Here is a 144,179-nt window from a genome sequence, read left to right as displayed (position 1 = left end):
AAAAATATAGTGAAAATGGAAGGTTATGTAGAGCTATCACTATTTTTTCACTTTTAGGTCATTCACACCCCTAAAAAGCTCCCTAACTAAAGCATAAAACATAATTTAGTGGCTCAGATTTTCTAGCTAAATAAAGAGGGTGCCGAAGCCGCAAACGCCCGGGCGACTTTTCGAATTAAATTGACGGTTGTCGGCCGAAACCGCCTGCACTTTCCCGAACACGCCCGAACTCGCCCGGAACATTCCCGAAATGCAACACCTTGTAACATAAACATGGCGGACGACAGTTAAAAGAATGCGTTTGAAGAGAAAGGAGTTAATAAAGTTTATATATAAGTTATTTATCAAGTAAATCTTATCACAAATCATAAAAAACAGTTCTTTTAAGAACTTCACTATCACTGTTAGTTCATTTTAATTTTTATACTTTTTTAAATAATTCTTCGAGAGTCATTTGTGGTGAATCTTTTTTTTTTCGGGCATTGTTCGGGACTATGCGGGTTTTTTCAGGCAAATACCTGAATTTTTTTCAAAACGCCGAACTCGCCCGAAAACGCCCGCACTTTTTACGGCGTATGCGGCTTATCGGCACCCTCGTGTTAAATATACCAAACTAGGTGCCATATTTTTTAGTAAAAAGACTGTGAGCATATATATAAAATCATGCCCTGTTGGTCTAATGGCTATGACACTCATGCAAATGAGAGATCCAGGTTCAAATCCTGGACAGGGCTAGGAAAAACATAATTATCTTGCACTTACAACAACCAGGTAAATGTTTCGCCTTTTTCGTGGACTTCTCTAATTATTTCTATATCTTGACTTTTTAATGTTGTTGTCATTGGAACCAAGTTAACTTTTAATCTCAGATTTATTAAAAATTGATAGTTTTTTTGGCGTTATGACCGATTGTTTAAATATTTGTATTGGCACATAATTCTGCTAACATGATTCACTGTATATATATTGACCGGATATAAATTTGAGAGCTTTGTTTGAGCTACTGAATTTGAAATATTTGCATCTCAATATTTTCTATACTCCTGGATTAATATGATACATATCTTAGATATATCGAGTATACAAATCTTTGAGTTGTAGGGGATTCTCTATTAAGGTGCCTGCCCCTGCCTTGCCGTTCCCTTGCCTTGCCTAACCCTGCCTTGCTGATTCCTCTTCCTGTTTCCTTGCCTGCCTTTGCCTACCCTTCCTATGCCTTTTCTGGTGCCTGGCTTCTATGCCCTTGCCTGTGCCTCTATGCCTTGCCTACCCCTGCCTTGCTGATTCCTCTTCCTGTTTCCTTGCCTGCCTTTGCCGTGCCCTTGTTCTGCCCGGATAATGAACATTGGCCTGATTAAGTACGGCAGCTTGCACCGGTTAAGAACAGGGCAGAAAATACATAATCAGGGCAACATAATCAGGACAGGCCGGCTTATTACTCAAAAAATATTATTTGGCACTTATAAAAGGGACATATAATCAGGGCAGGCCAGTTTATATACGACAGTGTAATATTATTTCTCATTTATTATAGAACGAACATAATCAGGCAGGCCGACTTATGTATGACACAGTCAAATATTATTCGAGACTTATAGAACAAATATAATCGGGGCCGACCGCTTTTATATCATTCGTCATCACTTCTCTGACAAGCGAATAGCCCTGGTGGCAAAGTTGTTGTTGCTCTCAAATGAAACGAAATTTCGCGGCAAATACTAAATTTTGGGATTCGCAAGTTTAATAACTTTTCACCAAACTTAATTCCCGCAAAAAAAATAATTTAGGTTCCGTGAAATTTAGTTACTTCAAAGTATATTATGCTGAAATGTATTTACTACAAGATTAGTTTTAAACTATACGTCGAGACTTTTTTCTTCCGCCATCTCTAGTTTTTAGGGGTGTTCTATCTTCCAGAGAATGTTTAATTCACAAAAGTTCGAAGAAAATGCCAATCACAGCCTGCCTGGCCAGCCATTATATCAGCGTTCATAATCCGGTCACCACTACATAACCAGTGCAAAAAAAACATAATCGGATCATGTGTACATAATCCGGTTGTCCCAGTTGTAAACAGGCCGTTTTCGCAATCTGGGCAGAACACCCTTTCCTTGCCGTGCTTTGCCTTGGCAACCTCTCCGCAACACTTTCTATATTGATTTCCCTGCCAGGTAGATGTCAGAGTCAAAAAAGCTAAACACTAAAAGTAAACGAATAACGTCAAATACTGCAACACAGATAGGCAAATACATACTTTTTAAAAATGTTAATTTTTACGTACAGATACGGTAAGCTAGCTATTATAGCTAGCTACCACACATCCCGCAATGCCATTTAAAAAATATGTATATATTTTTCATAGCTATATATTCTAAAGTTTATCTGTCTATTGTTATCAAGTCAACAGAAAGTCAAAACATTAAATACGATGAAGAAATTTAGGAGTGTTGATGTTTGGAGGAAATACCCTGGCTGGCTTCTGTGCATGATAAAAAATAATTTGCATACAGCTTATAGTAAATACTGCAGGGTAGCTAAACTTAACAATGATGGAGAAGAACCCTTAAGAATAATACCTGGCACATTTCCCTTGCTATATTACCAAAATTTTCGTCAAAAATGCTAGACGGGAAGCAACTGTGTGCAAACAGAGCGGCCATTATGAGACAAATAAAGGCAACCAATCACACGCGCTCATACCGATACATTACGTCATTTATACATGGTCTGAAAAGTGAATGTTAAGTGTATGTCAGATTTGCTACACGAATATGTCTATCTAAATAATATCCCGCATGTGTACGTGGTTGTTCCGACCTGTATTGACCGAAATTTAGATCCGACCCGTTTTGACGGGAATTGACCAGTATTAACGGAGTAAGCAAGCCAATATTTTTCTGCACACGCTTTACAAAGCACATTAAAAATCCAACTTCAACATGCAAATAAACTACATTCCACTGTATTTTGCAGTTTGCAGAAACAAGGCAATAATATTTTAGCGTTACAAATGACCCAAGTTGACCAAACATGCTTTAGTTACCATGGGGCAAGATTTATTCTTGGCCCAAATTGACCAAACATCCTGTAGTCACTATGGAACAACATTTATCTCCGACCCAATTTGACCAAACACCCTCCTGTCACTATGGGCAAGATTTGCTGTTGACCCAAGTTGACCAAACACGCTCTAGTCACTATGGGGCAGAATATATTGTTGACCCAAGTTGACCAAACACTCTTGATCTTGTAACTGTCCAAAGATAAAAAGTGTTTACATTTTGAACACTTACTTTCTAAGGGCTGGGTTCCAAGTCTACCTTTCTTAGCCCTGGGCTCTGTGCCAGTAGGTAAAAGTAACAACAATGCGATTTGTAGTTGTTGACTCTTCTTTTTCCAACGTTTAACTAAAGTTATTGGTTTTGACGGATGGTGTCAATGAATGCGGCTGGTGTCTTGCAGGAGGCAGGGGGGGGCGCACCAGATCTCAAGCATGAGTGAATTTCACCATTCCTCGTGTTTCCACATTGATAGGTGTTTACAGATACAGATAATCTTTTCTGGGAATGAAATACACATAGGAACGCCCATCGTGGGCTAAATGGCATATCTTACAAATGTACATAAAATGTATGAAAATTTCATCCTTCTTGTTTTAATGTATTTAAGTGTTGTTTAAAAAATTGTGTTGTGCCTATTCAATGGCGTCAAGCGAAAGAAATCTATATTCCGAAATCCAAAACTCCTGTACTATCTTACCTACAAGATTTTTGACCCTCCAAAATGTTAAAAAAAATTTTTTTTTAATATTTTTTCAAGGCGACTAGAAGGACACGTCATCCATAACATTAAATTCATTAACACGTCCGTTTAAAAGGGGTGCATGGCCCTGGCTGTTTGGAAACACATGTCATCAATCTGGACATCTTTAAAAGAAGCACGCTCCGTAAGAACTGATCTTGCCACCATTTGGTTGGATATAGCAAGTGCGTATCCCTCAATACCGCACAGATTAATCTTTTTTTCTTTATAAAGGTATGGTGTATCTCCTAGTTGGATTGCCATTGTAAAGAATTAATATTCTTATATATGGGATATGTAGTTGGCGCTCCTCTGCATAGGGGCATTGCCAGTGACAGTGTCAATATATGGTTGTTTATCAATACTTTTAATTTTGATCTTCGTCAACATATACATGGTATTTATGGGTTAGTCTTGGTATTTAAAGGATTCATGTTGTAGTTGTAGTGGTTGGTAGCGCTCCACTAGTACGTACGAAGCGTTGTACGTGGAGCTTCGTGTAAGTGCACAAATACTGGCAGTGTTTATTACTGTATTTGATAATTTTATATTGCGTTCTATTTTATTATGATATGCTTTTACTACTTGTACACATTTATTTTCTTATTCTGATCAGTAGGTTTAACTTACTTTTTAAAAGATTTCTATAACTATCTTGATTGTTACCCTAGTCATGCCACTGTAGTTTAGTGCTCCTGTACTTTGTGCGGGAGACCGGGGTTCGATTTACCTTGGCAGCAATTCATTATGGGCAATTAAATATAACCGTAGCCCTGGGGCACACTGTGTGGACCGTTGGATGTTGCAGGGAGTTGTCTAGCAGACAACTGACCCTGATTGATTTTGCGTTGCCCAAGAAGAGCATTAAATACTCCAGGACTCCCCATCAAAGCCATGTAATAGACAAGGTATATCCCTCGATATTTGTGAAGCTAAACATGTAAAATATGCACATCATTTGTCAGTCCAGTAGGAAGGCCAAGTTTGCTCACTTGTTTTTTAGGATTACCAACCCTGCTGCCCCGAGTTACTTCTAAGAAGCCAGAGGTTTAATACTTTTTGTGAACATAATGTAGCTCTAAACCTCAATTACAACAGTCTGGTAATGCAGTCGTCCCAGGTCCGTAGCGTCAATGATCTGTTATGTTTACTTTATTAGCTAAGTCCTCTGCAAGCAAAACCGTCTTCCATGATAGGTGTCAATATCGTCTCTAATGTAAGCAAACCTAACTTTTAAAGAATTAATTACAGTTTTAAACATGTTATTAGTCTTACTCTGTAATCGCTTTGTCACTTCCATTGTCATGTGAAATACCTGTCTAGTAATGACAATGGCAACTACAAAGTCAAATCTTTCCAATGCATGGTGCGGCTGCTGTCTTGCAGGAGGCCTGGATGCTTACTTAACGGTACCCACCAAATCTCAAGCATGAGTGATTTTCACCAATCCTCACGTTTTCACATTCATAGGTGTTGGTTTCAGTACAGCCGACAGCCATCAGCTTTTCGATCATCCCTGTAAAGGGGAGAATACAGTTATCCAGTGGTTTCTTATTCTTTGGAGAGAAACCTCCTTTTTTCATTAAAATATATATCAGCATTGCGATGTAGGTACTCCTATTCTTCCATAAATGACTGCCTTGTATACAGTATCGACATTAATTTTCTATTAGGGTTAGGTCAAAAGTAGCTAAAATGCCTTCAAATAATTCATTGAACCTTATAGCTTTTACAGAAGTCCTGTCATACTCTATGTTTGTTTACCAAACTTTTGTTATGTGGCAAAGGAAGAATTATGTCCTTCTGTGTGCACATTGTTTAGAGGAGTAAAACCTCTAGACTTCAAATTGATGACTTAACTAGTCGAGTTTATTATTGTGCTTGCACTTTGTAATTTTCCTTGTTCTCATGCCAATAATACGTTCCCCTCATCTAGTGTTACAAACATCAATAATATGGGGAGAATTGGGATTATTAGTAAAGTAAGCAATTTTACTTTGAAAAGATTTTAACCTACTTTTAGAAAATTTGCAAGAATCTGTTTGAATTGATCCATCATTTTTCAGACACAAATGAATTACAGACATTATATATTTATTTTAGTTTTCATTTATTAGAAGTCAATAAAATCAGTACTACATAAGTACTACATAAAATAGCAAAGTTGCTGATTAAAATCGACTATGTGTTAAATTTCTTCTAAACAGCCTTTGATAAAACTGAGACAGAGACGGCGCTTGCAGTTTAAAGATGGTAACTCCGATATTTTTTTGGAGAATTCCTTTAATGCTTCTGCAGATTTCACAGAGATGGCAAGCGAGCAATTTACAAACCTATTTCGAGCGATAGATCTGGTACTACATAAATTAGCAATTAAAGACAGTATTCATATAAGATGGGTTGAGACCATTGGCAGTTCTGTAGATTTCACGTAACAGTATCTCATAATTTTCTATGTAAACATCAAACTAAATTTTCTGTTATGCCTTGAAATGATTTTACCAAGCCTTTTTATAGTTTGTCAGCTTGTAAAGCCCCACATTAGAGGACAATAGCCGATTTCACACAATATCAAAAAATTAAAAATCAGTTTCCTTGTATTAAGAGACATACGAGGCAATACACTTCTAAGGCATTCAGTTTTCCAGTAGCTCTTTTACAAAGCTTCACTGTATGGTTTCTAAAGCTAAGGGCGTTGTCAATCTGAATTCCTAGAAGTTTGACAACTTTTGACTCGGTCAAAGTTTCTCCATTAACATTAACATATCGTTACTTTTTTATCCTCCTATAACGATTAATTTGCATTTATCCGCATCCAACTGTTGTCGGAGAACCATAAAGCAAGCGATTTCATATTAATCGCTAGGTGTTTAATGACACTATTAATCATATGTCACAACTATAAAGTGTGTTGTCGTCAGCAAAATTACATATTTCCGTATAAATAGCAGTAAAATTATCCAATAAAATATCATTTAAGTATATGTTAAAAATTAGAGGCTGTAGTTTAACAGAAGCTACAAGACCCATTTATCTAAACCCTTTGTTTTCTATCACTAAGGTGGGACTAAATAAACTAAACAAAGAGCATAGAAAAGCCATAGGTTCGAACTTAGCAAGTAAAAGTTTATGATTCATACAATACAAGTCCATAAGAATTGCCCCAACACAGTGGCCTTTGTTTAAAAACTTTTGTGATTTATCAATCATATCAAGGAGAGCAGGCTGACTACTATAATCTTTACGAAAACCAGATAGCTTCGAAGATAATTTATCAAAAATGAAGTTATTTATTTGTTTATAAATTAAACATCCACAAGTCTTAGAAATATGTACTAGTTTGCTGATCGGTCGATAGTTTTTCTTTTCTGTTTTAGAATCGCATTTATGAATGGCTGTAACAATAGCACATTTCAACTCTGATGGAAATATTCCAATGTTAATTTTATCATTTAAAGATTTCAGTAAATGCATTTTTTGTCGAATTTTGATAATACTAGGATGAGATCGGTACTTCTCTATTGCAATGACCATTCTATTTTTGATGTTTGGATTTGTTACGCTTTCAGGAATTCCATTTATATTAAGGTGTTTTGTAACACCTACAAAGTAATCCATCTTTCATTCCATTCTGTGAGAAAATAGACTTGACAGTTTTCAAAACTGACCGGTTGTCTTTCATTTTGTTGGTGTTTAATTTATTTTAATAATTCCATTAGCTTTATCAGGGTCACGCACCCTTTTTTTAAAAATAAGAAGAAGCTTCGCTTAATTCAGTTTCTCAAGCTCCTCAAGACGATAAACTATTGCAGCGATATGAATTATCAGAAAGCAGTACTCATACTACTAACACAGGACTAGTCACTAATGTACAAACAAAATCATTTGAACTTTACACAAATAGATCAAAATTGTTGGTTAGCTTATCTACTTTCATGTCGTCAAAATTTTGTTCTCCTCCTTCTTTCCCTAGTTTATCATTATCTTCTGCACAAGACAACATCTCAACGTTTTCAACTGAAAAAATATACCTGCTTCAATCAAGGATGGAGGAGGCACTAAGTTGTTAGGGAGGCCTTCTGGCTTAACTAGGTCGTCATCTCTGCGGTGATTAGGCAGCCGTGGTTTGAAAGAGTCTCCAACTGTAATTGTTAAAACTTTCATGTAAAATTGTATCATAAGCACCTCCAACCCAATGAGAGATTTATCCAAAACTGGTTTCTTTTTTAAAAAAGCGTGTAAGTTGCATTTTTTGAACAAGCTTTGATTGATAAATGATTGCCCAAAGGTATATCACCCCGTCTTATTCTATAGTTTAAAAAAATCAAGAAAATTGCCAACAAAATAAGGAGCATATCCACTAACATCAGGAAAATCTTGAGTTGTCTTTGTGTCTTTTAAGGACATGCGTAGGCAGCCACAAATAATAACTGTATCAATAATGCGTGCTAAAAATGACTGTTGGCTTCTACCTTTTTAGAATACATAGTAGATGCCGCTTCATTGATTTTTTTGGTTGTACCTGACTGGTTAGACGTTAAGAAACTTAAATAGAAAAGGTATCCTTATGAAGAGCACTTTCTCCGTGCTTTTTATAGACTGAAACACTGGTAAATCCAGTAGTTCTTCCCCTATTTAATATGATTTGTAGGTAATGCAGATTTAATTTATTTATTTTTTGATGTATTATTCTGCAGGCAGGCAGAACGCAACATCCATTTCTTCAGAATATGCTAGCCATGGGTGCTCAGCAATCCAGTTATATCAAAAATTTAGGATCTGGAAAATTATTTACATCCATATCCAAAGAAGACTTCGTGACAACAAAGTTTTCTTCTGTGAATATCTTTTCAATTTCGCTTTTTCGTACTCTAAAATAAAGATAAAATCTTTGTTGGTGCTCTGGTATAGTAAACATATTTAGTTGCACTTTTAAATATTAAAAATGTTTTTGCTACATGAAATAATGACATACTTCTGCTTGGTTTATTCTTAAATGTTTTATTGTCTTTGGTGTAGTATGGGTAGATGAGGAAGTTGCTGAAGAATGAATTATAAAAAAATTATTAACACAGTTATTTTAAATTGAAAAAGGAAAACGAGATGTGTTGATAAATTAATAAATAAATCAAATCACAAAGCTAGAAAGTTAAAGCAAACCTGCTTCTGTGTTTTTTTTGGTCCATAGTTAATACTTTCAACGTTTAAAAGAAATGCAATGCGTGTTGGAAGCTGTTGTTTACTTCTCATAAATCTTTCCGAAAATTTCTTTGGATCCGGGTTATAATTCCCATAAACACAAAGAACGTCATCCTGCATTTCGTTTAATTTCCTTACGACATACATCATGTGATCTCCAGTTAAGTACCGCTCCCCACATAGGCTGGCAAGTTCATCTGGAAACATTTCCTATGGATTCACAAATAGATTGTACGGCCGGTTATGAATTAATGATTTAAAATTGTTTAAAGAAACTAGACTTGGAGTCCTTTTAACGTTTTTTGTAGAAAACCAGTCCAGTTCCTTTTCAACACATGTTTCAACCTCCTTTGCAGCTGCATTGCAATTTCCACAGAGTTTTCATTATATTTTCCTAAGTTTGAAGATTCGTAATAAAATATATCTGTAGCCATGGCTTTGGCTTTTTTTCTGATTTTGATCCCAGCGTTTTAAGCTAGTTAGTGGTGGTATGAATTTGTTACTTAACGGGTTTGCACAATTCTCGTTACTTTTACTGTGCATAAGTTTTTCACTCATTGGCACCCTTATTTTAGGCTTGACGCATTCGAATGCTTGAAGTCGAGTAAAGTTCATTAATTCTTTGTGGTTAAGATGCCTTGAATTGTGTTTAGAATCCTATAAATAATTAAATCGTGTGTTGGTTTTAATTTGACTTACCTGTTTCGCTGTTTAATAATTAATATTATAAAACAAATCGTTGTACTCCTACTGAGCTTTTAAATTTCAAGACAATTTAATGCGATTTTAAATGGGCATTTTATTTATACAAAGAATTCATAGTCTCTTACCATGTTTTTTTCTTTGATTTTGGAAAATGAATTCCAGGCGAATTGTCGCAGTAAATAAAATAAATATGATAAATTTTTTTCTGATAAAAAAGTTTCTATGAACGATGAAAACACATGCGCTTTGGAACTTTTCCGCGGAGATTGAATGTGAACAAACACCCGCATCATTAAATGCGGGGTAGTGTATATATATACACGCGCTCTTAGTCAAGTACTATATGATACATATATTTTGGTATAGTATTTTTGGTCTGAGCAGCTGCGGTATTTAACGGCATGTCTAAGGGTTGTTGTTGTGTTAAGAATAATCATTTCTAAGCGTCTGAGACAGAGATCTTTGTCAAATTACATTTTATTTTAGTAGGGCAGTCCACAGACTGTTCAGATGATTAGAATTGATTTGTTTGGTTGCATGCTTTCTTCTGGCAAGGCGACCAAAACGTTTTTGGCTATGTAAAATTGTTTGCTAGTTAAAAAAGACGATTTCTTCTGTACGCAGAGTTATGCCTTAAAAAATTACCTTTTCTTAAAGCTGATGGATTGTTGAACCAGATTGCATTTAAAATTTTTAGCTGCCACTTTTTTTGTAAGGACAATCGCCTTTTAAATTTGATCTTTCCAAAACATTAAAAACAGTACCATTTTTTTTAATAATGATATTGGAAAACTGCCTTTATACAACACTAACTTAATATAAACGTGGTTGTCCGCTTTTATTTATCTCTTATAATAATACGCTAAGTGTGTCTGTCTGTCACTTTTGCAAAGTGGATTACATTCTTCAAAATTTTCTTTAACAAATTCTATAAAAATCGCCTATAAAATTGTTCTGTAATTTACCAAACTTTACCGATAAAATAGTATTGACGTCAAAGGAAAGTTAATTAAGATTAGTGAAGCCATTACAATGCACTTAAAACTTTGAGGCCAAATAACTTGGAAACGAGGTGGTGACGTCAATGTTTTTTCACCGCGTGGGTAACTAGGGACCACCTAAGATCAATTTGGGTAATTTTCCCAAACCCGGATCCCCGAATCCGTTTCGGAATGGACGGGTTGATGACGTCATTAAAAAACCTTTAAACCCCAATATCTCTGCAACCGTTTGTCAAAAGTACATGATCCTATACATTTTCTTGCTCAGCGTTTCAAGATCTAAACGATGAAGGCAACAGGCATACACATTTCTGAAAAAAACATTTTGTGTTCTGACATGTCTCTGCTGACGTCATCAAAATTTTAATGACGGTTGTTTTTATCTGTTACCCTGCCTAAGTGGATTTTTCCACGGGCCTTATCGACTAGTAGTTTTATATTTATGTTATATTTATTTGTTTCTTTCAATGTTGTATAGCAATTTGTAACTGTCAGTGGGTGTTTGTGATGTAATGTTTATTATAGAGGGCCATTAGTTCTATTACTTTGATTCTGCAGACTATCCTTGTAAAAAGAGAGATCTTGCACTGAATATAGATTTCTAGAGGGTGTAACCTCTACAATTCAAAAACAAAAAAATCAGTAGACTAGTTCCATCATTACAGCTTGCTGTTTTGTTATCTCACAATCAAAACTATTAACACTAAATATATGTAAGCAGTATATTTTTACACAATAACATGAATTTCAATATTCCTCATGTTTTATTTTTCTTAATGTAGGACGTAATCTCTGGGTTAATCCTTGTGAAGCATGGCTTCGACACCTCTGCATGCTGGCTCCATGCGTTGGTATGTGGTCATTAGCTTGTTGAACGTAAGGTGTATGCTCTTAGCACCCTGCTCACCATAAAATCTAAAGCCAGTACCACACTTTGTCATAACATCTACAGTATGGTCCTCTAGCATGTGTAGTTTTAAGTACCCAGGAAGACCATCTGGTTGTCAATAGATTGCTTTACGCATAAATTTAAAAAAAATTAGTTATGTCTTTGATGCATGTCTTTGATGCAGTGACAAATGTGAAAGGCACTTATGAAAAATCAATCATTGACAGTACTAGCAACCTATTGTTAAAAATATTTTTACCTGTACCTAATTCAGAAATTAACTGTGGGCCAAAATCTTTTCTACTGTTTATCAAATTGTGACATTTTTCACAAAAGGGGAACAGTTGCCTGTACTTTCTGCAAACTTCCACAGTTTAGAATTTATGTGAATTTTATTTCCCTGATATCCCATGTCATACACAAGCTTCGGGATGAAATTGCATAGCTGTATTATGTTGCCATCCTGAAAAAATATAAGTTGATATATGCTAAACATATTCTTTTTTATTGGCATAAGTATTTTCCCAATGAACATATACATCTAACAGGTATATATATCTACGTTTTCTCTACCTTGAAGGAAGAAACTTTTGCGAAAGAAACTTTCACAATTTTTAGTCGAAACTGTAAAAGTTAGGCCACACGAAATTTTTAATTATTCTGTAATTTATTTTGTGAATGCTGACAAAATTTAAGAGGCCGTTCGCGAAAGTTGTTTCCCTTGATTTTCCGATTTCTTTGACTTGTGAAAGTTTCTTCTTTTAAAGTACTTTCAACATTTTATGCACACGGTTGCGCTCAAAAGTTTTTCCATGGTAGCCTTGTTGTTCAACATTCATTGTTTCAATATATCGTCAAGTTTTTCAACACATGGTCCACTTGCTTGCATTAAATTGCGTTCTTTTCTTAGTCCTTCTGCTTTAAGATATCTAATATAAAAAAATTACAGAGATATAATTATCAAGAGTTAATGACACAACTTATTGCACAGAAGGATATGCACATTATAAAGATTGCTGAATGCTTAAACCTTCATTGCATTGTGTACTCACTTTTTCTGTCATCTTTTTTGTAGAAGGTTAATGCATGGTTCGTAAATGTCTTTAGTATGCTGCTCAGAAATGATATTTTCCATTCCATAAAAATTAGTCACAGAAAATTATAGTAGAAATAAGATAAGTTAGTTACGTACGCTTCTATGATTCAGTGTAGAACATAGAAATTCGTAATTGCCACTAATAAATACTCGAGCTTTTTCCCCCCGAATAATTAAACAATCATTTGTTAAAACTTTTAGAGGACATGTACTTAACTTTTATTAAGACAGCTTATACCTTCAATCCATCAATTGCAGATTTACTTGTGCAGTAAATCTTGATAATGCTAACACTAAATTTGATCTGTAATCCTTTGCTTTAAACAGTGTTCTCCTTGCTATTGGGTTTTGCTGGTAATTCATTTTAAATGATTTGCCATCATGATCCCCATCCAACTTGGTATAGATTTCATTTTCAAAAAATGGATGATCAACTTTTTAATCGTTACTTTGGAAATAGAGAGTAATAAATGATATGTATAGGTAGTATATATGTATATTTTATACATGCGAAAACTTATTGTAGTTGTGTTGTAGTTTGTATGTTACTTACTCTTTAAGTGTGTAAAGATGGTTGAAAATTTGACAAGGAAGTGACTTTCGGTACCCCATGGAGCTGCTTGAATTACATATGAGGCCTTTACTTCTTTGTTTGGAAAAGTAAATGGGACCTCTTCAAGCATTTACCAATTGTTTTTTGCTGATTAAATACTGCAGACTTGACATTAAAAATTTTCAGCCATCTATTATATAATTCTATTATTTAAATTCTGTAATGGTACAATTTGTACGCACTAATTACCCAGAAAATTTTGCGCTGTGTCACATATCTTGCCATTGTTTTTAGCTTTTCTCAAGGGATCCCCATGTCTACCTTTATTGCAACCAGCGATTCAGCGGTAATTTCAGCATTGGAAATGTTTGTCTGTTTGATTATGTTTATATGCACGTAAAATTCCTGCAATAATTTGCCTGTTTTTTTGTTGTTGTTTTTTTTGTTTTTTTTTTTTGTTTTTTTTTTTTGCATGTGCATTCACAGAGTTGCCTGATGTAGTTTGTAGTTGTTGTTTTATAAACTGTGTCCTGGTCCTGTTTAAGATGGTCCTTGAGCATACATCAGTACTCCTTCTATTTGACTTTGCGGTAGGAGTCATGACTAATAGCTAAAAAAATCATCAATCTGACAGTAATTAATTTGACAGATAATTATTTTATTGCTTGAGTGCAAAATATACAAGTTTTTTATGTAAGAAACATATGCTTTTGAGTTCAGCTGGATGTTTCTTAACTTTTTAAGAATGCTTTTTAGCATAGCTTCATGTTCTTATAACCTAGTTTCCTGTAATAAAAAAAGTAGTAAATTGAGTATGTACCCTGCTTCATGTCTTGAATAAAATACTACGGTTGGGAAGAGTTGACTGTTCCATTTTTTGTCCACATGCAAAGCTGCGTCATTAATATCTGAGGCGACTTCCCCTTTCATGTCAATTAATTTTTGCACTTACTACATTCAATTGTCAGGTTTTCACTCAGCCATTGAAATTTAATTGAGTAGCATCAGAGTAGTACTCAAAGGGTAGCATCTAAGGCAAAATTTTGGTGGGTGTACATCTTCTATATTGACAGTGACATCCTGGTAAAAACGTTTTTCTATTCGTGGTGCCAACTTTAAGGCTGGAAATTTGTTTCTTTTTCGAATTTTCCTGTATGTTCTACATATACTCGACACAACTTGGAAAGTAAAACGTTATGTTTGTTTTGGTCGTCAGCCATTTTTATGTTGTGATCGAAGGCTCGTTTGTGTGCTTCTAAAAAATTTAAATTTGTGTACTTTAACAAAGTGGCAGCTACTGTGTCCCATCACAGCAGGGTAATTAAGAGTTTATATAGCTTGTTAAAATTGTTTTTGTGACAAATTTTGTGTTAAAAAGTAAGAGAGAGAGGTGATCAAAAACCTCAATATTATGAAGTTGCGCTCTGAACTTTAATTGACTATCCTGTTTGCTTTTAAAATGCTAGGCAGCAAATACAAAAATAATTAGCATCCTTGGTAATCCTTACTCAAATTAAATAGGAAAAACTAATGAGTATTTGCTTAAAGAAATGTCTAGTTTCTGCTGAAGACTGTTCGCAGACCTCTTTTGAGGTAACTCTAGAAATTTTGGGTACCTTGGTTCAGGAATATGGGTCAAAACCCTTGTACCCATTACAGAAGTCTTGTCCTACTCTCTCTGTCTGTTTGTTCAATTTTTGTGCCAATTATCTCCTTGGGAAAACGAAGAATTGTGTTCTTTTATATGAGCATATTCTTTAGAGGAGCAAAGTCTCCAGAATTTAAATTTTAAGACCTAACTGGTCGAGTTTATCATTGTGCGTGCACTTTGTAATTTTAATTCTTTCTTATTTAGTGGGTCAATGTTGATGACGTCATGATTTTAGCCAGAAAAATTTATGTTACTAAAATTATAATGACTGTACTAACTCATATTCGTACATTGACAAAGAAAACTGCTACCTTTCCCATCAATCTTTGATAAAAACAAAACTTTCATGTGGCCATGTCGCAGCACAGCTTTGTTCATTCTGAATGTTTGCGCGGTTAGACACTTACACAGCTTTGGTTATGTGGCTACGTGGTTAATAATTACAAGTAGTGGTTAAAAATTGCTAGTACCATGATACATAGCCGCTGTGCTGTGTAAAAAGTGTCTTAGTAAAAATTAGATTGGCGAATGTAATATATAATGCATAAACAACAATAATTTCGTCTAGGATAATAGCGCTTATACCAAACTTAAGCAGGCTGCGGCTTCCAGTTCTGAGGACCGTAGATCGAATTTCCCTCACAGCCAGGCAGTATGATAGCAAGTAAATCTCTTCGCCAAGCTGCGGGTTGTTAAAAAGATTGATTTTCGTTCCGATACCGAGACTTTTAAGACACTCGATGATATTAAGGTGCGAGTCCAGAAATCATCACTTTTCGTAAAGTAAAAAAGCGTAACTTTGATGAGCTATTTCTCAGTTGTTTTTCATAGTCTGATAAAAAGTGACCCACCGCTGGTCTGCAAATTTTATGCTCTTTTCAATGGTTGCAAACATAATGGCTCCCACGTAGCTGTTCAGGCGTAACAAGCCTTTGATCAAGACACGGTTTTCATAGAAAATCAGATGGGGCAGCACAATGGCATGTTACTAAAACGCGAATTTTGGCTTATAAGAACTGTATCAATATAACTCTCAAAATCACGTTTCCCTTAACATCCAAGAGAGCTTTAGTTCAACGTAATGTCCTAAAAACCACCTCAAAAGTTTCTCTGACCTAAGGTTTTGTTTGGATAACATGGTTTATAGGCCAGATACTACATTAAGGAAGACATAGTTTGTAGCATTCATCCTATGGCTTATTACGAACAATAATTATATATACGTATCGAGTGCATGCATGTTGCCCCAAACCCTTTTCTTAACCATATTACAAAGTTTCAGCTAAAAACTGCTGAAGCTTAGTCCGCAAGTTTGAAAGATGCAGTGTGTAATAAATGTTACATCCTAAGCCAATCAAAAGCCGAGAACAACAATAAAATCAAAGAAATATGGTAGCTGCATAATGTGTTTTCTCGGAGTCAATCAGAAACGGCGAAAATGTAAACATTGTAAAGCATTATAATATTATCCCCTTGGTTCGCAAGCGAAAATTTCTATTTAAGAAGTATATATATAGCTAGCTGCCTTTTCTTGACAATGGATAAAGATCGTCCAATGAACTAACAAACTTATTATTTCTATTTTTTATCAGTTCTATTGAATGTTTTGATCTATAAAATACAAGACGTAAATATATTATTAGATCAGTTCAGTTCACTATCCTCCAGACATGGCATTTTTGTGGTCTTTAAATGAAAGTGATAAATGCATTTAACACTCCCCCTATAATTTAAAAAATATCAATTATCCTCACATAGCTATATAAATATCATATACTCATTATTGTGTTGTAGATGCAAGATAATTATGTTTTATTTTGCCCTGTCCAGGATTTGAACCTGGATCTCTCATTTGTATGAGTGTCATAGCCATTAGACCAACAGGGCATAAGTATGCAAAACTTTACAGATGCCTACTTAACTTTTCTGTGGATATCAAAATTCAATTTTTTTTTATTATACAAGATAGACTGCTGCCTGGATGAAAATTCACCATTAAGTAGTGAATATAAACTAATTCTTCGTAAATTAACAGAATTAGAACAGAATGTAATGTTTAATAATATGGTATATATATATATATATATTACACTTTTAACCTTGCTTGGATTTTTCACAGCTGAAATTTTGAAACCTTATTTGGAGAAACTTTTGCAAGAGAAACTTTCACGAATTTTACGATTTTGGGGCTTTTTTACAAAACTTTTAAAAAAGACCATTTATATACAAATGTTTAATCTGAATTGTTTATACATTTATATACAAAAGGTTAATTTAAATTGTTGGTTCACAATGTTATCCACTAATTTTTTTTAAAAAACTTTTGACGAGCAAATTCGAAAACTTAGAAATCACAAATTGCAAAAGTTTAACTTTCTACAGATATTTGGAAAGTTTTTCTCACGAAAAGTTTCTCTGAATAAAATATGTACCCAGATCAATTGATTTCACATGACAGAAACCTTTATAACGTCAAGTTTCTCAAAGTTTTTTTATATTTTACAGTAAATATATAGTCCTTTTATCATTAGTTTTTAAACCATGTTTTACATTATATATATATATTGTTATTTTATGGATCAAAGTGCATTGCTGATTTTATCACAAACAATTTTTGATTTAACTGACGAAGTGTCAGTAGATGTTCCAGACGTTTCTACAAATTCACATGTGCTTGTAGACCACAAGACTGTAGAACCATTATCATAGACAACGTATCCACATGATAGAACTATCGTATGATTTAAAACCGATGCATCAAACACTTCGTTATTAGGTTCATTCATAGTACACACAAAACAAACGAAGGACAACCTGAAAAAATATATAGCCTGCTTTATAAAATTCTGCAGTGTCAAAGTGATGAAAAATGTGATACAAAAACAAAAAGCAGCAATGCACTTGTCTCACTTTAAACTTTATATGTATATGGCTTAAACAAATAAATATAAAGCCATAATATATTATATTATATGTTTTTAAATATGTTTAGGCTGGTTTTAAAATTGGCTGTTCTTATTTTTATACCTTAAAAAGGTAAAGATATAGCTAGGTTTTGTGACAATTTCTTATATTTGATCTCAAATTTAATAGCTTACTGTGTAGCTAGCTAGGAAAGATGAGCCCTCCAAAATATTAATTTACGGCCCAACTAGTACTTGTAAACAGCATTTAGTATAGATATATGGCAATGTATCTATAGCTAGTTTTGGTCTCCTTTGCCCAAGCTCTACTGCACTGCCTTTCTTTTGTTAGTCACTAGTCACAACTGATCAATCCTTAGTACTTTACAAGTACTTTACAAAAACATCTATCTGGCATCACAAAAAACAGGATGTATACAATGTTCAAAGAAAAGAAAGAGAAGAAGGGGTTAAAACAGTGATACATTCACTTCTTCTTTCCCAGCACAATAATACTATTTTTATCCATTGGCAGCTTGTTTTGAAATTCTTGCGTTAGTATAGTAATTTCACAGACCGGAATTTAACAGCAGAATATTGCGCGTTGCCTCACGAATGTTTCAAACATAAAATGCAGACCGACTCGCACCTTAATATCATCGAGCAGCATGTTACAGACCTGAAAGAGTAACCTGTAGCACCCACTTTGATGGCAGAAAGATAAAGATAGTAACTGCTGCTACGTATCACCTTGACCAAAGGGAATTTTTGGAAAGTTAACTGGAATGCCAGAAGTTTACATGTTTTCCTCACAAAGGCAAGAGTGCAGCAGGCAGCGTTCTGTGTGCCAGCAGTTATAACCTTGGCAGTAGTCTAGGCAAAGTTAAAATTGTCTCCTTTTGGTCAGTATTACCAAGGTCATCAGGTTAAAAAGAAAGTTTGGTCTTGCATATCCAGAAAACATAAATCACTATCACAAGATATTCATCAACGAATCTTTATATTTTACAATTCGCTTTTATGGGTGGATGGTACCTGATGATCATGAGTTTTTTATAGGTATTTATTTGATCTTACGCTCAAGAACATCATTGTTCAAATATAATCATTAAAATTCAATCTTATGGTCTTTTGAATGAAACAGTGACACCCAATCCATCTAAAGAAATTAACTTTCAAAAACATGTCATCTCAAAAACGTTTGATATCACTGAATTTCACCAAATGTTAAGTCTAAATCAAGATCAATATTGTCGCTCCAACTTGTGTGAACTACTCATTACCAATCCAAGTCGTTATTCACCTTGTCCTAGTCATGAATTGAAATTTATATATGATGATAGCAATCTTAATAATTTACTATATATAAATTTTAATAATTTTAATTTTAATATATCATTTCCTATTTTTTTATTTTTTAGGCTAGTCCTTTTCTAATTGTATCGATTTTTCATGTCCTTTTTTTCCTTGGATCCTTTCTTTTGCTCTTAATGGCCTTCGTTGTAGCGCCCCCGTTTTTAGGACTTTATTATACTTCTGAACTCTATTAAGACTGGCAATGGCTTTACATGAGCCAGTGGACAACACAGTCTTACATAAATGATTGTTGCTGTCGACCAGCGTAGTAACATTAAAATACAAGAGCCTGTTTTAAGGCAACATTTTTTTGTTCTTATTTTGCAGCAATTCTCAGCCTCATTGTTCTTAGAAAATTGTTTTTATAAAAAAAGTGTATTTTAAATTAGATATTTTTTTGATATTTTGCAAGAATTAGATTTTTTGCTTTTAAGAAATATCTTGTTGAAGTATTTTTGATAGAATTTTGAATGTTTTTTCATGCAATTGTTCTTAATTTATCTAATTGACTTTTCCCGAATTTTCTAATTATGTCAAACTCACTCGATACAATAAAAATGATTCTTATCCCTAAGAACAAATTACCTAATTACTTAAATATTTTTGTTCGTTAAGTACCTCAGTTACGAGATGAAAGGTACTGTCAAACCCTTTATATAGCCGAGCTTTCTAAGAATAGTCTCGTTTTTTAAGATATTTATTTTTTTTAAAAAATCCAAATAAAATCCAACTAAAATATTATATTGCTTTACAAACTTAAGTTTTCCCATGATAATTTCATATTCTATCTGAATATCCTGGTTTAAAGAGCGTAGAACTATTATAAAATTTTGGATGACGTCATAATTATTATAATTTATGAAACTCGGGAAAGGTGTATTGCTCTTTTATTTTTAACAAATTTGTCTCCACGTTTTGCACATATTGCTCGGTAGTTGCAATAACCCTTTTTATGTCTGTATGTGTTGTCCGTTGTTTATTTGTCCGCTCTTATAAAGTCCAGTCTTCCGCACATCGCTTTGCACAGCTGAATCCTGGTACTTTGCCAGTAAATTACTGTTAATCGTTGTGCGTGATTTGAAAAATCGGCGATGCGCTCATATATTTTAAACGCTCTTTTCCTAAAAAAAAAGGTCATTATTTTGATATAAAAAGGTTGTGGGAACATTTAAAAGGGTAATAAAGCAACCTACTGGAGTAGACAAGGCTTTCGGCACGATTTGGCAAAACTACAGTTTCGTCCAGAAGAATCCCTTTTCCTAATTCAAGGGTTGCAGGAAAATGAATGTCCCAGAAATCGTCTGGTGTTGCGGAATTTTGAATTATTTTCGACTTTGTCTGGTGTAGATTTTAATTTCGATTCGTCTGAAAGCAATTTCAGATTTTGTTATAAACAACAAATGCTAAGTGTAATTGACTGGTATGAACAAAAGAACACACAAGAATTTTAAAAGATAAAACTATTTCCACAATATGCTACAAATAAAATTCTCCCTCTTCTTCTGTAAACTGCTTTTTTTTTTACATTCGCAATAATTATGATATTTCGCATATGTGTATAGTGTTCTGAAGGAACAAAACATAAATTTTAATTTTTGGGTGAGCTCTGACATAGAAGCCCCATGTATTTTACTCAACTAAATTTTATACAAAAATTGCATCTTAAATACTTTTCTAAATACCTCAAAAGTTAAAAGTGCCATACAAACAAATCATGACACACAAAATTAAAGTCATGTACAAAATAAATAAATATTGTAAAACTAATCTCCTAAGTGACGTAATATACTTAAATCAAGGAAATGCATGCATGACTTTATCACCAAGAGAGATTACAATACGAAGAGAAGAAAAAGTCTATAAGTCTAAACCTAAGATATTTTTGATAAACACAATTTTCTAAATATATACTTTTATATGCAGTCCTTGTCATTCTTCCTTTCCTTGATAAGTTATCGATATCGAATCACAACAATCCAAATGACGCAGCGCATTCCAGCTGCACCAGGTTATTGATTGACTGCAAGTATTCATTTTCTCCAATTATAACACGAACCACTCGTACATTTCCATCGACACCAGGGAATACCTCTCGAATCCTCCCAAGTGTCCAATAACCTCGTTGATGATTAGGAGACCAAGACAACTTCTTCAACCTTCAGGTCTGCTGTTGTAGTCCCATTTCCGTGTTGAACTAATTGTTGTAGCCATTTCTTGATCCATCTTTGCCAAAAATGCCTGACCAATTCTTGCACTCTGCGCCAGCGCTTTGGTACATCAAATTCTCTTTCATCAGCAGATTGAGGCGCGAAGTCTTTACCAATTTGTCCATGTAGGAAGTGATTTGGAGTCAATGGTGTGTCGTCAGAAGAGTGTGCGCTTTGATAAGTCAGCCGTCGACTATGCTTCTGTCAGTAAAACCGTATCTGAATAAAGAGGGTCAATATTGACCCTCTTATGCAGAGCATTTGTAACGTCTTTATATCGTATTATATACCTGCTGGGGACATGGGTTCGAACCGCCCTCTTCTCATTTCCATTATCTGTATACCCAACGGCTCTAACAACATCGCGGGCCACTAGGCATTGCCCTTTACCCTTTACAGGGAAAGATTGGACTTGTTTTCCTTTAAAAAAATCAACGGCCACAAGAGACATTTTACTTGTGAGTTTTTGGATCCGGGGATCGTGTTGCGAGGACGGTGCTCGTAATTTTTGTTGCTCATAAGAGCGACAAAAACATGTGACTTGGTCATATAGCACTGGAACACCTAAGTCGTACAAGTCGTCTCGACTCAAATTGATCAGTTTGAAGTTACATATGTATCGCTCCACGTGTCCTTCTTCGATGAATCTGTTAAAGGTATGTATACCGATGAGGTTGTCGATAACGGCAATCTCTTCAGACTTTGGAAATTTCTTTTTAAACCAACCCCTCATCCTAGGGGTATCGCGTCTTTGAATACGCGCTTTATAGTATGGGAAATTGTGGTACTTATCGTCGTCAGGTGGTGTGTGCTTGCGAAAAATCATAATACAATTTCCCCGGACTGTTGTGATTGATTGTATTGATCCAGCCATCCAAGCTCACTATCCTGCATCGCGATGGTCCCATCCTTCTTTTTTTTTTGATTAACTAGCGCTGCTCCTCAAGTTTTCTCTGTAATTTTGCAAGACAAGACATTTTATCTTAAAGGTTCTCAATCAGAATCGTGTATGCATGGACTGTGCTCACTCCACTAATTTTCAACTCCGAGGGTGCTCTAGCCTCACGTACAAGCAGGCATGTTTCGACTTCCTGAGCTGAGCCTTAATTATGGAAATTTCTTCCCTACTCGAAATTACATCGTTCTCTTCATGAATGAGCTCAAACTCCTTTCGATTCTTCGGATACCAAACAAAACGCTGTTTCATTTGGTCTCTTACTGTTATTGGAATCTTCTTATGTCTTTGTGTTAGCAGCCACAAGCTATGCCTACCTGAAACAGCTAGTTCCAGCAACGCCCCACGAGTTTATTTGGGAGATGCGTCGTGTATAAGATCGTCGACGATGAACAGGGTGTCCTCCCCTGCTAGACGCTTCTAGAATTGATCGATCCAGTTGAGCAACTGGTCCCCAGAGTCTATCAAGAACATGTAATCATCCAGTGAGGCTCTCTCCAAATAAGTCTTATACCAGCGGATCGTTGGGCAGAGTATGATGATATTATGGAAATGGTGCCTGTACTCGTTCTCCAGTAGGTCGAGGACTTGCGGAGTTTTACCACATGAAGTGGGCCCTGTGAAGATTGCTGTATGAGGTTCTAGCACCACATCGATAGTCATGCTTGTTGTATGCAAACATGACCTTTTACCCCAGCATGGCATGTCGGGTGGTTTTGCTAAGACCATCTATATTGGCTTAGGTATGATAGATGCAGGAATCCAGTTATTGCTCACAGCCATCTCTCTTGAACTTCTTGCCTGCTGTGAAGTGTACCACCATTTTCATCACATCGTTAGTATCCATCTTGGTGCTGAGGCTCGTGATCCCTAGGAATCTCTTCCCAGCCATGGCGTAAGTGAAAGTAAAGCCTAGGTCCACGACTGTTTCATACACCATATCGATAATCACTTTCTGTTGAGGGGTAACATTAGCGTCGTTCTGAAACACGGAGCAAGCGGAACAACCCCGGAACAAGCAGAACAACCAAAGAAGAAGCGCAACAACCCCGGAACAACCGAAGAACAAACGAAACAATGCGAGAACAAGCCGGGGACAGACAAAACAACCTAATAACAGCCAGGAAGTGAAGTGGCTTTCGCAAAATGGTATTTTTTGAACACAGTAGAATTTTTTTCGCCACTCGGTACAAGGTTATTGAACATGATGCCTAGTATAAATTCAAGGGAGCTTTATCCTTCCTACTCTTTTAAGGTGTACTTATTTTCGCAAATGTTGCTGGGAGAGTATTGTTTGGTTTATAGTCTTCTGTCAAAAAACGCTGAGTATGCAAGTGCGTAGAACGTGAGAATTAAAAAAAGGAGAAGATAGGAGATGCGAACAACTAGAGAAATATATATCTGCAAAAAACTATGTACATCTTTGAGTAGTATGAAAACATCTACGTAAAAACTATTCCTAGAGGAAACATGTAAGAACTCGAACTGTTTTTTACTGTTATTGTCTTTAGATACTGCAATCACATTGAGACAGAAAAACAATGCAAGCGGTATAAAAGTAAAGAACAGACCTTCAAAATATCATAGAATCATGAAATGAATCATTAGTATGAACAATCCAAAAAACATGCGATAAAAAAAACGCATTACACAACATGAAAAATAATACGAACAATATGAAAAGTAACTAATATAATACGAACAATATGAAAATAAACTAAAAAAGGAACAAAAGAACGGTTACAAAAATTTACTCCAATAAACAGCCAGTGTCAGTGAACTTTTTCTCTGACCCTGGTGGTAAATGCTCCAATGTTACACGCAACACAGTTATCATACTGAACTTGAAGTTTTGCTTGAATTCCACAGGACATAAGCGAAGATAATAAATGTATACCTTTCCATGATAACTCACTTGTTTGCCTTGTTTATTGGTATAGTACCTATCACCTTCTGTTTTAACAAGAACACAATCCAACTTAGTGAACAATCTTCGACAACTGTGACATCACTTTTCAGATAAAGGACAGTTTTTCTTATCATCCCAATGTACAAGTTGAGACACTTTATCAACAAAACGGTCGGATTTAATGGATCAAAATCGACATTTGATGAGACTTTGATGACGAAGGCAAGACTGTCCACGTTGTAGATTTAGGATCCTTTTGTCTGGCTAATTTCAATGGTGACACTTATTCACAGACAGTAGAAATTCTATTCATGAACAATGCAGGTTCAGGATTTTTAACTCTTCGAGTTTCTCTTGGGGCTTTCTTCAGGCCGGCTACAGATGGCTTTTTATAAAGTTGAGCTGATTTTGGAATAAACTTCATGAAGACATGCACATGCTGTTATCTTCTAACCGGACTCCATTGATTCCATTTAACATGTTCGACAAAGAATTGCTCGTAGCCAACAGCAAGACAGTATCTACCAACTCCTCTCAGTGCCCTGACTGCTTCTGTGTAGAACTCGGCTACCCATTCTGACAAAGCTTCATTTACTGATTCGATGATGTTAATTCATCTGCTAGAAAATTTTTCTGTAGGTGGTGAGCACTCTCCAGACCATTCAAATAAAATCTACCAGGAATATTTAGACATGACCTTGCATCAAGTACCAGATTTTGTTTTAGTTTCAGCGACCGATGTTTCAAAAACCAAGAATGAAAACCAGGAACCAGATTTTCCCAAACAGATTCAATACTGATTACTTTTGCATCAAAATGTCCGTATCTTCGGCATCTGCTAAGCCCAACTACTCCACTAATCCAACGTTTGTACCATAAATATCCGCCATAATTCTGTCCACACTCCGTTTATTCGCACCAATGTTTTGTAACTGACGGATATCAGCTTTTTGCAAATGTTCTTTACAACACAATCTCTTTGCATTGACAATTACATCGGCCAAACCAGAACCCACAGCCTCATCTAAATCATGGCCAACCTTTTTTATTTGAAATGTTAATGGACATTTGTTGACAATTTCCAATGCTAAACGCCTAAAAATATACGAAATTCAATTTCTTATCTCTGAAAAAAAGATAGACTGTTACACTCCATATACTTTGAAAATACTTACCTATAAACCTCCCTGGTTTTCTTAAAATGCCACATTTATGGACCAGGGAATACGAGGTACCCTCCTTTGTTATTCAGAAGAGCTTTATTTTGGAAAGAACTGTCAGTCAACCACAACCCATCACACAATTCGAATGTTGTATTCACAACTAAAATACTGTTTCCATTGACCAAAATCTGATTAAATCTTGTAACATTTGCTCGGTTGAATTGAAGGATATGTAATGATCTGGTAACATTATCAGGTTTCGCATGTTTGTTGTTTTCTCTTTCATTTGTTTGATTAACATTCCATCCAACGATATGTCAACAAATAATATTGCAAGGGTTTGCTTTGATCAGCTTTTCTCAGTGACGCAATAGTTTGCATGAACTTTGGATTTTACTTTGCCTGTACATTCGGGTTATTTCATAGACATCACATGATTGAACAGTACGTTTCATATATTTTGCGCCACGCCTATCATTAACATAATAAACACCATTTTCTAAACAAGCCATTGCGCATTCGTATTTCACGTAATAAATTCTTTTAGGGCATCCCTTATGGAGGTAAGCACTATTATCATCGGCCCTGGCATTTTCAATAGAAACTAACTCTGAGTTCAATGAGCACACAAAGTTTTTTCTTATTCCTGAAGGTTTTTGTTTCAGTTTAAAGTCTGACGGATTGTTCAATAGAATATTTATAACTTCAACATGCCTATCATCATTTTTCACAGTCTCATCTGACAGCTGCTCAATATTCTTATCATCTTTTTCAACAGCTTCACCTGCAGCTGCACTTTATTCCAGTTATCGCTTTTACCAGTCTCATCCGACAATTCTTGTGTTGGTGCATATGTTTGATAAGCAGTGGAAGAATCGTCATCAACGTACTGGAAAAAATAAAATTCATTCTGTATAAAAATCTAAATCCTTGAAGAAGACTATGACAGAAACTTTCATACGAAAACAACAAAAAATAATTGAATATCACCCAGAAAACCACATTCATTTTTTATAGCATCAATTCAATGAAATGCATGGAGAACTTACATCAAATAGATGGAAACTAGATTGCTTTATGATGGTTTCATAGCTAGCTAGCTACAGTCAGAGACCGAAGTGAAAAAAATCACACACTTGCACATTTTTTTTAAGGTAAAAAATGCGGGGATGCCAATCTATTCTATCTAAACGTACAATCTGAAATTATCATCAAAACTTACCTCGAGAGTTTTGATCCAAGAGAAATCCATGTCTGTCCTCTCTTTAGTTTCAAAGTTCCATGCTTTCAATATGGTTATTTCATGGAACACAGCCTCGTTCAATTAAAGCGCTGTGGTGAAATTTTCTCGGAGGAGTGTTGAGTAAGCGAGGTTGCGATCTTTTTCGTCATGTGCGGACTCGAACCAAGTTTAATGTCGATTCTTGGGTTATTCCAGCAGATGTCGGGTTGTTTCGGCTTGTTCTGGGGTTGTTCCGTTTGTTCTTGGATTGTTCCGCTTGTTACGGGTTGTTCCGCTTATTCCGTGTTTTAGTAACGACAGTAACATTAGAACTTATGTTTATATTATAGATTATATCATCTTGAAAAAGTAGATATCGGGCTGGGCTGTGGGCTCCTCGTGGGCTGAGTCGCATGTGAGATCTTTGCAGGCTGCTGAGCCGCTGCGGGCTGCTTACGTGTAATGTAGTAGACTCCAGCAACACAGTAACAAGGCCTCCACCAAGGTATACACTGTTAGGAACCTGCGAAGTACTTTTATCATGTTCCTGACCCTCTTGCAAAGTACTTTTGCCCTGGTTCTTTTGCAGGTCGGCCTTGTTCTTGCGATTCCATTCAGCAAGTTTCCTGCCGGTGGCAACACGACCTTTGTTCTTCTTGGTAATTACTTGGTTATTAGACTCTTCACTCATTTGTTATAACTCGTGGGAGTTACAAAAAATCACACCCTCCGCGTTAAGAAAACCATCTTCCCTCATACTCTAGTGAATTCTTATAAGGTCTCGTCTCTAAAACACAGATGTGAGGCGGGAAGTGAGCCGCCGCAGGTGTTATAATGGCGGTATCAAGCACACCCAAATCAGCAGATGTACTGCACCAATCGGAATAACGCAGGGATGGTAACTTGTATAGATCTAGTGCCATGCTCTTGAAACGCTCGTAACGTTCACTATTATCCTTTCGTATTTTCGATAGAATGTTTCCCATTGTTTTCTTGCTCTTCATCAACCTTTTTTTCAACTGCCTTGGACATGGAGAGTTGGCAGTGGTTAACGGTATGCGCAGCAACTAAAAGAGGCGTGAGAAACTTTCCAAATACCGAATAAACAAGAATGCCTAGATCAGCCATGGAGTCTTGATGATGGGTTCATCTTCAATATCCGCCCTTAGACCTTCGATGCTATCCAACTGAACCATACTCTCCACGGCCTTGGTATACAGACTGATAGTTTTTTCACCCTTTTCCTTGAAGGAAGAACCTTTGCGTGCGTCCTTAAAGGGTTGACGTTTATCGATAGGTTTTTCACGTTGCACGTGCGTTTGCTTGAAGGCTTCTACTGGTCTGTTGACTACATCGAATATCTCTACTGTCTTGAACCATGTTTATTACACGTCGGTAACTATAGAAGCAAACAAAGATCAAGACATATGGTAGGATTATGGCAATATACAGTTCAAATTGCATTTATCTCTAGTGTCCCAATCAAGCACACTTGATACTCCCCCTACTCGGAGATATATCGATGACCTTTCGTTTGATTATCCTCGACCCACATTTGCTGCATATTGTTATAGTGAGGCCTTGCTAATTGTACCTCTTTGCTGGGGTATTCTCCGTTCTCTCTGTATTTAATAGGGGTTTTGTGCCCCCTGTTGGTCCAGCCCATTCCGTTTTTGAATTGGGCCTGGATATGTCCAATAAATGTGCAAATGTCACATCCCAGGTACTCTTGGGATGCTATCTCGGTGTCATGCGTTAGGGCATTACGAATCCTGGTTAGAATCATTTATTGTTTATACCCGGGAAAATGACATACGGGGCAATACCGTTTTTCTTTTTGATGTTGGCACTTTGCAAGTTTTCGCCACACCCTCACCCTATCGAAGCATCTGAGGCACTTCTTTGTTCGTTGACCTTTACCATTGCCACACACCTTGATCTTAAATGGGTCGAGCGGTAGTTGACATTTATATCTAGTACATTTTTTAACCTCCTCCATCTTGTGGTTCTGTAAAGCAAAGCTTTACAAAACATTGGACAGGGAAACCCCACTATTCACAACATAAGCGGGAAGTGTGCACGTTATCCTCATGTCCGACTTTTATCGTAAGAAGCCGAGAGCCCCAGCTTGTTTTGCTCATACGTGACCATGCCTTGGTTATGAACCCGGAATCCTACATTTTTAACGGTATCTACATTCCTGGTCAAAATTGGTTGAGAAAAGTCCCAACACATGTGGATTTATTATCTTTATTATCATTATTTTTGTTTCTGTGGTCCCATGTGTAGAGATTCTCTGTTTTTTGACATAAACTATCCAGCAAAATTATGGTATGTGTATGCTAAAACAGTGCAGGTTTTCATTTATGGAATTGTAGCTAGTTTCCAGCCCCCCTCCCCCCCATTTCAATGTTGAAGTCATTGTCACAGTTTGAAAAATGCAGTTGGCCACTCATCCCACAGCCAGCCATTGGCTTCAACATTGAAATGGGGGGAGAAGGGGGCTTGCATCTTTGTTTATCTTATGAGTTTATGTTGCATTGAAAATTTTATCAACAATTTTGGCCAGGATTGTAGCTCGCCTTTCAGGGCCCCCATGTACCTTGACCATGTCACTTCTTTCTCCCTTTTCGACATGCCTTTACACGAAAACTTTGTACCTTCTTGATCCACTACAAAATAGCACTTGATTGTCAATGCAATCATCCTAGACCGGATGAATTCAGGTTTGAACAGACCTCCCGTTCGACTTGAGTGCTTGTCGATGATGAGCCAGTTTTTCACATCCTCTTCGTACTGCTCAAGCATTTCCTTGCAAACGACCTCCTGCAGCTCTTCTCGGGAGATGGAGAAATACGCCCTGTCTGCGTCCATGTATATGTACTCGAAATTTCGGCGATCTACGTACTTGTCGAGGAAGTCATAGTAAAACTCTAACATGCGCAACTTGGCCAATTGGTACACGGCTATGCCGCACTGATAATCTCTATGGATGCTGACCCCTTGTTTACCTCTTCTTCATAGGCGTCCCCGATCACTTCAAGGTCTTCAATGCCGCATCTACCTCTTTTTCGTCTCTCGTAGCTGGTGTTGGCGTACCTTGCCAAGTCCTCGATCGTCTTTCGTAAAATCTGTTCCCTTTGAGCTTGGCAGTGTCACCCGCGATGCGCCTGTCAGGATCTTAATTCGCTTGTCATTGCGCATCCGCAATCTCTTCTGGGAACCACGCGAAGGGCTTACCTCTACAATACTTGTGGAACTGGTAGAAAGCGGTTACTTTCAGCCTGTGCTCTAGGAGTATACAACAAGATCCGCTCAGCTTTAATCACGCCCAAGAGCTTCCTGGTACCTGGAACACGTTTGCGCCTGTCTGTTCTAGGTACTCGTGCATGTGCCCGGGGATTTGCTCATCTGGTATCTCCTTGACCACAAATAGCGGAGACATTTCGCTAAACTTGTTGTACGGCTCTTGGGGGACTTCTATATCAACTTGTGCAAAGCCGAAGAGCTTGCCGCCTAGAACACCTTGCTCCAGAGCCTCCAAACCTTCAACGGGGTCTGCCATCTTTATTAGCTTCTCCTTACCGCATGGAAAATCTTGCCGCAAGGTACTCGGGTAGAGCATGTTGGCGTTGAGAATGTTGATCTCATCTTCATGGTATGGCATGCGTTTTATTGACGGCATCGACAAACGGTAGCACATCCGCCAAGTTGTATTCTGTCAACCAGTCAATCATAGTTACACAGCCGCGCTTGTTAGAACTCCTCCCCGAAGGCTTGGTACTCTTCGGGGGATATTCGTGCATGATGAACGTAGGATGTTCATTAAGACTATCGTGGATGGCGACACTCACCGGGATATGCTCCGAGAGGTATGTGAGATCGGCTGTTTGCCGCTGGTGCTAGTAGAGCCTCAAAGTCAAAGACGATGAAGTGGAGGTAGGGCCTAAATTCCTTCCTGTAGAGCCTCTTGACTTTTAGAGGGTTCTTACACTCCCAGATGGTGACGGGGTTGTACCCACGCTTTCCGATGTAGTCCACCTTAAATTTGGTGACCTTGAAATTATTCATGTCCACGTTAGTCCGACGTGGTTGACATGGGTATCCATGCCACTTGCAGCCGTGGTACTCATAGACTGTCTCTGTCTGGGGGTCATAGCCGTCGATCTTATAGACCTCCTTAAGACCCTCGCGTATCACGCGCTCCCCTCCGTGCCCACAGAGAGCATGATGAATATGTCTGCCGGGTTGTTCCGACATGGCTTCAATCCATTGACACGCCGCGTAACTAAACCCCTTATCAGGATAGAAGACCTTTTCCGATTTGCTCGGCATGCGCTCGACCTTTTCGCCTTTGCAAATGATTGTCGTCTTGACGCCTTCACACTCGTTCTGCTTGTGCTGCGTGAGGTTTTCAGATCTGGTGAAGATTTGGGTGCAAGCCTCGCATTCCCAGCGCTGAGTCAAAACATCCATCTTCTTGATGTAGAAGCAATGACCATCCAGCATGCCGAGATCGATCGTGACCAACCCCCTCTTGTACTGGTTTTGACGATAGACGAGCCGCCATGGTGCCTTGCCTAAGTTCTTCTTGGGTTCAAAGACCCTGATGTTGAACTTGAAGTGTTTAGCGATACCCCCCAAGTCCACCAGCTTCGTGGCACGTACCTCTTCCCGCTTTAGCTTGGAGTCTTCGTAGTACTTTTGTGCCAGTTTCAGGGCCGGTCTTGTTAGGAACTTTTCACGCTGCGTTTGCTCTTCCCGGTAGTGAACGGTTAGGCATCTCCAGAAACACAGGTTGTCGGTTCTTTGGTCTGTCTTGTCAAAGCTGTAGATGCTCTTTTTGTCCCGCAGCCAATGTGGAAGGAGACCACATCCTAGTAAAGGCTCTCTCGTAGATATAAGCTTGACCCGCACGTGCTTAAAGACTATCTTACCTTCGTACGCTCCGAGGGGGTCTCGATGGTTCTGTCGGGTAGCAAGTAGGCCTTCGTCCAAAACTCAGTATCTTCCAGATCCATGCGCTTCATCTTGCATTACTCTTTGAAGGCTTCGATTTCCGCCTTGCTGGATAGTGACGTGGAGCTCTACTTGATCTTGTAGTAAGCCAACACGTCACCACTACCTCGGTAGATGTCACAGCCGAAACTGCAGACCACCTTGACGTGCATGTCTATGTAAGGCGTGATTTTTTGCATGATAGCCTCCGTCAGTGGGTGATTGAGGTTCTTGTTGAACTGCCAGGTCTTGATGCGGTTTCCGTTTTCCAAAAATTGCGCGTCATTCTCGTCAAATATGTTCTGGATGTCCACGATTCCCTTCGGGTTCGTGGCCTGCTTCGATTCTTCCCCGAACATGTGTTGAAGATTGGCGATTCCCTGGTATTCATCTTCGATGGTGATCCGTTGAACCTCGTCGTGGAGCGTCGAACTTCTCGAGATTTGCTCCTTCGCCTGGTTATAGTAGTAGGTAACGGTATCCTGCACGCTCCGTAGTTGACGGGGTAAAGGTCTCAAACGAGGTTAATCCTACTTAAGTTCACTCCCTCCTACTACTACAACTCGCAAAATTTTCCACAAAAGGTACCCTTAGTGTCGTCAAAAGATATTTTAACTTGCGGAAAGGTAAAATCAGTACTTCGATACCACGCTCCGAATCGGCATAAATATCCAGAAAAATATTCCCATCACCTACTTTTTATGTTTTATCCTTTTCGGAACGAAAAAGATCTTAAATCGTCTACAAGTGGGTTGTATATGGATAAACTTTTAGATAAAGATGTTTTAACAGGAGTGAACCAGAACAAAACTACTTTCAAACCTTATGGTGATATGGTCGATGAAGCAATTAGACATTTCATTCATAGTTCCAAAAATAGTGCCGATGCATTTGCACAACAACAGAATGATGATGTCCAAGAAGCCTTAAATGAAGACAACAAAGATACGATATCTGATATGAAGAAGAGGCAGTTGTTTTTGACGAGAATGCCACGATAGCTGTTGGTAATCAATCGTTGATGAAACACGTTACTCTTGCGAATTTTTGTGTCAGGTAGCGGTGGTGTGGGAAAGTCTCATCTTATAAAGACGTTATACCATGCCTTAACTAAACTTATTCTCTTATCGCGTAGATAATCTGGACAAACCAAAAGTACTACGACTAGCACCCACAGGTGTTGTTGCAGTTAATATAGACGGAACAACAATTCACTCAGCACTTGGTATTCCGATTGGTAGCTACAATTAATTTCCCGAATCTCAGCGACAAAACGAGATGCGAACTAAGGAACAAACTTCAGGATGTACATGCAGTTATAATTGATGAAATATCGATGGTTTCAAATACTAAAGATGCCAGATATCTTGCAGGGAAAACAATTTTGTTGTTTGGGGATTTATATCAGCTACCTCCTGTAAGAGCTCATTGAATATTTGATGCTTATAAAGGTTCTAACGAAATTCTGAATATCGATTTATTGTGGCGTAAGTTTCAGTTTGTGGAACTGACTGAAGTTATGAGACAACGAGGAGACTCACCCTTCATAGATTTGCTATATAGAGTTAGAATAGGTGAAATAACAAATGATGATGAAAAATTTTTGAAGTCTAGATTCATTTCTACAGACAATGTTGACTTTCCTCATGATGCGTTGCACTTATTTGCTGAAAATGCACCCAGCAAACTACACAATGATACAAGACTTGAAAATAATGAAAACCATTTCCTTTCAATTGCAGCTATAGATGAACTACCGAAAGAGAAAATAGCACTAAATGCCTTACAGAGAGCTTTAAATAAAAGCCAAACCGAAACTGGGGGATTAGCTTGTATTTTCGATATCAAGGTTGGTGCTAGAGTTATGCTTACTTCTAATATCGATATCGAAGATAGACTTATAAATGGACAGAAAGAGTTCAGATGAGCTAAGAAGCAGGCTAAGTCTCCGTAGAATTAAAGATGTTATCCAGATAAGAAGATTGAATTGGCTGGGGCACTTGGAAAGAATGGAGGAGGATAATTGGGTAAGAAAGTGTAGAGACTTGATAGTTCCTGGGGCAAAGCCCAGAGGCAGACCGAGAAAGACTTGGCAGGAGGTTATAAGGACAGACTTGATACACAGGAAGTTGAGTTTAGATCTAACACAGTCTAGATCAGATTGGAAGAGATCATTAATATACCCCGTTCAACCCATGCTAGCATGGAAAACGAACGTTAAGCCGAGAATGATGATGATGATGATGATGAATTACCCACTAAACACAAGACGTCTTAAAGACGTCATTTAGAGACCAGTGGAGACGTTTCCTACTCGTCTAAAAGCGTAACGCCGAAAGACGTCTTTAAAAGACAGGACAAAGACGTATTTTAAAGACGTCTTAAAGACGTCTCAAAGACGTCTTGGTAGCTACCAAAACGTTTTTAAAACGTCTTAAAGACGTCTCAAATACGTCCTCGTAGCTTCCAAAACGTTTTTAAGACGTCTTAAAGACGTCCTTGCCATAACATATTTAAGTTTTCCTCTTTCAAATGTTATACTGCTAGTAGACCTTACAATTTTGTGATCTTTAGTAAATTTTTATTCTGGACAAGGGCGTCAAAAATGAACAAAGAAAAAGTTTAATAAAACATGGTTAAAAAATTTGTTAGCAAATTTATATTTATATACAAATTTATAATTTACATGAACATTTCTACAATTTATATTTCTATAAACATTTATGAACAATTTGATATTAAAAATGTAATATAACAGCAAATATACAACGCAAGGAAATTACATATGTAAAAAATGTAATTAAAAAACGCAGAATGACAGTGATGAACATTTAGACCGTTGGGAAGATAAATATTCGTACAACTCAATGTCTCATAGACGGAAAAGATTTTTATGGTTTTGATTGATATTTACGGTTTTTATTTTTCCTAATTGGATTAAAAAGGTTTTGCTGTCTTTATTACTAATTAATTAGATGTCTCCGGCAACACTTCAACGTTGTTAGGAACACTGTCATTTTTTTGCGTCCACCACCACCAGACCTGTCGGGGGCCTGTTTAAATGCAACAGACATGGTGGTTTGCACATCTGATGCGGTGGCATTTTTGAAGTTGTTCAAAACAGCTTCTAAAATAGTAAAATGAATTTCAGTACACCGCTGAAGCTATTTGCGTACATACTTACTAAAACTTCAGGGCGGGATTAAAAAAAATTGCTTTTCCTCTAATTAGAATGAAACTAAAAGAAACCAACTTGTTAACATACTCAAAAGTAATTTCACTAAAATTCATATCAAATAAAACTGGGTTAAAATAATTCTAAGCAGGAAGTTTTAAAATAAGATTATATACTCACTTTCAATTAATAGAAGAAGATTGGAAAAATCCTTAAACTTCTTCTTTCCCCTTACTAAAGATGGCAGCGACGAAGACGGACGTGTCGAGAGTAGCTTTCTACGGATTTATTTTGATATTTTTACATCTTTCTCTTTTGGTGAGAAAACCAAGTTTCTGTAGACCGGATGGAGTGAGTGTTACAATCGCTAAAGATGGAAGGTATATAGAACCAAAAGAAACTTTTATTTACTCAAGCATATTTGTCTCATCATCACCTAAATTTTACTTTCGTATACGGAGAAAAAGTTTGCTTCTCTTATTGATGTTAATTTGTGGAGATATTGAGAGTTGCCCAGGACCGGCATTAGATGAAATACTGAACTCCCGTGGAATCAAGTTAATACACCAAAACATTAGAGGATTATTTTATAACCGAGAAAATTTACAAGCACTTTTTTCAACCGAAAATACTATCATAACCTTATCAGAAACTCACATAAAATCCGACAGTTGTTATGACAATGAAGGTGAAGGAGGTGGAGTAGCGATATATATTTCTGATGATTTAAAGTGGAAACGACGAGCAGATCTAGAAAAGGACAACGTAGAGTGCATATGGATTGAGGTCATCATTTTTAAAGGAAAAAATTTTCTTGTAGGGTGTATATATCGACCCCCTGATTCATCAAACTACTTACCAAAAGATTTTAACAAGTTTTTCAAGGACATGTTAATCAAAGTGAATACTCTCTCCATGGAAACGTTTCTCTTGGGTGACATAAACGCGAATTACAACGTTAAATCTTCTAATAAAGAACTAAAAGAGATAATTACGTCTCAGGGATTTTATCAAATAGTTGAAAAAGCAACACGAATTACAGCTGAAACCAAACGCTAATCGATGTTATATTGACCAACAAAAGATAAAATGTAAAAGTTACGGACGTCATCCCATTAAGTTTGAGCGAGCACGATTGTGTTTTATGTGTCAGAAAAATTAATCATAATAAAATTTCACATCGCACTATCAAATGCAGAAATTATGCGAAATACAACCACGAAGATTTTCAGGAAGACCTACGATCACGTGACTGGTCCCGTTTTTATATGATCACAAATGTTAATGCGGCTTGGCTTTACTTTAAACAGATTATTTTTCCGATATTAGATAAACACGCTCCAATCATTGAAAAACGGGTGAAAGGTAAACGTTGCCCTTGGTTACCAAATGACATCAAGAAAGACATGAACACTCGAGACCAGCTTCTCCGTAAAGCGAGAAAATCCAACAAGGGATCTGACTGGTCTGCATATAAAACATTAAAAAATCGTTGTAACAACAGAATAAAATATGCTAGACAGAAGTATCATAGTGATTTACTTTCTGAGAATTGTAGAAATCCTGCAAAATTCTGGAAGTGTTTAAAAGAAATCCTACCTCCGAAAAATCCGAAAAAATCACAACAAACTACGTCAAACGATAGTTCCAGAAACACTGCAAGAGCAAAAAGTTTTTGTTATTACTATTCTACTGTTGCAGAAAAACTCAAACAAGCTGCATTTCCATTGCAAAATTTCATCTGGAAGAAACCTAAGCAGTACGACCGCAGAACTGACAAAACCTTTAAGTTTGAATACGTTAGCAAACTGTTTGTAGAAAGAGAATTACAATCGTTGAAACGTAAAAAAGCTGCTGGATGGGATAATCTGCCACCGGGTATTTTGAAAGATGCAGCGACAGTTCTGTCAGGCCCCCTTGCGCATATCATTAATCTATCGCTACAAACTGCTCCGGTCCCAACAGAATGGGAAATTGCCAAAGTAACTCCAATTTACAAAGGAGGCGACACAAAAGATTGTGGTAATTTCCGCCCAATATCTGTATTACCTGTTCTGTCCAAAATACTGGAAAAAGCTGTACACAAACAACTTATCGATTATCTGGAAAATCACAAGCTTTTATCAGAACACCAGTTTGGATACAGAAGACGCAGATCCACAGAGCTCGCAACAATTTTACTAGCTGATAGTATCCGTAAAGAAGTTGATAATGGTAACCTAGTCGGTGTGCTGTATATCGATCTTTCAAAAGCATTCGATACGCTCAACCATCCAGCTCTTCTAGAAAAGTTATCATCATATGGTATAAATTGTACAACTCACGAATGGTTTAGTGACTACCTTTTTAATAGAAAACAAATGTGTGTAGTTGAAAATTCCAAATCTGACTTGATGAGTGTGACATGTGGAGTGCCTCAGGGGTCAATACTAGGACCGTTACTCTTTCTGGTGTATTTCAATGACTTCAATGAATGTCTACAAAATTCAATCGACATCGAATTTGCTGACGACACAGTCATATACATAGCGGGAGCAAACAAATGTATTATTGAAAATCTATTAAACAACGACTTGAAAAATGTATCTTCGTATTTTGAAGAAGATGGTCTTGTCATCAACCTGAAAAAAGGCAAGTCAGAGTCAATGTTATTCGGTACATCTAAAAAACTGACCAAATGGGGAGATGAATTGTCATTGTACTACAACGAAACACCTATTCCAGCCACCAAAGAATACAAGTACCTAGGAACAATCCTCGACAACACCTTATCACTGAACAGCAATTTCAATCGAATGTACAGAAAAACCTGTGGCAAACTACGTTTGATGAACTCCATCTCGAAGATGTTGACACCATTAGCTAAACTGAAGGCATACACGGGAATGGTGTTACCTTGCATTACGTATAATTGTGCTGTTAATCTGAATTTAAATCGCACGCAACTGAACAAGCTGCAAAGTATCGATAGACTTACAGCAAAAATAGTGGTAGAGAAACAACCTACGGTGATCCACGAAATACATAAACATGCAGTGATACTGGTGAAAAAATGTCTGACAAATGAAATTTGTGAAAGTTATACTGATTATTTTAAGATCCACACACACGGAAGAGCAACCAGAAATAGCGGATTTCTGCTCCACGTTCCTGTTACTAAGCTGAAGTTCGCTACGTCTGGTTTTTTCTTCATGGGAGTGAAATTATACAATTCCTTGCCTATAAAAATAAGGCAAGAGGAGAGTTTTTTGGTTTTTAAGAAACTTGTTTCCGAGCACTATCATGCTTGACCAACCTCGTTTCCAGGATCTACACTATTATTCTTCGAAACGAGGTCAGTGCTTGCATTGTAATTTTTGTCTGTAATAGACATACTTTACATTACTTTCCAGGAGTCTTCTTTTAGTGGCCTATGTTCATCACGTTGGCAAATGTTTCTTGAACATATGGTACTTGGTGGCTCGTTTGTTTGCCTTACCACGCTGGTGACATCTCTTTACGTAGTGTTTTCGTCGAACCGTCTCTTTTTATTTCAAATTTTTGTCATGCTTTTTACCAACGATCTTTTCATTTTATTTTATTGTATAATATATTTAACTAATTTTAATTGATTATTCTTACATTTTAGCTTTTAAACAGGACGCATATTAATAGCAATATTTTTATATTGAAGTGCACATCCTGTATAAATATTCTTAAATAATAATAATAATAATAATAATAATTGCCCATTCATGTTATATCGGGACATACACCCGTTAGTCATAACTCTAAAATCAGAAATCAAAGCCTTAATTATTGTAAACATACGAGAACATTTACAAGACATCACACTTACATAAGCAAAAAGAAGACGAAAAGGCGATACAGACAATTAAATTAGTCTAAAAAACTAGAGAATAATGTTCATAACTCGACTTTGCCTATGAATCAGGCATTTCAGGGAAAGTTTACCCACCTTCGCATTACATTACGCGTGTTGTCTTTATAATTGATACCGCCAATTCTTGATAACTGTTGAAGCTATAGAGCAAAAAATACACACATAATAATTAGTTTATATGGATATGATTGCAAGGAAATTCGTTCAATTTATCTTTAATAACTCTTATTTAATTCTTTTTTATTCAAAATACTGTCTAAACAATATATTTTTATTCATTTTTTGTATTTAGAACAATTGAACATACAACTATAAATGACAACAACATTACCATGCTCTTGTTCGAGGAAGCATCTCCCAGCTTCACCTCTAGCGACGACAGCTCCTCGTGTGTGTCGCATATTCTGCATTCTTCTTCTATATCTATTTCCTGCTCCCCGACTAACTTCTTTAGCATGTCTCGCATCTCAGTTAGGATGGAAAGAGTCTTGTATTGGAATTCTATAGAGATCAAATAGATAGAAATAAAAATCTAGCTTACTCTTTGTGCACGTTTAAAAGATTAAGCATGTCTTTTTCATTTCAACAAGTTAACACTTTTACTCCTTAAAAATATAAAAGTTAAAAATTATCGCATTGTCTCACTTTTTTCGGACAAAGTGTGAACAAGCAGCATCATCTTCAATCTCTATGCATTTACGTTTGCTGGTACTGCTAATTGGAGTACCACTACTTCTCTCTTTAGATCTGACTTTCGAAGGAACTATAGGTAAAGTAAATGCATGATCGTTAAAAAACTACTAAAAACTCAAAACAACTATATTAAATACGCTCACCATCTATCTCCTTACTGTTCATCGCAATAACAGGAGAGGTATTTGGATTTTGAACTATAAAAAAGTAAAATAATTTCGTTGGTTACATAATTTTGTATTGACGTATTTAATAACACAGGAACGGAAACAATCTCTACGAAACTTAAGATGTATATATGGAAAAAAATGAGTTTCTTCAAAGAAATAGCTTGATATATACTTACAATATGTGTTATGCGCCACAGCTTTGAGACTTGCAGGGACGACTTCTGGTAGAGCTTGATTTTGAACTGGATAAGAAGTTATAATTAGCTAAAGCTTATAAATGTGTGCATGTATTCAGGAGCAACAACTGTCTCGATTTTTTTTTAAATATTTAGATTCGCACAAACAGTTTCTATTAAAATTACCAAAAAATATACGTTCTAATCTGAGTAACTTTGTTTCATGAAGCTGGTACATACTTACAATTCAAAGATTTTAAACTTGTAGGTGTGGATTTCTTAGCTGAAAAAAAATGTCTGTGTTCTGAAGGTATATATCGTCCTATTTGTAGTCAAAATATTAAAATAGCAGCATTATACTTACAATGTATATTTTTGCAGTCTGTAGATTGCGAAATATAGATTGACCGGCTCAGTGTCTCGGTATCTAAAAATAGGCAATCCTTTATCGTTTATTACTTTTAATAGTATTAATTTTTTTAGTATTATTTTAATTGGATAGTGTATGAATAGTGTAAGCAATGTTATGATAAAACTCAGACATTTTTACCTGATACATCACTTTCATTTCATGTAACATTGAATGCATCACATAATCTTATATCATCCTGTGAAAAAAGATTTAAATATAAGTCAGTGCAAAAATGTTCACAATCAGTATAAAAATACCATCAGCTAGTTTACTTTAACTAGGTTGAAGGTTTTCCAGTTTTCTGCTCCTGCATTGCTCTCAGGGCATTTACTTTTACTGGCCACCTAATTACTCCTTCTGCCGCAAATACCCACGATGATGGTATTGTTGCCTCTTGCTCCATACCGTTTAATTTTTCTACCCACACGCATTTCGTGTATGCCATTTTTAATCTAAAGAGTATTTCAAAACAATAAATAATGAAAGAGAAGGTGGAAATAAAATCTACATTAAAATTATTTTGAACACAGTTTTATAATAATATATCCATGAAGTAATACAGGATGGCTCAATAACATGGCATAAAATTAACATATCATACAAAGGAGCTGTCATACCAACAGGAAAATAGAAAATCTTCTGGTAAAAAGAAAGCTACTAATAAACTGTTTCTGTACAGTACTTATATCCTTAAATGGAACCCAAGGTATAAAATGATGTTGCACTTATGCTATAGAGCTTAAAAAGTTGGTTAACAATTCTTTTTAAATTTTTTAAAGAAAAAAATTATGTTAATCAATTCACCTTTATAAAATCTATGCATTGATAAAATACACATCCATTAACAGAAAATTACTGATGACAGAAAATGTCAAAATTTGCTATTACTTAAATATGACATCATAATTTACGCAACATAATTAAATCTGAAATTCTATAAATAAAAATATCTTGAGAACAAAAAGAGCTTTTAAAAAAATTTAAAAAGATTTGTTAACCAACTTTTTAAGCTCTATAATATAAGTACAACGTCATTTTATACCTCATATATACTCTCATATTTTATAACTAATCGCATTAAAATTAATATCTATAAAATTTAATTTCGTTCAATTTCATGAAGAAGTGGAAACAAGCATTTCCCTCTTCTATCTGGTATGCAAACAAGCTTTCTATCGAAGTCAATACCATCAAGCCATTTTTGACCAATTGACTTGCAATTAGAGCGAAGCAGAAATATGTTAAATATCTTTGAAGGACATGGTTTACTAAAAACATCACCAAATTGATAATATTTGTAAATGTTACACAAGTATCGATTAGCCTTTATCTCCTTCACTGACACAACATTGTTTCTGTTTATGGACCAACCATCCTTATCGTTGCACCCAACTTATTTTTCCTTCTTATTTGAAGGTAATAAAAACTTTTCAGCTTGCCGCTTACAAATTTGAACCAATGGACTTTTTCCCGACCTTACTGCTCTTTTGATGTGCTGCATAAAATTTTCAAATGGGAAGCATGATATTTCATTCAAAGAACATTTGTGGAAAACAACATCTTTATGTAAATGTAACAGACCATGAACATTATAAACACGAAATGTACTACCATATATGCTAAGAAAATTGGATACAAGCAATGAAGAAGATCTTTAGCAAGTGACAGATTGTTTTGACGGAATTCTGCATCTGAATTTAAAAGTATTGATACTGCTACACTCAATAACAAAAAATGTTCATAACTTTTTTCTGGTAAAAGTTTACGCAATACAACAGGACCAGTATACAACAAAAACTGGCGGAACTCTGTTGCTTTCCAGTAATCCAGCTCAACAATTGAACGTGGCTGCCTTGAAAACTCCGAAGGAAGACATCCTTTTAAAGTGATCATGTTTGTTGAAAACTGTTGTTTCAAATTAACAGAAAGCCTTGCCTTGGAACCAAAGGACGATTGGGTAAGGGCCTTCAATAATCTTCTCACAACCCCAAGTGTAACTAAATGCATATATTCCAAGACAAAACCATGAATGCATGAAAACCCTGCATTGATAAGTGAAGAAATTTGTTTTTGATGACTTGGGTAGTATCCAAAATCATTAAATACATCGTCTGAGCGCATGTTTAGTTCTGGAGGAAAGTCATTAAACACAACTCTACCTTCATAAGAACCTTTTATTGTACATCTCTCACAAGAATAGTACCCACTGTGATAAGCTATTCCTTTTAAAAAAGCACGAGCAGGAGCATCGCACATTATTGCCTTCAGAGTGAGATGATGTACTGTAGAATTAACTTCAATACCACTTTTTTTAAAAATCTCCTATTCAGTAAGGAAGTCTTCCAAGAAATCACCAACAGGTTCAGGTTTATTAGCACCGAAATAGAGACCAACAGTAAATATTTCACCGTTATTAAAAGCACACGGAATGGGCCAAACAGACTTTGGGCTTGAATTGTAAAGTGGCAAACCATCAATGTTCAAGGAAAGTTGGATTAAGTCACATTCTCCTGGATTAGAAAGCAAAATTCTTCGAATGTTACTTTCTAAACCGACATACACATAGTCACTACCACATTTCTTTTCAACTTGAATTGATGTTGGAGTATGCAGCAGAGTTCTTGGAGATCCTCATGTCCATGCAATCTTAAAGCTGATAAAAGTTGGTCCACTGACTGATGCGTCCAGCTATTGTCAAGTGCACATTTTGCCAATGATTGAGTTAAACTTGGCTCCTTATTGCACTCCCCATAATTCTGTAACCTGATGTCATCACGAACATCCATATCGGATAGCACGAAATCCTCATTATCTCTACTAGATGCACATTCCACATCTGATGATGTTAATTCATTTATATCAGCGTTGTACGCATCGTCACCATTACCACCACAAATAGCTTTTAGTGATTGAAATCTCGAGGAATTACAAGATATTTCATCTGTTGATAAGGTATCTTTGTCAATATAAGCATTCTTTTTTTCTTTTCCTCCACTTTCGAGCTCGATCAGCCATGGTTCTAGTTAAATCGAAGCAAATTTGAACAAATACATATGGCCTGGCAGTGGGAAAAAACTTGTTTTGGTAACTAATTAATTATACAGACTAGCTAGCTACAGGGTGTGCACAAGGCATGAACACACTAATCATATATATACTAATTTAATTACTAATTTACGGTTGCTTTTTTGTAGTGTATGGTAAGTATTGCTATAATATAGATGAATTCTGTTGTTTACATTCTCAGTGGTAAGCTCCTTCGGCTCTGGTAGGAAAAAAGATAGGGGTTCTAGGTGTAGCAAAGTAATTATCAGTCAATTTCTTCACATGAAAGCATTTCTAGGACTTTAAATGAATTCAAATAAATCAGAAGACATGAATCTGCACTTGATAATAGTTTAAAACCTCAAACGAAAAGCATGTAAACAAATAACGCCACGTTGGAATTCACCTATATTTCCTTTATAGGCATAAAAAGCTTGAAAAGTGTGAAAAAAATTTTTTAGGCTTATCTGTACATCAATTGATTACTATTATATAATTGCAAGTTTTTCCCTCACTCTATTAAGCTACTAAATTTAGTAGCTTAATAGCTACATACCTGCTGTAAAGTGGTCAGAAAAGTAGAAAGAAAATGACAACACAAACGATTCTTACCACACAACCAAGACAAGCAAATTCGAAGAATGACTTTAGTGGGCTGGAAAAACCTTGTTGGTGGCAGCCACACCGCCACACAAACGGTAGCCAGCTAAGCTAGCTTTATGGTTGTGCTTTTTAATTTCCTTGGTAATTTTTATCATTATGTACTTATATTTAACCAAAGTGCCAGACAACGAACGTTTGTTTCAGAATAGCATCCATTCATCAGACAAGCATCTGCCTACCATTTTTATGTTTGTGTATATGAAGAAAAATAAAAGTGTAGACTTACCTTTATGATATTTCTATTGTTTCCCGAAGAGCTCGGCCTTATGTGTTTCAGAAAATCTTGAAAAAAATCCACCGAAAAAATATTTTGAAAAAGGCGCGAACTTTCACGGTACGGGGGTATGAATGTAGAGATGTCAGCAGAAATATTATACACATTCCAAGTAACCCAAAACATAAAGAAGTACAAAAATGTCTTATAATACACCTATTTATTTATTTTGTCATTATAACTAATTCTTTAAAGACTATGATTTAATAATGTAAACTACTATCTGTGCTACCCCATTACATATAACTCTAACTAGTTCCAGGCCATAGTGTAGAGTGGGCTTTAACTCGTCTCGGTGATACGAGTTTCACAATAGATGTCTCGCACTCGTCTCGGAGAAACAGGGTTGCAGTTTTGCAAATTTATAGGAACTGAATTTCTCTTTTCAATGAACACACGCTTTTTTCAGAAAAGTTTTTAGTATCATGTGTTGTTATTCTAAATGTTAATCATTGTTCAGCTTGATTTGTTCTCCAACAAACAAAGACGTCTTTAAGTCGCTTCTTTTGAACGAGATTTTAACTGGTCTTACGGAGATCAAATAAAGACGTCTTTAAGACGTTTCTTTTGAACGAGATATAACTCGTCTTACGGAGACCAAATAAAGACGTTTTTAAGATGTTTCTTTCGAACGAGATTTGACTGGTCTAACGAAGACCAAATAAAGACGTCTTTAAGACGTCTTTTTCTGGTCGAAAGACGTCCGAACGAGCTGGAGACGGGAAAAGACGTCTTTAAGACAATTAGGTTGCTCAAATAAGTACTGAAAATGGAAACGTAACTACGACATATGTTTTGTTTGATGATGCCGATGCAGGTCAAAAAAGAAAAGGAAACAATTGCCTGAGTGTGACAATACAGAAAACGGAGACAAAAATTAAAGTTTTTCCGCGTTTAGCTTTTCCTGTAATCAGAAGAACTCAATTTCCTCTCATGCTAGCGTGGGCCTGTACTGTGCATAAAGTTCATATCAATCACATAAAGAAGCAGTGATGAGTTTTGATCTTGTGAAGCAAGGCAATTTTAATCCAGGACAAATGTACGTAGCATTAAGTAGAGCTACATCTTTGAATGGATTATATTTGTTTGGCAACTTCAACAAAAAAGCAATCAAAGTTGATCATACAGTCACAGAAGAGTATCAGCAGTTAAAAGAGAATTATCAGTTAAAACCACTTGAACTGATATCTTCTAACCTTGACAATTTTGTGATAACAGTCTTCAATACAAGATCATTGAAAAAACATGTGTCTGATATAGCGTCAACTTGCAGCTTGAGGTGGAGGTGATTTACTTTGTATTACAGAAACACAAATCACCTCGGATATAAACTCCCTTGATGGAGACACTGACATAGTGAATGATTTCAGAAACATTTATAATAACCATACCGATAAATAATACAGTTTAGTGTTTTTGTATCGCCATTTGGTAGAAGTTTTGCAGGAATTTCATGTTCCTTAATTTAGTATTATCAGGGTTAGTAATGTTCTTTTTCCGAAAGAAGTTTTAATATCTTACTTCTTACTTATATCTTCACTCATAGACCATATATACATTAAAAAACGCTACTAAGTTCCGTTTCTGTTAACTGAGACGTTCCTATTTTATACTTCTCAGATCATGACGCGTGTATACTTGAGTTATCAATTCAAAGTACAACGTAAAGAAAAATGCTTGACATAAGGAATGAAAAGAAAAGCAGCATTATTCAGGTGACGGCTTACCAGCGCGCATGTTCCAAGATTTGCGAGATCTCGTAAGGAAAAATTAGACTTCGCGGTCAACAAAATAGGCTAAACGCTATAAGCTCGTGTACCGCAGTTTTACAGGTAAATAAACAAGTATAGGCTGAACCACACCACATGCTTGCGTAACAAGCATAAAGTGATGACAAAAAAGAAGTTTCTCTGCGATTCTATTGTAGTCCTGGAAGAAAACGCTATATTAGATCAATGCCTAAATGTTTACTAACTCAGGCCCACCATATAGAAGACTCGAATCAATATTCCAACGAACGGAAAACTGGCGACGAAGATAAACCCTCCTTAAAGTGGATCTGTCAGTATGAATTAGCCTATCCGTAAACCATTTCTCTGCGTTCTCATGGTCTACTTAGTCATGAAGCAAAAGCCCATACGAACTGCGCGCTTTGAATAGGGACTAGGGATGACAACAATAAAAGAGCGAACATCGCATGCTCGATTCACAACTTCTTGAGGATTCTCTACGGAATATTTGACAAGACGTAATAGACCCAGAGAAGTTCGGGTCTGCGAGTAGGCTAGTATAGTATGAAAATGGCATATTTTTATACCACTCTCGGAAAAATGCTGATTTATCAGCACTTCAGCGTGTGATCCTAGTAATTCGTTGCACATTTCCTTCTCAAACATAAAACGTTAATTACATCACACGACAAAAAAAGAAACATTTGAACTTCGTGTTCTCCATCGTGGAATAAATCGATTTTTTTCACGGACTTCTTTATTTGGAGACATTTTCGCGGTTTTTTGGTCTGTTCCGCGAAATTAAATCTCCACGAAAAAAAAGATCCATTAACTAAGCCTCTAAACTAAGGCAGACTGTTACCCAGCCAAAACCAACAATTTTTATTCAAAACATGACTCGCGTTTTTTTGAAATTTAATTGAATCCGCGAAAATCAATCCACGCGAAAATTTTCGAAATCGTCTATCCGCGAAATTAAATCCTGCGAAATGGAAAAATTTCGCACATAGGCACAAACCGCGAAAATTTCTCCCAAAAGAGTATACCAGCGCCAGTTTATTATTTTTGGCTGGAAAGAAGGCTTTCACGAGTATTTTGATCTTCTTGTAAATGAAAACATTGTGATAAAAAGCATCCGATGATAGCATTTTCATTATATATACCGACTTATTCACTTTAATATTCCCAGATCTTTTTTCAAACGCTTTCCAGATTTATGGCAACCATTTAAAAAGCCCTGGATATGAGTACACGTTTTTTATAAGAAAATCTCCAGCCTCGGATAAAATTTTCAAAAAGTCAATTTTCAGAAAAGTGAAGCTGAATTGGCCTAAATTTGAGCTACGGTATTCAATTTTCGTCAGGAAAGGCATACAGTAACTGTGCATATCGAAATAAGCAGTGCTAAAGAAAATATGAAGATAAAAATTAAGAAAATGTCAGCCTAAAAAAGTAAGCACTATCGCAGTATTTGATACTGCCAACGCCTCATTTTGAGAACAAAGGTTCTAAGAGTATGGAGGCTGGAAATAGAGTCTAAATCTCTGTAACGCACGCCTCGGCTGCAATACCATAAACTTATGTTATTATTATTATTATTATTATTAAACATATATTTGGCATCCATAATTTACAAATGGTTCTTCTGCCTACAAAAAAATAAAAACTATAAAAATCTATAAAATCTATAAGATTAGTAAAAAAATATATTGAATCTAAGTGCATAATGAAATAAATGGGCTCACAGAGTACGAAATGGTGCCGGTAGAGTAAGTAGACACATTGAACAAAAAAAAAAAAAAAAAAAAAAAAGAAGAGACTAATTAAAAATAAATAAATAGATGGCACCGATGTAAGGACACACAAAAAAGGTAGAACTATAATGAAAAGATGGGGGGAAATAGGTAGCCTACATGCATAGAGTTATTCACATTATTTGGATAAAAGTTTGCACAAAGCACTATCGTGTAAAAATAATTTGACTTTTTTGATAAATTCTTTATGGTTGACAACGGAACGAATATTGCCAGGAAGATCATTAAACAACGCTGATGAGCAATCCATAAACGTTTTTCGGAATGTGTCGCTTTGTAGTTTATTTTTGTTTTCTGCATCAGATCGCAGGCTTCGACCATTTTTGTACCATTTCAGTGTAAGGTATTCAGGTGAGCATTCGTCATACAACACCTTGTGTGCCAGTTTTAGTATCGATAAATTTACACGCTCTTGCACTGGCAGCCATTTCAGTATTACTAACACATCGTTAGTGGAAGCATATCTCTGAAGAACAAAGCTGGCAGCGACATTTAGAACTCTTTGTAACCTTTTCATTTGATATTGTGGAATATTATTATAGACAAGATTTCCGTAGTCTATCTTTGATAATATCAGTGCTTCAGCGAGATTCTTTCTCACGTGAAAAGGTGCCAAACGTTTCAATCGCTTTAATGTCGAAATCGTAGCGTATGATGATCTAATGATGTTATTCACATGTGTAGACCACGTCATATGTTCATCGAATGTTATGCCCAGTATTTTGAGAGAGGATACCCGCTCAATCTCAGCACCATTACTATGGAATTTGAATAAGTTACTGAAGTTTAAATTGTTTATACAGCTTAACTGGCTTGTCGAGTACATAATTGATTTTGTCTTTATGGAATTAAACATCAGATTGTTTATCTTTGACCATGTTGTTATTTGGTTAATGTCACTTTGAAGCTTTGCTGTTGCGATATCCATTTCTTTTAGTTTGAAGTGTATGTAAAGATTTGTGTCATCTGCGTACTGGATAGAATTACACGACGAATTCAACGATAGGTCAGAGACATAGATGTTGAACAAGATCGGACCAAGAATAGATCCCTGGGGAACACCGTATTTGATCAGCAAGGTGTCCGATTTTTTGTCATCAATTTGCACAAACTGCTGGCGATTTGACAAATAGTTAGAGATCAAATTGATGAATGCAGGAGACATTTGGAGTTTCTTCAACTTATTAATCAGAACGGCATATTTCACAGTATCAAATGCTTTGGAGTAATCTGCTGACACTGATAAAGTTACTTCACCTCTTTGCATAGCCTTCAAAATGTCGTCCTTTAATTTTAAGAGTATCGTGATGCACGAGTGACCTTTGCGAAAACCAGATTGAGTTGAAGCGTAAATGTTATATCTATCAATGAAGTCACAAAGCTGTGATAAAATGACTTTCTCATATACTTTCGACAGTACAGGAAGTATTGATATTGGACGAAAATCTTCTAGTTGTGAAGCACCTGGAACTTTAGGTACCGGACAGATACGTGATTTCTTCCAGCATGTTGGAAATACGTTTGCATCGATGCAGTTATTCAAAATCTTTGTTAGGACTGGCGACAATTGGGCTGCGACTGGTTTTATGAATTTCGCTGGTATGTTATCACCACCAGTAGAGCAATCACTTCTCAATGAATTCAAATGTTTGAGAACATCCTCTTGGGTAGCGTGACGAAGGTCAAATAAATCCATTGCCGGTACAGCCTCATCATTCATGGTGGGAGAAATGTTTAACTCATTTGTATTGCTTAACTTTATTGCAATGGAATTGAAATAATCATTGATGGTATCGGGATTCTGCCTGATTTGTTTGAACTGTGGTTTAATAATAGTTCTTATGGTTTTCCATACTTCCTTTGAACGGTTACTTGATAAAGCCTTTTGATAGAAGGTTCTTCTAGAGTGTTTGATAGCCTTCTTCAATTTATTTCTCGTTTCAACATACTCATGTTTAGCCTCTCTGTCATCACAAGATTTTAATTCACTACGAAGTTCATCAAGTTTCAGTTTCGACGATACAATGGATGGGTCCTTCATCCAGGGAGCTGGTGGTCGTGTAAATTTACACCTTTTCAAAGGAGCATGGCTATTAATGCAGGACAGTATGAGTTCATTCATAACATACAGTTGATCTTCCGGATCATCAAAAGTATCTATCAAGGAAAAAGGAATCTTCTCGATATCAATAATATATTCATCGATGTTCAACTGCTTCTCGTCACGTATAAATTTGTATCGTTTTTCGAATTTATCCTTTTTGATATTCATAACGATATGCGGGGCATCATGGTCAGAAATTTCATCGCACAATAAAACGTTCTCACTAACTACCTTTTCCGGTATATTACTAATAACATGATCAATAAGGGATGTCGATTTTCGGGTTGGTTTTGTAATATGTTGTTTTAGGTCATAAGTCATAAGTGTATCTTGATATAATTCGATTGTGGATTTATCACCTTGTAATAAGTCGATATTGAAGTCACCTGTAATTATGATAATACCGTCCCATTTTGCGGTGATGTGACGCAAAAGAATATCAAATCGTTCTAGCCAATCTTTTTTTTCTCTTTCTATAGAAGATGGCTGATAAAATGTTCCAACTAGATATGAGTAATTTTTATTTCTACCTTTCACTTCGATCCAGACATGTTCGATAGAATTGTCGAGTTTGGTTATGTCGTCTCTAGTTTTGTAAATAAGTTCGTCCTTGATGTACATTCCAACACCACCTCCTCGTTTATCAGTTCTGTTTTTATATTCAAATTGGTATCCTGGAATGTTTACATAATCAATCAATACCTGATTATTTTTTAACCATGTCTCGGACAACGTGATTATGTCAAATTTATGACATTCGAGCATGTATGAGAACTCGTCAAATGTGCTCGGTGCTTATGTGCTCGGTGCTTATGTGCTTATGTAGATTACCAACGCCCTAGCAGTATGCTAAATTTATTATAAGTTTCAAACAAGTACTGCATTTTCTCTATTCTATTTTTTAGGCACAAAATGATAAAGGGATACTTACAGTAGTCCAATCAACAGGTCAACTACAAGATAAATAACATAGAATAACAAATAGTACACATTTAGCACTCCGTGAAAGAATATAGATACAATGACTAACCAGTAGTCTAAACATAAAAAAGTCGAGTATATACAAAAAAGCAAAAATGCATGAAAACAACTAATAGCTTATAAGGTACTAAAAATATATACAAATCCTAGAACAAAACAGTGTATATACTTTTACCATTTCGTGATATAATACAGACTAACCAGTAGCCCAAACATAATAAGTATATACAAAAAAGATAATATGTCAAAAAGGCTGTTAGCTTAATGGGTCACCAAAAATATATGATTTTCTCTCAAAATGACACAGAATTTTTGAATTATACGAGTAAAATAACCTTAGCCTGCTGCCGAACAAAAACTATTGCCATACTGAACAAATTTGACACCTTGCTTCAAAACCTGTCCTGAAAATGGAACTCTATGCAAACAAAAATGATATTCAATGGGCTATATTGTTTGTTAAGATAACAAAAAAGAAAAAATAGCATCTTTTTTACAACAAAATAGCATATAGGAGTTTTCACTCACACATACCTTACACCCATTTCCTTCTCATCACCACTGTCCAGTAATTCCTCTTCAGTGGGAACAGTAGAAACTAACGTGTCATTTGAATCACCTTCAGCTTGAGCTGTTAAAACTAAGGATGCGCCATCAGAGTCGCATTTGGCAGATATCTTGTCACCAGAATCATTTTTGCTTGCTTGAGTCGAAAACAATGTGATGTTATCTTTATTACATATTGATATGTACACATCTTTCATAATCATGACCATGGCAATCAAAACATCTTTATCGGTTTGAAAACTTGATAACTCTATATTTTCGAAGTTGTAAGGAGTCAACTCGTCTGCATTCAAAAAATGAAGATTGTCATCTACTGCTGATGACCTAACTTGAATTAGTACTCGCCTGGCTAGATTTTTTGATCTTTGTGTCTGCAGACAGTATTTGCATTTAACATGGCCACAATCATCTACCACATCTGTACCTTTAAACACGATTTGCATACTAATTGGTGCAGTACATCACCCACAGAGTCAAATTCACTGATGTTGAATGTTTTAGGATGACATTCCAACACAATTGAAGCGTTATTGAAAACCGGATCTTCTAATCTGGAACAATTAGCATCAGAATATGTACTTAAACTCACTTGTCCATTGAATTCTTTCACCAGCAAATTCATAATAGTGAAATTTGTGATGTCTTCTTCCACTTCTTCTTTTAGATAAGGGATCCATTCATCCCATAACGTTAATTCCTGCTGGCCCCCATCGTCAATTAAAAAACGTTATTAGCTACTTTGACAGACTTTTTTCGATAGAAAACAGATTTTTCAACAGCGTGCTTCATATCAACTTTTGCTTTTACATTAACAGCATCACCAACCTTGAAATCGCTGTCTAGGCTGCTGAATTCAGGCTCTTGTTCTGTTGACGAAAATGTTAATTGCACAGGATCTATTGGAGATAACTTTGTCGACTTATTAACTATGAGTTCCGCCAAATGACTGCTAGTATGTTGTTGAATAATCGCATTGCTTATTTTCATTGGTTCACCTGACATGTTTTGTTTCTTGAACACACCAAACTTTTCCGAATCGAAACATATCCCCTTTTTGACAGAACCGTTTACGTCCACTTGAATTTTGAAGTGGAAAGATTTGTTTTTTTTCTGAGGTGCCACCGCATGTACAAAGCCACTGACATCTGTATTTCTTCGTTTTGACATGCCTAAACATGAAGTCATGAAATTAAAAAAACTTAGCTATAGATAAATAGAAGATAAATTAAAATTTTTTAGGCGGTCACAACAATCACACACACAAAAAAAGATGAAAAACACCAGGATCTGTCAGAATAAGTTTTGAGACAGCTAAAAACTTTAACAACTTTTAAGCCAAGACGTGTTGAAATATTTTTGGGTAAAAACTTGCAAAATCAAGTACAAATTTTCTGCTGGACTAGGACACAAAAAGGGGGAAAAGTGAACACATGGTCAACTGCCCGCCCCAGACATTTTGAATCACGGAAATGAAAGAATAGAAATGAAATAAACAAAAGTATGGTATAAGGTAATGGTGATAAACAACCAGAATATGACAGAAATAACTTTAAAAATTCTGAATATCCTAAAGCTTGCAGGATGGGATGATTGACGTATACAGAAGGTGCAAGGAAGAAAGAAACAAATATCACAAGATGTATGTCTATTTACAAAAACTTATAAACAAGAATGTTTTCACGAAATATATACAAAAAATCTTTTTAGGAATAATGTCATGAATGTTCAATGTTTTATTATTGTGATTCATCAAAATAAGCAATCGCAAATGAAGGAGCATCTACCGGCGGGTTTCATTCTGATGGTTGTCCTTTCTCGCGACGCACGGTCTGATTCTCGCTCCTTTTGTTCTGATTTTCTTGATGTCTTGCATCGAGTTTTTTAAAAGTTGAATTCAAATCTTTGCATCTCCACGGAGGCGGAAGGGCTTTCAAAACTTTCGCCTTTTTTTCTTCAAGCAAGTCCATTGCTTGAAGAACCTTTGTCCTTTTTTTCCTTTTCTGAAAGTAAGCCAAAAGATGATAAACATAAATAAACTTCAAGAAAAGAAGAACCAAGTTAACATTTATCAAAGCAGGTAGTCTTGTGTCTTTTTCACAGTAAACAATGTCAACAGACACTATAATTTGAAAAACTTACATTCAACTTTCGCTGTGTAGAAGCAGCGACTGCTTTAACGTTCTCTCGATGAGACCCCTTCTTTCTCATTGTCTTCTTTGATGTGAAGTATTGTTCATTTGATGCTAAAATAGTAAATGGAAAGTAGAAATAGTTTCCCTATTTAATTTATAGACAACACTTTTTGGCAAATTAGTATATCAGTAAATTGTATACACAGTATCAAAGTACTTTTCCAAATATCACCTATTATTATGTCATCAGTCTCCTGATATGCTGTTTAATAAAATTGGATAACTGCTCGTTTCCATCACGAAATGGGCTAGAGATATAATAATTTGAAAGTAACATAAAAAGTTAATTAGCAAATATTTCTTGGGTTTAAGGCAATAAATAACAAATTAAATTTGATAAATTTTCTATTTATTGCCTTAAACCCAAGAAATATTTGCTAATTAACTATGAAAAGGCAAATCTATAAAGAATTCATTAAAATAAAAAGATTTAGAACAAAACAACAACCAAAGAATCAAGCAAAGGATTTTCAGAACTTTCGGAAGGAAGAAACCGAGATATAACATTTTTAAAAAAGCTGCAAATAATAAAAAACGAAAACAGACATGTAACAATGGTGAATCAATTTAAAAACTTTATACCTTGGTTTACCTAAGTTCCAATTTATATCTCTCTTAGATCCCCTCTAAGTATCCAGAATTCCTCAATACAGAAATAAAATTTAACAATGAGAATACTACGCGGAAAAGAAATAAGATTTAAAAGTGGTAGCTACATATGCTGGTCAACGTCTTTTGATGTTGTACGAGGTTAGCTGCCATACAGGTAACAAATGATACTTTGGTAGATGCGTTGACAAAAGAAAGAAAAGGTTATATACAAAACCCAGGACAAACTTGTTTTCTCATCAGCTGGGCTAGTGTTTCTAGTTCAGGCTTGCTAATTTAATTTATTACATGTTGGCAAAAAACTACTAACGTGAAAGTCATTTGCCTGCTTCAAGTCGGCAAACGTGTGCTTCACATCAGCAATTTATATTTTGTTTTGCGATCACAGGCTCTCATACATATACAAAGTTAAATTAAGAGAGAAAATAGGAGCAAAACATTCGTAATTTCAAGTTAAATTTTTTATATATATTTAAGCGGTTAGAATCGCATATTATAAAGAAAAACAACTTCATTAATACTTCCATTCAAAAAGGTTGTATGGAAAAAGTTCCGGGTTGCTGGGAACACATTGCAAAACATTTGTAAGTTTAAGTTAAGTTTTTTTATATATATATTTTCTCATTAGCTATTTTCAAAAGGTAAAGAACATACAATTTACTGGAAATATCTTGTTTGTTCTTAGAGGTTCTGTGGTTATATTCAAGTTTGATATTTTAATGTAGAAATAACCCCCTGTCTTTCACATACAATTATCTTAAACGATACTGGCAATTGTAGTTTTTCTTTCACCGATAGAAGTTTGCTCAACATGCATACATCTTGCCGTGTGAATTATAAGATTAGTAGATACAAAAGTCTGTTTGAAATATTGCCAAATAAAATAATCTTACGAACGCTGTTTAAGAAAATGATTTTTACATGCATACTTGCTCAAGGATTTTACACTTGCTCACTAAAAATACGCAGGAAGAATTGAAGCAGTTCTTTTAAAACAGTTTAAACAGTTTGTTAAAAGATCTCCCCGCACAGCATGTTTGTGCATTAGCTACTCACTAAAAATTATCTAACATGTGAAAAAGTACGGACTGTAAACGTTTCGGTGTGCTCCTTGCTTTTAGTGGTCTGACTGAGCAAAGTAGAGTTCAATGTATCATAGACGAAAACGTTGATATAGCGCGTGCACTTACTGGTACTAATGAGAATTATCCACTGGTTGAAAACGCGTACGAAAAAACCAAAGAAAGACGAAAAATAGAAAAGGAAAAAGGTTTATCCTCCGCAAGAGCAGACGTAACGCTTATAAGCAACTACTTAAAGAATTGTGGTTTCGATTCATCTTATTTAAAAGATGATGCCTTTTCGGAGAAATTGGCACATATGAAGGCGATGTCTGCGTGTTTTTGCACATTTCTGGACATGGATCCTACGACAGGACGTTAAAGGACACAGTTTATGATCTAAGTATGATCCAAAATATGATATGATCCTAGCCATCAGAGAAAAAATTAAAAGCAATCGTGTTAATCTCATCATTACCGTGGATGCTTGTAGAGTTGTTGTTGCCAGAAAATGTATTGGTAATTTACAGCGTTAAACCAGGAGAAGGAGCTACTGATGCTGGAATACCACCTGGGTGTAAAAAAAATTATATGACAATGCTTTTTCAGTGCCAACAATATTTTCGTCAACAGTTGCAAACAACATATCACGTGGAATAAATATGAAGAAGTTTTTTAATCGTATAGAGAAAACCATGGAGAATCATCCTTTGCGCTTGTGCCCTGATAAGGAAGGAAAATGTGATTTTGTATTTTGATAAAAGTGACGGAGATTAATACTTTCCATCTAGCAAAATAGATACAGAAATAATAGACATGTTTCTGTTAACAACTAGTCTGTTAGGAACAAATTGATGTTGATATCGGCATTTACTTTCAAGTTGTAATCAGTTAATTCAATACGCCAAGTTTTTTGAAATTCGAGAAGAAAAGCAGCGACTTGAGACACCAAAAAAGGAGATAATGAATGAAGAGTGCCCTATGCAACAATAATGCTTCAAGCAGTCATTACCAGTGGAGCCAAGTTCTACAATGTTGTGTTTTGTCAAACAGCAGAGTTAACAGCGCAGAGACCACTTTAAACCATTGTATTGTAAAAAAAGGGTTCCTTATTGACATCAACCTCAATGTGTGTTTTTCTTTCCGCTAAACTGTTTTCTTCTTTCTTTCTTTCTTTCTTTTTCTGTGTAAGGTACCAGTATATTAGAAACTAGTGAGTTTCTAAAAATAGTCTTTTAGTATTCGGTTTTGTAGAATGTTATTTCTATTACTTAGTTTTTACTATTTTGATAACTGCACTGTGTAACTAGACACAATTGTAATTGGTTTTACTGTTTTGATAACTGAGTCACCATTATTAATGTAATATTGGAATTTGTTTATAGTATGTAGTCGAGTTTTTATTGAAGAAACTTTTAATTAACTATTACGATCCATATAAGTGCTCCTGGTTTTAAAAATTTTTCGAGTTGAGATAAATTTTTTGTTTCTTTTTTGTTTAAGTCCACATTGCAAATCATAACCTGAAATATCCACAAAAGCTACATAAAAATCTCCATTAAAAAACACGAGACATGAATTGTCCAATTCCTATTGTCCAAACACCACGCTGCAGGCTAGCTCTATTTACAAGGAAATGAAAGACTATTTTATGACTTGAACATTTATGTGCAACAAAAACTTGTGCATCAAAAGGCAAATTTCTAAATAAATTTAAAACATGCAAAACACATGCGCAGTTTTGGCAAAACTCTGACAAATTAAATTCCCGCCAAAATTAGCTATTCTTCGGTTATCCGCTATATTTACTCTCCACGAAATATTTTTCCCCTATTTCTTTCCTCACGTTCGCTACCATCTACAAATAACCTCGTACTACACCAATGCTATTTATTAACAACTACCTGTATACTAGTGCTTTCACAAGCGCTCTTAATATTTATAATAAAACTTGTTAGCAATTCAAAACAATATTTTTCTTATGTTTCAGGCTGAGAAGGTTTGCGCTTTGTTCGCACTAGGGGTTTAAGTGAGCTTAAATTTAAAGTTTAACTCACGAATGTACACACTACAAGTTCAGTTTAAATTACTTTGTTCTTGTTTTGTTTTATGTCGTGGCCCTGTTGTTGTTGTTTCTTCTTTTTTCTGCTAGCTGTTTTGTGTCCTCAGTATCATTAGAAATACTATTATAATTTTAAATTCTGTTTAAGGGAATAAAGAGGCACAAAAGAAAAATTTTGAAGAGAAAATTATCGTTCTTGCTCAAACTTTGGAAGCTTCAGCAATTACGTATTTTACATCAGCGGAATCATAACACCAAAAATAGGGAGAACGACGGTTTTTGGTTCAAGCAATTTTTAGGCAAAGACAGAATCTCGAATCATTCAACAACCTTTCGTTCCACGGACTTAAGTATGACCAACGATTTTTTTTTCCGATACCTACAAATCTATCCCGAAAGATTTCAGCACCTCATATGTACAACCGAAAATTCAACGATTGGACACGCACTTTCGTAAGCAAATATCAGCTAAACAACGACTGGTATTATCTTTGAGGTAATTATTGACGCGATAAAAAAAAACTGACGTCACCAATCTGTTTCCAATTTATTTGACCTCATACCTGCCCTGAATTGGGTCGCAAATAATCCCAGCATTAAATGGGGAATCCATTCTCACAAATAATTCTAGTCCTTCTTTCCCTAAGCAAACCAATGAATAAGTTAGGGTACTCTTCTCTGCCAAACGGGGTGGCCGCAATTACAGTGTTGATCTCAGAGAGAGGAACTTCGGAATTAACGAGGCACAAAATTAACGATCACGAAATGAACAAGAATGCTAATAAACAACTTATAAAAAATAATTTAATTAACGCGATTTAGCTCTATTGACTTTCAAAAAACATTAAAATAACGCGAATCTGGAAATATATTTATCTTTATTTTGGGTTCATTAGCAATCAGCTTTTCTTGTTTCTTCAGCACGTTTACAATAACAGTTGCCCTAAAGCCTGGCGCAAAAGTTTAGGCGAGTGGACTGTATTAGAACGATACTTTTTCTGCGTCAATCAAACAAAAGAACGGAATACACGTGTGTGAGAGAGATTTGTTTTGCGACTGCTAGAAAAATAAATTTTGAAACTTTAATTTCAGGTTATGACTACAGTAGACTCCTGGTTATTCATATTTCCACGTAGAAGGGGGAAGAAATTTAATTCAAATAACTGACAATTTTGCGGTAGGTATGGTAGGTTTTGGTGGTATTTGATTAAACAGGTGGGAAATTAAGGTTATTTTTAATACTACAAGTTGACAGGAATATAATGAACACAAATCACCGTCACTTAACGAATGTTCGAGTTAACCCATGGAGGTAGAAAAGATGGTTAAACGAAGTCGAAGTCGAATTCTAAATTGAGATTATACTTTGAGTTAAAGCGATTTTTTCAAGAGGTGGTGCAGTTACCGGGATAAGGTGCAATCTTGGCATGCAAGTTCCTTGCAAATTGAATGTTACTTGGCAGACAACATTATCTATCTATATTACATTGTGATTTAATAAAAACTAAAAAAAAGTTAAAGTCGGATACTTTGATTTTCTCTCTTCCAGTGAAAGGTTCAAGTTATCCGAATAAATAAACCTGGGGGGGGGGGGTGTTTTTTATAATAAAAGTTCGACTTACCAGAGGCTAACTGTATAGTCACTTACCAAAATGAAAATACGCAAAAAGGTACTTTTTAATTTTAAAGCAATGTATACAGTTGATGACAAACCAATATGCCATACTCGTTACAATTTTCTAAAAAATTACTTTGTACATAGATTTTTCTTAACAAAAAAGTTTGTATTAGAGGTTCAATCCATATTTTTGTCACAGATTTTGAAAAACTGTTGGAATTTTGCAGCAGGTTGGTTAGAAAACCGCTTCGAAACACTAAAAAGTTCGAATAATTAACAGAGATTTAGCTGATATCGGGTTAGAAAATCCACGGAGGTGAATATCGTTTGGAATAGCCGAAAACTTTATATATGTGCAAGTTCGAATAATGGAAAGTCTACCAGTAACCTTTTGTAACGTCTCGTATATTTTGCGTTATAAAAGGGACATTAAATTATCGCAAATTGAAAATTAGCGTTAATTTTGTGCCTCGTGAATTGCCAGGAATAAAGTATTTACGACAAAAAATCCGAGTTTGGGGCAAAACGTTTCTAATGGATCGTGAGACGTGTTGTTTTCGACCTTTCGATTTTCCCAATCACTCCTTAATTGAGTCTGAAATGTGGAAAGTGAGATGTCAGTATCAGGTCGGCGTAGCAGTAGATTTTCTGGCTTTTGTGCCTCACACATAAAGCACGCTGGATGGCAATGGGAAAAAAGTTTAGTCGTGTTCTCATTCAGCGGATGATGATGCTCCTGGGTTACTTTCTCTTTTCTGCCAGAAGATAGCTGTGTTTAAAAGAACTAGCGACCTATACCTTTTAAGCATGAAAAAAACGAGAGGCGTGAACTAAACATGGCCGTCTTGGTTTCTTCTCTCGTTGTTGTTGTTGTTGTTGTTGTTGTTGTTGTTGTTGTTTTTTTTTTTTTTCAGAAACCTTTGCCGGATACGACAGAAGCACGTGCGTCGCTGGATACGATAGCAGTTGAATAGTTAAACGCTTCGCAGGAAAGCGGTGTCAACATTGATTCAATGGTAACACTACTACAAATTTCATCTAAAATTTCGCTAGTGGTCCCATTATGAGGGTTGCATAAGGTCTATAAATAAAGTGGCCTCATATAGATGCCCTGCGGAGAGGATCGCAGGTCCAACGAATAATTCTAATCCGAAACAAAAAACCCGGAAAACACACATGGAATATCAGTAAACAAGATGGCGGACTTTGGAAGCGGCACAAAAAGAAGATATGATTTTGGTGGTGATATTTTGGAGGCTACTGGAGGAGGGCAGTTAGTTCCAGTGAAAAAGCAGAAGAATGAGATAGAAGTCTTAAATGAACAACAAAAGTCTCTTGCGGCTGTGGTAATACTTTTTAACTAGATAATTTTATATTTGACTCAACAGTCAGGAGAGAACTTTAGCCAGTCTGGTACAAGCAACATTCTGGTACATAGCTACCCAACAGAACCAAGATCGCTTCAATTAAAACAGGCAATAAAAAATTGCCTTTGTTGTATGGTTTAAAGCAGAGCTCTGGAGTCATCCTGTTTTTTTGGTTATTTCCGGAATTAAAAATAAACATTTTCAAGACGAGGGTGCCGATAAGCCGCATACGGCGTAAAAAGTGCGGGCGTTTTCGGGCGAGTTCGGCGTTTTATAAAAAATTCAGGTATTTGCCCGAAAAAATCTGCATAGTCCCGAACAATGCCCGAAAAAAAAAATTCACCATAAAAATTCTCCTTAATTATTTAAAAAGGTATAAAAATTAAAATGAACTAACTATATGGTAGCTAAGTTCTTAAAAGGACTGTTTTTTATAGTTTTTGATAAGATTTACTTGATAAATAACTTATATATAAACTTTATTACCTTCTTTCTCTTCAAGCGCGTTCTTTCAACTGTCGTCCGCCATGTTTATGTTACAAGGTGATGCATTTCGGGAATGTTCCGGGCGTGTTCGGATAAGTGTGGGCGGTTTCGGCAGACAACCTTCAATTTAATTCGAAAAGTCGCCCGAACTCGCCCTTATATATGCGGACGTTTGCGGCTTATCGGCACACTCTTTTTTTAAGGGGCCTTCGAAAAAATTTTCGGGCCCCGTTAGCGGGATATTGGCGCTAAGGGGGGGAGGGGGTCTGAAGTTTGAAAAAAAAATCCGATAAGGATTGAGAAATTTTAAAAATTTGTTTGTGGACTGTATCTACAAAACACGCCCCTGAGCCTTCCAAGATTTATCCGAATGTGTGTATTTCACAGACGGAAATCCGCTAAAAGAGGGGAGGAGGGGGTCTGAATCTTAGCAGCGATATCCCGCTAAACCAGGGGACAAAAAATTCAAAAATTCACCAAGCACTTTTCCACACAATGGTCTTAAATAAAAATCCAGACTTCTGGACATTATTGTCATGTATTCGTAAATATGGCTGGCATTAGAAGTTTGAAAACAAGGGTTTCTTATGGTGAGTTTCCTTGCAACCCTGTATTACTGCAAATTCTTGTGGTCGGAATGTTCTCATGGGGTACAAAGTGAACTCTTTAGGGTCAAACCTTCACAGTAGCAACCTTAATTAAACAGAATTTGCAAACAAAAAGGCGTTAAAATGTGGCAAAATGACAAATATTAAGCAGTATTTAAAACATTTTAAAGATTTGACTGAAGAAAAAAAAAAGAATTCCTTGTAAAATCCATTATTGTATTTATGTAGGTTTCACCACAAAACATGATTACGACATTTGTACACCGTTTCATAATGGCTGCTTAACCTGCATACTGGCCCATGATTGGTTCAACCAGTATTATGACGCGAATCCGACCGCAAGAATAGTATTCCAAGTCCAAGGGCCTCCCCAGTGACCATGTATCAACAACATATATAAGTGTCGAAAATAACATTGTGGCTACATCCCTTTTTTAAACCTCCTGATCTGGGAATGCTTTATTTTACTGCTCCCAGATCTGGCTATCCTGGATACCAGGATAATTATAATTATATGAGAGTTTTTTAAACAAAATGTCTTTCTTTATACTGACCTATTGTTAGTACAGAATGTGATTTTCTAAAATAGTCAAAGGACAACAATAATATCAACCAACGAGTCCAGCTAATTATATGGTAGAGATTCTTATTTATTTATATAAATTTCAACCTTATTAGGCAGAACGCATGATCCTAGAGTATACAGTGCTGATCGCGAGTAACTATACCTGAGTATACGAGTACAGGTACATTAAATGACAAGTACAGTGCAAGACGAGTATGAGTAATCGCTGAGTATACTACTCTGTACCCTCGAGTATAGCATCCACATGCGAGTACAATAAGTGAATGATTTGTGAGTGCGTGTGCGAGTATAAGATAAAAAACGGGAATTCGTTGTAGCATAATTTTTGTCGATAACTCACATTTATCTGCTAACTTAGAAATTGTGAAAGCTTTTACTTTGTTTTCGCATCGTAGCAAAGAACATTTTCTTTTACATTATTTTTTTTTAGGTTGCAGCAAATTCTTTTTAGTTTACATAAAAATGTAAACTTTTCTGTAATGGCTTTTTATAACTTTACATTTAAATACTGTTAATTAATGAGGAAACCCTCTGTTTTCTAAGTGCTTTTTGCTTCTAGCTAAATGTGTTGTTGCTACATTAAACATTCCTATCTCTTCGCATGCACAAATTAAACAATGAACTATGGAAATTGCAGTTAATTTAATTGTTTTGTAAGTAACCGAAAGAAAACACGTGTCTGACAAGAAAGTTTTTAAATCCAGTGAGAATGATGTGTATGTTCTTTTAGAAAAATATCATATTTAAAAATAACATGTATCAAGGATCTGTGTCTTTAAAATGCTTAAAAAGAAACAAAATATTGAATTATTACAGATCGTCTGTAACAGCGATGTACGGAAAATTCTTTCTCAAGTTTTTATAATTTTATTATCCATTTTTATCTTATTAATCATAGTGTGCATAATAAAATGAGTGGCAGTAATGGGAAGGACAAAGCTTCATGTGTGTTTTAATTGTATTTTAAAATTTTTTTCACATTTTTTGGCCACTTGGTGTTTAAAAGTTGCGAATATAAAAAAGAAAAGAAAGAATAAATAAATATCATTAAGCTTAATTGTTGTATTTTTTTTTACTGTTTTTAACAGCATTTATCAATTTAGTCCTGCACACTAGCTTGGTAAAAAAAACATGTCAATAACACCTAAAAAAAATTCTATATGCTCAATGTGATTGCAAAGATGTAAATGGATTAGAATAACATTCAACACAAAAGAAAAATTAATCTCCACAATCGTGTTTTAGAGAGAGTGTGGAAATCATTATTTAGAGAAAGAGGTAAAGCATTTAAGTGCAGTAAAGTATTGAGTTCTTTTAAAAAACGAAAACACAATGGCCTATAATATTACTATATTTTATTAGAAAACTGTTTAAACATTGTGGGATTTCTTTCAAAAACTGTTTAAACCTTGCCATGATGTATTTTATTTGAAAATTGTCAAAATGGAGTTTCCCGAAGATTATGCAAAACATTGTTCTTTGTATTAAAAATATGACAACAAGATTGTGTGAAACCCAACATTGTCTTAATTAATTTAAAAAAAAATGATAGCATAAACACTGAAACACATTTTTAGAAAATATCGCAAAAGTTTACCGTTTAGTTTTACCATTTTCCCTTGGTGCACCCTAGCGAGTACAGTGTGAGTACAGTATCAAAAATGTGCGAGTATTTTTGACGTACTTGTACGTGCAGTATACTCGTTGCATACTCGTGGAATACCCACAGAAGAAATTACTTGTTCCCGTAGTTTAATACTTGTGTATAGTTACTCCCGATCGGCACTGTATCCTTAAAAAAAAATTTATTGTGGTTAAAAGAATTAATCATTTTACAAAAAAATGCAAAACTGTAAAATAAACACTTAATACGCTCATGAACAACAACCATTAGCTGTAATAGAGTTAATAAAATATAACATTTGCTGTTTTTTTTTGTTTTTGTTTAATAATATCACTATCGAAATTAGTTACAGTTAAATATCATGTTTATTGACATGTGGCACACAATTTGACATTGTTTTAAAAAGTTGCACTGACAGGAAACTAATGACTTTACTCTGGAAGTTAATGTGGGTTTCCATTGTCGGAAACAACTTTTATCACCTAGCATATTGTCGTAATTATCTAGAAACAAACAGCTTTGGCTACGATGGCAACTTCATTTAACTGCCCCTTTAAATAATATGCAAAAATACTGGTGAACAGGGCCAATATTTGTGCAAGGTGGAGTAAAAAACGAGCCAGACCGAGAAAGACTTGGCAGGAGGTTATAAGGACAGACTTGATACAGAGGAAGTTGATTTTAGATCTAACACAGTCTAGATCAGATTGGAAAAGGGTCATTAATATACCCCGTCCAACCCATGCTAGCATGGAAAACGGACGTTAAGCTGAGAATGATGATGATGATGATGATTAGGAAGTACGTTGTGCACGTGCTATTTACGAACTGAAGGTCAGGGCATCATTAAGTTGTATATCACAGAAGTCGCCGGTGACATGCTTCAAAAATGCTTGTGACCGGCACAGTTCACCATGAAGCAGAACTGTACAGGAGACTCAATTTATAGAGTCTTTCCAGAACATCTTCCCTCACAAAATTTTAGAGTCTTCACAGAACATCTCTCCTCACAAAACCGAGGGCAGGGCTGACTTATTGCTTGCTGTGTCTTGTGGAAGAGAGAACTTTCGGACTTCTTTTTAATACGATATACAATTTTTTTATTATTATTCCGAATCGAATGGCACCACGGTATTTCTGTAACTTCAATAATTTTAGCGATAATGACCTAACTTACTGATTTCTTTGATGTTGAAAACAAGTTGTTGTTTTTAAGTTCACAACAAAATTACGTCGGCAATTTTTTTCAGACGCAACTACGGTATTTTACGTCGGCAATTCCGTTGGCAATGCCGAATGCTGACTCTAATAGGACTGCACCATTGCTAAGGCCACTTGCAGTTGATTCTTTGTTCCTGGTAATTTGTTGGGATGAAACTAAAATGTGCGATGCAATAATTTTGTAATCACAAAAATAGTTATGTGGTCTAAATTTTTTAAACAAAAATTAGCTACTTTTGCTAAAATAGTAATACTAATGATAAAAACCAAGACAGGTTATTATTGTCGCAACACCCTCCTCTGTTTTGAATATTAGATATGTTAAAAATACACTTGTGGTAACACCCTCCTCCATTAAGAATTTTAAATAAATTATTTTAATGCCGCAAAAGATTTAAATATTGTCAACCAAACTACTATAGTTTGGTTGACAATAGATTGCGGAAAAACCATTAAAAGAACACTAAATTTTTTTATCAAAATAACTTTTGTTTTTTTCATGTTTTAAGTAGGGGAAGAATAACTTGCTGTATAAATTTCGAAACAGCCCAAGAATATACCTGCTGTAAAACTTTCAAAGCAACAAGAAAAATTCTTGTGTTGTTAAACAAGTTTTTGAGCATGCAAGTATTTTTATCCTTTCACCTTGGTGCTAGTTACATTTTTTTATTGAGACAAAGTATTAGTTTTCCTTCGCAACTAAAAATTACAAACTGCTTGCGTCATGCGAAAATACATAGAAGAATGTGCTTGCCGTAACACCCTCTTCTGTTGTTATTTTTTATTATTTTTGTTGTTGTTCTGACCATACCATTCTCGATAAAATTATTTTTATTTCGCTGACCAACTGTAATCTACTATTGATTTCGCCCGTAGAACAACTAATCAAGTTGGAGTTGTCTAATAACTGAATGGGAAAGGGTTTCAAGTATCAATCGTTCATGTGCCATTAAAAAAGATCATTTTTGAACAGCCCCTGAGGGTCAAGTGATTAGAAAAAAAAGAATACAAATTTATAACGGCATGTCTTTCGTTTTTAGTCAAGATCATCATCCCTTCAAGCGCCGATCATGTTATTGACAGGGCATGAGGTAAGAAATAAAATTTTCTAGCATAATTAAAGTTTAGTTAGCATAATTAAAATACTGTTTTCCCCAGTTAATACTGACATCTTCACCAAGGATTGGTAAAGCAGTTTAGAAAAGTTGAGGAGGCCCTTTAGTTATAAAAATTCTTAACATTATCTCTTTCTACAGTAAAGTATATCTTGTTCTATAAAAGTAAAAAAGCTAAAATGTTTTAATTTCAGGGAGAAATATTTTGCAGCCGTTTTCATCCATCTGGAAAAACCCTTGCATCAGCAGGTTTTGACAGGCAAATATGTAAGTACCATATAAAAAATCCTGGTGTATTAGCAAAAGAGTAAACTTGATAACTATCATTCAGACCTTTCTAAAAATAAAAACTGTAGCAAAAAGATCTTTGTGAATTATACTGGTATACTTTGTCATGATATGATGTTTTATTAAAAAAAAACGCAAATCTTTACACTGTGCGTTCTTGATATTTTTAACAGCATATAATAGAGCATTTAGACTTCCAGAAACTGTATATTCTATAAAAAAAATTTAGACTTGTGGAATGTTTATGGTGATTGTGAAAACTTTGCTGTACTAAAAGGACATGCAGGAGCCATCTTGGATATGCACTATACACCTGATGGAGAGTAAGTTGTTGTATTTTTAGGAAATATTACGCATCCAAACAAATCCATAAAAAGAAGAGGCACTGTGAATAGGCAATGTTCAAGCCTTATCAGGAAGACAAATGATGATGTCCGGTCGTTTGCACGTCATTACTAATTTCAGAATAGTTTGGCCTGCGATGTTCAAACATCAAGAAATTTTATTGTACGCGTAGGTTGTGGACTTTTAAACTTGTGAACCTCAAACACAAGAACTGAACGTCTGATCTAGCGACTGTCTCAGTCTTAACTTCCTTATCTCCAATAGCCAAAATAATGTGCAAATGAAAATAAGTTTTATATTAATCTCATTTTAAATAATATTTACAAACACAAGTCAACTGTTTTACGTTTCAGAATACATAAATAAAAAATCAGTTTTGTTCACTACCTGCAGTAAAGCATTGTTAATTAAACACCAGCAAGAAAGTTTCTAATCTTTTTGCATGTGTGTCTAACTTTGCTATAATGAAACTTTTTGCATAACTTGTTAGATCTTATTTTACTACCCACATTGGTAAAATTAAAAGTTTTCTTTTCATTTGAAAACGATACATTTTCTACGCTTATCTTTTTTTTCTATTTTTCGATTTAGAGTTGTTTTTTTTAAATGTGACGCAATCTGAAAGTGGGTTTGTGGTCTTTTTATTACATAGTCCTAGAAATTTGTCAAAAAAATCAATATGGTAGACGTAGTACACATGTTGAAAAATGTTTTGTATTAATAGATAGGTCTAGAGTAATTTCATTTGTTAATCAATGAATTAAATTATCTTGAATCTAGCTAGAAACGTTTATCAGAAATATACTTGATTTATAGAACTAATTTTCAGTTTTTATGCCGTGCAAGTGTTTTTGAGGTATTTTATGGATGTTTTTTGGCGGACTTGTCGCTTAGCAAAACAAAATATGGCATGTGTGGGTGCGTACGATTGCATGCCATTCCTGGTGAGGCCTGATGTTAGTAGGTTATTTTGTACTCCTCTATGTAAAAAGATAATTTTGCAGTTAGCATTTTTAGAAATACTTTTCTTTATAAACTAACCAGCAGAAACACAGACCTCAGGCCTGTTCAAGAATGGTGTGCGATCGCACGCGCACGGCTCCGCACACGTTTGAATTAATTATGGGGTGTTATAAAAAGTGCTAATGTGAAAGACACATCCGTATTTCGCAATATTTCATTGGAAAAAGTTACTACTACAAGCTAATTCATTCACCTAACAAAGAAATTGTAAGTTGCGTCAAAGCCACCGGTGTCATGTTTATAAAAAGATCATTCCATATTTTACACTTGTAATTTGCAGAATGGGGAAAATCCCATGTTGCGAGTGAAAAACCCAGTAAAATTAATTGAATTTTCATTGGTCAAATAAATGTAACTGAAATTGATCATCGAACGCAACGTTCGACTTGTTGTATAGAATTTTGCGCAAAGTTAATGTGAAGTTGTTATAAGTGGTGTCTAATGAAAAAGGAAGGGAATTTTTATCATGGGTAATGGAAGATATCATTTGGTTGAAGGTGGAAAAATAAATGGCAAGAGTACGTTACGCACTCTTTGGTAATAACGTTGGAAAGTTGTTTATACTGCAAAAATCGCATAACTACAAAAAGCTCGTAACTATAGCGTAAAAACATCATCGCACTTCATCGCTAAGTTGGAGAGTGAGACTGAGACCTTTCACAGTATTGTTGAATTTGTCCCTCATTTTAATTTAGCACATTGGTTACGTGTTCTTCAGACAAAACTATTGCATTATGGAATTATGATACTGGTGCAAAAATTAAAAAGTTTAAAGGGCATTCATCATTCGTAAACTCTTGTTGTCCTGCTCGACGAGGTCCGGAACTTGTGGTTAGTGGCTCAGATGACTGCACAGTAAAGGTAAGATTTGTTAGAACAATTTATAATATAAAGAAATTAACTGGTAGGTGATTTACAAATATTTTTTATTCTCCTGTCAACAGTTAAATAACTTCTGGAAAAATCCACTTCAATAGGGAGGTTACGAGGATACTATTTGATGATGAAATCAATTACCAATCCGTATTTATTGCATAAAACGTTGAAACACTGATCAAGATAGTGTAAATGGTCAGATGCTTGCTCCCAATGAAAATTTATGGAGATATTAGGGTTAAATGAAATTTTGATGATGTCGTCAGCCCCATTCATGTATGAAAACTGTTTTCAGAAAACTGTGTCTAGCCAGTAGCTTGTCATTTCTTAATGATAAGATACATTGCTTGTGGCGTATTAGGAAAAATATGTCTTATACCTAAAAAACGTGAAACTAAATTACTTTCTTGAAGACTATTTTTATTACAAAATACTCTTTGACAATAACTATTTTGTATAATCATCTGTTTTAGTTGTGGGACAGAAGAAAGAAGACTGCAGTACAGACATTTCAAAACACCTACCAAGTAAGTATGTGCACCGCAACCACCTAACACATCCCACTCCTGACATTTCATCCATCACACTAAAATTCTATTTACCTGTGCAGAAATGCATTAACGTGTGTGATTAGTTGCTGTATGCATATAACACTGATACGCAGTGATTTTACAAAATATGGAGCTTCATTACCAACACACAAGATTTAGCTACTTATATACATAATAGTGGATGTAAAAAATTGCGTTGCTTAATCTTGTTTCTAGGTCACAGCAGTATGTTTTAATGACAATTCATCCCAAATAATGTCTGCTGGTATTGATAACCTGATCAAAGTAAGATTTACATCCATATTTGTAACAGTTAAGTTAACAGAAATTTTTGTTATTCCACAAAATTGATGCAGGCTTGAATCAATGATGCACAAGTTAGATACACAAATGAAATTGGTTGGCTGAAAAGACAGTGAAGAGGAGGATAGGGATAAGAAAACTTGTTCCAAAAAAAATTCCTTCAAGGTCCCTATAAACATGAGAACAGTTTATGCTCTATAAGGTTTTATGCTTATCAGGAGAGCAGAGGCATCAGTACATGAACAGACAGTACCCTTTGTGCTTTGTTATTTTACAATGATTAAAAACACATCACAATTTAGTTTTACAGGTGCTTATATGTCACAGTGGAATATTTAATACGCATTTTTTTTTTTTGATACTATGTCTTTATGCAGTATTTTCAAACTATAATCTATTGTTCTTGTAGCTGAACGTATTTTTGTAACTGAACATATAAAACCTCTAAAAAAGTTATATAACTTTCCTTGTAGGTTTGGGATTTGCGCAAGAATGATGTATTATTTAGTATGTCAGGTCACACAGATTCTGTGACGGGCTTTCGACTGAGTCCAGATGGATCGTTTTTACTTTCAAATTCTATGGATAACACAGGTTAGTTGCAATCATATGACTGTTAGTTCAAGCACCAGGATCTAATTTTCACACCTTTTAATGCAAAAATATCTGCTGGTGCTTACAACACCCCTACATATATTAGGAGACTTTAGGAGATAGGGTACTTCACTTAACTGGACAATATAAATTATCATAGCATTGGTTGATTCAACAACATGTCAGTCAATTTTCGAGGCTTTATTCCTGTGTTTTTCCAATTTTTTCACTAGTTCAGGGATTCTGGACAAGAAATCAGTTGTTTATGAAGAAAATTTGGGAGGGCTCTATATTATATTTATTTGTATTTATTATATATACTGACTTTATTAACAGGATTTGTAATTGTCTGTTTTAAAACCTGTTTAGTAGTATCTGTAAAGAAAATATAATAAGCTACACAGTTCTTTATTCCTGGAATTAGGGAATTTTATTTAAATTTATCAGTGAATTAATGAATTATCAATCAAGGATGTAACTCGATTAAAAAATCTTGCATGTGCAACAAGAAGGATTATGACGATCAATTCGCATGCATGCCAATACTAAATTTTTGTTTTTACGAGACACGATGAGTAATTCACCTGTATCACTTGACATTAATGTTTTCTTTTTTAGTAAGAATTTGGGATATCCGTCCTTTCGCTCCAGTTGAACGTTGTTTAAAGTTGTTCATGGGAGCACATCACAACTTCGAAAAGGTCAGTAAAATTATATTCCATTCTGCTAGTGTGTGTTGCAGTGTGGGAAGAAAAGCTTCTAGCTGTAACATCTGTAAAGTTTTGTAATTTTGCATATTCTTAAACTTCGTCTTTAATGCGGATAACAATTGTTAATTTTAAGGGAGTTTTACTAAGCCTCTGAAAAATTTCAAAAGTATTGTTTAAGTTTGTGAAGGCAATGCGTCGACAGTGGTCAATATTCCCCCATAATGCCCGCAATAAAACTTTAGTTCTTGAATAATTATCTGAGATTTTAAAACTTCAATTTTGAATGTTTGCTTCTTGAAATATTAGTGTTACCTGACTCCAGTATTCCATTAACTCTTGTTATATATTTAATGGCATAACAAAAGAGGATGGGAAGTACTTCCATCTCTAAGACAAACCAGTTATTCATTATTCGACTGAAATTTCCTCTCTATCTGTAATGTCCAAACTTAGGCTGTCTTTCTTCGTCTCTAGCTGTTGCGTTAAGCACCACCAAACAGTTCGATGCAAGCTCACTGAATTTTATTTTCCTAGAAAAAATATCTACGTGGTGCTGTAATTCTTGTTTTGTGATTAAGCATGCAGTTTCCTTCTCCAAACTTCGTCAGTTCTACGCATCAATTCCTTTCTAAACTTTGCAAATTTTATGTACCTTAACGTTTGTCAAATTTTAATCCTGTTTAAACCCTTTGCAATGAATTTTTATTCCCAGTTAAAGTGTTTTACTTTCTATGTTGTGGCTTTTATAAAAAAATTGACACAGTATGTTGTATAAGCTTAGATGCTTGTAAATTTTTATGGTGTTCTTTTATCTTCTGAAAGTGTCGTCATCACTAACATCTCTGTACTTTGTTGCTTTTTGTTTACATTTTGCAACGTAAAAACTGACCGTCTAAAAAGTATCAAATTTCTCAAATTTTCTGAATTCCAATCTTGTGTAAATTTTAACCCACCTCAAACTCTCTCGACATCGACTTTTGCTTCCAACTTTATTTTTTTACGTGTAGTGCGAACTCTTTTAATGACTTCTTTTAGCTTGTTTTTTGTGTCAAAGGGAACCCTGTTCAAAAGTCGTCCGTTAAAATTATTTAAGCAAATCAAATAAACTTGTTTTTAGTAGGTGACATAAACAAAGCAAACCCGCGGTCCTAATTCTGGAAAAATAACATAACTTCTTCGGAGACTTTGAGAAAAAACAAAAACATGCATTATGCCTGTCACAGACAAAGTTAATTATAAATTATATAGATAGGAGCGTGCTTACCGTGTCTTAATTTTCTACGTTTAGAACTTGCTAAAGTGTACATGGTCACCTGATGGTCGATATGTAGCTTCAGGATCAGCTGACAGGTAGGTGTTAAATTTGTACATTGTTGTATGATTTATATATATCGTTTTTATACTTACTTATTGACATGTTGACATACTTTTTGTTTATTAGATTTGTCTACGTGTGGGATACAGTCACAAGAAAGATTTTATACAAGTTACCTGGACACAATGGTTCTGTCAATGATGTTGATTTTCACCCAGATGAACCAATCTGTAAGTCACTTCTCTCCTTATGTGTTTTCAACCCATATCTTGTTCACAACAAATCAAAACTTTAGTTGCCCGACGAGCCAATCTAATGGCAGTGCTTTGAAATCTTACTATAATGGATATGCTACAATGTTTTTCCTCTATTTTGCAGTAATGTCGTGTGGAAGTGATCGAAAAATCTACCTTGGTGAATTGTTCGTTGGCTAACGCATGGATAATCAGTGAATATAAGAGGTGTACATTGTAACGAAACGTGTAAGTTGGATGTGTTTGGTGAAATTTAAACAGACAAAAACAAGAACAAAGATGTTTATGTTTGTGCTACAAATTCCACGTTGATGTAAAGTTGCAGCAGTAATGTCAACTCAGATTATGTATAATATCAAAATTTTACATCGTACTGTTGCGCATACGTTTTTTAGGTGTGCTCTGAACTAATGGTGCCTGTTACGTGTTTTTCAAATCTTTTGGCGAAAGAGATTGTTTAATTTTTTCATAAAACTTTTGCTCCATAAAACATAGGCCATCTATTGAGTTAAGTGTATATTATTCCTCCATGATAATGATGTTGAACATCATGTAGTACGCTTTCATTTTTAACTGTTTTCCCAAGTTCTGAAATAAAAAGGGAAATTTTGTGTCTAATTAATTATTATTATTTCTGCAATCGTCCACCTTTTTTATTTGGTGTGACTTGATGTGACTTTCACAATATTTTTCAAATGTAACCCCTGCGCCTTTAACATTTGCAGGTAAGGCATTTTTTAATATTTTGTACATAATATGACAGGTTAAATAAACGATAGACACATATTCTTTTTGTTCATTCTTCGATCTGTTTACAAACCCGAAAAGTACCAAAAAATATTTTTCAATGGCTATTATTGTCTAATTTATCAGATGATTTACAGTACTTCTCTGCTCTACTTTTAAAAAAATCGCATGAAACACCGATTGGTTTATCGCGTTAGTGGTTTGAAGCAATAGCTTTTAGAATTTTTGAGCGAATGCGGTTTGCGTGGGTATCATACGCAAAGATTGATCTTTCAATCTTGGGCAACAATATGGTGCGCATTTAGGAGAAAGAATTTTCAGTAAGTATGTATGCCACTCAAAGTCTTTCGTTCAAAACAACAAAAAGAGGTTTTCCAACTTTCCGCCTCTTTCTTTTTGGAGTCGTCGTTTTCCTTGTCACGTGTTTTAGTTACTTTCTCTCCACCAATCAAAATTGGACGGATAAAAAACGAAGATTTGAATTTATTTACGAAGAGAACGGATTTGGAAAACGAAGGTAAGATATTTTTCTACGCTATTACCGAACGCAGCGTAAGAAAAGTTATATGACATCAATACTCCACTCTCGACAGGAATAAAATCTCACTGCATTTTGTGAAACCTCAGAAAGTGCATGTTTTTTTTGTAAGAAACCACTCTATAAGAAACCGACTAGTTGCATTTAAAATATAAAAAAACTCTTAGTAATTGTAAAATATTTAAGTAAGAAACTTTTTTTACTCATACCTCCCATGGTATTCAGGTATTATTACCTGAAAATTGGACAAATGTCGAACAGGTTATCCTGATTGGAGGAATAGATTGGAAGACAACTTAAAAATTCACGTTTTGAACGGAACTGACAAGTTTTTAGATATTGAATAAAAGACGAAAGAGCAATATTTCATCTTTTCTTGTATATATGTTGATGATCTTTTCATAATAGCCCCTGCCAAAATTAGGAAACTTGTTGAGAAACCTTTTCAGGGACTATCAGCATTTTTAGGGACCGTCTATCAATCTGTTAAAATTGTACAGCACAAGTGTATGCATGTTGTGTGATAGTTGGTGTGTCTTAGAATTTCTTCGATTATGTCATGGCATTCCGGTTTTATCACCTGAAAAATCAGAAGACTGCATAAAAATTTCAGATGATGGATAAAAAACGACAAATTGTTCATTAAAATCTCCTGTTGTGTTAAAACCATGTATTTGAGTGCATATCTCTCTTACAGACTCTGTGAAAATTAAGAAAATTGTTAAGAAAAATGACTAGCATTTCTTCAGAATTTTTTTTTTTTATAAACACTAGTTTTACGTTCCATTTACAATTTTAATTTTGATGAGCTGGAAAAGTTTTCAAATTGAGCAAAATGTCATTCAATTTCATTCTGTGTTCCTTCTATTCTGGCCATTTGGTTAGGAAAGTCTGAATTCTTAAATTGTAGAATTACTGATCAAATTTTTACACTTCACCCTTTTAAAATTTTTCAAATACGTTTGTTTTATTTGTGCGACATAAAAATAAACTCTGTAAATTGTAGGATCAGGTGAAATAATGACTAATATTTTTACCGACCATTATATTTTTATTTTTCGACCAACCATGTTTACTTATTTTTGCGAACTAAGATTTTTACTGATTTTTGCTTTTGTAGTGTGTTAAGAATTCCTCAAAAATAGAATCTAAAGGATACAATGAGTTGTCAGTTTACATTTTGGAATTGTTATTCATAAATAGAAGAATTTGTAATTTCATTTTTAATAGTATTTCTAAGAATTTTTCGGCAAAATGTGATTTTATTTGTTGGTAAAAGTAGAAAATTGTTTGGTGCAATTGACAGACAGGAATGCAATGCATTAAACTTTGCCTCTACATAATTAACACCAAAAGATGTTGGGCTTATCAGATTTTTGAATTACTGAGTCAAGTCTGCTGCCTTGCTAACGTCAAATAATGAAAGGAGCCTTGCAGCTCATCTGTCATAACAACACAGATTTATTTTAGATTCAACACTCCAATAGATGGTGATGAGGCAGCAAATTTTGATGACGTGCTTCTGAATTATGACACATTAAACAAAATTCTAGCCAGTCTTCCGTACGTCTCAAGAAAAAAATTCTTTAAAAAGAAGTTCGTCTTTAAGAACAGCACTCGGCGTGAAAATTTCCAAAGCAGTATAGAGCATGATCCAACGATAGATGAGAATGCTGTACCACAGTCATATAAGTTTTTCCTGAATAAACAACCAAGGTTTGTGAATGAGGTAGCGTAGGCATAAAAGAGTCCTGGAGACGAGGTTGAGGCAGCTTTTTACTCTTTATATAACCGCCATGTACAGAAACACGAAAATACCAACCTTCTCTTTTTTGGCTTCAACCACGTGCCCAAGCATCTTGTATCTTTTGTGACATCGGGACGTGACAAGATGCTCTCGCAACGAGGTTGTTTTCAATTCTGCGGATTCTTACGGGAATTTCTAGCAGGGTTACCAGCGTTAAAGAAATAGCCTGTTGACAAGTCAACTTTGGTCCCAGGCTCTTTTTGTTTTGAAAGCAGGACTTCGGAGCCTGTAAAGAAAAAAAAATTTTAACCTCGTCCCTGAGACTTCTTAGGTTATTTTAAATTTGTGGTAAACTTTTTCTATGTTACGCAGATGCTTTTGTCTACTATGCAGTATGTTTCTACCCACTAAAGTATCATATATAAAAGCATAATTATTATTTTTAGAGTAACCGAGTGTAACAGTGAAAATCCAGTAAAAAACCTAGTGTTTTTGCGTTCACACCGAACTGGTAGTCATACTATAAGTAACATTTTTTACCGTTATGGCGATCACAACAATTTGTTTTTTGCTTTACCGAATGCACCAACATTTCAGTATTATTGGCCACTGCGGTTTCATCATTCTTATATTGCAAAAAACTTACTAAATAAAGCTGCACCGAATTTCATGATAAACGTTGCACGAAACAGTAAACACAATATCCACTCAGCTGTGGCGAAAAATGCAGTCAAAATTGCCGTTGTCCGAAATCCTGTGACACATTTTCAATCCATCTATGAGTATGTGGATGTATCGTTTTTCATGCGCGACATCAATACCAACACAAGTCAGTTTAGCGACTTCGTACAAAATCCAGCAATGTACATACGCAAGATCATGAACACCTCAAACATGTTCGACCCAGTCTTCCATTTGCTTAAAAATGGTAAGTATTTAGGTTCTTTACAACTTTAATCCCAGATCATCTTAAGACATACAAGATACATGTATTAAGATACATTGAGAACGAGGAAAGTTGTATAAGAAGCTTACATTTATTTTGTGATTTTGGCTATCAACTATGAAATCTTAAATAACATGATATATATATATGATGTGTCGCAGTAGACAACCTTGTTTCCAGGCCTTGTGACAAAGTGCAGATACGCCGTTATTTTGCAACCAGCCTTTTTCCTCTTTATGTATTTTGCTTTTTCCAGCCAAATCTTTATTGAATAAAAGAGATTAATTTTTAAGGGGTGTTGAAAGTTTTACTTGTCCTGTTACTACATGTAATTAAACGGGCGAATGAGAAAGTAAAAAAAAAGAAAACAAAGCCCTGGAAACGAGGTTATTGTTCAACAATACACGTAACTAGTCGTCTTTTATCTATCGCATTTCGTGTTTCCGTAACAGACAGACAAACAGACAGGCGACGGCTATTGTTAAAGAGACTAAACTGCATCAGTTTGTTAGGTCAGTTGTTTGATCTTGGATACGAAGACGATGATTACAAAACAGAGTTACAACTCAAATTCATCGTTGACGAGTTAGATGCACAACTCGATATGGTTTTACTCGATGAATACATTGATGAATCACTCGTTCTTCTACAACGGCTTTTATGTTGGCAACTCAGCGACATGGTATACATCAAACAACGTGTACGAAAACAGCGCAACAACATAACTAAAGTGGATGGAGTGAGTTGTGTAACTATGTTCCTATTATATATTTTTCTGAACTTCTTTAACCTCGTTTTTAATGATTTCCACTGTAGGATAGTATTACGCTTGTACGTGTCCCATTTTCTGTCTCAAAGCGCTACAGGGTATACATCTATTTGCTATTCAATGTTAAATTCGCTGTCACTGTAATGGGGACTGGGCTTGAGTTTGTTTTAACCGCCGCGGTGCTAAACTAAGTTGCTACAGGAAATGTTAGTGAATACTATATACCTTTCTTTCTCGTCCCAAGGCTTCTTCTTCTAGAGGTAGCATTCTATCGCTATTTAATACCAAGGTAAAACTCGAGTCCTATAAAAAAATATACATATATTTTTACATTTTTCTTCCAGGATGCGATTTTGAAATGGAATCAAGCTGATTCGTATATGTATAACTACTTTAATAAAACACTGTGGGAGAGAATCAACCATCAAGATGAATCGTTTTGGGAAGATGTAAAAGAATTGAAATATTTGGTGAACAGCGTGAAGGAGGAGTGTCTGGAACCAAATAGAGGTAAAACATATGTCTATTTATATGCCAAGTATTTCATTGTTCCAGATGAAACAGTTGTGATAGCTCTAAATTGAGAATAAAAATCTTCTTACTTTCAGTTTTTTGTAGATGCGCTTTTTTACAACCAAACAATTTTAAATATTAGTACTGGACATATAACACCATATTTAATACTCAACATTGCTAGCTTCAGAAAACACTATGACAAGTGTTATCTCTCCTTTGCACTAAATTTTAACTTTCAATGGAACATCTAATACTCTCAGCATGTTATTGACATTATTATTGATATCCTGTTGTAATAGACCTTTCCCGAATTTCCTAATTATGTCAAACTCAATTAAAAAGGTCGATACTAAAAATGATTCTTATCCCTAAGTTCCTTAGCAAAAGGTAGAACAAGTGCTTGTTAAGTGCTTCAATTGCAAACGGGAAGTTACGGTCAAACCCTTCATATAGCCGAGCTTTCCAATAATAACCTCGTTTTCAAAATAATTATTTTTTTTAAATCTAAATAAAATCCAACCAGAATATTATATTGCTCTAAAAGCTTTAGTTTTGTCATGAGAATTTGATATTCTATCTGAATATCTTTATTTGAAGAGCATAGAACCATTATAAAATTTTGGATGACGTCATAATTATTATAATTTATGAAATTCGGGAAAGGTGTATTAAATTTGTTTCCAGTGACAAATCAAACGTTAAGCAACTACTGTATTTGGACGCTGCTTATATGGATTAAAAAATACAGAAATGATAAGAATTGTGTAGTAGCCCTCACATGTTTGTTTTTCAATGTTAGAAAATGAAATACTACATACAAATTTGGTGATCTTGTTTTAATCAAATATCTTAAACTAGACATCCTTCACAAGCTTGTTTATAAGAACACTAAAATTCTAACCAGGTTGATCATTATACTTGATTCTCTGTTATTATAAACATTAAACGTATTATCTTGTACCTAAAATCCCAATCTGATATTCTTGTAAAGCAAAATTTATAAGGTAACCGTGTACAGCGGCCACCAACGTTGTCAAGAACATATAAAATCACAGTCAAACTCTCATAACAAAAAATTTATGTAGCGGACCTCTCTCTCTACCAGAATGAAAAAAGCATATTTCAATGTATACTATCTTTAGGTACTTTTATCTTTTAAAACCGCCCTTGTAACTCACTTTACCGTCGATTTCACTACCCACTCTGACAAAGGGTTTTTTAGCAAGAACCCTTATGTAGCGCACTCTTTCAGGTCCTAATAGTGTCCGCTCTAGAGAGGCTTCATTGTACAAATGACATGATCAAAAAAAAATTCTGTATTTGATGTTCTAATCTTAACATCATTTATATTTATTTCAGATTTCTCCAGTACCACTTCGTTACCAATCTCTTCGAGTGATAAATATAAGGAGAAAGTGATGTTTCGAAATTCATCTGAAGACACTACAGTGAAGAATGCGTTCGAAGTTGTGAATGTGTTGCATCAACAAATCCAAGTTGAAATGGAACCTTTGTGTAAACGCTTGGTGTTATCTGAGCGCGATTATATAAAAATATTGAAAGACAAACAAAAGCAGAACATCGCAGACGAACACAAAAGCATGATTTCAAGTAAATATATCACGAACTCGACAGAAGGGAATTTTTTTTACTCAGTTACAAATAAAACTGCAATTACTAACACAACGAAAGACAGTATGAATGATGAACTTGGTGAAAATGAAGATGAAAATGAAGATGAACCAAAAGAAATACTTTTTGGAGGGTAATATATAAAAGATCTTTCTTTGATCTGATGTTTTTTTAGTTTCAACTTTTAGAATAAAATTGCTCGGTAGCCGGTGATTTCGCTCTTCATTACAGATTACAGATTTCTTAAATATCCCAAGCTTTACTATTTTGTGCTCAGCACAAAGAAACATTTTGGCTACTGTTTTCCTTCATTTTCCTCAATTTTCCTAATCAATGTCAACTTCCACATGGGGTGCCGACTTTTTGGTGTTGAACCGAGATAATCAAATGGGCACGAGATTTGAAATACTTGAAAACGTATAATTATTTTACAGGACATAGTGCCTTTTTAAATTTTGGGTTTTAGGTGTGATGTTATCGAAGAGTGTGTAGAAAAAAATCAAAGTGATTTAAGAGAGTGAGAAGATAACCCTGCAAAAATTAATAATTAAAATGACTTTAATATCGATGTATTCAAGTCACATTGATTTGCAAATTTCACCACCTCAGCTAATTTTCTTGACAACATCCTCGTCTCTTGTCAATCAAAAGTTAAGGGCAAATTTTAAGTTCGCCAAAATCGGCACACAAAAAATAAGCATACATTATCAAAAGATTGCGTGTGACATAGCGCCTCCCTCTAACGAGAACCTCATCACCTTTTCCAAAACCTCTAAATTATAAAACATCGGAATATGTTAAGAAGAAACAAAATAAACACGTTCTATCTTCTTCTCATTAACGACATATAATGTACACAAAAACGCGAGATAAAAGCGTCAGTACAAAATACAACTTCTCATCTTGAGTGGATATAAAAGCTTTGCATTTTTGGGGGCGTTCCCATGATGCTTCATGTTATGGTTCGGTAAAATAAACATTCTAATCACTATGGTTTGAACATGGCTGTACCGCCAACAGATGTACTGAACATTAGTCAGCGATAAGCAGATAAATTAATAAATACATATCCTATAACTTCGTAAAAATTAACCCATTTTATCTGGTTAGGAAATCTGTTATCCAGATGGATTGAAAGTATTTTCCAGGGAATGTCTTGACTCCAACGAGATGAAACTTAAGAAATAGTTTGAAAACTCCAGCGTGGTGTTGAAAGGAAAAGACTGGAACCAAGGTGGTCGCTTATGTTCGAGTTATTTTTAGCAACATGTTTATTTACACTTTGTATATCCTCAATGAGCGAGGCTTATTCAACAATTTGCAACCTGCCTCCCTGGTCAGTCTCACCATCTTCAACTATAGTTTCTTGTTCAGCCAGTTCAATGTTTTCAACCGAACCATGACCACCTTCTTCTTCTTCGTTTTGACGTCTTAATTCTTCCACGAGTTTCTGTTGTTTTACCATTTTCATTTTCTCGATCATATTTTTCTCAACGATCGCGTTGACTTTCGTACGATGTTGTTCTAGCTTCACTCGGTACATGTTCTTTTCCTGTTCGGAAGCGTTCCTCCACATGTGCGATAACAACTTGCTAATCTGCGCAAAAGAGAGCTTTGGATTTCGCGCGACTATTTTCGAGCGATATCGACGACAGAAAAATAAATATGCCGTCATTGTCTGTTTTTTCTTTTGCTTGCCACTTTTCGATTTACTTGAACAGAGTAAATAGCCGATAGCCTTTTGATACTCTTCGTTCATGATCTGCTCCTGCAAACGAGCAGTCTCGCGTTTCTCCTCCATTCGTCTTTGTTGCTCCAGATCCTCGTACTTCGGAAAGCAATCTTCAATTTCTAACGTGTTACTAACTGTTTCGTTGACGCCGTTAACTATGCCGTTCTCCTCACTCGTCGACACTTCAGTAGTGTGTCCCTGTAAAGTTTCGTCAACAACCAGAATTTCAGCACCTAAAAAACAACAAATAATGCATTGCTTAAACTTTGCTTTTGATTGATTCTACATGTGAACTGAAAATGCTTGTTTTTTCACGAATCGTAAATTAAAAACCAATTCCCGTGCATTTTTTTCACGAATATGTTAAGAAAATTCTGTGAAAATTATACACGTGTAAATCATTGCAATGATAATTAGAACAAAGCTGCTGTAGGATTGTTGGGTGCAACAACTTTAAACGCTTCTGGGTTAACATTTGAAATTAGGGTATTGTACTCTTACTTTAAACCTAATTTACTAAAGATTAATACACAATGCAAGAAATACTAAATAATACATGCTACCAAAAACAAAATTTCAGTTGCGGCTTAATTTTTCGATTAATTTTTTTTTCCGACTCAAACTGTGGTTTATTTGTTTTTGGGCACTTTTTTAAATTACGCACTTCAAACTGGTCTGTTACTAATCATGTTCAGGGGGAGGGGGGAGAAAATAGAAAAACGTTTCCACAAAATATATCCTTTCCTAACTTGAGTAAGTGTATTTTTTTGTTCATCCAAAAATATTTCTTTACACGAGTACAAGAAGCGTAGGATTAAATTCCAAAAGTTTGCACGAGTTAATGGAACAAAATTTTGTCAGGTCAAAATAATACCTTCATGATTTTCTGATCCAGTGCTGCTACACACCTCTACTTCACCTGCGGTTTCTAACTCTCCTCTCCTCGCCCAGTATACGTACTCTTGCTCTCCCTCATTGTGTCCATCACCACGGGTTTTACTACCATGTTCAATGTTGGCAACTGCATCGCTTTGTTCTGTTAAAACTTTTTGTTGTTCTATCAAACTTGCAAGTAACTCCTCTTTACTCGCCATCTTAATTCATTTTATTGCCATCTTAAAAAAAAAGACATTTAAAATAATGCAATTTTTTTTGTTCCAAGTTTAACAAGTTTTCTTGTTTCTGAAATATTAAAACTAAACTTTGATTTTACTTCAAAACTTCAAAAGAACTTCTATCAACATCTTCTTGTTGCATAACAACATAATATAGAAGACTACAAAGAAAAATACTGAAATTGATTAAATTCATCAAATCTAAAGCAAAGTTTTACTCTTGTTAATTTCTAAAACATATTCATCTTAATTTTTAAATAAAGCATTAGCACAGCGCCCAATCTAACTGCGGAGTTCAAATAGCCATTCTAAAGTGGGAAGAATGTTAATCTCGCTGTGCAAATGTCTCTTTTATCACAATTATTACGCCAAAGTCCAAAATCATTTCACTTGGGTCCCACGGGCAATCGTTTTACCTTAAAGAGCGAATGTTCCTACTAGTATTAGAAAAATATCTCTAACTTCATGTTGGTGTGAATATGTGATAAAACTGTTGTAATGCAAACGGACTGATACCATTAGAAAGTCAATGAAATGTAGCTTTGAAAAAAGTCTTCACTTCTTCTGTGTGCGCTAATGACTAGGATTGGTACCTTAGTAAATGACTTATTCATCTTAAGTTTGAAATAAAACGGAAGCACAGTTTTATTTAAAAATTAAGATGAATTAGTCATTTTTTAAATCTAATGCTTTAGTATGCAGGATGTAATGTAAAGCTTAGATAATGTATGTTACTACTTCTACATACATAATATTTTATTTCCTCAACTAGAATTAGTTGAAAAGTTTGAGAAGTGGAAGAAAGGACTGGAAGAGAAAGGGCTAATGGTGAACACAGCAAAGTCTAAAGTCATGATTAGTAGCATTGCAGCCAAGTGTGATCTTGTAGCTGGAAAGTGGCCTTGTGGAGTTTGCAGGAAAGGGGTTGTTATAGTAACTCCATTTTTTGTCAGACTTGCAAGCATTGGGTACATAAGAAGTACAGTAGTATTGGTGGAAGGTTAAGAGCTTACATTTACTTTGTATGGAAGCGTTGCAAAGGTGAGATTATAGAGAATGAAGTATTTCCAGCTTCAATTATGTACAACAGTGGCTCGTTAGAGATAGTTGAGACTTCTGTTACTTAGGTGATATGTTGGACAGTGAAGGGGTGGTGAAATAAGTGTTACTTGCAAGATAGGTTCTGCCTGGAAAAAGTTCAGAGAGTTACTTCCTTTGTTGACTAGCAGAGTCTTGTCAATTGAGTTAAAAGGTAGGTTCTTGTATGAGGCCTGTGTAAGAAGTGTTATGTTGTACGGTAGTGAGACATGGGCAGTGAAGCAGGAAGATCTTGACCGTTTAGAAAGGAATATGAGAATGGTTAGGTGGATGTGTAACGCCAGTCTGAGAGACAGAAATAGTTCAGATGAGCTAAGAAGCAGGCTAAGTATCCGTAGAATTAAAGATGTTATCCAGATAAGAAGATTGAATTGGCTGGGGCACTTGGAAAGAATGGAGGGGGATAATTGGGTAAGAAAATGTAGAGACTTGATAGTTCCTGTGGCAAAGCCCAGAAGCAGACCGAGAAAGACTTGGCAGGAGGTTATAAGGACAGACTTGATACACAGGAAGTTGAGTTTAGATCTAACACAGTCTAGATAAGATTGGAAGAGGGTCATTAATATACCCCGTCCAACCCATGCTATAGCATGGAAAACAGACGTTAAGCAGAGAATGATGATGATGATGAAGATGAACACTGTAATCCCTTGCAATAATAAATTGCTGCAAGAAACAATATAAAAAGACACACACATAGCTCTACATTCACATACTTTACAACATGTCACCAAATTGGCATCAATAGTGATCAAGCATCAAAAAACCTCAAACATAAATATTTCTGCAACCCTTAGTTAAAAGCATTTTCTTAATCAGTGTATTGCATTGTATTGTATTTTTTGTATATTGGTTTGTCTTTTCTGTGTCGGCAAAATTGTTAAAACCTTATTTGTCACTTGTTGAAGGTATCCTATACATTGCATTGATCAGTTAATCAGTTGGAAGCAAAGGTCAAATAAATTTCTGAGAAATTTTAGTGTATGGAGGGTCATCATCAAAGTTCAAATGACAGACCTTTTTTATTATTTTTTCTGCGGGCTTTATCGACTAGTTAACCAAAAAACAAATAGAGTATCAAAATTTCAAGTTACAGTTCAGGGTTAAATATTTTAAACAATAGTAAAGGGTGTCATGCATACTCATGTTGTCATGCTTAACGTTTGGACATTTGTGGGTGGAAGTTAAAGTTGGGGGTTTAATATGTTACATTATGAATGTGGGGAAGTAAGCCAGTGGACTTACAATAACAACTGAATTGCATTGCCACATGTAGAGGACATTTTCAGGTTACTTTTTGCTTTATTTAGCTGCCATTTTTATTAATGTTATATATATATATAAGAAATACTGACAAGCTTACTCCTGCCACCAATGGTCTAAAAGGTGCAAGACAATGGCTGCAGGGTTATGAGCCTTGTTTAACTAATATAAACAAAAGATATTGCAGCCCTTCAGTGTTAGTTTAACAAGAGGAGTTATGGAAATTATGATAACTGAGAGCCTAGAAAAAAAAACAAAGTTGACTTGAAGCACAGCAGGCATTATGTAAGGGATTTGAAAAATAAAGTCTAAACGTTTTGCGCATGACAACCTGAGTATAGAAGGTCTACACCCCCAAATAAATATGGCACAGGAGAATTGGTATAGAGTTGTAAGTTACTTTTAAAAAAGCTGCTTTAACAACCAATCAGAAAGTTTTTTTGGAGCTTTAAGATGCCCTATCTGACAAAAAAGTGCATGCATTTGTGCTTTCATGAGTTATTTTGATGCAGTAACATCAAGGGAGTCAGTGGATACGTAAATGATGAGCTAGCAGCTAAAAGCAGAGGCGTTATAAATGGAAATATTTCGTTGATTGTGACACTGACAAGTTTTAACGTTTTACAATGACAAGAATTTCAACACTTTAATTATTCATTATTAAAGAAGTATTGGATGCAATATTCGTAGTACGTTTGAAAAGGAAAGCTAGATATAAAAGATAAGAGAGAGTTGACTTTTAGATCGCTACCTATCAGTTGTGAGTCGTCCATCTTTTACTAGGCTCTTATATGCCGTGACCGATAAATCCTGAACCTGGCAACTTGAGGCTCAGTCTCGTGAAAATCTCTTGTTTTTATCCTTGTTACTTTTGCTTATACGGGCTATAAAATATTGTGGGAGTTCCTTTTGAAAGATGAAAAATGTTCATTTTAGCAAACATTGGGGATCACGGGACTGGGATATTCCATTGAGTTTTTAAATTTCACACCGTTTATAAAGGACTGCAACTTTTTCCACTTTCATGCAGGATTTGTCCCGTGTGGAAAAAGTAGTAGCCCCTGAGGAAACCTCCCGAGACGTAGATTATAAAAAAAACAATGCAAAGAAGTTATGTATTATAACGTCTTGAACAAGTAAACAAAATAAATGCAAAACTATTAGGGAGGGGGAGGGGGGGGGGGTTATTGGCCCTTTTGCCTACTGGTTGCTGCGGCCAGGTTGTGTTTGCAGATTGGGTACTAGGCTTACTGGGCGCTCTTCCTTTCCTGTGTGTCCTGTGCTTCTGTCCTAGTCGTGTGCAGCGAAGATAAAGTAATATGGCGGAAAACGCAATGGAGCCTGAGACACCAACTGATGGTAGGATTACACTTTATCCGATAATCTGCGGCGCTTTAAACTAATACAGAACGCAGAATGGTAGCAATGACACAAATTTTGTTGATAAACTTTTTCAGCTCGATAATATAAGTCCAACAGCATTTTATACCTTGGGTTTTCTTTAATGACTTCACTCACAATTTTTTGTACATGGGTTTAAGTTCCTGGCCATGAACTTTGATGGAACTTGCTCTTAATGATGTCTCTTAGAAATTTATCTTGTCAAATAGATAGATACGAATTTTCTTGTTTACTTTTTTCACTTGTATAAGGGGTCATCTACAAAATTCGTAGCAATTCGTATCAAAAAAAATCGTATATGCTATACGAATTTTCTTTTGCCATACAGTAATTAAATTCGTATGAAATTTTTCTAAATTCGTATAAAATTCGTATGAGTTTTTAATTAAATTCGTATGAGTTTTAAATTAAATTCGTATGAGTTTTAAATTAAATTCGTATGAGTTTTAAATTAAATTCGTATGAGTTTTAAATTAAATTCGTATGAGTTTTAAATTAAATTCGTATGAGTTTTAAATTAAATTCGTATGAGTTAAATTCGTACGAGTTTAACAAAAAAATTCGTATGAGATTTTAATTAGATGCGTATGGTTTTAAAAAAAAGAAAATCGTTTGACATTGTATTAAATTCGTATATGAGTTTCAAAATAAAATATTTTTTAGATCGCATTTTAAAAGTTTAAAAACGAAAAACGGCGATAGAAATGTTTTTTAGATCGCATTTTAAAAAGTTTAAAAACGAAAAACGGCGATAGAAATGTTTTTTTAGATTGCATGTTAAAAGTTGAAAAACGAAAAACGGCGATAGAAATGTTTTTTTAGATCGCATTTTAAAAGTTTAAAAACGAAAAACGGCGATAGAAATGTTTTTTTAGATCGCATTCTAAAAGTTGAAAAACGAAAAACGGCGATAGAAATGTTTTTTTAGATCGCATTTTAAAAGTTTAAAAACGAAAAACGGCGATAGAAATGTTTTTTTAGATAGCATTTTCAAAAGTTGAAAAACGAAAAACGGCGATAGAAATGTTTTTTTAGATCGCATGTTAAAAGTTGAAAAACGAAAAACGGCGATAGAAATGTTTTTTTTAGATCGCATTTTAAAAGTATAAAAACGAAAAACGGCGATAGAAATGTTTTTTTAGATCGCATTCTAAAAGTTTAAAAACGAAAAACGGCAATAGAAATGTTTTTTTAGATCGCATTTTAAAAGTTTAAAAACGAAAAGCGGCGATAGAAATGTTTTTTTAGATCGCATTTTAAAAGTTTAAAAACGAAAAACGGCGATAGAAATGTTTTTTAGATCGCATTTTAAAAGTTTAAAAACGAAAAGCGGCGATAGAAATGTTTTTTTAGATCGCATTTTAAAAGTTTAAAAACGAAAAACGGCGATAGAAATGTTTTTTAGATCGCATTTTAAAAGTTTAAAAACGAAATATAATTCGTATAAAAGAGAATATAATGCGAATGACAATTCGTATGAAAGAGAATATAATTCGTATGACAATTCGTATGAAAATCGTATAAAAGAGAATATAAATCGTATGACAATTCGCATGAAAATCGTATAAAAGAGAAAATAATTCGTATGACAATTCGTATGAAAATCGTATCAAATTCGTATTAGATTTTTTAAAAATCGTATAACTATTTAACACTATACGAATTGTATACGATTTTTATACGAATTAAAAGCAATTAAATTCGTATATATTCGTATAAAATATCATACGAAATTTGTAGACGACCCCTAATTTGGCTGATGAGTGTATAACACGAAACTCGGAGTACCGAACCAATGTCAAGTTAATTTTTACTTCCTTTACTAATAAGCTCTAAACTTGTATGTTTATTGAGCACTGTTATTGGCTAACTGCACGACAGTTTTGTACGAAAGCTCCTGGAATATCGATTTTGGTTGAGCACTTTGATTTTGTTACCAATCATGGAAAGAATCAACTTTGACTACTCGTTGAAAAATATACCTACACCAAACAAGAATAATTATATCTTGAAATTGATTGATAAAACCGAAGCAGTAATCAAGAGAATGCGCTGGAAGCTATTTTGGTACCATAACGAGAACAACTATGACCAAAACGAACATACTAAAGAAAACTTCGGATTTAAAAGCAGAAACACGCCACCACCGCATCAAGAGCTCGATAAATTCGAAAACGACTTACTTGATATGGTTGCCTCGATAAAATTCCGCAACCAAAGTGACGATTTCCAGTCCAAACTGAAAGATGACATCAAGAAAATCAAATCTTCGAACAATATGCTTGTATTTGCAGACAAAACCACAAACATATACACCTTAACACCAGAAGAACATTCGAAGCTACTCAAAGACAACGTCACAAAGACCTACAAAAAAGCGCCAAAGAACCTCGAAAGAGCGACCAACCTAGAAGCGCAACACATCGCCAGTTCGTACAACATTGACAAGAGAGCCGAATCCCTTGCAAGCAGCCCTGCTTTTATCACCCTTAAAGACCATAAGGAAAACTTCCAAACCAAGCTCCCATGTAGATTAATCAATCCATGCAAGAGCAACTTGGGGAAAGTAAGCAAATCTATCTTAGATCGAATCAACTCAGACATCAGAAATTCAATTCAAGTGAACCAATGGAAAAATACAGACGAAGCGATTTCGTGGTTTGATTCTATCGAAAACAAAGATGCATGTTCGTTCATACAACTCGATATAAAGGAATTCTACCCCACTATAACTAAAGAGATTTTGAACGAAGCACTTGAGTTTGCAAAAATCTACACAACGATCTCAGATAAGGAATTGAGAACAATCAACCACTGCAGAAAATCACTCCTATTTTTCAACAAGGAAGCTTGGACCAAGAAATTGACCAGTGACTGTTTTGACGTGACTATGGGTAGTTATGATGGCGCAGAAATATGTGAACTTGTGGGACTCTTCATATTGAATAAGCTTTCATCTCTAATTAACAAATCAGACGCAGGCTTGTATAGGGATGATGGTTTAATGGTTCTACGCAATATGAAAGGGCGCAGTGTTGATAAGATGAGAAAAGACATTATAAAACTGTTCAAATCGATAGGATTCCAGATAGAAATAGTCACAGGGCTCTATTCTGTAGACTTTCTTGACGTAACCTTCAACTTGAAACACGGCACATACCAACCTTACAAAAAACCAAACGACACCATGCAGTACATACACACTTCTTCAAATCACCCACAACAGATACTAAAGCAGTTGCCAATTGCAATAGCTGATCGTTTATCTAAAAACTCTTCAAATGAAGCAATTTTCGAGAAAGCGAAAGTCGACTACGAAGATTCATTGAAAAAAAGCGGATATAAGAACATCAATCTGACGTTTACAAAAAAGAAAACCCGAAGAAGGAAGAAGAAACGTACGAGAAATGTAATATGGTTTAACCCCCCGTACAATAAAAACGTATCAACAAACGTAGCGAGGAAGTTCTTATCTCTTATCAACAAACACTTCCATTCCGGATACCTGAAGAAGCTGTTCAACAAAAACAACATAAAGGTCAGCTACAGCTGCATGGAAAACATGGCCACCATCATCAAATCGCATAATTCGAAAGTCTCGAAACCCGACACACCAGTTACAGCAAGCTGCAATTGCAGAAGAAAACCCGAATGTCCATTGGAAGGAAACTGCCAAGTGACGTCTGTCATATACAAATGCGAAGTTACAGCACCCGCTCACCAAAAGAAAGTCTACATTGGTCTGACTGAGAAATCGTTTAAGACAAGATTCAATGGCCACAAACAGTCTTTTAGCAACAAAAAGTACAAGAACAGCACGTCACTTTCATCATACGTTTGGGACTTGAAAGAGAAAAGCAATGTCACCCCGACGCTCAAATGGTCGACCATCAAGCAAGTACAAAGCTACACTAACAATTCACGAAATTGTCCCCTTTGTCTTCAAGAAAAATTTGAAATCCTCTTTTACAAAGACAAAAGTGAGCTTTTAAACAAACGCAGTGAACTCATTGCTAAATGTCGTCACACAAATAAGTTTCTTTTGGCTAATTATAAATCTAAAGACTGATAATTACTTATTATCTATTCACATGTTTATAACACCACGCATTTAATGATGTCTCTTAGGAATTTATCTTGTCAAATAGATAGATACGAATTTTCTTGTTTACTTTTTTCACTTGTATAATTTGGCTGATGAGTGTATAACACGAAACTCGGAGTACCGAACCAATGTCAAGTTAATTTTTACTTCCTTTACTATATATATACATACTTATTAGCTGGCAGTTGAAAATGGTAAGAGGGTGCTGATTAGCCGCAAACGACTATGAAACGACTATGCGGGTTTTTTGGGGCAAATACCTAAATTTTTCAAAACGCACAACTTGCCCAAAAACGCCTGCACACGCCTGCACTTTTTACGGCATAGCAACTTTTCGGCAGCCTTGTAAAATGGAATGTGCCAGTCATTAATTTCCTCAAATTATTTTTCCATTACATCGTTGGTGAATAATTTTCATGTCATTAAAAAGGTGACATTTTGTGCTATATCGTTCTTGCTACATACCTACTCCCAAAGTTTGTGAAAATGTATTATTAACACTTGGTATTTTTAAAGGTACTGTCCAGTAAAAATATATTAATAAAAAAGTAGCCTGAACTGAATTGCACTTTTCTTTTTTTTTGCGAAAATATAAGTGATTATATTTCTAAAGTTTTACAACTCGAATAACATTTCCTTTATGTTTACAAATTTTTCATATCGCACGTTGTCGAAAGCAAATTTATACCGAAGCCATTCTACATGAAAGGGATAATATTTTTGTTGTGACGTAAGCGTTGGGTTCTCGGCGAATCAAAACATTGTAAATAGGAAATGATTGTTTTACTCTGAACAATATTACCAGATTAAATTTAATTTTTTTTTAATATTTTACCCCCTTTTTAAAAAAATGTAGCAATTTATGAATATTTAATTTCAAAGCATGCAACTCACTTTCAGAGATAGAACTTTATGTCCCTGTCCACACAAACAGAATGTCTGTCTCAACACAAATTAAAGTAGATTATTTTAAAGCTGCTTTATTTTTTGTGCCGATACTGAGACCAGACGTGGGTAAGATAATTTACGTAAAAGTATATCTACGCAGACATCCGTTGGAGTGGCCGATGCTCAAACGCAGATAGCATCGTGCGATGATGAAATGAAAAAATCTGACGCGACATTACAAGTTAAAATCCTTGACGAATCTGAATCATTTTTTGTAATATACCAAACTATCAACTGTTGTTGTCATATCGTACATATATCGTACTCCAGTAAACCGACCAGCAAAAGAAGAAAGTATAGAAAAGACACGTTAAAAAAACGCGTTAAATAAATTTTATTTTTGGTAACTTTATACTTCCTCGCCAATTATAAACCTCGTTCCCAGTACCCCTATTCTATTACCAAAGCTACCTTAATTAGCGAACAAAAAGAAATACTTGGTTCGAGGTTATTCATATTTATACTTTTTATACCGTAATGCTTCGAATAAACGCCCATTAAACGCCCCCAGAAAAAAGATACCGCACGTGGATTAAAATTGTTTAAATAACACTTGGGGCATGAAGAAAAAACCCCAGTGAATTCGGACCTGCTATGGTTTCCAATTGTTTTGTCAAATGAAGAAATTATATACAATTAAATCCATGATAAAATGTCTGTTCCGCCTGTAAGTGCAGTTTTGCAGACTTGATTCATCCGTGCTCCGTCGGCGTTCAACTCCGCATAAGTTAAGAACCGCATGGCTGGATTTCTTGTGTAAGACCTGGTCACCAACGACGAAGGGGCCAGGCAAAAGAGATTCATGTCTACGTAGTTCTTTTAACTAAGTCAGGAGTCGGTGAATTAGCTAGGATGGTCAGGTTGGCTATGAATAGGCTTGCTCGTGGATGAAAAGGACCAGGACTATTCGATAATTCTGAGATCTAAAAGTGTCCGAACAAGACGGAAATCTATCAACGTTTTGTCCGACAAAAGTTCTAAACGAGCTAAGGACATGTCCGACCAACTGAAAATGTGGCGGGCATTTTGTCTGACGAGACTCCAAAAATTATTTCGAGGGCTGCCATCGCACGCTATAAAATGGGATTTTATAGGTTGATTTTTAAAACTCAATATTTATTTTTCAGGCGTGCGATTAATTGCACGCCTGAAACGATTTACGCTTGTGCCACGGCTTCTCCTGAAAAAGACTGTTGTTTTTAATTTACAATCAAATATTCTCGTCGTCAACTTCATTTGTCCGAGAAAAATCAACTTCAGGTATTTCTTCACCTTCTTTGAAGCCAGTATACACCCCATTCGTACTTGGATATTCTTTACGTATCTTAGACACGACACAAGATGGTATAACCCGACGAACGCCTTTTCCCAAGTGGTTATGAACAAACCAACAGAATTGGCGGTATGCCGCATATCGATAAGATCTAAAAATATCATCCTCAAATAAGATTGGAAATACTATGACAACAGAAATTTCAAGAGTGCTGGCGACTTACTTTTTTTTAAGTCCATGGCTTTCCCGATCGTGGAGAGCGACTAACGCTGTCCACAAAGTGTTCTTTAAAATCACAACCACGTTGAAACCTTGCGCTCTGTTTAGTATGCTCTGTTATACATTTCTTATCTAAAACACAATAGAAACCTTTTACCCAGGCGCTCATTTATAATACAACCAGTAGAAAAATGTGAGGTCAAATTATATAGGTACCGTAGCTGCAAGTATTTTATAGTGTCCACCTTGTTACAGCACAAACACTCAACAGCTGAAGGCATCCTCTCGCACTTTTCACATAAGCACCAATCACTGACATCTATCTGTGTGCGAGAAGCAGCGGGTGATTCTGGTGCGTCTGGTTCATCGTCATTATAAGAGGGAATTTGTTGTTTGTTATTGGGTCGTTCTGGCTCAAACTGAAATCCAATTATGTTTATATTTCTGCTTGTGAACATGATAGATAAACGTAAAAAAATTCTGTTAGGAATATCATTAACTTTTTTTTCTTTATTTTTCTTTCTGCACGCGGCAGTCTCTAAACGGGGGTAACCCAAAGAATACGTCATTGCATAAATTGCGCATATTAATGTTTTTACCCAGTCCTTTTCCGCGTTCGAAGTTCAGTAAAGATGGCGATTGAGAATGGCATGGTCAAGTAAACAAATTCAGTTTAAACTTATGAAAGACAATTTTGGTTGTATTTAAATACTTTTTTCTTTACTTTTGTGCCGAGATGTAACTAATATCAAGTTTTAATTTTTTACCGGACAGTACCTTTAACTTTTGTGATTTTGAAACTGTCTGGCGATTTTCGGCATTTTAAAAAACTTAAAATTTTGCCCAGAGAAATCTGAATCACCCGGAAACAACATTTTTTAAACATTTATTTCCATGTATAACTTAAGTGTAGTTTACATGAAAGTTTCACTTCGCCCGAAGTCAAAATTCAATACTTCTATGCACTATGCAAACAATGCTACTGTTTACATGAACAAGGCGACGTGAGATTTCCTTTTGCTCAACAATTCATCATGTAAACAGACTGAGTGAAAAAAAAGTCAATGCGCATGTTCAAATAAACATTGAGCATGCACAATTAACTGTCAACAAATCTTTTTAGCCAAATACCCCCTTCAACCCCCTTTTTTTAAAATGCATGCATAATTGTAGCCACCTCCATCTTCCATCCTCCATTCCTAATTTATCTCCTTTATGTTTAGGTGACTCCTACAAGCGTGGTGTTGAGGATTACCGTCGAGAACAAGGAGAGAGGCGTGAGGTACCTAATAGAGGAATTTCACCCTACAGAAGTTCCAGACGGAGTTCAAGTCGCAGCCCTAGAAGGAGATCTCGCTCACCAATAAGAAGAAGATCGCCTAGACGAGATGATCGCAGACGAAATCGAGGTGATCGTTCTATCCCCAAAAAAGAATGCCGTGTTTATGTTAGTAATTTAAGTTTTAATACAAGATGGATGGAGTTGAAAGACTTAATGAAAAAGGGTAGGTATCCTGATGTAACAAACCATGTGAGTGGTTACTAGTGGGGTCTTATCCATTCTCTATATTTATTTTGTTTTAGTTGCTCCTGTTGAACATGTTGAGATATTTACTGATGGTGAGGGTCGGTCAAAAGGATGTGCGTAAGTAAACAAGTATTAACACCCAAAATTTCTCTTAACTGCCAATGTCATTTTTTTGTTTTGTATGTTACGCTGTTTATTGATATTTATGTATAGTGTTGTGGAATATTCCAACCAAGACCATGCCTCGCAAGCAATCAAAGAAATGGATGGTATTGAGATGCAAGGACGCAAGTTAAGGATGAGAGAAGTATGTATACATGGTTGTCTTAGAATTACTTGTATCCTGTGAAATTAACTTAAGCATTTGACACTGCCAGTACAATTGCTAATGTAAAAATACAGATTTTGGCAGTTGTGTCAGCACAAGCTATAACACTAGCAATCTTTGTAACCAGCTACAGTGCCAGTCAAAGGCGCTTCCAATTTAAACTTTTTTAATTCTTAGATATAGCAGAACATGCCTTTTGAATATTGTTGTTTATGTTCATCATCATCATCATCATTTTCGGCTTAACGTCCGTTTTCCATGCTAGCATGGGTTGAACGGGGTATATTAATGACCCTCTTCCAATCTGATCTAGACTGTGTTAGATCTAAACTCAATTTCCTCTGTATCAAGTCTGTCCTTATAACCACATCAAATATTTATAATAATTCAAATCCTAGAATCACAGTCGCTTGGCTTAGGTTTTGAATTACAAAAATATCTTTTAAGATAATTACCAATATATGAAATATCATTGTCTATTAATTATGAAATTATAAATGAAATATTTTGTCTTGTTGAAGTTGTGAAATTTATTATTACTATTTATTTTCTCCAAGAAAGCACATTTTTTATGAACTTTCGAATTTTCAATATTCTTCAACAGTATATACTTTACTTGTTTGTTTGTTTATTTGTTTCTGTTTTTTTTCTTCAGGATATCATGGATGATATCACATACAGAGAACAATTAAAAACTCAAAAAGACAAGACAAAACAACTGAAAGAATACCAGCAACATATGGAACAACAGTCTATGTCAAATCAGTATTCAAATTTCGGTGGGCTTAGTGCAATAGCTAGTCTAACTGCACTTGGTGGTGGTGGTGGGTTAGGTTCTCTTATAACTCAGCAGTCTGCTCAGCTTGCAAGTTTGCTAAGTGGCAAAAATGGTGATCCAGTCAACTCGTCAGTTTTTGTCAGCAATGTAAGAGTTTGAAATTTTTTTTGCATTGAAATTGTAGACAAAGTAAAAATCAGGGTTGTCTCCAAACGTAGACTTTTTACAACTTTTTTAAATCTTGCCACTTTTCCTTCTACTAAATCATATGGTTTGTTAAAATATGTTTCAAAATGCATAAAAATGCCACATGGATACATAAATAATTTTGTGGCGTTCACTTTAAAATGCCCTCAAGCATTCTCAAGAAAAATAGCAAAGTAGCATCATTTTCACAAAAAGGCTTGAAAAATTATAAAAAGCCTCAAATCTTGACTATAAATAGCGTACCAACTCTGAAAATTGCGACTACACCACTAGAAAACCAGGTTAGCAATTGTTGGCCACAAATTATAACCTAACAGTTATTTACTGCTGTATTATATATCAGCAATTTCAGGGTTTTAATGTTAAGGGTAACTGGCAATTTTATTATTAATTCTAGCTGCCCCAAATAGTTAAAACAATGAGAGAAATAACGGAATGTCAGGAAAATATGGAGTTAATATTGAGTGGATAACCTGATCTTGCTAACTTAAAGTTCTGTGACAACTCCTGCAGCTTCAAAGTATTAACTAATAACTTTGTTTTGGACATTGAACATTTTCTGTTTTTTATAGCTTGACTATGACATCACGTGGCAAAAGTTAAAAGATATGTTTCGTAGAGCTGGTAATTGTACGAGGTGTGATATAGCAGAAGGAGAGGATAGACGCTCAAAAGGTTTCGGTTCTCTCCAATTTGACACACCGATGGAAGCACTGACAGCAGTTTCAATGTTTAATGGAATGGAACTTGGCAGAGGAAAGAGAGCAATGGTTGTTAGACTGGTAGGTAGTCAGCATATTAACTTAAGATTTGGAATGATTTTGTTAAAGTACAGTTCAAGACTATCGCCTCGATTGCACAGGCTTTAGCAGTTGCCCGATTTATTGTTTTTTTAAGAATCAATGAGAAAAATTGGAAATGCTTTATCACAAAAATGCACCTGCAAACATAAACTTAGTCTAGCCCTCCTTTTGTAAACAATCGTATTTAATTTTTTTTCTATCAAGTTTTAGAAAAAGCTATTTTACCAGTGCTCAGTTTTGACTTTAATCTTGGTATGCTGAAAGTGTGTTCACATTTTTTTAAGGATCGAAGTTCAATACTCCATCAAATATTGGCCCAACTTGGTATTTCATCAAGTGATATTACACAGCGCACCCTGATTCAACTCCAATCGCTAACTACGTTATCAGCTCTTGCTGCTAGTGGACTTAACTTAGGAGGTTAGTGTGATTTCTACCTGACTTCTATACAATTTCCATGATGTGCACTAGCATAGTTTTGAAATCTGAAATATCAGGTATTATATATGTTATCTCTTGTTCCTTTATGGTTGGTTGATAGAGGCATGGAAAAGCATTTTATGTTCTAGAAAATACGGTTTCAAGATGTTCATGAAAGAGACTTTATATTTTATTCTTTGACTGTATGGAAGTGGTGTTTTTGTTTTATTTGCTTTGTTGGCTGTCTGTCAGTACATGTTTAGTGGACTTCTGCTAGGACATGTTTAGTTGACATTAATCTTCCTGTAAGACTGCACATGTTTAGGATGCGAGATGTGTTAGTAGTCATAGTTTAAACTATTCTGTATTGTTCTTGGTGAATGGTTTGCCTACTTAGATATCGCTTCACCGAAAACATATGTTAATTCTAGTTGGTCTTGTATGTGCATGGTGTGTGTTTAAACTGAGTGTGTCTGTATTGTGTTACAGGTTTAAGCGCATTAACTGGTATGAATGCGCTGGGTTCAACTAATAATTACACCAATCTTCAGTCGGTTCAACAATCTAATTCTTCACCATCATCAGGATTGAATTTGTCAAACTTGACAGGTATAGGATCACTGAGTACGTTTGGTGGTTTAGGAAATTTATTGGGCGGTGCCGGGTTGAACAGCAGTGGCATGTCATCCGGTTTAACAGGTAGTTCAATTGGTGCGGGAAGTGGATATGGGTTATCAGCCACATCAAATTCCTATGGGACAGCAGGCATTGGGTCTCAACTGAGTTCTTTGGGCTATGGTGGCCAATCTGAGAGGAGACAATCAGATGGCGGAGGCGCATCAAGATATTCAGCAAGTTCGACTAGTGGTTCCAGTGGTGCAAAGGTTTTTGTTCGTAATGTAAGTATAGTTGTTGTTGAGTCGAGGTAAGTCCAAGGTAAAAGCTGGAGATGTTGTGTATGCAGGGAAGAGCACGTATTTAAGTGGCGGCACTGGGGTAGTGTTTGCTTTTGTTTGGTGTTTAGAACGAATAAAATTTGGGGTTGTTTCATAAATTATATGATGTTTTCAGTTGTTCGATTAATGCTCAACACGTAACGTTTGAGTTGCTTATAGACTAGTGGAAGTATAGTATAGTTTTATTTCCTATGCAGTTGGACATGTATAGTCTTGATGAAGATTTTCTGTTTGCTCCTACAATATAGGGCTTAACAAATAGTATGCGTAATTCGCCGTTTTGCTGCTTACTTCCTAAATGCACCAATGCTTCAAATCGTGTACGCCAGTTTTTTGGTTTAAAGCATAAGAGATTTTGATTTCGATGGAATATTGTTTCCTCCACATTTCTTTCTTTATTTATTTATTTTATTCATTTATTTAATTACATATTCTAACTTCGTGCTGATTATTTTTAGCTACCTTTCTCAGTCAAGTGGCAAGACTTAAAGGATAAGTTTAGAGATGCAGGTAAAAATTATACTATTCCATAAAAATTGGGCTACCATGTGTGGCATTGTATATCAAATCATTGTTAAAAACTATAAATGTGAAAATCCAGTAAAATTCTTCCATTAAATTCCTCTGTAAATGATTTCTAGGAAGAATTGTCCGTGCTGACGTCATGACGGGTGAGGATGGACGTTCAAAAGGGTGTGGTCTAGTCACTTTTGAATCATCTTCAGATGCCAACAGAGCAGTGTGTATCTTTTCATATATTATAATATTAATTTACCTCAATCCCACGGTTATGCGTATGTTTTGCTCCTGTTTTTTTTTTTTCTAACTCGTTGGTAGTTATCTCACGTTATGTTGTATCGTTGCACGTTACGTTGGTATCGTTGGACGTTATGTTGGTATCGTTTGCACGTTATTTGGTATTGGATGTAATGTTTGGGATTTTCCTCCGTTCTTTGAGGGGAGTTGGATTTGAGTAGGTTTCTAATGCGAATGATTGTATTCGTATTGTGTGAGTGTATACTGTCAACTATTTAATGATTAATCCTTAATAAAACTATAGCTTTGTTCAACGGATCAAGAATGGAAGGACGCGAAATTGAAGTACGAATTGACCGTTATTAAATAACTTTAAACCGTGTCGAACACTTTGAATGAGGAGTGAATGAGGAAACCAAACTTACGTATTGTAGATTTTCAAAAACTTAAAAATTGTGAACATTTTACGCGAGATAATGTGAACAAGCTGTCCGTTAGAGGTTCCATTTTATCGGCAGTTCGTCCACCGAAGTTTCGGTTTATCGACGGTTTGTCAATCGAAGTTTTGATTTTATCCGTAACGTCTTGTAGATATTATTTTTAAAGTAAAAAAGAGTTTGACTAGGAGAGTGCATGATTGCCCATGTGCTGCTTGCACATTTAGGGGTCGTTTCCATTTGCGCCAGCACGCATATTAGAAAGCGAAAAAGAAGCTCTAAGGAGAAATTGTTTAAATGCTAATCTAAAAATACCTGCCGACATTTACACTAAAAAAAATTACCATCAAAAACTATTTTGTCCCTCCATAGCGGAATATAATGAAGAAGGATGAAAAACATGCAAAAATATCCAAATTGCCGTCTATTGGGCTTTGAAGTGGGATAAGGAGCGTCTAACTCGCGCTACAGGTACATTCCGTACATTCTACGTTCACCCTAGGCGCTAAGGCGTTTAAAACTCATACTCAGCAAAATTAACGCCATATAGGCGCCCAGTGAGAACCGATCTAAAAAGTCTTTTGGCGTTGTGTATCAGTTGAACATGTCCCATACAGTTCAAAAAATGCGAGATGCACGCCCGTCCCCTGCCATACTTTTTTGTTGTTTTGAAAGATTTTATCACGATAGAAAAGGCTATGTATTTGTTATGTCTCTATAATAAGTTTTTTTCATAATATCGTAAAAAAGAAACAAAGAGCCCGGGGGGGGCGAGGTTTCGCTAAGTCAGACGTTTTCAAGAAGTCCGACTAAGCAAGAGCTTCGCTTCACAGGACATTGGCTAAGTCGCACACACTTCTTCCATTCCCCTCTAGGGATACGATTTAACGACAGTCCATTAGCCAGCATACTTTTTCTTACCACTGGGAAATCAGATTATAAGGTTGGTCGCAAACGTTTTTTCTGCTCTAAATCAGAATATTGTCCGCGATTTTTGATTGGTAACTTATATTGTTTTTCAGTCACGTGATCATTATCGGGAAGTCCTTAGTTATCCTTAGTTCACACACCGGAACAGATATAAATATAATCGTACTATTTAAGAAGGTAAGATGTGACCACGCTGGCTTTGTGCTTATTGTTGATTCTAATTCGGGATTTGTTCTAAGAAATGATTTTGTGTTAATTGGTGGATTTGAATTTTAGGGATTTGCTCTGACACATTCGTTTGCGTCTAAGCTTTCGTACGAGAAAAACTAAATTTTGATAACCTCGAAGAAGCTTAGTTAACTAGATCAGCTCTCTACAAACCGGACACTATTCTCCAATCATGTGGTAACATTTTATTTGAAATTTGCCAACTTAAAGCAAACATTAAGCAGAATATAGGGGATTACTTCAGAAAAATCTGGGGCCGGGGCATCGAGAAGCATTGGTCAACATTCCCCGTTTTATTCATCCGGTGTCGAACGGAATGCTGTGTGCATTGATAATGGCGGATTTGCACGTGAAAACTGCTAAATGTTTTTTACAATGAGTCCTACGCTGGAAATAGTAAGAAGAAGTTCAAGCTGTTTAACTAAGGTTAGCATGTTTTATAGCTATAGAAACTAAACATGCAGTCAAGCTAGACATTCTTTAGCTACCTTGATAATATCCAGGATCAAATTTAAAAAGTCAGTTTGCACGAATTTGCTGGCAGTTACGAAGAAATCTTCCTTTTTCGGCTGTGGCCCTTTTGGGAGACGAGGGTGCCACTTTTTGGGCGAGTTCGGCGTTTTCATAAAACTTCAAAATTTCGCCTGGATAAGCTTGTAGCTATCCATTTAAAAAAATTATTGTATCCTTTAGCCATCAGTCAGGGAAAACAGCAAATTAGGATATCATACACTAATTAGGCTATTTGCCAAATGGGGAGAGTAATTACTAACCTAACATGGCTATGCTATCCTAATTAGGCTATGAAATTTTTTAAAAGAAAAAACAAAGACCATTAACGCGCTATCCGCATCTTTATATCACTCTCTATGTGCAGCACGAGGGTGGCGATAAGCCGCATACGCTGTAAAAAGTGCAGGCGTTTTCGGGCTACTTCGGCGTCAAAATTCAGGTATTTGCCCAAAAAAACGCGCATAGTCCCGAACAATGCCCGAAAAGAATATTCATCACAAATGATTCTCGAAGAATTATTTAAAAAAGTATGAAAATTAAAATGAACTAACTATGTGGTGGCGAAGTTCTTAAAAGAACTGTTTTTTATGATTTTTGATAAGATTTATATACTTGATAAATAACTTATATCATGCACGACACGAACGATCCGTGATCGTGACCATCGCGATAGAAAAAATGTTAACGAAGAGCTTCGCAATAGTCGTGATGCATAAAAAAATAACGATGCTATCGCGATCGTCACTGTTAATCGTGATTGTCGCGATGGATCGTGAATAACATTAAGAATATTAAACAATAGATGTGTATAGCTAATCTTGTGTCTTTGTTTTGTTTTTTTTACATTTAAAAATTCTTTTGCATCTTGTATTTTTATTAGAAATTGGATTTTAGAAATAAGGTGGCTCCAACTTAATTACTTGTTCTACGGGCGAAGTAGATAGTAGTTTACGGTCTGTCGGTCGGCGAAATAAAAGTAATTTTATCGAGAATGTATAAGTGGTCGGAACAACAACAAAATAAAAAAATAACAACGGAGGAGGGTGTTACAACAAGCATATTTTTCTATGTATGTTTTGCTTGTATTAGCAAATGTTAATTTAACGAATGTCCGATTTAATGAAAGTTCATGGAAAAATAAGAATTTATGGTCGGAACAACAACAAAAAAATAATAATAACAAAGTAACAACGAAGGAGGGTCTTACGACAACCGTTTTCTATGTAATTTTGCATAACGCACGCAGTTTAAATTTTTAAGTTGCGAAGGAAAAATAATAATAATTTGTCTCTCTAAAAAAATTTAACTAGTACTCAAGGTGAAAAGATAAAAATACTTGCATGTTAAAAAACTTGCTTTCAAAAGTTATGCAGCAAGTTTTTTTCGTGTTGTTTTGAAAGTTATACAGCAAGAATTATTCTTGTGCTGTTTCGAAAGTTTTACAGAATATACCTAAGTTGTTTTGAAAGATATACAGCAGGTTATTATTTTTCCATTTAAAATAATAAAACACAAAATTTATATATTTTAATAAAAAATTAAGTGTTCTTTTAATGTTTTTTGCGCACAGCAGCAAAATTTAAGTGCAAAAAAGTTTCACGGACTATAGTTTAGTTGACAATAATTAAAGTCTTTCGCGACATTAAAATTTTTTATTTATATTCATAACGGAGGAGGGTGTTACGACATTTTTCTTTTACAACGATATTTTTCAAATATCATGGGAAAAGACTTAATGATATTAATTATTTTTCTTAAATAATATTGACTAAGAAATTTAAGATTTTAGCAAGCAACGTAATTTTAAACATATATTAATCATAACGAAGGAGGGTGTTACGGCATTCATAATCTTTTTTTTTCACAAGATGGGATAAGAAAATGTTTGTTTGTTGATATTTTTATTATTTCTTTTATCGTGAAAGTTAGGGTCGGGCAGACCCGTAGGACAACTAAATAAGTTAGAGTCTAAACAAGAAAAAAGCTTACCACAACGAAAATATTTTTGATTTAAAAACAAACAAAAAACAGTTATTCATATTTAATTGCGTTATTCTCTCATGACATTAATTACGTGATTTTTATAATGTTTAAAGATGTATCATGACGGTCGCGATATGGATCGCGAAAGTCACGATGCATCGTGAAAGTCAACCCCACAATGGATCGTGACTTTCACAATGCTAAAAAAATTTTACTATTGTGACAGCATCGTGAATTGCGAGGGACGCGGATGATTGCGACCCACGATGTTAGGTGTCCTGATTCCAGTACTGTATAAACTTTATTAACTCCTTTCTCTTCAAACGCATTCTTTTAACTGTCGTCCGCCATGTTTTATGTTACAAGGTGTTGCATTTGGGGAATTTTCCGGGCGAGTTCGGGCGTGTACGTCAATTTAATTCGAAAAGTCGCCCAAATTCGCCAGTATATATGCAGGCTTTTGTGGCTTATTGGCACCCTTTTTGTGCAGCCAAATTTCAAAACTCTGATACTTGAAAAAATCGTCGCATTTGTACGACGGAACTAAAAGGTATTGACCAAAATTGGCAACATATTTTGCGCATAGTCTAATTAGCTTATGATGGCCTAACTTGGAGATTCTTTTCGGCCAAACATCGTCTTTTCGCAACCGCCATTTTTAAAACCACATTTCGTTCAACATTCTTATTAAGCTATCTGATATCCTAATTAGGTCATTTTTGAGGAATTTAAATATATGTAAATATTTTGTGGACCCGTCGTTAGTTTTCGTTAAAATTTTGATGAGTTAGGCACAGCATTGGTAAGAATCAAAACAACAAGTAATATGGACGCGAATGTGAGTATTATTTTCGCAGAAGTTAAAAATATGATTTCATATCCTAATTAGGATATCAGGATGGCTTAAGTAGGAGATGATAGCCTAATTGGGTTACATAACCTAATTTGCTGTTTCCCCTGACTGGCTATAGCTAAAGCTAGCTAAAACTTGTGAAGTGAGTTCTGGAATAATTCAGGAGAGTTCAGGATTTTTATACCAAAAAAAAGCAAATGACCCAATAACTCTGGATCTGGCTCTTGGTTTATGCAGCATAATAGATTCTTTAAATATCTTTTAAACGAAAAGACTTTATTAAAAAAATTTAAAAGACTTGTTAACCAACTTTTAATGCACTATAATATAAGTCTAACATTTCATACCTTTGGTTCCCTTTAAGGACATTTAACCATCTCCACAAGTTGACCTTGCAATTTTCGCACAGATTGATTTTTAGAATTCACAAAATTTATGAAAATTATCTAATTTAAGTTATTATTATCATTACACAATTTTCTGAAGGCAGGTTTCAACTTGTTAGTTAACTTGAAAATGCATTTAATCTTTGTTCTGTATCAAGTGCAACAATAACAGACTAGGCATTTTATTTGGGATGAGGTTTGCAATACACATCACTGTATACCCATCAGGTCTCACTGTAGAAGAACATTGTAAATTGTAGGGCCTTAAATGTTTAATTTTTCTTAAAAGATTTGAGGGAGATGATCATTATATTGAGACAGTTCTGTTACTTTTGTTAATTCTTTAGCTTTTTTAACCACAATTTAAATTTTAACTTTTTTTTAACAAGTTGTGCTCAAAGTGTTTATTACAGTGGGAATATGAACTGTGTGAATTTTTTTATATTTGTGAGCGTTGCCATCATTACACTGGATACAGCAAAAAAAGTATTATATAAAACAAAAATGATGAAAATACAATGGCTAACAATCCTGTTTTGATTTAGTTTTTTTTTTTTTTTGCAAAACCACAAACAAGGAAAGTTTGTTCCTGAAATATGTATGAAATTGTTAAATTCACAAAAAGTTCATTATTGCAAATATTTCTAATGAGATAACTGTGAAATCTAATTCCCCCTAAAGTAGATTTCAGTGAGTTTTTTTGAGTTGCGAAGATATTGAGACACATGGTTGGAATTAGGAAGTCACATTTCTCAAATCACAGACTGAAATGTTGGTAAGTTAAATAATTCTTAACAAGTCATCAATAACAAGTAAGCTACAAGGCCTCCAGGCCCCAGCTGTAAAAAGGTTTTCTTCTCTGCAGTCAGCAAATCTTTCCCTAATGACTTAGTTGTATCATGTTAATTTTAACCAAATAGATACTCAAAATATAAATATATCAGAAAAAAATATGGATATTTTTCCTGACTGTATTTTCCTCGTTTTTTCTTAAATACATTACACTTATTTTCTTTGAGGAAGAAAGCTGCATCGTTTGTATCTGATGTTGGTCTTTTGTTGTTTATAATAATGTGCAGTTTTATATTTAGACAAACGAATGGAGTAAGACGGTTTTGTTGGAACTTAAGGAGCTGTTATGTGGAAACAAATTGAAACAGTTCTCTGGTGTTTGCCTGTTGCATGTTGTATTGGAGAAATGTGACTCTGATGTGTTTGAAGAGAACGCCACAACATGGATACGCTTCATGCTGCAAATCGCAAATACTGTCCCTTCTGAAAATATTTTAAGCCTTTGTTTAAATAATCTTCAGCAAATGATCACAAAGTCTGTTCGTTATGATAAACTAAATAGAGATGTTGGTACAAAAGGGATAGACACACTTTTGTCTTTTCTTATTGGTGAGTAGGATATTATTATACATATGATTGGTTTACTTATGTTTTGTCATATATATAACTTTGTGGTAAAAAGATTAGGTTTTGTGGTGCCTGGTACATACATGAAAAGGTTTTATAACTATACCCACATTGAACTACTTGATAATGATAATACTAAAATTATAATGAGCTATTTGTATAGCTTTATGAGAAGTAAGAAAATAATTTTTTGACGAAATTCTTTAAATTATCACCCGGTGTATAAATCTGCATTATAATTCTCTAATCAGTTTGTCTGTCTGTCTCTCAGGGGTACAGCTATTGTCACAGTAATAACCTTGTCAAGCTTAGTGAAATCGTTAGGTACATGGATTTGTGAACCAAGTATACCAGGCTTTTTCTAAACTTGAAATTACCAATTTGCATTTTGGATATAGTGTTGCATATAATATAGGAATTCTGTGTATCTGCAGCCATTTTGTGAAGGTCTCTTTTTGACCTTGTGTATTTGACAAGTATTTGTTTTTTTGTGTTGAATATTTCGTAGCATTTTTAGCCAAATGTATGTTTTAAGCACATCAATTCTAAAATTTTCATTGTGATTTAAACTATTTAAGTATGACAGCCATGCTATTAAAAGTCACAATGAATTTACTGGCCAGACATTAAGCTTTTCATATTGTGTTTTATTATTATTATTATTATTATTATTATTATTATTATTATTATTATTATTATTATTATTATTATTATTATTATTATTATTATTATTATTATTATTATTATTATTATTATTATTATTATTATTATTATTATTATTACTATTATTTACCCAGGATGGCCTCTTAAGTTTCTGTAGGAACTGTTATCAATGAGGGTCCTACAAAGGGGGTCCTAGTGCTTTAAAGCTCCCAATTGAGCTACAGAAGGCATGCAAGCACAATAACCACTCAACTAGACAACCGCCAAAGATATCAGTCCTATTCTCATGCTGAATGTTAAGCAGAGAGGATTGATTCACACTTTAATAGTCTCTGGCATGACTTGGTCTAGGTATAAACCAAAGACCTTATGCACAGGAGGTGCACGTTCTACCACAAGGCCACCAGTCGGTTGTCAAGTATAAACATCTGCCTGGTTGAGCTTAATCAACATTTGACCTAAAAACATAATGGCAAGCTCAAGTGGTTTGATGTTTTTTTTGTTATTCATTGTTCATTTCTTTTATTATTTAGTCGAAATCCATAATCATTCCTTTACATTGATCTAAAAACCCTCCACAATAATTCTAAGTCAAATTTTTGATATAATTTTTGATATTCAGAAAATAAGCCAGGATGCTCAATTATGGCAATATGACCACAATTTAACTGATGGAATTTTTTATTGTTTTTAATATATGTCAACTGTTTGACTTATGTCTAAAAACAATTATTTCCTAAAAAAGGAAATAACATACTAAAATTGTGGAAAGACATTCATTTGGTAGTGCTACATCTAGCGTGTGTTTTGAAGAAACTGTTTAGAGTTTTTCAGCACCTTATTACATGATGTGTATATACAATATAAATACGTTAGAAAATTTAAAATAATTTTTTGAGGAAACTGTAGAACATATTTGTATATTTGTATCACACATATATAAATTTGTTAAAAATTGTTTGTAGCGTTTTTCAATGAAGGCTTTCAGAGTTTTTGATATCGGTCTTTTAAAATAATACCTGTATTTTATCGCTTCTTCTTGCTAAGTTTGCAGAAATAAAAATCACAATAATCAAATCTACTAAAACTGCGGTTACCATTTTGCGTGACAGACAGACAGACTTTTACAGGTATTATAATATAGATAATACAAAAGACTTCATGATAATGGGTGACTGAAGCACCTGAAACGCTGTCACAATGATTTTTACCTCTTAATGATTAAAATGTCCTTCAAATTTTAATGATTTAACTCAAGAATTGTAGTCATAAATATAAGTAGTTAATATTAAAAGTTAATTTATTTCGGAAATATGACCGGTAGTTAAAAAATATTTTTTTGAGGACATTGTTGAAACATATACATGTTAAATTAAATTTTTGTAATCATAATTTCCATAAAATGTTTTAATATCGTTTTTTTTATAGGACCAACTATTTCACCATTGCCATCAACATATAAACTGATCGAATCATGCATCACTAATTATGGACACGTGTGTGGACGTTTTCGTTCAGGATTTGAAAAACTGCTTCTTGTTGGCATTGATCATCACGATAAGCACATCAGATCTGCAGCCGGTCAGTGTTTTCCTTCTCTCGCACTTTGTGGTTCAAGTGGAGAGAAAAGGCAAAAGCAGATAGATAGTTTTCACTTGTTATTAAAACGTGTCATGAAAACAGCACACCATTGTCTGGATGTTATCGTTGTTGAAGTAACCAGCTGTGACACAAAGAAAAACGAAGAATCTGGAGGAATTGACATTTTACAGTTTGAAACAGCTATGGAGTCTGTTGACTGCAAATTAACTACCTATTGTAATCGACTGACAAATTTATTTGCTGTTATCCGGCATTTTCTTTCTCGATCATATCCGTTTGTTGTTGAAATTCCGATTTCTTTGCTAATGCAGTTGCTATGCGATGTGTCAAATTTACCACATTTGGAACTTCGGAGTATTTATCAAACCGACTTAGCAATGAAAATGTATATTTCGAAATTGTTGAACGGAGTGTTATCATGTTTAACGGTGTGCATAAGGCAACTTCCAAGTCTTTTGCTACCATATTACCCAGTTATTTCCAAAATGGTTGCTGTAGCTACGTCATTTCGGGAGCTAAGCGATCGCAATGAAGTTTACACCTGTATGTATAATATAATCGAGCATTGGAAAGCTTTGCCAGATAATGCAACTCTTTTAGATGAAATAATTCAACCTGTCCTTCAAGATGTTAGTATAATTACTGAAAAAGAGAAACATGTTATTGTTGAAGCTGATTTGAACAAAAAAAAGAAAAAGAAGTTGGGTCAAAAACTCAGTCAAGACATTGCCAATAAAAACAGAACTTCGACGATTGAAAATTTCAAGGCAATTAACTCTGCCAATGGGTTGAAGTTATTGCATAGAATCGTAAGGAATTGTGGACCTGTGATACCTGCTAATACTTTGAAGAAAATCGTTGCATGTCTGGTCAGGACTTCAACAACACTTCTAGCTGCAGATGCACTATCGAAAATCCCGTACAATTGTAAAGAAAATGTAATTTTACTGTTCAAAGTTGTCTATTCTATTTTGGCTTTGTATCATCACTCAGTGCCAGTGCCCACTTCAGTATTGTTGTCACTGTTCGAGCAGGGTGCTAAATATGGAAACCAGGACGTTTCGACGTACTGTCAAAGCTGCTTGTATGATTGCGATCGGTTTCTACATGGTGCTCAACCTTGTTTGCGTGATTATTCTGAATACAGTGTTGATGCTGAAAATGAAAACAACGAGGTATATCCGTTCTTTTATAAAGCTCACTTTGTTAATTTTAGTCGGAAAACTCTAATTTGTTTTATCTTGTTATTGACATAGCGAAGATAGAGCTTTCTAAAATCTTTATAAATCTTCAAAATTTATCTCAGCCCTAATTTCTTAAATTTGAATTAAATATTAGTATTCACATCAATAGGTTTAACAAAGGTTTTGTGTTTAACGTTTTGCTTATTAGGTATCGCACGTAAGTTCTTCACCGGACCCTTTCTGCGCAACTATACAAGCCGTTACTCAAAATTCAACACAAAACTCAAAGGAGGCTACAAAAAACTTAAACGAGGTTACGCAAAACTCAAATGAGGCTATACAAAACTCAAACGACGCTACAAAAAACTCAAACAAGGCTACACACGAATCGTCTACTACTAAGAAAACAATCGCAACAGAAGCAACGACTCCGCAAAAATTTGCTTTAATGGAAACACTGCCCGAATGTGTTAGGAAGAATACCACAAGTCACGTGGTTGAAATTCAGCCAGTAATAAAAGATCTTTCTCATCGTGTGTGTAAATCAGCTGACCATGTTATTCGGGAAAAACAAACTCCGGACCTGCCAAGGAGACCAAGTTCAGAACCAGCCGTGACGTGTTCAGGGAAAGTTCTGTGTTCCCCAAACAACAAAAGAAACGACGGAACAAACGATGACGCAGCGGTTGTGATAAGCAGTGGAGAAGAAGAGGATAGAACTGAAGATCTTGAAATGATCAGTTCGCGAAAACGTGGTAGAAAATCAAACACAGAGACAATTGGCGATGACGTTGATTTGACAGTGTCTAAACGCAAAAAAGTTTATTCACCTTCTAAGGAAAACAATAATGATATTCAAAAAGAGCATGATGGTGCTGTCGAACATGAAGTCGAGGCTATATTACGTACTTTTTGTGAAATAGAGGCTGATTAAACTTTAAAATATCTTTTAAGCATATATTTTACTATATTCTACCAAATATAAAAGTATATTTATCCATATATTAATAAATGGCTACGGGTGATTGATTTTAGCGTTTTTGTGAATCATATTGTTTTCTTATTGTTTGATATGCTTTAATTCTCAAAAATTTTAAGTTCCTTTTAGCTTTTCTGTTTTTACTTTTAAAAAAAAACTCGTCAACTACTATGTCGCACTCATTTCGTTAATCAATTTAGCTAATTATTGCTGATTGCTGATTGCAGAAAAATGCGCCAAAATGCTTTTGAAAAATTTGATGCACACACCCCGAAAGCATATTTTGCCATTAGGCGTTTTCCTCCCGTGTATTTCGGTGGAGCCTTGAACGGTTTTCTCCAAATACAACTTCGAGTCGAGCCATTGTTAAATTTTTAGGGAAGGTGTTAGGGCAGTCTTTATTTCACTGATTGTCCTCCTATCTTTAAATTTTGATCTGACATCAAGTTTAAATTAATTGATTATACATTGACTCTATCATTTCCGCTGCGTGGGATTAGCGTCAAAGGTGTGTTTACAGCGAGAGGCGGGAATAACAGTATATTTTAACTAAAACCTCGCCAAAACAGTTATTGCACCAGTCCGTTTAGAGTGTCTGCTTATTCCTTGTCCGTTGTTTAAAAAGGTTTTCTATAAGACTGACTAGAGTTCTGTCGGTGTAAATGAAATCTTTCCACCAAAATCAGAGGCGTCCGCTTTTTGTAGTTTCCCATGCTGACGGGCGACAGGTTCCCCTAACGCGTGATACGTCGATAAAGCGCCTTTGAGGATCAGGAGTTTGTTTTGCAGGAGTGTATTTCCACACAACTGCAAAAAGGGAACGAGATAAGAAAATACTTATTTTTTTCCATTTCTGTCCGCCAGTTTAAGTCGGAACGGAAAGTTCGCATCAACAAAAATCTACTTAGACTCAAGTTTTTTTTCTGTTAAAATAAATGTTAAAAGATCTCCCGTGCGGGGAATCGAACCCCGGCCACGGCGGTGAGAGCGCCGGATCCTAACCACTAGACCACACGGGACATACCTGTTTAATGTCGATTTAAATCTATGAATCGAATTGGCGGGCTGGCCGTTTATTAAGGTTTCGCTTGTTCTTAATTTTCCTTATATTTTAGTGCAACTGTTTATGTGTCGAACGAACTGGCTCGGTAGGCGAGATCTCGTTTCTCAGAGGCGGCATCGCGGGAGGAGGGATGAACATTTTCTCATATAAACAGTGACAAAGCGGGGTAGCCCGCCTAGGCGAGATGGTTTATTATGCTCAACTAATAAAATCTTTTGTTATGTTCTACATTATTTAATGTTTTCACTGTTCAGAGCCAGCCCGCCTAAAAAAAAGCCAGCCCGGCAAGTGAGCCAGCCTGCGTTCATATAAACAGCCCCTTAGTTGTGAAAATAACCTATTGGTGAAGAAATTTTTGTTGAATATATTTCAGCTTTTTTCTCAAAGAACAGACACTTTTGCTATAATAGAAGTTTTTGTTTTTACTGCAAATAGCGCTATCATTATAAGAACGTGTCATACTTATCACACTTCGATGCGCAATTAGCCGAACCACAAGTAGAAGTATACTGTTTTGGACAACCATGTTTAGCCGCGCCACAAAAATTTGGTATGACCTTCAAGGTTTTACGGAGATGATGAGTCAGATATCATCGAATATCGGTGACACGTGTCCATGCCCCTTGTTACGCTCGGACACGATACTGGCCTGATCCAATTTAGTTGGATATTTATTTTAACCCGGTGTACCTTTTTTCTTTTTGTTTTGAATAACAAAGCTTAGTGAGTAAAACGATGGCCACCTCCATCATACTGCTTCATAATTTCCCAAGTACCCTCCTTCTGCCCACCAACACAAATAAATCTACCATATCTGATTTAAACCTTTAACTTCTGTGTTTTTAAACCTTTCTTTTTATTTTTAACATCCACTTTCTCTGTCGTTTTATGTCCTACTTGAGATATCAAGTTGTTCTACCTTTTATAAACATTCTCTTGACGTTTGCTTGCGGGATTTAAACATTCAGATTGCTGACTGGCTGGCTGAGTATTATCTTTTAGCTTTCAAATCTGATTTTTACTTCTTCCCTGGTGAGTTCTTTCAGTTTTCCCTCCAATTTTTATTTTGTTTTTGCCTTGTAACATGCGCATGAAATGTACAAACGAGCCCCACGTGGTCATTTGATTGACATCCCTTGATTGTAGCAGTAACAGTGTGCGCTGCAAATAATGGAAGACCGCCCTTTAACCAAAGAAGAACGCGCACTGAACAAAGAAAAGTGGGCACTAAGTAGTGCACGGCGTAAATGATTAAGACCACAGCGCACAATGTGAGCCTTCAGGGCCATCGTAATTTTCACATGTTAAGATGAATGTATTGTCAAGTTTTCTAAAAATCTTAAACCAACTTTAAGGTTTTGGCTACGAACGAAGAATTTGAAGTTAGCATCCTACAATAGTCATATAGTTATCTAGCCTTATCGTTTGCTATTCCTTTAAGGTTTATCCTCAGTTAAACATTTTCACTCACATAGGGTTGTGGCTGTTGTTAGAGCTGCCTAGTTAACCTTGGCTAAAAAATAAAAATAGCCAAATACTTTTGGCTGCAACAAAATTTTCAAATAATTTTTCGTTTAATATTTTCAATTAACTTTTTTACCCACATTTAATTTTGTATTGACAAGCCTTACCATGTGGATTTATGTGAACTGGCAATGAATTTTGCAAAAACTTATTCTGCAAAATAAAATTACTGACTTTTTGTCTTTTCCGTGTGTTTTTTTTTAATTTAAACCAAAGTTACAATAAACTGTTTTTTTTTTCTTAAACAAGGGTATTACGCCTGTAGGACACAATCCACACACAGTTGTTCGACATCGTTTACTCAGCCTGATTGTACGATAAATTTTTTTTTATATTTCCCAGGAACTTATTTTGCATAATAAAATTTATTGGCCAGCTATCTTTACTATGACGGGGTAAGAACAGGTTGTTGAACTGTGTTTTTCTTTTGGCTAAAGTTGCAGGAAAGTTATTAAAAAAATATATTACACCTGAAACACTATAATGATGTGTGAGCTGCAATCGATTTACGACAGCTGTAAACCTGTATTAAGCCCCCCCCCCTCCCCCCCCCCCCCGGATGTATGACACAGTTTACAGCTCTAATAAGCCCTCAACCTAATACGGGGTCACAAATTTACTTGTGGCTTAGCCCAGCGTTTCAACATGGATATCACGGCTAATCTATATATTAATATTTACGCTTTGCAGGGGCGGCGCCACTAGGGGGGGGGGGGGCTGGTACCCACTTTGTTGTCTCTATCACTGCATGAAAATTGATGTTATCCAACCAGAGAATCTGCAGGCTATCTCGCTAAATATAGCCGTTTTACGTGTTTTAGGACTCTAAATATGCGTTGGCTTTCAGGTCCTTTGCCCCTGGACCCCACTAGGGGGTTACAGCGCCACCTGGAATTCAACTGTTTCGGCAACTCGCTTTGATCGTTGATTGCCACTAAAATCTCAAAATCTACCACTAAGCTCCCCCACTTTGGAAATTGTGGCGTTGCCTCTGCTTTGTGTGTGCGTTAGTGCACAGTGTGATCAAAGACCAAAGAATTACGTGTTTCCTGCCCTGATTCTGTTAATCACTCCTTTATAGACATGGACAAGTGGTAATTGTGTTTAGAAACTCAATCCTTTTTTGGCTTTGCAATGGTTTCTTATTGTTATCTTGTGTGACGTTTTGTTAAATTGTTAAGAAGAATTGTTAAGAAAAAGTGAAAGCAAACTGCTAAATAAAAAAGGCTCCAGACAGAGAATTATAAATGAGTTTAGTTTTAATATATGCTTGAATTTTAGAGGATGGCTTATGTCAGGTTATTTAAAATATCAATCAGCTGTATTACTGTAACTAATGGCAACCTCAAGAACAACAGAAATTGGAATGTTTTCATAAAAAGAGTAATCCTTATGAGTTTTGTTTGCTATTAAGATAACTGATGTTAAATCAGAAATAATAGCCCATGGAAAATTCGAGAGTGGCGAAGTTTATCCTTCTCAGAGAAGCACGAATTTATACTATTTTGGATTCTACAAGTATACTATAGTCCTGCTTCCCTGCTGGTCCAAGGAGATTTAGAAATACCCTGTCGCATTGAAAATTATTACTATGAAGAATAAAGAACTAATTCAAATATACAAAACCTTTGTTGACACTCTATACTATGAACGCGAAAAACCCATGATGTCGGTTCTTTATTGAGAGAACTATGGAAATGAAACGTAGTACAAAAGAAAAAGAGGGTGAAAAAGCAGGGTGATGGAAAGAGTGTAGATATCAACGCAAACATTCGGAGTTTTTTTTAAAAAACGCAATAACCGAGTACAATGACAGTTGAAGCAAAAAGTTCTTAAACCCATCAAAGTGGTAGAATTGAATGACAAAGACGGTTTATATTTCCTTAGAAAATATTTTAACAGCGTTATTTTTTTTTTGTTTCTCCATCTCAACCTTGTCTTCGGTGTTGTATGTTTTTCTGCTACTGGCGATGCTGCCATAAAGCTTCTCATATTCATGCATCCAATGGTCAAGCGATGTTGTTTGATAATGATAGTGATCAAAAATATTTCATGAATACCTCCCTCTTTTAAATGTTCCTGACGATGAAAAAAGAATCTCTTATGCCCCTGGAAAATTAAATGAGCGCCCAAATTGATTTTCCATAGCCAATACCAACGCAGTGGTAGGCCACAAGAACGTCGAGTGGTGAAAAAAACACTGTTTAGCGTGTTTTAAGATATACAATTTCGCGATTCTAATTTTTGGTAATGCCAGTTCACAGGTATATTTGCGGTATTCATTCTTGCGAATAGGCTTCCCAAATTTTCTTTTCTTGCAGGACTTAACTTTGCGAAAAAGTGCCAAATTCACAAAAATTTATTTCACAAACATTAATCCTGCACAAATTTATCCCGCATTAATAACACACATAAGGTAAAGAAAGCGTTTGACAACAGTTCACACAGAGTGGTACCAATCTAAGCCTTCAACGCGCTGACGAAGTAAAAACATTTTCAAAAACTACATTTTATAGACTTACTAACAGTGCTAGTCCGTTTGTGTTTAAACAGTTGCGTTACACATTCGTACTAGGATGAATTTAGCGATAATCTTCGGATATTACTGGGTTCAATCGCTCTTCCTGGTGGAACGATTGTCTGTGTGGCGCGAGTAAGTTTTTTTTAACTTTGTGGTAATAATTGCAAGAAATAAGGTCTTTCGATTGCGAGAAACAAAAATCTTTCAAACTTAACAAGACTAAATTTTGCAAACTTTGATTAAGGTGGCAGTAACCCTTTTAAAAATCAGATTTTTTTTTTTTACATAATTAGTTTAAGTCTACGCCTTTTGTACAGAAAAAAACGACGTAATTATTAAAGAGAAACGTTAATAACAACAAAAATGGCGCATTAATCGATATTTAGGACGATCTTTATTATGCTACACTGCAATTTTCAGACATGCTTGGTGAACCAAGCAGCTCTGATACGGTGTGCGGAAATCCTTTTATCCGGATGCCGCAGGGGATGCTAACAAAGAATCTTTTGAAAAAAACAAAAGGCTATTGTTAAAAAAATAAGAATGAGCAAAAAAAATCCGCACACCGTTTAAACATGGTTAACCCAAGGTTAATTTAAAAACAGAAGATGATAAAAAATAACGAGATTGTAAAAAGTTGGAGCTCCATCCTCGTCCCCAGGGTCTTGTGGCCCCTGAGCCGTTATTTCGGAGTGGCCAACAATGGCAAAATGCCCTGGGAACGAGGTTGTTGGAGCTCGTAGAAGCCGATTTTTTTCTTGTTTATGATACATTTTTAAATAGAAATTCCGGTTGACTCAGCAGTTTTAAATCATTTTTAAGGCGTAAATTTTTAGGAAATAGTAAAAAGAAAGTGGTATAAATAAAACACTTAGTAAATAATTCAGCCATTTGGACAGCTGAAAAAGGGTTACTGCCACCTTAAGTCGTTAACCTCTCATTCAGTACGCATTACAGAATTTACTTGTTGCAAATAGTGGGGTTTTAAAATTTATGGTGAACATTTTGTTAAACGATTGACATAAAATGAACTGTTATATTGATTGTTGTTGTTTTAACATTATGACTGAAACTGTGTTTATTTGTTTGACTTCTGCGAAGAAGAAACATATCCAAAAGGAAAAAGAACAATTTTTTTGACCTTTATATTAATCAATTAACATTTATAATATTTTTCCACAATAGAGTCAATACACATCCCTTAACAGGTCTAACATTACTAATGGAAAAAAATGTCAAATTTTGCTATTATTTAAATATGACATCATAATTTATGCAACACAATTAAATCTGAAATTCTTTAAATGTGAAAAACTTAAAAACAAAAAGTTTTTAAAAAATTTAAAAAGACTTGTTAACCAACTTTTTAAGCTCCAAAATATAAGTCCAACACCATTTTATAATTCGGGTTTCCTTTAATATAATGTAACTCCCCACCCATTTTTACTCACAAGTCAAATCTATTTAGATGACTCCACTCACTAAGTTTTATTTCTTGAATAGCGTCCTAAGTCTTAAAGAGATTTCGTAGACAATAAGGCTCATTTTTTCGATTGAACAAAGTGAATAAGAAAATAATTAATCTTATTCGTCGGAAAAGGCTTCTTACAGATTTTTATCGAAATCATTTCAAGCGGAAATTTTCAAGCCTCTAGCATACAGCATACATACATTTTTAAAGTGGCAAATTTGGCTACCATTTTAAATACACAGAAAATTATTCACACAGGAATGCGTGTTTGGTTTAGCTTTTCTTCGTCTGGAAAAAAAAATGAACACATTGGTGAATCTTTCACGCGAAGCCATCTCATGCCTGAAGTTCTTGGCAATTCCTTTTTTCCCTTGAACTAACTTCCCCATACTTTTTTATTTGCATTGACCGGCTAAGTATCGTTTACTGCGAGGCCAGGCTTTGCTCCAAAATCCACCAAAAAATTGAAGAAAGTCAAAAAGACAAGACAGGTGATGTGAGGTGAGAGCATGCTCTATTTATATTAGTTAGCAAATAAATATTGTTGACATATAGTTAGTTAAACGAGTGAAATGTTTTTGTATTTTTTGTTTAGTAGCTAGCTAGCTCAGCTAGCTAGTGTTTGTAAACTATACCACTAGCCTACTTAGTTCTGCTGTTAGAAGAGCTAGTTACCTATAATAGGCTAGCTAGTTACAGCACAGCTAGCTACGTACTGCTCCTCATTAGCAGACAAATCTAGCCTAATTTGGGTGACGAATGCCTAATTAGGCTAACAAATTCCAAATTATTGAATCCTATTTTGGTGAATCATTTGTTTACCACCATTTTTAAAGCGTACATGACTTGAATCACCTACAGAAAATCGCTTTAGTAAGTGATAAAGGACCAATCTCTGCCATGCGTTTTCGAATTTGTGTACATAACTACTACACAGAGCTTAGTAGCCTTATATCTAGGAAGGTAAAATGATAGATTTAGTGCTTGCGTAAAGGGGGTGAACTGGGATCTTAACAAAATTTTATATATAGCCTAAAAATGGTTTCGTCTTACACTTAAATTATGAAAGCGCCTCAGCATTACTTGCTTAGTTAGTAGTTTCCTTACTGCATATCAAATAGGTGTGTGAGTAACATTACAATTAAGTTCCAGATCCTCTATCGACATTCTTGTTGCTGTCGTTGCATGGCACATTTTAAATTATTTTCGCAGACTCCAATATTTTCCCTAAGAGTTTATTTAGCTAGCTACCTGCTTTATAGCTGCTTGTCAAGTTTGTGTTTTTTGGTTTCCACAATTAAACCTGAATGAAGTGTATTACATTCCCTGTACCAAGAATGTTTACAAAAGCTTGTTTTAATCATACAGGTTGAAATAGAGACGTAGATTGAACTCACCTTAGTGCGCTTTAAAATTGTTATTGTTTCAGCATCCCTTTGATATCCATGCGCGATGTGCATTCACTGGATTTTTACAAAAAAAACAGGTAATCCTTTAGCGCACCGTTTGTTTCTTTACAAGAAGAAAAATATTGCGACATGTATTGGTTTTCTCTTGATAAATTTAGGATATGTGAAGTATAAACAAGAAGCACTGCGGCATAAGGATTTCCGCCATTAGCACTAATCTGAAAAAGTACTGAACTTTGAAGTGGACCTTAAAACCGAGGAAGATAGGAAGAACAACATCATTGAATATTCTAAAATTTTAAAATTAATTCTTGATTATTATTAACTTTAAATCATAGCTAACTTATGGTGGCAGTAACCCTTTTTTAGCTCTCAAAACAGTTGTATCATTTACTCAGCGTGTTATGTATAAAAAATTTCTTTACTATTTTTTGAAAATATGGTTCTTAAGACATATAAAAATTATTTTCACTTATTATCTAAATTGCTGAGTCAGCAGAAAAATTCCAGTTAAGAATTTATTTGCGCAGTGTTTTCTTTCTGAGTTGGTACAAGCAAGACGATAACAGTTACTAGGCATGCTGTGGATTGCCCAGTATTACCAAAAAACATTGAAAACTGAGCATATACGAGGCTAAAGTCAGAATTTAACTTTAATTATAACCGAGCACTTTACTGTAATGGAGCAGATTTTTTTCTTTTATTTCATAAGTAGTTTTAGTTTGATTGCGTCATGATCACTAAAATCGACATTTTTAACCAAGGTCTCGACATTAAAGGTGGGAAACAAGCTCTGATGGCTATAGATGTGGTCAATAAGTGAACCTGATATATGAGTTGGAGAGGTTACATTTTGTTTGTATTCAGTGAGGTAATCAAGGAAATAGTTTTCACCACTAAATGCGCTTACAATAAAATCTCCAAGAATAACATCAATGGTTTCGTTTCCCAGAAAATGATGAATAAGATATAGTGATACGTCTCTATTAAAAGAATTCTAAAAGCAGTAAAATGCTTATAGGGTTTTCATGAAACGTTCTTTTTGACAGTTTCAATAATATTACGCCTGGAATTTTTGCAATTTCAAACAACTCTGTTGTTTCTTTATGTCCAACTAAAAGACTAGAAAATCTATCCACATTGTTGTTTGCAATTAACGTAAAGGACTTTAACTTTGCGTCACAGTGCGAGTTTCATGGTACCTGAGTTTCTGTTAAACACAATACATCACTCTCCATGAGAATACGGTCTGATTTGATATCGTCTTTATGTTTGTTAAAGGATCTTGTAATATAACGATCTTGTAATATAAGTTAATATAACAGATTAATCACTTATAACGCCAGTATCCTTTAGTATCAATTTTGAATGTTCCCGCATATTATTGTATTGTGCGGTTGCCCTGTGTATCTGCTTTAATAGCTGATTTTTTAAATGTTCCTGTTACGTATAATCCCTCTAAGTTTGTGACCAGACTTAATGCAACATAGGTCTGTCCTGGATGAAAGGCTCGTTGCTTAAGCAAATCAAAACAGACAACAATTTTATCAAACGTTTTTTCTTGAACCTTGTGGACAGTACACGCCCATGACAACATGAGTGGAAATTGCAGTCGCTTCATAGAAGGTGAAGATGGATTATACTTGTTAAATTTTATTTCTTTTTCTATTCTATTACCTGGGATGACATTTTCTTGCATAGCATATGCATCTGTTCTCATAGCTTTAAGACCTGCGAGTTTGTCTTCCATTTTTAGATATATTTTTTTTACTTTACCCAAGCTATCGGTTTTTATACGATGAACACTCCCAATCTGACCGTTAATAAGTTTATCAATTACATCACTATTTGATCTTAACATGACTTTCGCGTTCACTTTTATAATACGGTTTTGAGCAATTCCACCTGTTTCCATTTGAGTGCGGTTATAGAGGTTTTGCACTAATTGCGCAGGGATATTTTCTGAAATTTTGTCAATGACCTTGATATTTATTTCATCTGATGCTAAGCTGTTTAGCATTTCTTGGTTGTGATCAGAGGCAGGTTGGTTTTCAGCAAAGATATGAATAGCATCTTTAGGGTAGTTCGGGTCATTTTGAGAAATAAATTTAGATTTCAGTAAATTTTCGTGGCTCGTTTCTAATTTTCCCACTCTGATATTGTTTAATAATTCAATCAAACATTGATCACCACGCTGCCTCATAACTTCGTTAGTTCAGCAATCTTAAAATGCTTCCAGCAATGTGAAAGATTTAATAATGCATCTTTGTAGTCTGCATAAACTGGTCTTGCTTGGATTGGTGGAAGTTGGTAGAAATCACCACATGCAATAACAGATATCCCTGCAAAGGGAATGTCATTTGAACATCCTAATATTTCGTTTAGCCGTTGGTAAATATATGTAAAAGCAACTTATTTGAAACCATCGAAATTTCGTCTATTACAATAATGCTTAGTTCTGAAAACTTGTTTCGGAGCATGCATCTCCTTTTATCACTCAACTTGGAAACGTTTTGAGCAAAACTTCTATCAGCTGGTATATCAAGGGCTGAATGTATTGTGTTACCTTCTACATTGATGGCAGCCACACCAGTGGGCGCTAGAATGAGAATCTTATCCTTTTCTAAATCCCCTGCACGATAAGAAAGTGCTTTCTTTAGCATGTCTGAAATTGTTGTTATCAAATGGGACTTTCGAATTTTATGCTGTGTGTTACATGCCAAGCTTTTTATGTAATTTCTAACCCAATCATTTACAAATTCAAAGATTTGCCTTTGAATTTCATTTAAAGTTTAAATTTTTTCATGGAGTTCATCATCGGACATTCCAGGTTCAGTAACAGATGAAAAAGTGTTCCCAATAACTGGAACATTTTCGGTTTCATTTTGAACTCCATTATCGCTATGGTTATTTATATTAATCTCATCGGAAACATCATCGTTTTCTTGTTCTGCGAAGGAATCAAGATTATTTGCATTTGTGTGAAAATTTACCATTGCTTCTTCAACAAGTTGACCGAATGCTTCGCAAATTCTTTTATTTGTGTTTATAATTTCTAATACACCGTTTTTCAATAATTTCTCTGTGTAAGTACCCGAGTTTTCACTTAACAATTCTGCTTCCTGGCGAAAAGGATAAAACATAAAGAGCAAATGATGTGCATACCCTTCAGGATTTTTATCTCGACTAGGTACATAGTATCTTAGAACACATTTTTCTTTTCGCAAAGACAACATTTCCTTTGAGGACATCAGAGGCAGAGTTTTTGGATAAGGAGATTCCATTTGAATATCATCTATAATTTCTTCAAGTACTTCTGGTTGGCTGTCATTTTCATCTTCTGGTTTCGGTTTTATTTTCATAGGGTAGCTTGACAAGAACTCAGCATAACACATTAGTTCCAACATAGGGTATCTCCCTTCTTTAAATTTTGGATTTGGCCTATCCATGTATCTATCCAACATGTTTCGTTTAAAAATGTCTGTACTGTCTGGTGGCAAACTTAAAATTTCTTCTTCGTTACGACATATTCTGTATCTCTTTTCAGGAATGTTACTGTTTGCAAAAACTACAGCAGGAAATGTCTTTCTTAACCATATTTCAGGCATTATAATAGCAACTGCTTCTTGAACTGACATTTCGCGATGATTTCGATACGCATTTGCAATTGACTTCATTTGTACAAATAACGAATCACCAGTTTCTAATGCTTGCGATGCACCTTTCTTCATCGCTTTTGAAGATTCGTCTTCAGCTTTAGGCAAATAAGCACACATGTAAGACACTGCTTTATAATAATCAAGAATAGGCTGAATGTCTATGTTGGCTTCCCATGCCATCATGCCTTCGGTAAAATAATTATTAATAAGCCAGGAATCTGGAAGCCTTCGGAAGTGAATCTGAAATCCATTACCAGGTGAAATGCTTAGTGCGTTTTCATATTCTTCTTTATTAATGTCTAAACTTTGAAGTATCTCTTCAATTGTTTTTGATGGATTGTAATTTGGTTCGGTTGGATGAAGAAAATTATTAATTCTTGGATTCAAATTTGAATCTATGTAAGTCTTTACCTTTTCTAGTATAGTCTTCCTTCCCTTTAACTTTATTGCCTTTATTTCCTTGGAGATGCTATCAGTCAAAGGTTCAGCAACAATTGTATGGCCAGTAAAAAATTTCCTGAAAGAGTATCGGCAATTCTTATTTTTATATTTGCGGCAAGATTTGGAATGAGAATGTATTTGGCTCGCGACTCTCTCTGCTTCGCTTGGACTACTTCGGATTCCCGATACTTTCTGTTTTGGTCTACTTTCCTTTTTTTACGAATGGATGACATAACATTACTAGTTTTATGATTACTTGTTAGTATTCTAAAATACTGAGTTTCAAGACACCTTCCTTGTCCAGGGGATACATATATTTCGCGTATGTAGTTTTCGACTTGTTTCAATGAGCCAAATTTTAAAAGGACTGTTGTATCATATTCTGTAGTTTGTCCCGAACTGTTCCGGCTATGAGGATCAAATAAGTAAATTTGCGAATCACACCAAATTAGAGCGAAACTTACGCCACCAATGATGCCTAACATTCCGTGTCCTTTATCAGAAAGTGACGAATCATGAAATATACGTAAAGTGGCGCTATTATCTGTTACAATATGAGAAACATTTTCCAAGCTTTTTATTTGTATGACCACATTTTCAACAGTTAAACTATTTGGGAGCTCACCCACACTTAAGTACTCGTTCGTGTAACCTAAGCTTGTGTATAATTTCGTTCCTTCGTAGAGGACATGATCACCTGTTTTCCAGATAGAAACCTTTTTAAGGACAGACCAAACAAACGCAAACAGAGAATTACGCATGCACTGCGTACCGATAAACTTTCCAAGCCTGGAATCTCCTTGATGAAATGATCCCAGTACTGACTTTAAAATAGAGTAAGGCCCAGGATTTCAACATCACCTGATAGTAAAAGTACCATGCAGCGGCAGTTTCTATACGCGGGGTTCACAATAGGAGTGGCAATGTGTGACATCTTTAAAGAAAAACAACCTTTAACAACACGATCAAACACTAGTAACATTTATTAAAGACACCGTTAATTTCACCGATTCAATAATTTCACTAATTCAATAAGTTCACTGATTCAATAATTTCAAATTTCACTAGTTCACTGATATCTCAGCTTTTATACTCTGTCGAGTTTTTCTGCGCAAGCGCAGATGGTCGTCGATGGCGAACCTAAAAAAGGAAAGAAAATTGGTTAAAACCTAAAAAAACGACTCAAAAAGCAGTTATGGAGAATTATTATAAGATCAAGAATTTGTGTTGTAATCTTTTTGAAAGCACTTTGAGACAATCATTGAAGCCAAAATAAAACGTTACGTTAGATACGTTGTATTTTCTATTGGAAATCTGGCTTTAGATTTAAACGTTTTTATCAGGTCGTGCAAAAGTACCTTCTTGGTACTAAATTTAGAAGATTAAAAAATTTGTTTGTGCACGTAGTTTAGCACGAAATCAAGAGCAAAACGTTCAAAGTGAAAATTAATACTTGCAAAAATATATATTTTTTTTAAGAATTAGAACTGATTGCTAGGTGTTTCAAGCATCAATTCATTTTTTTTTTTTTTTTTGCTTTTACTTTTTCATGATTAAACAAAACATTAGAAAGCAGCTATACAGCCGAATTTCACAATTTACATATAAAAGAAACACATGTGTTTTGTTTTTTAGAACAATTGTAAAAAAGTCATACTATAAGCATATTTTTGAGCCAAAAAATGATAAGCATACTGAGCCTGTTTTCAAATGTTCATATGCTTATTAAAAAAACAATATGTTTATTAAAAAAAAACATGTACACGCAAAAATTAGTACGAATAAGGTATTAAAATATTACATGTTCGATAGGAACTAGAATACACTTCACTTTACAATCAGCAGAGACACCATTCGAATGTAACTTTCTAAGATACCGTAAAATTACGGGATGAGTATTTTAAGCCTTTTGTCGGATTCTGTAATTAAAGGATCGCGTAGTTAGGGGACATCGACATTCGATTTTTTTAACGGTCTTAGGCTGTCAACGCTCAACCCCGTCCCTCTTTAGCTCTTATAAATTCATCATTTTCAACATAAATGAAAGAAGAAATTACAAGTTCTCTGCACCATCACCAACATCTTTAAGTCACACCAGATGGCATATATGCACTATACTTAGTTTCGACTGATAATTTGCAGTTTTTTATTCTCCTTATTTACTCGTCATGCCCATTTAGAGACACAATTAGGCTTTTCCCGGAAATATCCTCAGCTCGCGTCCTTTTTCACGGTCCTGAAATAAGTCGGTCGTCAGCCTCAAAAAAGGTGGTTTTTTTCTAAACTTTGATTCAATATGGGTCAAAAACACACAATTTTTTAGGGCTGTTTATGTACTGGGAGCAAGGCTGAATATTTTGACTTAAACCGCCACGACACACTATTTTGTTTTAAAAGGTGTAGGGTTTTGGTTTAAATAACCCCCTGTTTTTGTACTCTTCTGTGACCATTAACATTTCGCTGGTAGCAATTGTAGCATCATTTTGTAAAGAGAGGGAAAAAATCATCGTTTTTTGCAAGGTCATTGCTAGAATTTTGTAATTTGCGGATTCACTGACTGTAATATTCTAAGATTTTCTCAAATTTTCAACGGTCGGTCGGAGGACGTGAACCGAGGTTATCTCCACGAAAAGCGTTACATATAAACCATGAGTTGAGAGTAGTGAAAAGAAGTTAAAAACGAAAAAAAAACACGAGAAAATGCTTTTGAAGCAAAAACAGAAAAAAACAGACCCATGCAGATTTTTATATTTTTCTCCCAGATTTTTATATTTTTCTCCCAAATAAGGTACCTCCTGTGACAATTTTTTTTTATCTAAATCGACTCAATATTTGTTCAGATTTAACAACATCTTTTTTTAAATAATTCGTACTTACTCGAGATATAAGACAAAGTTTGTCTGTTTTTAGAATGTTTCTTGTTCGCTCAATCCGCACATTAAATTAAGCTAACTTTCGGAAGGTCAGCCTTCTAATTTCAGAAATATTTGCTTTGGCAAATAATTGCCAAAGTAGCTCCATAATTTTAGGAATTTACTTCGGCAGTGCTTTGGCAAAAAAAAGTAATAATCAAATTGACTAACAAACCTCGGCAATGACTTCGACATTATTTTAGTTTCTAAAAAATCCTATACGAGGCCAAGTTAAGTTAAATATATAGATGCACCACGGTCATCACCATTAAATGAATTCCCTTGTTTGTGTTTCGTGTTTTTCTAAAGTTGTATTTTGTCAATAACCTCTGGCCTCTGCCATTTTGAACTATGGACTTAACTACAACATCAAGGTTTCTAACGGGATCATGTTGTCTACCTGGTTTCTATAGAGCGAGCCAATATTTCTGATCAGTGGAAAAGCACAACATTAAGCTTAAAAATTTAAAAAGTATGTGCCATGTTTTTTTATTTATAAATAAGTGAAAACATGCATGTGTTTCATAATTATCTCTTTATATAAGCCATAAAAAACCCTAGACTTTTTTGAAATGAATAGCCACCTTTGTTGTCAACGTAAAAATTAGTTAGGTATATCAGGATATTTTCATATAAGCGTGCGATCTTCAAAAAACCACCCAAAATTGTACCCTCCTCTGGGACGAATAACTCTTTCAAAAACGTTTCTTTATTTTACACCAGGCCTTAACTCAAGAGTTGAAAGCTTTCAGACCAGATATAATATCACTTTACAAGACACATTAATAAACATTTTTTTGGGTTTCAAAGTTCAGGTTTTGAAAAACCTCAAAAACGTGTATAACCCCACCTTAACCGCGTCATTGCTTTCAAAGACAACTCATAAACTACTAATATGACTTTTGTAGCAGCAGAGCAACAAGTTAAAGATAATTAAGGTAGCATTAACCCTTTTTTAGCTGTCCAAATAGCTGAATTATTTACTCAGTGTTTTATTTATACCAATTTTTTTTTACTATTTCCTAGAAATATAGGCCTTAATGCATAATAAAATGATTTTTACTTAACACTAAAATTGCTAAGTCAGCAGAAATTTCTTTTTAAAAATGTATCAAAAACAAGAAAAAAATCGGCTTCTACGAGCTCCAACTTTTTACAATCTCGTTATTTTTCACCTGCTTCTATTTTTAAATGAACCTCGGGTTAACCCTGTTAAAACGGTGTGCAGATGTTTTTTGTTCATTCTTATTTTTTTAACAACAGCCCTTGGTTTTTTTTTCAAAAGATTTTTTGTTAGCATCCTTTGTTGCAACGAACGCTGTTAAAAGAAAAATATTCCAAAAAAAGATATTTCCGCACACCGTATCATGGCTGCATGAATCACCAAGCATGTCTGAAAATTTTAAAGTAAAGCGAAAATGCTATCGAAAGTTAAAGCTCGTGCAGTGTAGCATAATGAAGATCGTCTTAAATTTCTACATCATGCACCATTTTTGTTGTTATTAACGTGTCTCTTTAATAATTATAATCTGTATGGGTCTGTTTTTCTCTGTTTTTGCTTCAAAAGCATTTTTTTAAGGGGTGGTATATTTCACAGACTTGAAATTTGCTCTATTTCCTTGTATTTAAATTAATTATAATACATTTAATTTCTCACTTATTTTGAAATTGTGTTTTTAATGTTATTTCAAATGTACTGTTTTTGTTGTTTCAAATAATCTAATGCTAGTCCTGTTTCTGATCGTCTTTACTCGTGTATTTTAGTATTTTTTGTTCCTTGAGATGTTGGATTGTAACGCTCCTTTACCTTTTTCTAAAGAAAGATTGAAGTAATTTAAACAATTATAACGCGCCAAGCCGTGTGTTATTTTATTGTTTTTTGCTTGTCTTCAGATCATGTACAGATCAAGAAGGTAATGTTTACTTACATAAACATAATGTAGCTAGCTAGCTAGCTATATTTTGTAAGCTGCACGTGTGTAGTTTTGTTGTAGCTAGCTACATATACACAACCCATCATCGCGAAAAAAACTATGATAATCATACTTTCTAATATTTGCGTAAAACTATGATAATCATATTTCCGCTGACAGGGTCGGTTTTTTATGTAACTAAGCAAAAAATTTTGGGGGGAGATTACCGCCCAGAATGGGCGTTAAAATACGCCAAATGGGCGGACCTAATAGTAACAAAATTTATCATCTTGTTCAGGCTTTTTCCAGCGTTAAAAAGTACAATAAGTAACAATATACATAAAAAATATATAGCTAAAATATATAAAACATGTAAACTATGTATAAATCAATCAGCAAGTATATACATTTCAAAAAGCCTTTATCTCTTTTCTGTTCAGCAAACTCATCTATCACTTCATTAGAGATCACAGTGATTGACCTGTTAAACATGATAACTGCTAGGCTGCTCAACCTTTCCTCCGACATTGTGTTTCGCATCTGAGTGTTTAATCGCCTTAGCCCAGAGATATTTTTCTCACAAGTGCATGAGGTTCCAGAAATTGTAGCCAAAATTCTCAAAACTTCACAGATTGATGGAAATGTGTACCTATTTGTGGTTTTAAGAAGAGGTGATATCTGTTGGTAGAGCACCTTGATAGTTTTTCGAAAATATCCCCCACATATCCAACTATGCATATGTTACTATGGGCCGGAATATCACTCGCAAACAATTGCAGGAATTCTTTAAACTTAACCTTCTAGTTAAATCAAAATACCTTCACAGAAACACCAGCAACACCTCTCCTGGGCTCAACAATTGGGTTGAATAAATTGTCCATTTGTTTATATCATAAGCTTTGATAGGTGGTTTTAATAGGATGCTACAAAATTAAAAAAATATATAGAGTGACACAAATTTTAAAGGTACTGCCTGCATCACATATAGTTTCCTCCTGTCAGGAATCGAACCTGAACCTTTTACGAAATTGTATCATAAATATCATACCATTTGATCACAGGAGTTTAGGCATTTAGTAAAAAATTATTATACCTCAACTACATTAAAAATTGATAAAACACACATTAAATGATGACCAAATGAAGGACTTTGAAACACATTTTGCTTACTCAATTATGGCCAGTTCTCTTGACTTGGTCTTTGTATACACATCACAACCATCCGATAAACATTGCACAAAAATATTGTCAAGCGGTTGATCAAAATTCTCAAAAGCCAGGGTTTTATCGCAAAACAGCAACACAAAAATAGATCTGTAAAGAGAGTTACCATCTCCACTGACACTGCACAACAAAAAAATACATCAGATAGAAAGGTAGTTATGAAATAAAAAATATTAGTAAGATTGGTAAGATTTTTTCTATCCATATTGTTATAGCTATATAACATATGTCAAGTAGTCTTGGTCCACCACTACGGTGACCTGGCTTGAAAATTGATGGATACGTTTTCCATCTTTAATATATACAGCTCTGTTTCTACTCATCATACTGGCTCAGTATTCTCTCAAAATCCAACCACTAGTGTATCTTGCTAGGTATAAAATAACAAATAAAGCACGACATGAACACTTCAGAATTATTTTGAGTGTATTTTTCTTTTGATTTATTTATTTTTGTGGGGAGGTTTGAGTATAAAAAATAACACAAGACAAAGCAGTAGCTATACAAACTCGTTTTGTTGAAAAAATATAGCACCAGAAGATTCATACAGAACAGGATCAGTGAAAGAACTTAGTGTACACACATTCTCAGCTACTATAGTGAATAATAAATAAGTATCTCATTCACTATATATAGATATTTTTGCAGAGAAACCTAGCTAGCTAGCTACTTTAAAATAATCTTCTCAAGCCAAAAAAAAATCTGATATTTTAGCTTAGGGAAAAAACTATACATACTACTACACACTGGGTACTGGAAATTTATAAGAAATAGTAAAAAAGACATCCTGAAAGCTAAAAGTTCACACTACCTCTACCGTCCATCTTTGGTTGATTTACGATGGCCCTGAAGGTTCATTGTGCGCACGCACAAATTTCCTCAACGCGCACCATTCCAGGGAACATAAGTGCTTTAATTTACGCGCGCTCAAGTTATAGTCTTGCACGCACAGCTTTGATGCACGCACCATTGTATTAATACGCGCAAGGAAAAATTCATTCACGCCCGCGAGAGCATTTTGGCACAAATTTAATCGATATTTTCCATCTGGTCCTGATTTTGTTAAATTTTCATTGCTTTGTTTGCGGGGCAGGAAACAACATGGCGACATCGTATCTGCCTTGTTTAAGTTCAAAATGTTTTGATAGAGATGCTTTAATAACTTCTTACTTTGGACAAGGCTTTAGTAATCTAGAAATCCTGGGATTCTTAGCAGCACAGCATGATGTGTTTGTGAGTTTGTCTACCTTGAAGAGAACGCTTTCCAAGTTGGGACTGTATAGACGACATCCGGCTAAGATCGAAGACAGAGAAGAAATTAAAAAATTGGTTTCAATGGAACTACTCGGCAGTGGAAACTCAATGGGTATGCCACTTTAAGTACATATAATCATGTATGTTTCTAAACAATCTATGTTGGTGATTAATTTATTATATTCTTTTTATAGGGTACAGAAAGGTTTGGAATGTAATAAAGAATTTGGGGATTCCTGACCAGTGACTTTTTCCGGGTTATTGAATGCGGGTCTATTCAGGTGCATGGAAGTTCAAATTCGAGGCGCGCGTGGAAAATTTCGCGTGCGTATATTTTAAAGTCATGCATGCATACAAAAATATATTAGAATGGTGTGCGTTGAGTAAAAAATGTGCGTGTGCACAAATTTGTGAGTGCGCACAATGAACCTTCAGGGCCATCGTATTGATTGGTTATAAACACGAACAACGTGGACTGTTTGCATTCATCTTGTTACGGTTGAGAAATTCTGTCTACTTTGTTTGGGAAAGTGAATAAGCGCAATAAGCAACTAGCACACCGTTACAGTCACAGTTTCGTATCTCAAGATTTGTCCCATATATGGTGAAATTGTGTCCATATAAGGCAAATGTTTTCGTCTAGGAAAAAAATAATGGCGCGACAGCTGCAGCAGAATGTAAAGGCAGTTCTGGCTCGGATTTTAAACGTTCTTGCTGAAAAAACTGAATATTATGGGAGTCACAAGGAATGCTAACTATATACAACAGGATGTATGTATAGTTACCTTTACTTTTTACCTTTTTTGGTAGCTAAACATTTTTTGTTGAGGTAATTACAACACAAAATCTATAGCTAGCTAGCTTTACTCTAGCCTAGCTGATGACACAATACAGGGTATAGTCACCCAACTTTCCTTTTTCTTTTGGCTAGCTTAATGGCAATTTGCATAAAAATGTAGCTGCTATGTTGCCATCAGTGCTATTGTAGCTCTGCAGCTACAATATCAGCACTCACTGATGATACACACTCTAGTGTAGAGTACTCCAAAGCCTTTCTAATGCACTTCAAAAGGACATGTACTTTGTACACATAGGTGTTATTAAGTATGAGTGTTACTTAATCCTACTAAATAAATGCGCTTATTTTACATGGCTTGCCTCACAAATTTAAGGGATATACCCTGTCTATTACTTCCAGGAAAGGCCTGGAAGTAATATAGATGCGGAGTCTTAGAGTATTTGTAGAGCCGTAGATTAGTGGTTATAGCTGTGCGGGAGACCAGGGTTCGATTCCTCTTGACAGCAATTCAACATGGGCGAGTGAATGTTACCATAGCCCCGGGTTAACCCACGCCATGTGAGGGAATTTGGAGAGATAGCACACTGTGTGGGCCGTTGGATGTTGCCAGGAGTTGTCTGGTAGAGCGTGGGCCCTAATTTGGTCTGCGTAGGTCAAAATAAGCATTAAATACTCAAGGACTCTCCATCTAAGCCATGGCCCCTCCTGGAAATAATAGACAGGGTATTTCCCTCGATATTTGTGAGGCTAGCCATGTAAAATATGCACATCTATCTATCTATTTAATGCTCATTTTGAGTTACGCAGACTTTTTGATAAAGCCCGACTCCCACCAGACATAAACATTTCAGAAAAAACGTGTCATGAACTGTTGTGTACATTGTAACATGTTGCGCATTCGAAGCGGTAGTTGCATTCATTTCGTTTTTATCTACTTAACTAAACGTTCTCTTGTGGTTAATTAAAAAACTGCTGGTTACTGCTGGTTCCTACTTTAGGAAAAGCAGCCATGCCCCAATTTTCCTCACATGGCTTGGGTTGTGATAACATTTTCTTGCCCATATTAAATCGCTACCAAGAGAAATTGAGCTCCAGTCTCCCACACAAATTGTGAGAGTTAAAACCACTAACCCACAATAGCCACAATAATTATTTACATATTTGGCGATTGACAATGTGAAACTGTGTATTTATTATTAGATAATATATTTTCCTTATTTATATAGCTTGGGAAGAAATGACATTTGCGATGTGAATAATGAGACATGAAATGGATCTACGAAAAAATTGGCATACAAATTTAGCAGCACATACTATGGTCATAGAGGAAGACAATATGTTACCTTATGTATATATATTTTTTTTATTTGTTATATATCTTATACTCAGTAGCAGCATGAACACTGAATATGAAAAAGCTAGACACGAAACTTATAAAAACTTAAATTAATTTTTGTTCCAATGCAGTCAAGCATGTATATATGTAAACCAAAAACATATTTGCTTTATTTTATGTATATAAAATAGTTTTATTGAAAGCACTTCTTTTCTATTCCTAAGGCAGATTTTCAAATAGAATTTATTAAGTATTTAAACACATTGAAGTCAGTAAGAAGTCTGTGTTAAATATCAAGAGCTTTGTTAGCTGAACTTTGACATTATATATAGAAAAGGTTATTAACACCTTTTACACCTACACACACTACATATCTTGGTAAAGTTGTAACGATGTTAGCTCCTTGGTGTGAACAAGGCGATAAGATCAGTGACAATAACAATTTCATGACAGTTAGATATTATGTCAACAAAATTATGAAACAAACAATGATAGAAGCTCCAGTACAGTAATTGTATTATAATATACGTGGATATTTTTTACTTTTGTAAATATTCAGGCTTCTATATAAAATCACGCACCTTATTTAATAATAGATTTTAGGCTTAGCACTTTTGTAACCTGATAATGTTACTTTATATCGTTTTGCACAATCTTCTTAGTCAGTGTCTACTCAAACGCACCGTAGTAACCAATCTTCATTCTAGTCCGGCTACTATTAAAAACTTTAATGTTCCACTGGTGTATGAAGAATTGAACGTAAAACGTAAAATGCGCTTGTCCCATTAATTTTGCCGAGGCTTTAATTCTTTGCAGAAAGCTGTTAAATTGTTCACAGATACTTGTGTTCGGTGAGTTCATTCCACTTAACCTGCTACTGTTGTAGGCTTGAGAGCATTTATGGCTGAATCCGTGGAACACGTCATGAAAAAAACGCGTGTCTTGAAAATACCCAGATTCTCGATTTTTGGCGTACTCGCTTAAGCCACAAGCAAAATCGTAAAAAATAGTTTCGGGCCCTTTTTCCAAATGGGTATACAATGATGCCAGTGCGTCCTTTCTTTCTTTACTTCCTGTTATAATGTGAAACCCAAGACAGTGACCATGATAAGGACAAAACCACAAAAAAAGATATGTTGTCCCTTTTTTGACACGTCCGGGTACACCTTCCGACATCTAACATCTGGGGTGTCATCATTTGCGGTGTCTTATTTCCCTTTTATCCATAGAAAAACTTCGCATTTTTCTTTTTTGCTCTCCATTCTCAGTAAAGTAGTACGCTCGACCGTACTTCGCCGGGTTATAAGTACCTTCTAATTTCTGAGTTGGTGCAGGTTGAGTATTAAAAGAATGTATAGATTTTACACGCTCGCATACGTGTACGAAAAAGCTAAGCGTGTCCTCGGGAATCGTCCCATTATGAACGAGGAATGATTGTATCATTAACCATGCCATCTCAGGACAATATGTCTTAACATCTTCGGCAAACGCCAAAGTGTCCATACTGCTAGTGCTAAAAAAACTGTTCAGCTTTTCTGCTAAAGCGATAGGACATATGACATCAACGGAACAATCAGTAAACAGCATCGATAACAACTTGGCGGCGGCCAGTTGTTCGTTTCGATCTATACCTTCCTGTTGTATGTTAAAAACGCGAGAAATAAAAGGTACAACTCGATCATCAAGTAACTGCACATATTCTTTGAACATAAGTGACGAAATCTGGTTGTAATCCCCATCAATTATAAATCGACACATTTGTTGAAAAGTGTCTCGCGCCAATTTGCAAAATGCTGCGGTGTTGTTCATGGATGTGGGAATAAAGCACCGATCCAATCGTCTCAGTTTCACTTCCAAAATTTCAGATTCGTTGGAGCGTTCAATGGGTGAAACAAATGCTTGTTTAAAATTTAATCCAATTTTCGTTCCATCACAAGCAAGTGAACTGCATTTTCCGCCGCACCAAGAGCAGGACATACGAAAGTCGATTTTCATATGCGATGCCCATGCAAACCACCACGCAATAAAAGTCCGACTGGACATAAAAGATTTGCCTGTCGGAAACAGGCGCTTGTACGTTTTATTCATGCACATGGTAAATCCTGAAAATGTTTGTTTTCCGCTATTTACAGCATCAACAAACATCCAACCAATTTCATATCCGGCACACGTGTGAGCGGAAAGTCTGAATATACACTCATCCTCTCCAGCCCATGATCTTATGCATGTACCTTGAAGACATTTTCTTTTCCAGACTTTTGCTTCTACGGCGCCTAAAAAGATTGGATTGGTAAATCTGGCTATTTTGATGGAAAATGGCTTCGTTTTGGAAAAAGGCTTTTCAAAATTGATAATCTTTTACCTAAGCTTAAAAACAGCATAGTCTTTCCGACTTCTTCCAATAGACCATCTGGATTTTCGTCAGACGTCCATCTGGCCTAAGTATCAAAACATATTAACCTTAATCAACCAATTCTAAGAGAGTAATAGTGTTTCTAAATGGTTGAAAAATTTACCTGGCAAGTACACGTTCCATTAGCACTAGGAACGAACAATGGGAAAGTTTCTGGTTCTTTAATATCTATTCTACTTCGTTGATAGAATTGCATACTTAAGTTGTTTGAATCTGGATTGGAATCAACAATTTGAGTAGAAGGACAATTCTTGCCAAAGGTCCATAACCCACATGCAACATTAAATATATCTTCCCACTACGAAGAAAAGATGTGTGTAAAATGCCGAATGTCCATAGATTCAAAATAATTCTGACAAAAAATGTTTACTTTCTAAAGTCAAGCTCAAACTTTGAAGGATTTTTTTTTTACTTTTTTCTCAATTTTTAACGTTGCTTTGTTTCCTCAAAAAATTATTTTTTAAGTCTGCTTTTATAAGTACATAGGTTTGGCTGTAATAAGTAAAACTAACAACCTTTTCAGAGGGTAAAGTATCATCTTCATCACTGCTATCACCATAGTTACCATCATCAACCTCGATATCCATCTCCATCCTCGTTGGCACTTCGTCAAAACTTTCTTTTAGCAATTTAAGATGTTGACAAAGTGATGAACAATCAGTTAAATTTCTTACATTTCGTTTAGTTGATTGGTTCTTTGATAAACGACATTGAGTTGAGTGACATGTTGCGATTTGTTTGTGAATCTTATCAACATTACACACTGTAACAAATTCAACTTGATCTGCAACAATAGAAAAACGTTTAACGCCTGTTTTGGCGGGAAGTGAAATGACTTGATCGTTCGTACATTCAAGAGCTTCCAGAACAATCTAAGATTTAAAATAAAAAAAATTAAAACAGACTTACACAGATTTATAACAACCCTTTCTGTCAGAGTTTCTTATTGACACAACACATATAGTTAATTAAGGAGATTATTTTCAAAATTTGACCCCTTATGCTACCCAATAATTTGTCCGGTATTTCTTACAAATGTAGTTACAAATGAATATAACAAAACACACCTGTTTGTTAATATGTTCTGGAATAATCGCTGATTCGTTTAAACCGTCAAAATCTACAAATATCAATAATTCCTTCATTAAGCGACAATGGCAACACGTGACCCTCTCTCTCGCATTTGCATAATTTCCATGATCAACATCGATTGAGGCTTGCAACGTACTAAAGATTTTACATTGGCATGTAATTATCGGTGTCGTCTCCGTTTTTACCGCAGTAACATGAACGTATTCATAATTCTAAAAATTCGGGAAATATAACGGACATTAAAATGTTATTTATAGATGGAGAACATTTTAAGGCAAAAAATCAGTATAAATAAAAGTTGGAAAAAAATTAATAGCTCGTAACCGTGTCTGTTGTTACCGTCCGTCTATGTCTGGCGTATATTGTTATGTAATGATTGCAAGAAGCTAAAAAAATGTACATAGCGATTACATAGAGAGTTGAAAACAGCTAAATTTAAACAAATTGAAATTAATTTGAACGTTAAGAGAAAGAAAAGGTTACCATAAAGTCTCCACTGTAGCTGTTGTAACCACCCATAGCAACAACTTGTTTATTTTCGTTTCTTAATCTCCAGTAAAGACGGTTATGACGGAATAATTCACCACAGAAATATTTATAAAGATTTGTTTCGTAATCATCTGCCAAGTTTGCATAAATGGCTGGTGTTATAGTTGCCGCTTGTTTTGACCTTACTGCAACAGGATATCGTTTCCGATAAGGTTCTCCAGACCTCTTTTTTGAATACGGAATTTCGCATTTGGAACCGAACAAATTGTTCAGGCACGCGTCAATTATATTTCCTGAGTTATTTCTGTAACACCATGCTTGTATGATCCGGTTTCTTGGTGACCCGGGATAGTACTTCATAGATGTGGAAAACCGTTGTTCATACTTCAATTGTGAGGAACTAGCAGGCCAGTCCCACCGATGGTGGTTTGATAAAGATGAAATAATAGAAAACTGATCGTTCAGAGAAATCACAGAGGGATATTGCTGAAGGAGACATCTCCGTATGCTTTTTGAAAAAGTTGACTTGGAACGATATTTGACAATTTGAGGTTGGAGTGTTGAACAAATTTCTTTATTATCGCATATAACGTGACTAAAATACAAAAAAAAAAACACAGAAATAATAGGAAACAGAAGGATAATTCAGTATAATCATTTCATCGCATGCGCGCAAGGTTACATACGTACCGATTCTCAATTTTATTTTCATTTGCCTCAAACTTTTGACTGTTGTGCAACGTAATACCAAAAACAAATAGACATTTCACTTTTTCTGATTGTATGGTTGGCATAATCGAGCTCATAGTATTGTAAAAACTATTTTTGTTGCCTTTTATATTCCTTGAAGTTACATTCTTCTTTTTTTCGTTGCAATTTTCTAAAGAAATAAAGATACGGCTCTTTAAATTATAATTTACGAGAGCAAAAGTTTGTTTCTAATTTCAATAATCTGACAAAGCAATCGCAACTTGGTTATTGGAAAGTATGATGCGTTAAGAAAAGCACATTCGTCCAAGATACGCAGAAACTGCAGCGATACATCAACTTCTAAAATGGATTTGGAAATAAAGAAAGCCTTGCAACTTTCTTTTATTCTAGCTTAAATTTAAAACACTCTTCTACCAGATTATAATAACGATTACTTAATACGAATTACCAGAATTGCGCATTGTTTGGTATAATTTTCTAGATCTGATTTTTTCCATGTTGACATCATCCATTGTATAGACATGGTAGGGTAACAGGTCATTCGTTAAACCTAAGCGTTGCTGAATAAAACACTGCCCTTCGTTATAAAAAAAACCTTGAAATCCACCAGATTCAAAAAGGCGGCACACATAAACTCTTCCAACTGGTACTTCTACTTGCAAAACAGAGCAATAAAACACATCATCATAATAACCAGATGCTGCCATTGTCAAGCAAGTGTCCTCTGCTTTTATTATCGTGTTGCTCGCTTTAAAACAAGATGAAAGCATTGCCGTTGTTATTGAAGTCTCCAAATCTAACGCTTCGTGGCATTTATTTAAATTTGCCAATGCGATTTTCTTTTTATCTGTCTCTGCCTCCACTGAATGGGCTAAATATGACAAGGTAAATATGATATAGAACACAATACTCAGTAATTCTTTTAATATGGTGACAACGCAAAGTTTAGCTGTTGTCATGTTAGCAAAGTAGTGAACGATGGGTTAACATTACTGACAATATGTATCAACATACTTTAATCTGCCATCTTTTAGTCGCAAGATATGAAGTGGGAAAATATGAAAAATATTTATATATATATTGCTTCCTTTGAAGAAAATGTAAACTACAGTCAACTCCCTCTAACTCTAATCTTTTTACTGTCGAGTGGAACATGCTTCAATTTTATGTATGGTAATGCATTCTTGATACAGTTTAGCATGATAATCTTAAAGCGTACTAACTTTGCGTAAGTATGTAATACATTATATCCAACCGGAAAGTTAACACTTAAAATGTTTACAATAATTTCTTTTCGTCGTTTTAGTAAATTTTACTTTCCTCAGTGAACAGTTCGATTTACTGAACATTATAACTAAGAGTAGGCTTAAGAGCGGTTTGCAAGGTACCCGAGGTCAGAGTTAACGGGTAAGTATTATCTTTAAGGAATACTCATGATAACGACGCTAGTGTTGGAGGTCATAAAATTTCGAGTTGTTTAGAGTTTCGGGAGTTGACAGTATATTAATCACCTACACGAGTTGGCAAGATCTGTTGACGTGATACTGAAATTAGTATCTTCTAAACCACTGTCAATAATAACATTGAAAGCAACCTCCATGTCTTCCACTAACACCTCTGGAACTTCTTCTAATGATGTCAGCATTGCATCATATTCTACTTCATCCGTACTTATGGCGTCCATACTTAACTTACTAACTATGAAATTAAAAAAATAACTGTATCTGTGAAAGGGGATAACAGGTCGAATTAATAAACGGAAATATAACTACATTAAACCTGCTGGTGTTAAGAATAAAAAAACGAATTCGTGTACAATATTTCTTTACCATAAAACAAAATTTAAGGTATTATTTTTTACAAAACTCACGACAATAACTCAAATTACAAGAAAATGAGAACAAAAAGTAAACAGTCTTCAATAGTCACAGCTCGTTACTTTCTATTTTTTAGATATATACAAAACAAAATAAATTGAGTATAGGTTGTACAAAACAACAAAATTATAAAATATCTCTAAGCTCTACCAATATTTGATTAGAAACATGAGTAACCATCAAGGAGTAAAAAGATTCCTTGCAGATAGTAATTTCTATTTGGGATATTCGACATATAAAAACGTCATTCAAACGCAAAACATAAATTCGTATAATAAGAGTCCATTTTAAAAAACCTTTAGCAAATTTAAATTAGGGTAAAACTGCCAAAATTCCCAACTAATGAAATTATTTCATTTTATCATGTGATTTGTTTTAGACAATTAAAGTTTCAAAATACAGAACATAGTTTTAGAAGATGTTTCTTTAGGCAAAGAAAATTGTAGAAAATATAATTTACCTTGCCTCACACCCAGACGGACTTTTTTCAAATTATATAGGAGATATTATTACAGCAATCGTCTCTTTCTGGTTTTTCAAATTTTACTCATTCTTATATATATTTATTTATAACAATCACAACAACTATTACCATAGAACAAAAACGACTTTCATGTTTATAATATGCTACTTTGCTGTTCTTCCATCATAACGTTTTAATCGGTTGTTTTTCTTACAATCAGGTTGTAATGAATAAATTCCATCACAAACTGCATATTCACACATACCTGCTGGTGCTTGATGTTAGACTAAAACAAAAATAACAAAATATAAATGATTGATGTGCAAATAGAGGTTATCCTATATAATGTGAGGATCAGGTTCATGACCCCTAGGTTCCAAAAACTTTTTTTCCTTTATTCGGTTCAGATTCTACCCTTTTGTATCTCAATAATAATAAGTAGTCCATAAATTAAATAGAGTACATATTGTTTAAATGACTTTCTGTGCAACTCATTATTTTGATTTCGCATTAAGCACAATAAACACATAAAAGCAAAAAATTGAAGTAATCATAGAAATAAATCAAAAAAAACTGTTTACTAAAAAGATTAATTCCAGTGCCTTTTAGATCTTGCCTCTAAAAAATCTACGATTTACATTTCATTTAGCCCTCTGTGGTTTCGCTTTTTTACCTACTAAATAGCGTGTGTACAAAAATTCATAAATTTTGAGTAATTTTGGAAATTCATTTATTGTACAGATTTCATACACATGAACTATCCACAAGATGTTGGTATTACTTTTTGCTGTCGATGGATATAGATATATATTGGCGTTGATTCCATATGTGTAAGTAAATATTACCATTGCCCTGTGTAAGAAGTGTTATGTTGTACGGTAGTGAGGCATGGGCAGTGAAGCAGGAAGATCTTGACCTTTTAAAAAGGAATGATATAAGAATGGTTAGGTGGATGTGTAACGCCAGTCTGAGAGACAGAAAGAGTTCAGATGAGCTAAGAAGCAGGATAAGTATCAGTAGAATTAAAGATGTTATCCAGATAAGAAGATTGAATTGGCTGGGGCTCTTGGAAAGAATGGAGGAGGATAATTGGGTAAGAAAGTGTAGAGACTTGATAGTTCCTGGGGCAAAGCCCAGAGGCAGACTGAGAAAGACTTGGCAGGAGGTTATAAGGACAGACTTGATACAGCGGAAGTTGAGTTTAGATCTAACACAGTCTAGATCAGATTGGAAGAGGGTCATTAATATACCCCGTCCAACCCATGCTAGCATGGAAAACGGACGTTAAGCTAGGAATGATGATGATGATGATAGGTTAACCTAACTGAGACTGATGTGAGGATGTGGGCTATTTGAAGGTGCTGGAAGTTGATTGGGCTAGTCAGTTCTCGACACATTTAGTTTCATCAACTTAAAAAGTTATAGCTAAAGGCGATAATAACAAAGGCTTACATTCCTACTTTCAGGTGTGTTAGCTATAGACGGCTTACTTCGCGTTTTTTGTGCCTGATGCCAGTGGAATTTTGCAGCTACGCTACATCTTTTCTGCCATCTTTGTTTGCCTTTTTACTTTCACGGACGTTACGTACACCACAACCCGTACGGCATCTCTAGCCAATCAGGAGGCTGAAAATTTGAGATACAAAACTGTGACCGTAATTCCCTCGAGGTTGCTTCCAATGTTATTATTGACAGTGGTTTAGAAGATACTAATTTCAGTATCACGTCAACAGATCTTGCCAACTCGTGTAGGTGATTAATATACTGTCAACTCCCGAAACTCTAAACAACTCGAAATTTTATGACCTCCAACACTAGCGTTGTTATCATGAGTATTCCTTAAAGATAATACTTACCCGTTAACTCTGACCTCGGGTACCTTGCAAACCGCTCTTAAGCCTACTCTTAGTTATAATGTTCAGTAAATCGAACTGTTCACTGAGGAAAGTAAAATTTACTAAAACGACGAAAAGAAATTATTGTAAACATTTTAAGTGTTAACTTTCCGGTTGGATATAATGTATTACATACTTACGCAAAGTTAGTACGCTTTAAGATTATCATGCTAAACTGTATCAAGAATGCATTACCATACATAAAATTGAAGCATGTTCCACTCGACAGTAAAAAGATTAGAGTTAGAGGGAGTTGACTGTAGTTTACATTTTCTTCAAAGGAAGCAATATATATATAAATATTTTTCATATTTTCCCACTTCATATCTTGCGACTAAAAGATGGCAGATTTAAGAATGTTGATACATATTGTCAGTAATGTTAACCCATCGTTCACTACTTTGCTAACATGACAACAGCTAAACTTTGCGTTGTCACCATATTAAAAGAATTACTGAGTATTGTGTTCTATATCATATTTACCTTGTCATATTTAGCCCATTCAGTGGAGGCAGAGACAGATAAAAAGAAAATCGCATTGGCAAATTTAAATAAATGCCACGAAGCGTTAGATTTGGAGACTTCAATAACAACGGCAATGCTTTCATCTTGTTTTAAAGCGAGCAACGCGATAATAAAAGCAGAGGACACTTGCTTGACAATGGCAGCATCTGGTTATTATGATGATGTGTTTTATTGCTCTGTTTTGCAAATAGAAGTACCAGTTGGAAGAGTTTATGTGTGCCGCCTTTTTGAATCTGGTGGATTTCAAGGGTATTTTCATAACGAAGGGCAGTGTTTTATTCAGCAACGCTTAGGTTTAACGAATGACCTGTTACCCTACCATGTCTATACAATGGATGATGTCAACATGGAAAAAATCAGATCTAGAAAATTATACCAAACAATGCGCAATTCTGGTAATTCGTATTAAGTAATCGTTATTATAATCTGGTAGAAGAGTGTTTTAAATTTAAGCTAGAATAAAAGAAAGTTGCAAGGCTTTTTTTATTTCCAAATCCATTTTAGAAGTTGATGTATCGCTGCAGTTTCTGCGTATCTTGGACGAATGTGCTTTTCTTAACGCATCATACTTTCCAATAACCAAGTTGCGATTGCTTTGTCAGATTATTGAAATTAGAAACAAACTTTTGCTCTCGTAAATTATAATTTAAAGAGCCGTATCTTTATTTCTTTAGAAAATTGCAACGAAAAAAAGAAGAATGTAACTTCAAGGAATATAAAAGGCAACAAAAATAGTTTTTACAATACTATGAGCTCGATTATGCCAACCATACAATCAGAAAAAGTGAAATGTCTATTTGTTTTTGGTATTACGTTGCACAACAGTCAAAAGTTTGAGGCAAATGAAAATAAAATTGAGAATCGGTACGTATGTAACCGTGCGCGCATGCGATGAAATGATTATACTGAATTATCCTTCTGTTTCCTATTATTTCTGTGTTTTTTTTTTTTTGTATTTTAGTCACGTTATATGCGATAATAAAGAAATTTGTTCAACACTCCAACCTCAAATTGTCAAATATCGTTCCAAGTCAACTTTTTCACAAAGCATACGGAGATGTCTCCTTCAGCAATATCCCTCTGTGATTTCTCTGAACGATCAGTTTTCTATTATTTCATCTTTATCAAACCACCATCGGTGGGACTGGCCTGCTAGTTCCTCACAATTGAAGTATGAACAACGGTTTTCCACATCTATGAAGTACTATCCCGGGTCACCAAGAAACCGGATCATACAAGCATGGTGTTACAGAAATAACCCAGGAAATATAATTGACGCGTGCCTGAACAATTTGTTCGGTTCCAAATGCGAAATTCCGTATTCAAAAAAGAGGTCTGGAGAACCTTATCGGAAACGATATCCTGTTGCAGTAAGGTTAAAACAAGCGGCAACTATAACACCAGCCATTTATGCAAACTTGGCAGATGATTACGAAACAAATCTTTATAAATATTTCTGTGGTGAATTATTCCGTCATAACCGTCTTTACTGGAGATTAAGAAACGAAAATAAACAAGTTGTTGCTATGGGTGGTTACAACAGCTACAGTGGAGACTTTATGGTAACCTTTTCTTTCTCTCAACGTTCAAATTAATTTCAATTTGTTTAAATTTAGCTGTTTTCAACTCTCTATGTAATCGCTATGTACATTTTTTCAGCTTCTTGCAATCATTACATAACAATATACGCCAGACATAGACGGACGGTAACAACAGACACGGTTACGAGCTATTAATTTTTTTCCAACTTTTATTTATACTGATTTTTTGCCTTAAAATGTTCTCCATCTATAAATAACACTTTAATGTCCGTTATATTTCCCGAATTTTTAGAATTATGAATACGTTCATGTTACTGCGGTAAAAACGGAGACGACACCGATAATTACATGCCAATGTAAAATCTTTAGTACGTTGCAAGCCTCAATCGATGTTGATCATGGAAATTATGCAAATGCGAGAGGGAGGGTCACGTGTTGCCATTGTCGCTTAATGAAGGAATTATTGATATTTGTAGATTTTGACGGTTTAAACGAATCAGCAATTATTCCAGAACATATTAACAAACAGGTGTGTTTTGTTATATTCATTTGTAACTACATTTGTAAGAAATACCGGACAAATTATTGGGTAGCATAAGGGGTCAAATTTTGAAAATAATCTCCTTAATTAACTATATGTGTTGTGTCAATAAGAAACTCTGACAGAAAGGGTTGTTATAAATCTGTGTAAGTCTGTTTTAATTTTTTTTATTTTAAATCTTAGATTGTTCTGGAAGCTCTTGAATGTACGAACGATCAAGTCATTTCACTTCCCGCCAAAACAGGCGTTAAACGTTTTTCTATTGTTGCAGATCAAGTTGAATTTGTTACAGTGTGTAATGTTGATAAGATTCACAAACAAATCGCAACATGTCACTCAACTCAATGTCGTTTATCAAAGAACCAATCAACTAAACGAAATGTAAGAAATTTAACTGATTGTTCATCACTTTGTCAACATCTTAAATTGCTAAAAGAAAGTCTTGACGAAGTGCCAACGAGGATGGAGATGGATATCGAGGTTGATGATGGTAACTATGGTGATAGCAGTGATGAAGATGATACTTTACCCTCTGAAAAGGTTGTTAGTTTTACTTATTACAGCCAAACCTATGTACTTATAAAAGCAGACTTAAAAAATAATTTTTTGAGGAAACAAAGCAACGTTAAAAATTGAGAAAAAAGTAAAAAAAAAATCCTTCAAAGTTTGAGCTTGACTTTAGAAAGTAAACATTTTTTGTCAGAATTATTTTGAATCTATGGACATTCAGCATTTTACACACATCTTTTCTTCGTAGTGGGAAGATATATTTGATGTTGCATGTGGGTTATGGACCTTTGGCAAGAATTGTCCTTCTACTCAAATTGTTGATTCCAATCCAGATTCAAACAACTTAAGTATGCAATTCTATCAACGAAGTAGAATAGATATTAAAGAACCAGAAACTTTCCCATTGTTCGTTCCTAGTGCTAATGGAACGTGTACTTGCCAGGTAAATTTTTCAACCATTTAGAAACACTATTACTCTCTTAGAATTAGTTGATTAAGGTTAATATGTTTTGATACTTAGGCCAGATGGACGTCTGACGAAAATCCAGATGGTCTATTGGAAGAAGTCGGAAAGACTACGCTGTTTTTAAGCTTAGGTAAAAGATTATCAATTTTGAAAAGCCTTTTTCCAAAACGAAGCCATTTTCCATCAAAATAGCCAGATTTACCAATCCAATCTTTTTAGGCGCCGTAGAAGCAAAAGTCTGGAAAAGAAAATGTCTTCAAGGTACATGCATAAGATCATGGGCTGGAGAGGATGAGTGTATATTCAGGCTTTCCGCTCACACGTGTGCCGGATATGAAATTGGTTGGATGTTTGTTGATGCTGTAAATAGCGGAAAACAAACATTTTCAGGATTTACCATGTGCATGAATAAAACGTACAAGCGCCTGTTTCCGACAGGCAAATCTTTTATGTCCAGTCGGACTTTTATTGCGTGGTGGTTTGCATGGGCATCGCATATGAAAATCGACTTTCGTATGTCCTGCTCTTGGTGCGGCGGAAAATGCAGTTCACTTGCTTGTGATGGAACGAAAATTGGATTAAATTTTAAACAAGCATTTGTTTCACCCATTGAACGCTCCAACGAATCTGAAATTTTGGAAACGAAACTGAGACGATTGGATCGGTGCTTTATTCCCACATCCATGAACAACACCGCAGCATTTTGCAAATTGGCGCGAGACACTTTTCAATAAATGTGTCGATTTATAATTGATGGGGATTACAACCAGATTTCGTCACTTATGTTCAAAGAATATGTGCAGTTACTTGATGATCGAGTTGTACCTTTTATTTCTCGCGTTTTTAACATACAACAGGAAGGTATAGATCGAAACGAACAACTGGCCGCCGCCAAGTTGTTATCGATGCTGTTTACTGATTGTTCCGTTGATGTCATATGTCCTATCGCTTTAGCAGAAAAGCTGAACAGTTTTTTTAGCACTAGCAGTATGGACACTTTGGCGTTTGCCGAAGATGTTAGGACA

General features: G+C 35.1%; 7 protein-coding genes, 1 long non-coding RNA gene and 1 other non-coding gene across 10 annotated transcripts in view; 5 read left to right on the top strand and 4 right to left on the bottom strand.

Annotated features, from left to right (window-relative positions):
* LOC130647736 (uncharacterized) overlaps positions 1-2,730 on the bottom strand; it is a 6,189-nt gene extending 3,459 nt beyond the window's left edge. Inside the window, exons 1-2 of the long non-coding RNA XR_008982877.1 lie at positions 2,577-2,730; positions 1-2,200 (exon numbers count right to left, since the gene is read on the bottom strand). The exon at positions 1-2,200 is cut by the window's left edge and continues 1,143 nt beyond it. This is a non-coding gene — a long non-coding RNA (uncharacterized LOC130647736). The remainder of the gene's footprint in view (positions 2,201-2,576) is intronic.
* A 45,031-nt stretch (positions 2,731-47,761) lies between these two features.
* Positions 47,762-50,512, bottom strand: LOC130648208 (uncharacterized). The gene has a single exon (XM_057454244.1). The coding sequence runs from the start codon at positions 50,510-50,512 to the stop codon at positions 47,762-47,764; it is 2,751 nt and encodes a 916-aa protein (XP_057310227.1).
* Positions 50,513-59,818: 9,306 nt separating this feature from the next.
* Positions 59,819-72,889, top strand: LOC130647731 (U5 small nuclear ribonucleoprotein 40 kDa protein-like). The gene is made up of 12 exons (XM_057453687.1): positions 59,819-60,183; positions 65,770-65,820; positions 66,039-66,111; positions 66,362-66,455; positions 68,196-68,361; positions 68,850-68,903; positions 69,144-69,212; positions 69,704-69,824; positions 70,443-70,525; positions 71,823-71,884; positions 71,976-72,079; positions 72,228-72,889. The coding sequence occupies exons 1-12, from the start codon at positions 60,034-60,036 to the stop codon at positions 72,281-72,283; spliced, it is 1,083 nt and encodes a 360-aa protein (XP_057309670.1). The 5' UTR covers positions 59,819-60,033; the 3' UTR covers positions 72,284-72,889.
* A 137-nt stretch (positions 72,890-73,026) lies between these two features.
* Positions 73,027-79,211, top strand: LOC130647730 (uncharacterized). Its single transcript, XM_057453686.1, has 6 exons — positions 73,027-73,367; positions 74,859-75,104; positions 75,582-76,063; positions 76,594-76,820; positions 77,195-77,360; positions 78,726-79,211. Exons 1-6 carry the CDS (start codon positions 73,177-73,179, stop codon positions 79,133-79,135), a joined length of 1,722 nt encoding a protein of 573 aa, XP_057309669.1. The 5' UTR covers positions 73,027-73,176; the 3' UTR covers positions 79,136-79,211.
* A 600-nt stretch (positions 79,212-79,811) lies between these two features.
* Positions 79,812-81,874, bottom strand: LOC130647732 (uncharacterized). Its single transcript, XM_057453688.1, has 2 exons — positions 81,605-81,874; positions 79,812-80,963 (listed from the first exon to the last, which is right to left on the bottom strand). Exons 1-2 carry the CDS (start codon positions 81,822-81,824, stop codon positions 80,305-80,307), a joined length of 879 nt encoding a protein of 292 aa, XP_057309671.1. The 5' UTR covers positions 81,825-81,874; the 3' UTR covers positions 79,812-80,304.
* Positions 81,875-85,408: 3,534 nt separating this feature from the next.
* On the top strand, positions 85,409-98,552 carry LOC130647729 (heterogeneous nuclear ribonucleoprotein M-like). The gene is made up of 11 exons (XM_057453685.1): positions 85,409-85,565; positions 93,376-93,657; positions 93,737-93,797; positions 93,894-93,987; positions 94,664-94,933; positions 95,566-95,775; positions 96,081-96,216; positions 96,706-97,115; positions 97,631-97,682; positions 97,814-97,915; positions 98,233-98,552. Exons 1-11 carry the CDS (start codon positions 85,526-85,528, stop codon positions 98,292-98,294), a joined length of 1,719 nt encoding a protein of 572 aa, XP_057309668.1. The 5' UTR covers positions 85,409-85,525; the 3' UTR covers positions 98,295-98,552.
* Positions 98,553-99,134: 582 nt separating this feature from the next.
* LOC130647728 (proline-, glutamic acid- and leucine-rich protein 1-like) lies at positions 99,135-109,233 on the top strand. Its single transcript, XM_057453683.1, has 4 exons — positions 99,135-99,949; positions 104,350-104,659; positions 106,769-108,117; positions 108,335-109,233. The coding sequence occupies exons 1-4, from the start codon at positions 99,887-99,889 to the stop codon at positions 109,058-109,060; spliced, it is 2,448 nt and encodes an 815-aa protein (XP_057309666.1). The 5' UTR covers positions 99,135-99,886; the 3' UTR covers positions 109,061-109,233.
* Positions 109,234-110,052: 819 nt separating this feature from the next.
* On the bottom strand, positions 110,053-110,124 carry Trnae-cuc (transfer RNA glutamic acid (anticodon CUC)). Its single transcript has one exon. It is a non-coding gene; the product is annotated as a tRNA-Glu (tRNA).
* Positions 110,125-139,138: 29,014 nt separating this feature from the next.
* On the top strand, positions 139,139-143,242 carry LOC130647725 (uncharacterized). Of its 2 annotated transcripts, XM_057453681.1 has the most exons (3): positions 139,139-140,491; positions 140,771-142,718; positions 142,936-143,242. In XM_057453681.1, the coding sequence occupies exons 1-2, from the start codon at positions 139,981-139,983 to the stop codon at positions 140,989-140,991; spliced, it is 732 nt and encodes a 243-aa protein (XP_057309664.1). In that variant the 5' UTR covers positions 139,139-139,980; the 3' UTR covers positions 140,992-142,718; positions 142,936-143,242. The 2 variants fall into 2 exon arrangements, with proteins under 2 accessions (XP_057309664.1, XP_057309663.1); XM_057453680.1 differs by lacking the exon at positions 139,139-140,491 and having other exon boundaries at positions 140,602-142,718; positions 142,936-143,241.
* Positions 143,243-144,179: the final 937 nt, after the last annotated feature.

The sequence above is a fragment of the Hydractinia symbiolongicarpus genome, chromosome 6 (assembly GCF_029227915.1).
Source record: "Hydractinia symbiolongicarpus strain clone_291-10 chromosome 6, HSymV2.1, whole genome shotgun sequence".
NCBI lineage: Eukaryota > Metazoa > Cnidaria > Hydrozoa > Anthoathecata > Hydractiniidae > Hydractinia > Hydractinia symbiolongicarpus.
Note: the sequence above shows the minus strand (reverse complement) of the source record. Positions and strands in the feature narration are given on the sequence as shown.

What these genes read in the sequence shown, in the direction of transcription:
- LOC130648208 (XM_057454244.1), bottom strand. Translation starts at nt 50,512, where the DNA reads ATGCTCGAATGTCATAAATTTGACATAATCACGTTGTCCGAGACATGG.
- LOC130647730 (XM_057453686.1), top strand. Translation starts at nt 73,177, where the DNA reads ATGTATGCCACTCAAAGTCTTTCGTTCAAAACAACAAAAAGAGGTTTT. An exon ending in AACGGATTTGGAAAACGAAG is followed by an intron (nt 73,368 to 74,858) that starts GTAAGATATTTT and finishes GATTTATTTTAG; the next exon opens with ATTCAACACTCCAATAGATG. An exon ending in CTTCCATTTGCTTAAAAATG is followed by an intron (nt 76,064 to 76,593) that starts GTAAGTATTTAG and finishes TCAGTTTGTTAG; the next exon opens with GTCAGTTGTTTGATCTTGGA.
- LOC130647732 (XM_057453688.1), bottom strand. Translation starts at nt 81,824, where the DNA reads ATGGCGAGTAAAGAGGAGTTACTTGCAAGTTTGATAGAACAACAAAAA. An exon ending in TGGATCAGAAAATCATGAAG is followed by an intron (nt 80,964 to 81,604) that starts GTATTATTTTGA and finishes GTTGTTTTTTAG; the next exon opens with GTGCTGAAATTCTGGTTGTT.
- LOC130647731 (XM_057453687.1), top strand. Translation starts at nt 60,034, where the DNA reads ATGGCGGACTTTGGAAGCGGCACAAAAAGAAGATATGATTTTGGTGGT. An exon ending in CAGATGACTGCACAGTAAAG is followed by an intron (nt 68,362 to 68,849) that starts GTAAGATTTGTT and finishes CATCTGTTTTAG; the next exon opens with TTGTGGGACAGAAGAAAGAA. An exon ending in GCTTCAGGATCAGCTGACAG is followed by an intron (nt 71,885 to 71,975) that starts GTAGGTGTTAAA and finishes TTTGTTTATTAG; the next exon opens with ATTTGTCTACGTGTGGGATA.
- LOC130647728 (XM_057453683.1), top strand. Translation starts at nt 99,887, where the DNA reads ATGTTTTTTACAATGAGTCCTACGCTGGAAATAGTAAGAAGAAGTTCA. An exon ending in ACTTTTGTCTTTTCTTATTG is followed by an intron (nt 104,660 to 106,768) that starts GTGAGTAGGATA and finishes TTTTTTTTATAG; the next exon opens with GACCAACTATTTCACCATTG. An exon ending in CTGAAAATGAAAACAACGAG is followed by an intron (nt 108,118 to 108,334) that starts GTATATCCGTTC and finishes TTTGCTTATTAG; the next exon opens with GTATCGCACGTAAGTTCTTC.
- LOC130647725 (XM_057453680.1), top strand. Translation starts at nt 140,939, where the DNA reads ATGAAAATAAAATTGAGAATCGGTACGTATGTAACCGTGCGCGCATGC.
- LOC130647729 (XM_057453685.1), top strand. Translation starts at nt 85,526, where the DNA reads ATGGCGGAAAACGCAATGGAGCCTGAGACACCAACTGATG. An exon ending in GCCTGAGACACCAACTGATG is followed by an intron (nt 85,566 to 93,375) that starts GTAGGATTACAC and finishes CTTTATGTTTAG; the next exon opens with GTGACTCCTACAAGCGTGGT. An exon ending in GCAAGTTAAGGATGAGAGAA is followed by an intron (nt 93,988 to 94,663) that starts GTATGTATACAT and finishes TTTTTTCTTCAG; the next exon opens with GATATCATGGATGATATCAC.